At 41.5% G+C, this 133,217-nt stretch overlaps 3 protein-coding genes and 2 long non-coding RNA genes across 6 annotated transcripts; 3 read left to right on the forward strand and 2 right to left on the reverse strand.

Annotated features, from left to right (window-relative positions):
- Window positions 1–15,965: 15,965 nt before the first annotated feature.
- On the forward strand, window positions 15,966–26,203 carry rab4b (RAB4B, member RAS oncogene family). 2 transcript variants are annotated; one of them, XM_084950946.1, is made up of 8 exons: window positions 15,966–16,156; window positions 19,624–19,704; window positions 20,456–20,570; window positions 20,744–20,806; window positions 21,496–21,650; window positions 21,729–21,824; window positions 22,016–22,191; window positions 23,368–26,203. In XM_084950946.1, the coding sequence occupies exons 1-7, from the start codon at window positions 16,141–16,143 to the stop codon at window positions 22,129–22,131; spliced, it is 642 nt and encodes a 213-aa protein (XP_084807072.1). In that variant the 5' UTR covers window positions 15,966–16,140; the 3' UTR covers window positions 22,132–22,191; window positions 23,368–26,203. The 2 variants fall into 2 exon arrangements, with proteins under 2 accessions (XP_084807072.1, XP_084807073.1); XM_084950947.1 differs by having other exon boundaries at window positions 23,413–26,203.
- Window positions 24,504–34,437, reverse strand: ap2s1 (adaptor related protein complex 2 subunit sigma 1). Its single transcript, XM_084950948.1, has 5 exons — window positions 34,272–34,437; window positions 33,577–33,726; window positions 33,064–33,177; window positions 29,015–29,074; window positions 24,504–28,425 (listed from the first exon to the last, which is right to left on the reverse strand). The coding sequence occupies exons 1-5, from the start codon at window positions 34,272–34,274 to the stop codon at window positions 28,324–28,326; spliced, it is 429 nt and encodes a 142-aa protein (XP_084807074.1). The 5' UTR covers window positions 34,275–34,437; the 3' UTR covers window positions 24,504–28,323.
- Window positions 34,438–37,899: 3,462 nt separating this feature from the next.
- On the forward strand, window positions 37,900–102,085 carry arhgap35a (Rho GTPase activating protein 35a). The gene is made up of 7 exons (XM_084950944.1): window positions 37,900–39,278; window positions 76,844–80,678; window positions 86,427–86,559; window positions 91,324–91,401; window positions 93,809–93,940; window positions 95,489–95,594; window positions 98,016–102,085. The coding sequence occupies exons 2-7, from the start codon at window positions 76,959–76,961 to the stop codon at window positions 98,485–98,487; spliced, it is 4,641 nt and encodes a 1,546-aa protein (XP_084807070.1). The 5' UTR covers window positions 37,900–39,278; window positions 76,844–76,958; the 3' UTR covers window positions 98,488–102,085.
- Window positions 102,086–103,559: 1,474 nt separating this feature from the next.
- Window positions 103,560–112,014, forward strand: LOC146373753 (uncharacterized). Its single transcript, XR_014802312.1, has 4 exons — window positions 103,560–106,084; window positions 106,182–106,322; window positions 109,443–109,523; window positions 111,512–112,014. It is a non-coding gene; the product is annotated as an uncharacterized LOC146373753 (long non-coding RNA).
- Window positions 112,015–119,421: 7,407 nt separating this feature from the next.
- On the reverse strand, window positions 119,422–121,570 carry LOC146373754 (uncharacterized). Its single transcript, XR_014802307.1, has 2 exons — window positions 121,227–121,570; window positions 119,422–120,886 (listed from the first exon to the last, which is right to left on the reverse strand). It is a non-coding gene; the product is annotated as an uncharacterized LOC146373754 (long non-coding RNA).
- Between the last annotated feature and the right edge of the window lie 11,647 nt (window positions 121,571–133,217).

The raw sequence follows: 133,217 nt of genomic DNA on the forward strand, positions 1-133,217 counted from the left end.
TGGATCTTTACAGGCAAAAAATCTGAGCTTTTCAAACTACACAACTGCAGGGCTTTGAATGTCAACATCTAGATGTGCTTTTAACATATTGCACAGTCGCACTGCTGCACCGGTAATATCAGCACATGTTGTTGAACAGCTGAATATATTAACGACTTCACTGCAGTTTACACACATTTTAAAACCATCCAGTTGGCCAAACTGGACCTTTTGGCAGGAAGCTTATGGCCCCCAGACCAGATGTTTGACACCTCAGATCTTCAGAGATCTACCATAGTGATAAGATCATCACATGTTTAGAATGTAAATATCATCATTTGCAGAGTTACTGAAGCTAAACATTATGTAGCAGAGATAACCATATGAAATGCAATAGAAGTGTAAAACAGCAAAAGGGGATATGTACAAATGTCTCATATCTTAAATCATGTATTTTTCTTTTTTGTGGTTGTGAGGATGAAATTGTAGCTCTCCATTTTACTTTGTGTGGGGCAGAGAGTTTATTAAAGCAGTCACCAGGGGATAAAACATTTGTTCAGAGGGATTTAAAGACTTGGTATATTTGCATTGTGCCTGCTGTCTTTATAAAAGGAAATCTAAAACAACAGTGAAAATATTGCAGACACAATATCTCTGGTGTCAGACTGTTCACCAAAACCCTCTTTGTTTCTTCAAGAAATTCCACATTGCGCTGATTTCCGAAAAAAACATCCCCGCTGCTCTCTTTAATTCACTAAACCACGTACAAAAAAAGTTTTTTTGCACGTGAAGGCAAACGATATTATATATAGTCCTGCACATAAGCATCAGCATGTATACCTACAGTGTTTTTGTAGGTGATAATGAGCTGCTCATCCTCACACGACCTTTTCACATGTGATGAAAGAGCGGCTCATTTAAGATCCAATAATATAAAAGGATTGTTTTAGCTGAAGTTTGAAAAACACACAGGAAGTGTAAACACCGATACTCAGTTTAGAGTGCAACTGACCATAGTCTCAAAGATTTCCTCTTTTGCTTATCTTTGCATCAATTAATCAACGGCTCATGTCTTTTGCAGACATGCTCACACACACATACACACATTCCTGTGCTGATATGAATGGGATCCATTGATAAGTCTCCCTTTGAGGCCTGCTTCCAGCATCAGTGTTGTGCTGAGCAGGTAAGTGGTGGTGGGTAAACTGATCTACCCCCGGGCTCTGCTGCACCCCACCTCCTCATTCAACCGCACAGACACACACGTGCACGCTCAGACACACACACACCACTGCTATTGTTCCCCCCTCCATGTTTTCCCACATCTCCTTACTTCCTGGGCCCCAGTGCTACCTGCCGGCAAATTCCTCCCCGGGTCCTGTCAAACCCTTTTGTGTTCACTCTCTTTGTTCTTCTGCTTCCACTGTCACTCTTTCTTTATTACCTTATTTGCCTGTTTCCTCTCTTCGCCGGTGTTCCCTTTGTTTGTGTTATGTCTTACATGCCGCACTCCAACAAATAAAAATGAAGACCAGGACAAAAAACATCTTTAAAGACTATTAAATGAAAAAGCACATAATATTCAGTTTTTAAAAAGTGTTGAAGATATCTAATAAAAACACCAAACACAGCTTATACATTTTTCCTACAGCTGGAGCTAACTTGTGTCATGTGCATACATGTGACACCGAGTGACATATTCTTTTATTACTATAAACAATCATTGTAATTTATTTTTGACTCAGTCCCACATGCAACTGCTGCTGTGAAATCTCATTAAATTAAAAAAAATGTGTATTAATCTATATTTACACTTACAATAGTGCTCCCCAAAATCCACCTTGTCCTCATGCTTGAATAGCTCTTTGCTAAAAAGTACAGTGTTGAATTTTCAAGAAAATCACATTTGTAAGGCAAAGAGACAAAGGAAGAAATGTGAAGTTTCTTGCATGAAATATTTGCTGTCTTTCGTTCACTATATTTTAATTCTCAGATGCCAAGAAAATACCTCAGAGTGCATCAATAGCAAAACGTGAGGTTTTAAAGCCTGATGATGTGCTACCACACTCTTGGAGCTTTATTAATGCACTTCCCCATATAAGCAACGCCCTACGCTCATTATTTAGTAGGCGATAAAGAGAGATTTACAGCGCAGGCACAGAGTCAGTCTATCTTCACTTCATCGGTCATGCTCACTCCTACACTAACATTATCACTAAATCCTCTAGCAACAGTTGACTTCAATCAATGCGCCTTTTAATCTCTTGGATACAGAGTTGCAAAATCACACAAATCAAGACTCCGCCCTCAGGTGTGCTAAGAGAAATAAAAGCTTCAGAACAAGCTTTCTTCCCCCTCCACCCTGAATGTCACGACAGTGTTTAGTCCTTCTTTGTCTGTCCTCTAGTCATATAATGAAGCACTTAGTGACTGCAACACCCATTCACAAAGTTTATAGCCGCCGTCACCCCCTCCCCCTTTCACTGCCCCCCCATCCTCCGCTGGGTTCAAACTCCTCCACCACCAACTAATATGTCTCTCTGATCTTCTTCCCCTTTTCCTAACCTGCCATAATGCCGTCCCCTTAAGCCTTAGCCCCACACCCCTCAGCCATCCCATCCCCAGGAGGCCCCCGAAGAGTCTGACTGGGTGGTCCCCCACCCCAGTCCAATCCAACCCCCTCTCTTTAGGGTCAGAAGTCAGAGGTGAACCCCAACAGTGTGTGGGAAACGTGCTCTGCCATGTGCTCGCTGGGCCAGCCTAGAAAGAGAGGAAGGAGTTCAGGCTGCCTTATTTCCTCTCTGGGCCCTGCTAGAACTGCTTAATGGGGCTCTGGGGTCAGTGGGACAGAGAAACACAGGAGTTGTGTTGGTGTTGGTTACAGTTTTGATTTATTGGAACAATTTCTTCTCCAAACGTGAGCTTGTTTGGGTTGAAAGGGAGACAGAGGAGACAGGATGAGGGGATCAAGAGAGACGCCGTGGAGGATGATGGGGGAGATTGTGTGTGTACTTGTCTCTGTTCATGTGGTTAAGTGCAGAAATGTGTCTACTGTCTGTATATGTGTGTGGCAACCGAGATCCGTTGCTGAGTGTGTGTTAACTTGAAGCATTTATTAGAGACTGTCTAGCCAGTGCAGTGTCTAAGGAGCTTAAAGTGATTTATTTGTAAGGCTATAGAAGCTGGTTATTTTACTGGCAAATTGTTGTGTATTTTGGGAAATGATGGCCTTGATTCTGTCCAGCAAAGGATAACAAGCCCGACTGGCAGGCAATACCTGGCAGTGCTATAATTAAACTTCTGGAGGACATACTGCACAGTGTTTTATTGTGCTGTTTAAATATTGACAAAAGGTTCATTCTGTGGACGTTGACAGAAAGTTTTGGATTTAAAATCATGAAACACATTAAAGCAGCGGTCCCCAACCTTTTTTGCGCCACGGACCGATTTATGCCCAACAATATTTTCACGGACCGGCCTTTAAGGTGTCGCGGATAAATACAACAGGAAAACCGAGTTAACGATAAAAACGATAACAAAACAACGCCGAAAGCCGATAAAAACCCTGAAAACCATACATTTCACACCTGAGCCTCAACTCTCGCGGCCCGGTACCAAACGACTCACGGACCGGTACCAGTCCGAGGCCCGGGGGTTGGGGACCGCTGCATTAAAACATGTATAGATAAATACACCACCAGCAGAACAGCTTGCAGAATTTACCCTTGTTGGAATTGGAAAAAGACTCACGAACATGGAAATATTTACAATGTGACTTTCAAGTACTGAATGGTTTTGCAATCTAGCACTAGTCCAGAAAAGGCCTCCTATATGCACATATACTGTACATCAAGCACAGACAACAGGGACAATTTAATTCAAAGATTTAGTGTGGAAATGGTTTTCTATTTCATTTTAAATAAATTCTTAAATGAACTTTGATGCCAAAGAGCCATTTCAAAGAACTTGGATTAAGAGCATGTTTACAGGTTTCTGATATTACCTCTTATTTTAATGACACTCTACTATGCACTTAGTACACCTGTAATTCATCTTGCCCGTGTTCTGCCAGCTTTATTGGAGTTTATAAATGCTTCAGTTTAACATAGCATAGTGAAAGTAATCCAACCCCTATAAGGAGTCTTCATAAGAAACTCTAGTCAAAGGAAAATGGTGGGAAGATACAGACATTCTCCCAGATATTCCACTGTGTAGCAGAAGATAGTTGATGTCAGATCAAATTTCGCTATTAGAAATATTTGGTCTGGTTTTGGAGAAGGATGGCGCCAACTGTAGATGTACAGTGGCAGGATGTACAAAGGAAACTCTCTCGCTGTGAATTTACCAGAAGTTACCTGCCCTATTCGCACATGGGAGTAATTGGATGTTGGACACCGAGTTGTGCTGGTGGTGTGGCTGTTTAAAATCTGTTAAAAGTCCCCTAATGGCCAATTTGGACATTTATGTTCTCATTTTCAGCTCTGTTGATCTCCAGAAAAGTTCAGGTCTGCTCTGTATGTGTGGTTGTGTCACATGAGGTAGAGCAGGTCATCCGCTAATCTGAAGCGTGGCAGCTGGATCCCTGGCTGCTCCAGTCCTTATGCTAAAGCATCCTTGGGCAAGATGCTGAACCCTAAATTGCTCTCGATGCATTCATCCGACCGTCTATGTGTAATGAATGTCAGAAATAACTTAGACATAGAAAAAAGTGCTTGTGTTAATGGGAGAAAAAGAAATTTTGTATAAAGGATTTTGAAATGCTCAAAAAGAAAAGTGCCATATAAGATCCAGACCTTTTATTTAAGAAACATGGCTGTCATGGCTGCTCTTTTTTGTTTAGTTACAAATGAAGTGGTTTCTAAACTTTAAAAGGCTCTGCAGGCCTTCCACTGTCTCTTATTTCTTGTGGCGGATTGTCCTGTCGAGCTACATCACAATAAAACCCTGGAGAAGAATACAATGAGTGGAAGCTCAAAATAAACTTCCTGAGTTTCTCCTACTATGTTCTTTGTTTCTATTTAAGCATCCAACAATAGACATCTAAAAATAGAAAGACATGTGAGGTCCTCCTCCCTCGCACTGCTCTCTTCCCGCACATGTGGTGATGATGGTGTTGTCTTCTGTAGTTTGAATTTATGTATTTATGTGTATTTTAATTACCAGCTGGCTGTGATCTTTACCTTTAAAATGCTAGCTCTGATCTCAAAACCACGATCAATATCAGTAGACAAGAGGACAGTTTTATAGTTTTGTATGTATGAACTAGGTATTTGTGTGCATGTGTGGTGGGGGGTTTCTGAGAGGGGAAGTGACATCATGGAAAGTGACTGCTGTGCAAACAGAGGCTGCAGCCCCCAGGTGGGCTCTATGATTAAGAGATTAGTGAGGAAATGAAAGGGCTTCAATCACACACATATGCAGACTTACATACACATGCAATAACGAACCCAATCTTTAGTGTGGATGTATGTCTATAAATTAGCCGTGCGTGTGTGTGTGTGTGTGTGTGTGTGTGTGTGTGTGTGTGGTTGCCTGTCCTGGCTGGCAATCGCTTGCAGCTCTGATTCAAGAACAGAACAGAACATTCAGCATGGCTACAGGCAAACAAACTCCAAATAAGCCTCCTCCAACATCCACTCATCAGCACATCGTGAAACTTTCCTAATACTTTAATTTCATTCCTCATGCTTGACAGTTAAAATTCACCTGAGAACACCACCCACATCTGACATTTTCCACCTGAGCAACTTTTTTTTCCCCCCGTTGTTTGATGATTTATTGGCCCCATGTGCTGTGTACTCCTGTTGTTGGTTACATGTGTGGTGATCAAAGAGAAGATCTTACACACTTTCCACTGCAATCACAACATCAGAGCAGAATTTTGCTTGGCTTCTAATCAATGCCACATTTACATGAGAGAACAATTGTGCTTTTTATTGAAAACTTTTGCACAAGGGATGAAGAAGCAAGCATCTTGGGAGGTACAGGCCACATGTTGCCCATATGCTCTCGTATTGTTTACTGTAAGGTAAAGTCGCACCTTAAGCAGAAAAGCACCAAAAGGTTCTCATCCCTTCAGCTGCTGGACACGGGAAAGTGATCAGCAGCTCTGCACTGCTGAAGCTTCCTGCTGGGGAGATCCCACAAGAGGTTATTTGTTTCTGCCCCAAGGGGCATGAGTGTAGGTGCTCTGGGTGAGCGGAGGGGAGGGGCGGTGCCCTGTAAAGAAGCTCTCATAGCCTAAAGGATGTGCTTTTGAATTAGGAGATGAGAAGGTTAATCAGAAACTAACCATGTGAAACTAAGAAAAGTGTCTGAAAGTAGTTCAAAGTGGTAAAAATCATAGCAGGATTGAGTGGATTAAACCCTGATGCGTGTTTACACTTGTGTGTGTAAGAGGGACGTTGTTGTCATAGTGACTAAAGAAGGGATCGACTAAATTGCCACTTTCCCAGGTGAGCTCAAAAGAACTTCTGAGCCCCCTCAAAATGTGTCACATCTACAAAAGCTAATCCTTTTGCTCCATTGTGTCCTGTTCTGCCACCAGTCAGGGCCCTGGAGGCTTGCCACTCAGTGCAGTGTGGCCAGCTAATCTAATCTCAGCCTTCTAACAGCCTACTGTTGGAAAATGATTTAACTTTATTAATTGAGAGCCCTTTGAAGAATTTAAGTCACCCTTCAAGGAAATGAGCCTTTATGAATTCATCCTGCAAAATGGTGACAGAGAGGATAAAGGCAGAGGGAGGGGGCGGGGGGGTGGCCACGTTTGGCCACGTTTACTCTTTTAATTAAACCAAGGTGACAAGTCTGCGGCTAATGCTTGAAGTGGGCACACAAGACTGAGATTAGATGATGAAAAGTTAAAGCAAACACACGGAGAGCCACGCTTCTTCTGGAAATGAGAGTCAGTTTTGTTTGTGCATACCCTGTGATTTGAGGTAAGTAGCAATGACAAGTGAGAGGAAGTAAGGACAGAGCTGCAGCTGGACTCCTTCAAACTCAAAAGATAAACTTATCATCACCACCTCACCACAATAAGGTGTTTTGTTTTTGGTTTGGGGGATTTTTTTTATCCTTAGCTGACCTCGGAAAGATGGGCTGTGTTATTATGCTTTCGATTTTGTTTAGACTGTCCTGCACGTGAATCTCAGTCAAAGCAGTTGCAAAAACACACCAAAGAACAATCTAAATAAAATAAACAAAGGTCAAATATAGATATTGTATCCAAAGTTTTAGTATTTTGCAGTATTTACATTTCAGTTTAAAGTAAAAATTCATATTTAAATATTAACAGTCTGTTTTTTGGACCACTTGTGTGACGGTTGATTTTACTTGTTCATTGTGACTTTTTGCTCACTGGCTTGCTTTCTCTGCCACATTTTGTGTGCTGTTTTATTGCCCAGAGTTAACTGCTCTGATGACAGGGGCAGTTAGTGACTAGCCTGTAAACATAAAGAAGCATTTAGACACATAGGAGTGCTCTATAAATCTCCTCATTTCTGCAAAACCACAGTAATTGGATTTCAAAACGGTATGAATCATGAAATTCATTGTTTTGTTAAAATAATCCCAAATATGAATTTCTGTGTCTCAGCAAAGTTCTTAATCTTGTTAGGCTGCTTATTTGGAGTGAAGCATATGAATGCAAAATAATGTTATATGTGTGAAGAATTTAAAAAATCCACTTTTTATATAACTTTAACTTTCATAAGTAATTAAACATCATTCAGTCTTATACACGAGCTACACACTGACACATTAAAGATTCCTCTGCAAAAAAAAGGAAAGAGTGGAATAAAGAGAACGGCAACATGAGGAGGAGCAGAGGTTGTGTTTGGGGCTTTTTGAGAGGATGTGGGCTGAGAACACAATTAGAGGAGCTTAAAGGAGGACAGCAGGGGGGAAGCCGGCGAGGGAATAAGGGTGAAACACACACTCACCTGCACAGGCGTCCAAACCAAAGCACAGGTGTTGTACACCTGGCCTTTTGGGTTTCCCCACAAGCCATAGATTAACCCAACTAGTGAGGTCAATGACCCTCTCTCCTGTTACTAATGGGGGAAGATTTTGTGAGGTGGAATTAGGACATATTAGCAGGCTTATGTTGTGGAGTGTAGTCCAGTTCCTTTAATTTTATACATAATGTGTAGAGCAACTAATGATCAGTTTAAACAAAATAGTTTCTAATCATTCATTTATTATTTTTACTTGTTCATAATATTAAATATTCAGTAATACTCATATTTCATGCTGAAAGCAGCAAATTATCAGACTTATAAAAGACTGAGGTTTTCCATTTCATTCTGCACTAATTGCATAAGAAATGGATCAAACCTCACTTTGTTTTGTTAATTTCAGCCAATTTCAGCCAATTCAAACACTGTACGTCAGTGTTATCCATATTTTAATTAATTAATTAATTAAAAATAGCCAAACCTGAATATTTTTTGCAATGAGTCACTAGTGAAATTATTCTATCCTCTTGAGAAACAAAAAAGATGTGCACAGGCATATATCTGCTTTGTGGATATATGGGTGTTATGGTCAATGATGTCATCCATCATAGCCCCTTACATCATCCTTTTGGGGCGAGTGTTTCCTCTCACTGACACATTGCTACGGGACAGGCCAAGGGCGTGCACGAACTTGCAAGAACATACAAATGAACACCATGACTTGGACGGAGTGTCTTCTTCACATCCGCACTTTTAGATTTCATTACTCATTGACCTACATTGCACCTGTTCTCCTGGGATATTTTGGGGTGTGTGGGGTTTTTTTTTTTTTTAGATTTGTTTTAGCAACAGACTCTTGTCATAAATTAAAGAAAAACCTGAACCACTGACCCCTACAGTGAGCTGGCTCTGTTTAACTTGAGGGGGGAGGGGGGTGGGGGGTTCACTGTAAATCAGCAGAAAGTTGGTGATCCCTTTTGTCCTGCGATTTACTTTGATGGGAATTGTCTCTTGGGGGATGATAATCCATAGGAAACAGGTCTCAGTGAATGGTTTAATGCATATTTCTTTTACAGGCACCAGATCTCATCCCTGAATACCTGTGTGGAGATTTTGGACTCATCTGTTAGCCATCATCCTCAACCACTGTAATTAAACTGTGAATAAGGGATTGTCCTTTGAATGAATCAGTAACTTCGGCAGAATTACTGAAACTACTGTTGAGCCATCAGCTCAAGAGTAGTGATTTACTAAGACACTTTATGTCTGTCTTTCCTTTCATTTATACCTCATGTGTAGATGTCTAACAATTTAACAATTCACTACATAATTAACCTTCAAGGCAGGGATTTGTCTGACACATGTATTCATTTCAGGTAATACACAACCCTCGGCTAGAGCAGGAAACGCAAGTTTTCTTCACAGAACAAAGTGCCATAATCAAATAATTAAGGGATTATATCTGTGTGGAGGAGATAAATTCCCATGCTTTTTGACACATGTGAGAGGAAGGGGGTGGTGCAGAGAGCAGGCTGATGTGTGTGCGCCTGAGGCAGGGATATGAGACTGCTGGGCCTGCTGAGAACGTGAGAGATAACCCCTGAGATGGGTGAGCTAGTGGCAAAAAAGAGATTAGGTAATTAATTAGTATGTAACCTTATCGAAGTTGCTTTTGTTCTACGAAAATAATACATGTGCACTTTGGAGTGTCAGATTATAGATATCGAGGCTTTGTGTGTAGCGGGGATTTCCTCCTCTTTACAGACAGAGCTCTCCTATGTAGAGTCGTTCACTCTCAGCAAGCATCATTGTTCTGCGCACTTTCACCCCCTTTGCGCGTTTGCCTGGACGATCCGCTACATAACGTGCTAGTTCACTTTATCATAAACCGATCCCAAAAAGCAGTTTTCACTCATTCAGGTATCCCACGAACGCTTCACACTAATCCAGATCTCAATCTTGTGCACGTCCGCAGGCACTCGTGACCTTCTGTTGTTTGTTTGTTGGGGAGGGGTCATTAGCAAAGTGTGTAATAAAATTAGTTTGCAGCTATTGACGAACATAATCTACGCATCCATCCGATGTGTGCCTAAAAATGACGAATTATTAATGACGACTCTTTATTTAACACACTACAGTAGCAGCAAGGGTGACTTCATCTAGTGGGGGACTTGTGGGTGGGGGGGGGGGGGGGGGGGGGGGTGCAGGATATAGAGCGAAATTGAGCCCGCGTGCAGGCTACGTGCAGTCTGGCATGTTCACGGAACGTTTCGCAGTTTATGGACCTTTCAGTAACGATCACAGAACATTCCTATATGAAGAGATGTTGGTTCTTGTTGTCTGCAGTGCAGGATAGAAAGAAAGGAAACCACTGAGAGTCTCGTTCAGAGGTGAGCAGGCACGCCACCTCTAGCAACTCTTTTACCTTTTACCTGGAAGACTTGAAAGATAATCTTTACAGCAGATCAGTATGAATTCCACACATCATGAATGACATCATGCAAAGATTCCTCAACAAGTTTCATCCAGCAGGCACTCACGCTGTGACTGTGACTGCTTATTTTAATGAAGCCAAGAAGAAGACAAGGAACAAATCAGGGCATGTTGCTAATCAAAATATCATGTGTTAATGGGCTTTCCCCCCACCCCCACCCTCTTTTTGTGATTTCAGCAATGACTTTTGGCCAGTGGCTTATTTGTGCAACATGTGAAAAATAAGATGTTAATTTTAAACTCTGAGTAAACCTCCAAAAAAGAAAGCATGTTTTGAGCTACAGGAAACATGGTGAGGAAAACAGGGTCTTATTGTTGTCTTTCATGCTACATTCACTCACTATTCCTCTTTCCTCCCCAACAAAAAACATCTTATCACTCCAAGGAATACTGAGCACCTTCTTTTACTTTCAAATGTTATTTCTGCATTATGCAAGGAAAATCTGACCACTTTTAAATATTTTTTTTGATAAAGTATTTGAGAGCGGGAATTGTCTTTTTGTTGTTGTTGTTGTTGTGTGTGTGTGTGTGTGTTTACATTGCGTGTTTTACGCCTACAGCCAGATGGAGAAATATGAGCTGTTGTTAGCTTTGAATATCTTTCTTTAAATGAAAAAAATAATAATGTTGTGACTGAAATAGAAACAGCATGAATCTTTTTTGCTTTCCCAAAACACCTGACCACAAACAACCATTTGCTCCTCTCCTGTTCCTCCAGGTTGGGGTGTGACAGTGTGAAAAGTGGAAGGAGAGCAAAACGGGTGGTGTGGAGGTCAAGAGAGGTGAATTTCTGCACTGAGAGAAGAAGATTTATGCGAAAGCTGCTGCTGTTTGAGAGAGCCATAACATAGCAAATCCTGCCTGTGCTCTTAACCCTTGACAACATGACCTTAGGTTTTCCAACTGACAGCTCTTTAAAACAGATTTTATGTAAACTGAAATGAACCTCGTAACAGCAGATTGGTTTTAATTATCTACCCCTTAAACTGACAACAGGGTGTATTTCAGAAACACATTTATGTTTCTGACACTCAAAGAACTTTTAGTTTAGTCGTTGTGAACTCTTTAAAATCTTCTTCATGTTTTTATTTTCTGCATCATTCATTTACTCAGAATTAAAGGGATCGTAAATCCTCAGCATAGTCAGCCAACTCATGTGGAATGGATTTAGCGTACTATGCAAATACTGAATGTGTGCAGAGTTAATATTTGGCGTCTCGGCTCCAGACTCGTCATTTTCCCAGAAATACAAAAACAAGCTCATAAGAACAAATGATTAGAAATAGGTCCAAATCCAGAGACCGAGTCACAATAGTCATGCAAGTCCAAGTAACAAAATCTGGGCTTTTTGCAAGGATCAGTGATACTAACCTTTGGAAAGTAAGAGGAGAGTCACCTCCAACACAAGCTGCGAGCGGACAGAAAACGTCTGCTTTCGGTTACAAGTGGCAAACACCTTATATGAAGGGTACAAACAAGCTTATACCAAAAGCTGCCCTGAAGTAACATGATCAACTAGTTCACCGGTCACTGAAAGAATCCAGGCTTGTTGCTGTTTTGGGTTTGCTTGACCCTGAACTCCAAAGCATTCTTGGTTTCTTTTGACACTCATTCCTTACCTCAGTGCATGTAGATGGCCACCTGCAGAGTGAAATTAGACAGTCTAGTTTAAAAATAGTACAGACATACTTACATGTCCATTACATTAGCCACCAGCAGCTGTTGTCTACAATGAAGTCTATATAATGATCATACTGGGACTTTAGTATAGGTAACTGCAAAATTCTCAGTCCTTATTTCAAATAAAATGTATCTTTAACTTTATATTAAGCTAACAAGTACCACAAACTGTAAATCTTCAAAGGTCTTGGTTATTTTTGTCCAAACTTACAGTAGCCTATTAATGGAAAGAGCCTTACAACGGGTTTATTTCAAAAGGCCAATAAGCTGTAACGTCACTAACGATCGCAAAACAAAAAAGTCTGACTGTATTTCCATAAGTTTTGTTTGCATTAGCTTTTCCTAATGACCTCCTCCATGACCATGATAATAGATCAAAGTAATTGAGAAGCAGATTGACAGAAAGGTTCCAGTTTTTTATCTACCATAGAAAAGAAATTTTACAGGACAGTCTGGGCAATGAACTTTTTCTGCAATTTTCCACATTTATTTCATGAGCCCAAATAGTCTTTAATATGTAGAAAAAGAGACATGCTGTTAGAATTGCACTTCCTTTTCTCATATTAAAATATCTGAGGGATTAAATGACAAAAACGCCTTTACACCAACAGCAGGGGGAATTTGACTGGTATGGCCCACTTAAGATCAAAGTGGGCTTTATGGGCCCACAATGTAAGATGAATTGAACATTCCTACATTAAAAGATACAATTTATCATCTGTTACCAATCACCTGTTTAAGACCTGCTCCAACACAGTCTCCGTGTACTGCTAGTGCCGGCCCTAATCACAGAAAAATGGACGGGCATTCGGCAAAACAATCTGGGAAACTCAAATATGCAGATCCACCCAAAAATAACTTTTATTGAAATATCATTTGTAAGGTTTCTTTCCACAAACAATATCGATAGAAGGAATTCAGCAACACAAAATTGTTTTAGGTTTCTCTGTTCCTACTCAGCTGTCCACAGCCCCCTGTCTGCTGTGGCATCTAAGAAGGCTGATTCTAACTTATTATTAGGTACATTGTAGGCATGCATACCTTTTAAAAAACAGAAGCAAATTCAACTAGATTAAAGGTGCTTAGTAATCTCCAATGTATCCACACTTGTTTTTGTAACTGCACTGAGTCAGTCAGCATTATCGAGCCTTTTTAAATATCTTAGCAAAACCCAAATACAAAGGGTGCATGACAGAAGCTAGTCATTGTGGTTTTATTTTCATTTCCAAAATGCAGTGCTGTAGGCTGTTATGTATTTTTAGCTGAAGGGGACCCACAGCGTGACATCTCTTTTGATGATGGGAAGATGAAAGGAACATGAAGTATGACTAGCTAAAAGGAAGCTGATATTTATGATATGAGAGACTGCTCTCCTTTTTGTGTAGCCCTCAGTTTGACTTTAAAAGATGCTCTTCTTTTCTTCTCACTCGTTTCAAACACTGCAGCCCTCTTCTGTAAATGTGTCACTCCCGTTCCCTTTACTTACTGTGATTCAGATAGCCTGGGGCTTCTGCTCTCATCCTCTTGTGTGGATTTGCTGACTTAAACAGAGCGACGTGAAGTAGAAGCTGAAGTGAATGCCCTGGTGTGCAAACAAACAGTTGCACAAGGACTACTGTGCAGAGCAGGTATGCACATAAATACACCCCCTTAGTGGGAAGCAGAGCTGTACTAGTCATTCTCCAAACTAGCACACACGACAGTCTGCCTCTTATGTTTTTAACAGCTGGGTTTTAGATTTTTTCAGACTTCAAGTTCTGCATAGGTGAAGTATGTCATCACAAATGCTTGCATGTGTTTCACTCATTAATGCATTCACACCTTTCATCAATTTACAACACCTTGTGTTTTAATAGCCCTTACTTCATAAACTTAATGCCTTTGTTTTCTTTCTAAAACAGCAAGAATCCATCTGTTTTACTGTGTGGGCTATGACTCATGGTGTGACAGACACCTTTATATTTACAGTGATGCCAGCCAAATACAGAGCTCACCTGTCTCCAACTATGCCCTGGAACATGACTCATTGTTTGCTGTAAACATTGTAAATGTTGTATGGTTTATGTGGGGATTCCCTAATAAACGCATTTGTTTTGATCTGGGATTGAGACTCTCTGGATTGGGGCACGAAGAATTCTCATTTCTGCACCTTTTCCCTCCCTTTGTATTTCTGCATTCTTAACGGCATGTGAATCCAGCAGGCAACTTTTCTATTTGTCTGAACTGCGTCAGCACAGCCCAAGGTCAAAACTCCCAAACATCCCACACGCAGATATTGCAAACACCTTGTTTGTCCTGCAGCCCAGCAAATATCAACTCTAGTGATGATACTGCAGTGAACAAAAGGACAAGGAAAAGGACAAGAGAGACAAAGATACAATGAGCAATGTGACACCCATAAAGGAAAAGCGCCTAACGGAAGCACACCCACCTGCCCACCTCCCCCTTTTTCTTTCAGCCTGCTGCACACCTTTGAGGCCAGCCTTTCTTGTAGCCCACCTTAAGAAAACATCCGTGCCCCCACACGATGTTGAGCCTTGTGTTTCCTTCTGTCTTTAATCTTAGTGAAAAGAGCTTTTAACAAGGCCAGGGAGGATGAGTGGATCTGCCAAAGAAGAACAAAGGCAGGGAGGGACTTGGAGAGATAGTAGCAGAGTGGAAGGCTCTGTAATCTATCACCTGTTGCCCTTGGGCGGCCCTGTACTCCCTGGGCCCTGGGTTTGCTGTGAGTTCATGTGTGTATGTATATATATCCAGGTATGGTAAGGTGATGAATAAATAAGCAAAGAACAAGAACAAAACAGATATTCTGGATTCTTTCAAAACCTCAGATTGCTTCAAGTAATTTTCTTCACAAGGAAGGAGTTCTCTGCTTGCCAGCCACTCCACACTTATGCCAAACTCCCTTATCACAGACATATTTTGACATAGCGTATTTGTGTGCTGTTTCTTTTTTTATTGATTGGTTTGTTTGTTTGTTTTGGTCAAGATAATGGGATTAATGGAGCAATATATCAGTTTCCATAGTGCACATATGAAGAAAAAGTGCAAAATTAATTTATAGTAGCATTTAAATGAGAAAAAGTATGCAAAAGTAATTATAAAATACATCAAAATAGTCACATCACGTGAGGTTAAACTCAAACTAGTGTTGTTAGAGGGATCTATTTGGGTTTTGCTACATTCTGCTGCCTCTTAAAAACTCAGTTCTCAAGTTCCTCTATCTTTGTCTGCCATCTTGTGGCTTCATGTTGCTCTTACCGTAATATAGCCTATATCCTGTACAACATATGGCCAAAAAAGTATACGATGGCTTCCCTCTGCTCAGGAAGATTACATTAACTCTGTGAGAGGCAATGCACAAGCTCACTCTACTTCTTATTTCCACACTATACTGTACAATATTGTAGCAATATTTCGATGCCATGTCTTATTGCATTTATATTCAACTTTGCTCGTATTATTTATTTATTTAGTTTCATCTACCTCGTGTCTATTTTGTGGTGTGTTTGTAATCGATGACAATGTGTTGCTGGAACACTGCGATTCATAAATAAACTATCTGTAAAAACTATACAGGGAAAAATCTGGTCTTGATCTGTCTTAATACAACGCGCTTTGCTTTTTAGCTTAGTTAAAGTTGGCTAGACTTCACGCTTCTCTAACTGAGCATCATTTTCTGTACTAGTCGTTCGTTCATTAGTTTGAGCGTGCAAATCTAGTACAAGTCTATTCGTAAAATTCACTCAGTTTCTGTGCGATGCCAGTGTCCTTTCAGCGTGCTCGTCTCTTCTCTTAAAATTCCAACGTAGCCAATAACACATGAACGCAACACCACTAGATAACTAATGACGTAGCGCGTAGCTGTACTGGTTGTGGTCGGAGCAGAGGAAGCTGGGAAAGGATCAAGGAAACCTCTAGCATCGTAGATAAACACCGTAAAGAGGTGTGAAGCCAGCGGGCACACGGCTGTCACAGTACTAAAAGAACAGTAAAAGAGTCCGACTGAGTTCTCCATACAGCGAGGGTCAACATGTCTGAGACATACGGTATGTTTGTGTGGAGTAGGCGGTCATTTAATGCTTGCTAGCTGTTATGTATGACTGCTTCGTGGTCTAATGTGACAGACTGGCAGCGTTGCTATCAGCAAACTGTAAGATTAGCTTAGCTTAGCCATAGGCTAACTTGCCACCTCACCGTGTCTGTGGATTTTAACAGTAATAATTAACATTCACTGCTGACACGTAGGTCAGTTAAAGTGCCCTGGTTGGATTTCTTCGTGTGTATTAACTGACACCTCTGTCGTTTGATGGTAGCGTGTAGTGCTTCACGGGCAACAAGGAGAGCAGAAAGATGGTGAGACATCAACGGGTAAAAGTTGGCCAAACTTTAAACAAAAGCCATTAATAGCATGTGTAGAGACGTTGAGTTAACGTGAACTTGGGGAGATTCAGGCAAGTTCTGTGACCTTGCGACAGGAAAGGCTGCTGCGATTTGATGTATATTTTTACTTTTAACTGCTAGCCACAAGGCCTGTAAGAGGAAGTTTGATAGCGATGGTTGATCATGCATCGGTTACCTGCAGGGCAGACGCTGCTTGGTGTCTCACTGGTGTAATACATCTGCTTCCATGCTTATTTAAAGTAACTCCGCCCTTGCACTCGACACAGATACGTTATAAATGAATCCTGACAGAATGAATGCTGCCTGCACTTATCTATGATCATTCACATAATGAGCAGATACAGAGATGTATTCATGGTCTCATAAATTCATTAAACAGTACTCTGTCTGATAGTCAGTAAGCCTGACACTGCAGAGCCATTTGTTATGAAATGGCACACCATCATCCTCTCCTGTTGCACTCCCAGATACACTCTCTCCCTCTGTTTATACTTGTACCCTGTCTCTCTCTTTCCTCGTATGAAACTTTATCCAAGTGGGCAACATTTATGGGAGAGTGCCAGCACTAATGGGACCTGTAAAAGACTTTTATTGATTTTTTTTTTCCTTCTCTCTCTCTGTCTCCTCAACTGTCTCATCTGGACGATCAAAAGTCGACAAAAAGGCATTATGAATTCAGTAAGGGCCTGTTAAGTGTTTTAAAATGCATAGTTTTTCACTTATTAATTTCAGTAATGTCAATATCAACATGAGAATCATTCATGAGTTTATGTTGATGTTACAGAATTTGGCACATGTAGCGGGGGAGAAGGAAATATTGTAGTAGTACTCCTTTTATTGAACTTTTTGTTGCTGTTAGTTTTTATTCATCATTACTTTTTATATTGTCGGATCCCCCCCCCCCCCCCCCCCAAAAAAAAGGGAAAAAAAAGAAAAAAAAAAGAGGGAGATGGGAGGGCTCACCCATTGCAGGTAATTGTTGTTCTCCTCCCTGGTGGGGGAGTACTTAATATTGATGGGTGAGGAATAAAGATGAAACATTATTGATGGTTTGATTGTTGTGTCCAGATCTCACACAGGAGTATACGATGTCTGAGAAAATGCAGAAAGGCTTGGGCAAGCTGTTAAAACTGAGCGGTCTGTCTCTGATTTTTGTCAGCACTGTCACAGCCACTGAAGTGTGGTTGAGATGTTATGCTGACTGCTGTTACACCGAAAAATAAGTGGGTTTCGACGCCTTCGCTTTGTTGCAGTTACTCTATTACCGAGACTTTGACCTCTGGCTTGTGTTGCTTAAGAAAACACCCGCTTCAACAAAGGTGCACCATGAACTGAGCTGGCGGAGGTGTGTGTGTCAGCAAATGAAGGTGGCTCATGGAGCAATGACATAATTGGTTTAAATGTCACCCAGAAAGTAAAGATTAATCTCATACTTTGATTTACTGTTTCTGTTGACTTTGTGTGAAGCTGGTGATATCAACAGCAGCCAGTAATCACTTGCCAGGCTTTGTGCTTTCAGAACCTTTGTTTGAGCTCAAAGTGAAATTGAAAATTTACTTTAAATTCAACCTGAACAAGTTCTCAGTAGGGAAGCTGTAGTTTGCCATCATGCTTTCACATATTTAGGCGCACACTATCACTTCTGCATGTCTTGCATTTCATTTACTACCTCTCTAATTATTTATTATCTCTTACTTAACCAGAGCTAAGAGAGATTGAAAGTTGCAAGATAAAGCTTGTGAAGCCTTAGGAATTACCCGGATTACTGACTGATTGCTCATACAGGCTGGTCTTTATGTAAATCACAAGTATAGCCAGATGAGACTTGACTAATCTAACATACAAAGCCTATGATTCACTTAAGCACTAACCTTTCATGCCTTGTTTCCTCCCCCTGAAGAAGTGAACTTTTCTGTTAGCAGTTTGTCTCAGAGCGTGCCGTATCATGCCTTTAAAAATGATAGCATGGTAGAGGTAGCATCATGGTTTTGGGCTGTCCTTGGGATCTGGATGGCCTGTAGCCATTAACAGAACATTTCATTTAAAATTTCTATCAAAAAATGTTCTCAGTGTAAGAACAGAGGAGCAGTTCATGACCCGGAGCTTCAAGAAGTTGGGTAACGCAGCCAGACAGTGACTCAAAGCAAAAGTAAAACAACAGAGTGGTTCAATAAGAATAATTTTTGGGGAGTGATGGACAAACCGCAGTCCTGACCTAGTTGAAATTATGTAGCATGACCTAGAAAGGGAGCAAACAAATATATATGAACTGAAATGGCTCTCTTGGAAGGAATGATGCAGAATTCCTCCCAATTATTATTGTGTTGTGTTAGTCCCACAAGCTGTACGTGAAACACATGGTCAGGTCTTTACTGCTACTGCTTGGGTGGTTAAGAAATTCTGAAATCCTGGTAATTCCAAAGCCTTTTTTTTTTTTTTTTTTTTTCTTGCAACTTGGTTTTCATAACTGATCAGCGTAAATTCACACACATGCAGCCACTTTTCATACCTAACTCTCCTTATCAGATCTCCCAGTATACTGGTCAGAACTGCCGTTCAGCATACATCCAGTATGCAAATACCCCCTTGTGTTATCTTTGGCCACAGCACACAATGGCTGTCTGTACTCTAAATGGGTTTGCATGTCAAGGGATCAAGTCATTATGGATCATTTGTGTTGGCTGGATTGAGCCCTTCAAAGAAAAGACCCACTTTCCACAACATCTGTGCAAAAGCCTGCCTTTGGTTATTATTCAACCCGTGTGCAAGTCTGTTGCCCTAAGCTGTGGTTAATAATGCTAAAGCTCTAACCTTGCTCTAATTACATGTGTTATTAAGTGTTGGTGCTTTTCTAAGGCTTCAGACACACTCATTTTCAACCTCAGACAAACAAGTGTATTAAATTAGAATCGTAAGTGGCAAGTTAAACTGATTACATGCTAGGCGCTTTGTGATTAGTAGGCTAATTTGGGTTTGGCAGGATACTATGAAAGTAGTAGCTCAATGGGATTAAGAGGAAGGATTGTCCCTGAGGATGGAAGTGCAAAGAGCAGCAGGTTCTCCATTGATGTTGGCATTGCATTGATCTCTACCTCCTTTTTTGTTCTTGCAGACTTCCTGTTTAAGTTCCTGGTGATTGGCAGTGCTGGGACGGGGAAATCCTGTCTCCTCCACCAGTTCATTGAGAACAAGTGTAAGTTCTAAAACGCCTCATTTCTAAAGTTTAATACTGTGCAAACACATAAATGGACACGTTCACGAAATTATTGTAGTCAGTTTCACGAGTTGCATATTGACTAAACCGTTAGTCTGCGGATGATCTGGAGAAAATTCTTCATTGACTGGTATGAGTCAGAGTACAATGACAGGATGATGTGGGCATTTGTCGACCCAGAATAAAACCAATCACCACAGTTCTTTGCCTCACACTGTCCTTCAGAAAGAGAAAATTTTCTGTGTGGTTAAATGGGGGGGAAAATTATACTTCCTGTAGACTTTCTCTAGCTAACAATGGCCGAGTTTACACCGAGCTTGATGCTCTCATTATATTGTTAAAATTCTCCATATGAAACATTAATTCGTTTAAAATACAAATTGAAACGTCAATTCAGTTTCAAAGGGGTGGTTTAAAAAAAATAAACCATGTCAACACTCCTTCATGTACAGAGTCGTGCTCATGATTACATTTAATTTGATTAAGATATCTCAGGGGTCCCTGTGGATAGAGAAAGAGAGGCTGGGCAACTTGGCACTGTTAATCTAATTTGCAACTCCCTGTAGCTTATAATGTGGACATGAGGTATTTGAAAACAGCAGCAGAGGTCTTTTAAACAAGCCAAACACCAAATATTACACATGTAGTTTTTTCGTTTGTTTTCCTGCTCCTTTATGTGTATTTCACATTGTGCCTTTTTTACACTGTCTTCTGTTTGTTCCTACTGCAGTTAAACAGGACTCCAACCACACCATCGGTGTGGAGTTTGGGTCTAGAGTGGTCAACGTTGGAGGAAAGACAGTCAAACTGCAGATCTGGGATACTGCTGGCCAGGAGAGATTTCGGTATCTACCTTCAAAATTTACCTAAAGTCACAAGTACCAGCTCAACTGGGATAATGAAGTGTCTGACTGATGATAACTGTTAAAATGATTGGACAGTTTCTCCTGTCAAATCTCACCATCTGATCTTTTAAAGGAGCCTTTTTTCTTTTTTTTCCCCTCCATTTTCTCCGCAGATCTGTTACACGCAGCTACTACAGAGGAGCAGCTGGAGCACTTCTTGTCTACGATATTACCAGGTAAAACAACCACTGACCTCGTGCTCCCACTTCCTTTTCACAAGTTTCTCTAACAAAGTGAGCTGTTTGCCATGATAATGGGATGTAGATACTACAGTTGTACCTTAATTTTCCCAGAATAAAAACTACATGTTTACTAAGACTCCCAGAAGCAACAAAATGTAAGGTTGTATTTGGTGTGGGCATTGGCATCTGTGATTAATTGAAAATTTTAAATGTGGCTACAATTAAAATGAAATTTTACAGACTTAACTGGAAGCTTAGTTTATTTTTGAGTGTTCATACTGTTTCGAGTCCATATAGCAACTAACAATAGGAGTCACATTGTGCCTGTACAGCCTCCAGAAATCGTGCTGTTTAATGACAGACCACTCGCATTACTGTATTTCATAAACTCTGGGTCGTAAACTCAAGATGGATTGAATGCAGTAGTTTGCTTTTAACAAACTATGGGCTTTTGTTGAGGGGAGGTGGAGTGCGGACTGTCAAGAGCTGTAATATAGAGGCATCCTCTGTCAGGTAGCGTCTGTAGAGGAAAGCAGAAGTCCATCACAGATGGTGTCACCTGACACACTCTCGCACAGGGAAACAGACAAGTGTATACAATGAAACTAGAGCTACAGCCTCATGCTGAAAACAAACTGAAACAGAAAATTGGGTAAATAACATGAATAAAATATGTCTTACAGTCGAGAGACATACAATGCCCTGACTAACTGGCTGACAGATGCACGGACACTGGCGAGTCCCAACATTGTTATTATCCTATGTGGCAACAAGAAAGACTTGGATGCAGACAGAGAGGTGACCTTCCTTGAAGCTTCACGCTTCGCTCAGGAGAATGGTAACTTATCTGTACATTGATGCATTTCAAATGCTTTTTCCCCCACTCTTAGAAGTATTTTTGTTCTCCCACACACAGAGCTGATGTTTCTAGAGACTAGCGCGCTAACAGGTGAAAATGTCGAGGAGGGTTTCTTGAAGTGCGCTCGCACCATTCTCAACAAGATAGATTCAGGTACACATTGTTTTCTTTGTTATAGAAGTGTATCTGAGGTGGATGTTTTTTGTTAGAATTTAGTGACTTTTCCATGTTTTGTTTTGTTTTTAATGCTTTCAGAGCTTGAGTGCATGAAGTGATGTGGATCTGACATTTTTAGAGCATACATGTCTGTGTCACTGATGTTTCTCATTGTGCTTCTCTCAAAGGCGAGTTGGACCCAGAGAGGATGGGTTCAGGTATTCAGTATGGAGATGCTTCGTTGAGGCAGCTGCGACAGCCCAGAGGCACCACAACACAGAATAAGCAGCAGTGTAATTGCTAGGGGTCGGGACCCACCCTAACCCCAGCCCACAGGTCCACACAGACAGAACGCCCCCTACAGGTCAGTAACTTGTTAACTAGGGATGGGTATTGATAAGATTTTCACGATTCCGATTCCAGTTTCGATTCTGTTTAACGATTCGATTCTTTATCGATTCTCTTATCGAGTCTTTTTTTTTAAAAAAAGGAGAACACTAAGGTCGATTAGCTTAGAACTTTGTTTTATATCTTCTCTTTGAACAAGATAGAAATTTAGGAGTAACATGGCCTTACAAACCCAACAGTGAGATCTTAAGAGATCCAGCCTATGGCTCTTCAATGGGGTGTCACAGGGTCCCTGGGGAAAAAAATTGTAAATGTAAAATAATAAAATAAATATTCTTCTGTAGCAATAACAAAGTATAACATAAATTCTTCTGTATCAATTACACAAGAATTAAACAACAATTAAACACATTCACTTAGCGAAAATTTGAGGGCATCTGCTGTGGCAAATGGGTGCAAGCCTTTGACCACAAACTTAGTCACTGCTCGGTGACATTTGTCTATCCTGGCCTGAAAGGAGACGCTACCGGTAAACTGCAGCGAGAACTGCCAGCATCTGAGCCAGACTCTGTCTCTCTCATCATGGTCACCTAAATGCACAGTAATGGCAGGTTTTGTAATAAGGCAGATCGCGCTAACATAATATGCACTGTTAGTTGATTATTTACCTGCCGCATTAACGGGAGAGGACGTGCAAACGTTACCGCTGCTGCTGGGTTGAGATTCACGAGTCTGGAGCGGAATTAAAATCACGACATTCATTTCAGGTCATCGCGTGTTTTGTGAGCAAATGCTTTTGCATATTCGTAGTGTTTCCTCCCTTAAATGAAATATCTACTTTGCAAGTATTGCAAGTTGCCCTGTTGTCATCCGTTCTCGTAAAGTATAACCAAACTTTTGAGCGTTTGAGCCGCCATGTTTCCTGCCAGGTAAATGACGCTCCGCAACGTGGTGACGTCATTCGGGGCGACTGGAATCGATAAGGGAATCGTTTGCAAAAATGGCAAACAATTCCAAGGAATTGAAACAGTGGGAACCGGTTCTCAACAAGAACCGGTTTTCAATACCCATCGCTATTGTTAACTCATGTGACCAGTGGGACTTGTAAACTAACAGGTTTTATCTGTGTTAGCGTTGATGAGGGCGTGTCGGTGCTCATTTTGTTTCCTGTTCTTAAACATCTCGGCTCCAGGTTTTTTTTTTTTGGTGTGTGATCGTCCTTCCCCCTCTCCTTCAGTTCCACACACCATGGATCACCTTGGGTCGTGGAGATCACAGCAACCTATGACCCTTGACCTCTGGTAAGAGTCTCTGCGGCTTACCTGAGGGGGTCGGTTTTGCCCTTGCGTTTGGACAGCATAACCCCTCGGTGTGAGCAAAGTGGAAATGTAAAGAGACATCCTCCACCATGGTCTCTGTTACTTACCAGAGAAGGACAAAGTCAAGGGTTGTGTGTTTGGGCTGACCTACTGTTGTGTGTTATTCTTTTTTCTCTCTTGCTCTCTGCTTTTTCATTCTGGTTTTAGCAATCCCCAAAATACTTTGAGCATTTACATATCATTGCTTGTAAATTATTATTGTTAAACTCTTTTGTGCATTCAACCTGTCCTTGTATGGGTCATTAGGTTTTTTTTTTGTTTTTTTCTTCCTAGTTTTAGCATTCATAAAGACATCCCTTACTATTTTTTTTTTATTTTTTTTTTTAAATCATGCATTATTAACTATATTTCTCGTAAATGATGGAAAATAATATTTTCCATCATTTGTGAGAATTTTTTATTTTTTTTATGGAAAATAAATGATAAACATCACATATTTTTGGGTACGATTTACACCAGGTGTGATGCAAATCCTTTCTACTTTGTCCTGTCATTTTAATTTTTTCGTAGTAGACCAGATGGATTCATAGCATATAAATCCCAACACTGATATGTATAAACTCTCATGGGGGGATGATCCCATCACTCCATTCTACACCCAAACAGGCAAAGCTGTGGGTCAGGTTGAAAGCACAAAAAAGAGAACTTTTGCTCTTTATTTAAACCAAAAGTCCACAAGTCTGTAAATTGAGCTTTATCAGATTCACACCATGTTTAAATTCACATGTCCAGTTATAGTGATAAATTGGCATTATAATGTTTTTGACTCCTGCTGGGCTTTTCTCCATGACATCTCGTAGATTCATACATGCACATACTGTATAAGACGTCACAGGAAACCACAGTTGGCTTTTGTTTGGTTTTTTTGGGAAACTTTTGTGCCGCCCAACCAGCCCCGTCATTGAGGTTTGACTTTTGTTTTGTTTGTTTTTTTTAAAAAAAAAAAAAAAAAAATCATGCCAGGTTGTACGTTCAATTTGACAGGATTCTGTTTTTAAACTTACAAGTAATCACTTCTCTTTAAGCTCTAGATATCAGAGGGGGGGATAAAAGGCAACACAAAATTATTATTAGACCATGTACTCTCAAATCATCTTCATTGTTCATTGGCATTGATTGTACAAGTGGAGCTATACTGGAGGGATAAATATTTCCTCATTTGACATCTTAAAATGCTAATCAAAATCTTCCATATGTGCTCGTTTGAGCTGTAGTATATGATTTGTATTATTTTATTTTTTATAGTCGGAACAATAATCCCTCCTGCTCTATTGATAGGGCCATTCTCACCCTAGAAGACACCACCCCCATCAGATGAAGTTGTTTTTTTTTTTTTTTGTTTTTTTTTTTGTGACTATCGGTGACCCTGACCCTCTAAACGGAAAAGTAGAACCGATCCATGCCAGCAAAGTGGCCCTTTCAGTATAACTGAGACACCACATCTCCTCAGTGTATGGGTCAAATTCCAAGTTTTTCCCTTTAATATCTCCCTCTGCAGCTCTGCTGCAAAATGTCAGTTTTGTTGCACCACTGAACTGACCCAGATGTTTTCTCTTGAGAACAGACCTTGTATTACTCTATAGAGAAACAGGGGAATTTCCACAGAAACAGTTTCCTCTCTGCTTGTAACACTGACAACATGGTTTGTGGTGCTGCTGGAGGAAAATGAGGTTGCAAGTTAATGGCTTAGAAAATCCAAAGCCCCCGCTCTGCTGTTTAATCAAAGGCACCGCTTCTGTCTGAATCACTGTCTGAGAGCAGGTCATACAAACCAAGCCAAGAGGAGCTCAAAAACAAAGTGTGCGCAAACGTATTTCTCAAGCCTCTGTGTTGGCATACGTTCTCCCAGACAAACCATATGTGCTTAAGCTCAACTGAGCCAGCACACTGAAAGGGCAAACATGAGATCATATAGGACATCAAGAGACAGATGGTCAAAACACATTGCTTTCATAAAATATTTGCATAGCATGATAGTTTGTCTCCTTCTGCAAGTGCACTTTTACTTTTGAATCTGTGTTTGTTTTGTTTATATGCTGTAACTATAGAATTGTACATTTCATTTTACTTGAACTGTATAATGTAATAAATATATTAATTTTAGATGTTATCTTTTTACTAAATGACAACTGAGATTCTTCATATGGTTTCATTTTTTTCTGATGCTGTCAGGCAGCAACAAAAAATGGTGTAATAGTGTGATCTCATGCTGTGTGAGATTTGATTGGTTTATTGCTCCCTGCTGACGTGGAGGTAATGATGGAAGGGTGTTGACTTTGTGAGCTGTAGGTGGCCATCAGCAGCAATTCTGATCACTCGTTCACAGGCTGTCATCTATGCGCAGTTATTGAGTCAACTGTTGAATTGTTAGCCTGCATTCATCTGTATTCGCTGTACAGTTCATAAAGATAATCAGAGTAGCTATATGAACATTATTTTCTCATTTGTTCCAGTATAGACTCAATGTGATGAACGCAATCCAACTCAGTTGTTGCTTAGTAATGTTATATAATCTAACCTAAATACTACTGTACATCTCAAGTAACCTATCCTGTAAATAAGATTTGTCTATTGTCTATTAAGGGTGAGTGTTGCTCATTGATTGTAATGATTATGCAATTCCCAGTAAACTGCTTGTTTTTCATTTAACTCTTTTGACCGGTTTCCTGAATGTTAATGCTATCAGGGATTTTTTTATTTTTTCTTTGGCATTAAGCCACTGTATTCACTCGGTTATTGCTCAAGGGCGTTGAAGTGCATTGGATCCTGAATGTTGGTGACCCCCAGCCCTTGTGCACAGCAACGCAAGCAGCATTTACAAATCAGATTTATAGCCAGCTGACTTAACAGACCTTGAAATTTAACAATGGGTCCTACTAGGTACATGATTCATTTACCTCTGCCTGCCTTTCTTCTGTCAAGTCATTTCTCTCAAAGGCAGTCAGGCTGAGGTTAGGATATCAGAGGACTCATATGATGAAGAGTAAATGCCCTCTGTCACAATTGTCTGGATTTATGCTCTTGGGTCGATGGAGTAATGGCCAGAGCGGTTTAATGTAGCTCAAGTGGATATATTGAATGATTTATTGATTTTTAGACAGGCTATCAAGATGACTTCATAACCACATTGCAAATTCACCGAGGGAAAGGAGTGGTTTACCGCTAGATGGCGCTGACGCATTAGAGGTTTAAATCTGAATTTTAAAGACTTGTTTTTACATGTTTCGTCAGTAGCTTTGAGTGTTGTTTTATATTAAATCAGCCCAACAGTTTTAGCAGTGTAGCATGACTACATGTTTTAAGACATCAGAAAAAAGTCAAGATCTACACCTAATAAAACCCCCTCTTCCCAGAATATTAGGTCAGATACTGAAACCTTTGCATTACTTCATCTGTTTATTATTTACACAAAGAGGGAGATACTAGCATAAGTAAACAGGAGACAGTACTACACGCATCACTTTCATCAACAAACTCACAGGTGGACAAGAAGGGAAGCAGTACATATTTCACTAATTTAAAAAAAATAGATATGGTTAAAATTAGAGTATGACCATGTCAAAGATTTAGGCTGAGCAAAAGGATGTGAGTAAAAGCTTTTTTTTCTCTAAGAGGAATTTAAAATTCAACTCATTTTATGCAATGCCAAAGGAATGTATGGAAATTGTGAGCAGGAACTATTCGTGTTCACAATATTCAACACAGGCTATACTGTATGTACACACCATACAAAGCAATTTTCACATTACTGATTTATGTAAAATATACCTTCTGTATCTAGGGATAGTTTTAAGTGTTCTTAAGAGTAACCAACCAGCACCATTTGATGTAACGAGCTGCATTAAATGACAAAGATAATTTCATAAGCTACAGAAATCATCACAACATACCACTGTGCAACCATTGGATGTAACATGACCTATACTATTGACCACCATCAACCATGAGGATGTCTGGACAGCACAGGTTGCCATAACAAACTGTCAGAACGACACTCGTTCTAAGCACACTCCATTCAATTGAACTAGCTGTGCTGGGTCAACTGGTCTGAAGAGGTTTCTGTAGTTTGCCTATACTCCAATCCAGATAAACTGCGCAGCAGCCATGATGAATATCCTAAAACTTCCAAGAACCTGCTTAACATTACTTATAGAAAAGGCTGCGAGGCTATTATAACTTCTCAATGCACAGGGGTCATTATAGGCAGTCTCTATGGTGCTTGTTAGTCACAGTAGTGCCATTAAATACATGTTTAGGTTAATGAGAGGTGGACATAAGGAGGGCAGAAGAGAGCAGTGTGACACTTGTTTCCACACTGCACAGAGATAGATGCGATTACTTTGTGGTTACTACAGGAATAATTCATTTCTGTGGCCACTGGCTTGTGGAAGAAGAAAAACAGAATGCAGCTGAGTGTAACGAAGGCAGTATATGTAATTTTAACATGTTGAAATGTGCTATATAGCCTTCAAAACATCCTCACCAGTAAGACGGGTGCAGAATATTGCAACATATAGACTTGTGACAAAAGATTAATTGGACTCATATCCATATGTAAACAATATTAATCTTCTTTACTAAACACCCCCCCCCCCCCCCCCCCTTTCCCTTGAAGTCCCGGTAAATGTTAGCTCTGCAGAGACAGGAACATGACAAATGTCCATTTCAGACTGATACAAAAAAAAAATGAGCAAGATGTTTTGGGTGCCAGGGCAGCAGATTAGTATCCAGGTAAGATAGATGGTAATCGACTTTTTTCTTCTTCTTTTTTACTCGAGTGATTGGAGCATGAGGAGCTGCTTGAGGACCTTTGTCTGACTGGTCTCCCTGATCTCCCCCGCCAGGAACATCTCATCCACCACCGTGTACACCTTAAAACACAATTCAGAGGACAGAGCCCAACACTGTGATGAAACTGAGGATATTAAGATGATTCAAAACAGAGTACAAATATCACAAAGTAGTCATCCAGCCTGCTATTTGTCATCATCGTGTAAAAATAACCAGAGTGACAAAGAAATTAACCTGACAAGATGAGTCAGTCTTCTTTCCATCACCTGCTTTTCTCAGGTGTGTTGTAGTTTGTGAAAGAGGTTGTAGTTGTCAACAGCTGATTTACCTTATTTGTTGGTTTCTGGCCATGTCATACATGAGCGGTGTTAGAGTAAAGCATGTGGGCGGATGTTCACATGCTTTAGGTAATTAGCAATTAACACTAGCGGCAAGTGGGGGAAGGAAGTTTAAGCATTTATGAAAAGAAAAAAAATCCACCCCCACTAAAGTAATTAAGATCAAAAAGAAAAAAACCCTAGCTGTGATTATTATATCAGTTACCATGGCACTATACTAAAAAAAGCACTTTCAGAGCTCTCTTTTGTCCTCCTCTGTTCAAGGTCTTTTTAATTGGATATCAAGACTCTTAAAAACAAAAGGGAAGAATTCACTTCTCAATATGCTTACCTTGTAGAAGTTGAACACAAGGTCCAGCTCACACACATTGTGGAAATACTCATTCAGCACCTTCCAAGAAGCAAAGGAGCAATTGAAAATACAGACTTTCAATTCAATCAGATAAGAATCCAAACAGACTACTTTAGTAAGACACACACATATACATATATATCTTAATGTGATGCACTAGTGCAGAAATTATGTGATGCTGTAGCAGCAGCAGAATCCACTTGAAAACCATGTAATACACTTATATCTACTACATCTAAAATGTGGCCATTTAAAATTAATGTGAGTCTGGCCTCATCTCGTTTCCACAGGAGATCATTTCGAGCAGTGATACGGTTTCATTTACAAAGCCAGAATTACTGACCCCTTGTTAAGTATTTGCTACAATGAATGTTAAAACCAGCCTGTGAGCAAATCCTGCTGTGAGCTAATGGAAAGTGTGGCATGGCATCTTTTATGAGAATATTTTCACTGACTAAAATAATAATAATTTAAAAAAAAAAAAACCTTCATTGGTGTTTAGATGGGGCTTTATGTAATAACAAGCTTGCCAGCTAGAAAGTAAGGCAGCTCATTTTGAAAATACCGTAATGTGCATTCCTTCAGTCAAACATTACATCAAATGACCTTCACTCCCGGGTGCTCTGGACAAAAAAATGGTCTACTGTTTGTCTTAGCTAGTGGCAAACACTAGATTGTACTTTAAGCTCACAATTTCAATTGCTACCACATAATTTAAAGACTAAATGATTAGAAAAATAAAGAGATGTTAAACTAAGCTTTAGAAGAAAGCACACTCAAGCTGACTGATGTGTCCAGACAATCACCGTGATCTACCTATGCTCTCTAAATCACTGATTAAACTAAATGCTTGATAACAAAGAGTTCAACCATTTTAAAAATAACTATCCCATATCAACTGTTGATTAAAGTCCATGAAGGCAGCATAACTTGTCTCGAACCTGATGCACCACTGAAGACTAGATGGGTAAAGTTAGTTCTGTATTTGTTTAGGTGTTTTAGGTTCAGAGTTGCTATAAATTAAACCAGTGACATTGAATTTTGGAGGGAATTCTGACAGCAGTTTGAGGGCATTCATTAGTTATGGCTAGTGGTGCAACGGATCACTACTGATCCATAATCCGAACCGATCCCCACTCTACGGTTCGGCACGCACATGATCCGAAGATTCGAAAAAGAAGAAAAAAAAGTATGTGTATGGTGTGCGTGGTCAGTCTGTCAAGCCATAGTTATGGCCAGCGCTAGCGGTCCAGGTGGAGGAGCAGAGGAGTTTGCGGCGTTTAAGCAGTCATTTGCTGCTCAATCCGTCCGGGCTAAAGCTATTACAAAAGCTATTGGGGTGTTTAGCTGCAGATGTGAGGCCGTATTCCGTTGTGCAAAACAAGGGGTTTAAACTATGATGAACGTGCTTGAGCCACGCTATGATATCCAGTTGCGTGTCCGCTTCAGTGACAAGATCGTTCCAAGCATTTATGAGCAGGAAAAGTCTAAAGTTATGCCTGATCTGTCCCAGGCATCTTCTGTTGCCCTAACCACAAATGGGTGGACCTCCAATGCAACGGAAAGCTTCGTGACCGTGACCGCTCATTATATCACAGCGGAGTGGTAGATACAAAGCCTTGTACTGCCCTACATTGCACGTTAATTTGTTTTTATATAATTGTGTGGAATGAGTATTGAGTTGAATGTTTTTTAATAGGCAAAAAAATACTTAAATAAGTAAACGGCGAGTTAAATGTTTGTCTTTTTTTTGCTGATCCGAAAATTGATCCGATCCGTGACTTAAAACCGTGATCCGATCCGAACCGTGAGATTTTGGATCCGTTGCACCACTAGTTATGGCCTTGTGTTTATAGCAGGTAGGTCTTTTCTTGAGATGGCATGTGGTATTTAGTTATGTCTTTGTGTGAACATGCCTTTTTTTAACCTAACGATAAGGTGAATGTTTTGTGCTGTGACCTTTAGTGTTTTCGAGAAGTTGGTCAGTTTCATTTGGATCACTTGCAATTGTTGCTGGCCAGGTAATAATGGTAACTGTGGTGTTAAGCCACAATTGTTGCTGTGATCAACGTGGGGAGTGATACTGAATTTTGTGGCTATAGTAACCTTCTGTGGTATAGAACCACTTGGTATGTGACTATTTATGTTGTGGGGACAACAGATCACTTCTGGTTGAGATTATTGGTTACTACTATTGGTTTCAGTTGCAAACATTTGTGAGTAATCATTTTGGTTTGCGGGTGTTATACTCCAATTTGGGTTGATCGCATGTTACTATCGTGTATGCAGTGTAGCAATTTGTGTGATCTTCATAATGATTAAATCCATTTAAATTATTTTAAAAGGACTAAGTTTTTCTGTGTAGTGGTCAGACAGTAGTTTTCTTTAAATGGGAGTGGCTGCAGCTCAGGAGGTAGAGCCAGTCATCTACTGATCAGAAGGTTGGTGACTGGTTCGATCCCTGGCCCCTCCAGTATGCATGCCAAATCCACCCCAAGTTGCTCTCCCATGCAGCTAACCTGAGTGTAAATGTGTGCAATTGGTAGATAGAAAGCACTTACGCACAGAAGAAAGTGCTTGTGTGAATGAGGCATCTATACAGCGCTTTGAGTGTTCTGGGAGATTTTTGCTGGCTTAATCTTCTTTCCAGGGTTGATTTAGCTTGATTGGAATAAATATACCACCATTGCAAGGCACACGTGTTGTCCTGCTTTCCCTATTTGTATTTCAGATCTAGGATATCAAGAACCAGAAGACTCCAGAGGGGTCTTTTCTTTATTTGGGGATCTTGGAGGAACCTTTTTGAGTAGGGGAGGTCATACACCCATCTGCAACCTCTACTTGTCTTGCAGTGACAGTGGCCAATTGTCTACACCTGACGAGATTGGATAAAGCCATGCCTGAGGTTGGCTTAGGAGGATAGCACTTCTTGTGTTTATGCTCTCTGGCCTTTCATTTTTTGCTGAAATTTTAAGTACTTTAAAATAAAATCAGTGTTTTTAGAAACTCTGGGATCAGTCTTCATGCTGTGACTTTTGAGCCAGGTCATAAAATAGTGCAATGCTGCCTTTTGGCACTGCAGTGTATCTATGTGGCAAGGCGTTATCAAATCTATCAATATTTTAACGATAACATTTTTTCCAGCATGGCATAACACTAACACTAGTCAAAAATGATACACCCAAGACTGTAAAATTAATGTGACGTAAACATAGCTTTAATAGGTTCTGGAATTTGTACTGAAATACAGCGTCGTGCTAAAAGATTAAACTATAGATACAAACTGTGATATGAGCTTCGGCTAAGTCAGATTTATAGAAAACAATCTGACTTCACTAAAAACTATGAATAGGTTAGACTTTTAAAAATGCAGAAATTCAGGTAGCACTTTATTCTGAATTTAAAGCATCCTTTATACCTGAGTTATTTGAAATCCAGAATGGCTTTCACAATTGGGAAACAATATTATAATAATGTAAAAACTAAATGATGTGCTCTTCAGAAGCAACAGATAAAAAAGAAAACATATCATCTTTTAAAATTGGACTTATGTATGCCATGGAAGAAAAGGTTTATATCTGTATAACTACATTTGATATTTAAGTTTGAATTTCACAGGTTGAATTATTTTATAGATACTTGCCTACCGGGAATATGCTTCAAAAATAGGGCATTCTATAGTATAATGTTGTAGTTCTATAGTCTTATGCAGATTTTATCAGCAGGAAGTCAGATCACAGCATAGTGGATCTCTGCTACCAATTCAGTTTTTACAATTGTCCTTTTTATTTTTTTTACTTTTTCACCTCCACTGTATATACTTCAACTTTAAGTACTAAAGACTTTTACTACATATAATTTTACTGCAATCCTTACAACCCAGAGAAGTTCTAAAGAAGCTCCAAGCCAGTGAAGGATGATAGCCTCTGAACAAAATCATTGAGAGACATTCTTGAAAACCATCAGACCATGACAACTAAATTATCATAGCTCACTTACTAGGTCTATATATTGTGTGTTTCATTTACCTCTACAAAGTTGTGGATTCCCTCGAGGTACGCCAAGTTATTATCAGTCACGTCCACACAAATACAGAAGTACAGACCAGCATAACGTCTGTAAATGATCTTGAAGTTCCTGAACTGTGAGAACAACAGAAAAATCCTCTTAAGAGCTTAATCTTGCATATTATGACAACAGCAGCAGATTTACCAGGGCTGAAGCTCCCACGGTAAGGTAAAACACACCCAGTATGCATACATTCATACTGATTTTTTTTAACAGCATTAAAAACCTGATCCACTAAAGGGGTTCTCTTTTCTTTTGATGTTGTATTCCACTAGAATTTCATTCAGTTATCATATAACATAGAAAAAAAACATGCTAAGAGATAATGCCTGCAATATCTATATAGTGAAGGAGCTGGGCCAGCTGTGTCATTATACAGGATTAGAGAAAAGAGGTTGTTGCTGTTCTAGCACGTCAAAGAATCGTTTTAAAAAAGAAAATGTGGGTACATGCGGCACTGCCTAATCCCATACCTCCACAAAGTTGGTGTGCTTGGCATCTCTGACAGTAACGACAGCATGCACTTCTTCAATCAACTTCTGTTTCTCATCATCATCAAACTGCATGTACCATTTGGCCAGTCGTGTCTTTCCCGCTCGGTTCTGGATGAGGATAAAGCGGATCTGTAAGAAACAAGACAAAAAAAATAAATAAATGAGGCATTCTTTACTTGTCCTTAACATCCAATATTAAGCAGTTTGATACTGACAGAATTATAAAACTCCCAGAAATGACTCATTAGCAACACACAATATAATCTTACTTTGCCTGTTAGTAGCTGTCGTACATAATATAACTTTGGAGATACTTACCATTTAGGCATCCAACTATTTTAATATGTAAGAGAAATTACAAGTAACTGTAGCTACCCTTAGCTTATCTACAGCTTATCGACAGTTAAACACAGTGTTAGCTAAACCACACCCATTCATTTTGACAGCATCATTTGCGGAGAACTCGGCAAAGTAAAATCGATCTATTTCAGTAAACTGATAGTTGTTTGGTAAAACATCTTGATTTAAAATTGTTGGCGTCCCAGTTAGCTTATCGTTTTCTACTCACTGAATGGAATAGCCGATCTGGCGAACTCTCAGATGCTAGCAACCAAACGACAAATGCTACTGACATGAGAAGAAAATACAACATAGTTCGTTTGAGACATATTTACCATTTTCGCCTCCCAAATATGGACCTTAGAGACTCCAAAGCAGCAGGTTCCCAAGCAAGCGTGCAATAATTTTCACATTAATACATCGATATTTTATGACCGCTCGTCCGCTATCTTCTCCAAGCTAATAGGAAGTGGCAAAACTATGGCTGCGTCACGTTGCATGATGGGATTGTAGTTTTTGCTGTCACATTTAGAAGCAATGGATTTTAATATAGAACTACAACAACCAACATCACTGTGTGGCGTCTCGTATTGAGTCGTGCAGTGGATCACATGAGAAGCAAAGAGCCCATCTCTCTAAATATTTTTGTAGTTTTTCGTGTTTGTTTCAGGTTTTATTATTTTCTGAAAGAACTACCGGAAGCACTTCCTGTGGAATAATTTCATAAGTATTGCATTTCGCTTGTTATCTATTTTTTATAGTATCCTAATACTATAAAATTGATTTTTAAAAATATGTCACTGTTCTCTTGGGCAATTTCCTGACAGTTCTTAGACTGGTTAACACTTCTTCTTTTGGCTGCTCCCTTTAAGGGTCGCCATAGTGAATTGTTTACCTTCATCTCCTATCTCCCCTTGCCTAGCATACTCCTCTGTCACACCAGTCCTCTGTATGTCCTCCATCACTACATCCATTAACCTTCTCGAAGATCTTCCTGTTGTCTGCCTACCTGGCAGCTTCATATTTAATATCCTTTCTCGAATATATCACCTATCCCTCCGCCTCACATGTCCAAAACATCACACCCTTGGCTCTCTAACTTTATTTCAAAAGCACTTCACCCGAGCTGTCCCTCTGATATACTGATTTCCTATCCTATCCCTCCTGGTCCCACTCCCAATGAAAATCTGAGGATGTTCAACTATGACTCCTGTCTTTTTGTAAGGGCCACCATCTCTAAACCATACATCTATATCTTCCCTTTCACTCTTGCCGCTATCCATCTGTGACAAATCACCCCTGACACTCGTCTTCACGCACTCTCTTCTTCTTCTCTATTGTGCACTGTCTGTCACCTTCACTGTTAAATCGGTCTCCGTCTCATTCACACATGTCTATTCTGTCTGGCTTCTATTGACTTTCATTCCTCTTCTCTACAGAGGATACCTCCACTTCTCCAGGCTCTCTTCCACGTGCTGCCTGATCTCACTACAGATCACATCATCATAGCCCAAAGAGACTTTTGTCTGCTCTATTTGTTTATACACATGGTGAAAATTGCTCACATACAGACTTACTAAATGTAAAAAAGTCCCCAAACGTGATAGTGTATTTGTCACGTACACAGTTAATCAAACTGTTTTATTTATATCCACTTAATTATATTAGATTATTGCGTATAATTAGCATAAAGACATATGAACAAAAAGGAAGATTTGTAGAATACAAAAGATTTATACCCAAACTCATTACAGGCTGAAAAGTAGTAATAGCCTATATAACTTATTTGCACCCTCTTGAGGTTACATTATTTTTGGAGGTTGTTTTCTGCAGAGTCAGAGTTTGTTTACTGGTCTGCCTGGGCAGCCAATTCACTGCAGAACATTGCCCAGACAGCTTGGACAGCTTGCCTCTGTTCTGGGTGTTTAGGGAGTCAGAGGTGGGGGGGATGGGGGACTGTGATTGTCAGGGATTGCACAACTGTGAGTGGAGGAATGCGCTGCCCTTGGGACTGAGACATATTTTAGCTGCAGATACAACGAGGACTGAAAGTGGGATGGAAAAAATAATAATAAAATGAAAGAGGAAACCAACCAGTGATTAAACAAAAAGTGCAGTGTTTTTCTTCTGTATAATGCTTGCAGCTGTGTTTTGATACTGTCGCGTATTTTAGAGTAAAATAAAAATAAAATTTGCCATGGTGGTTATATAAGAATTATACGCATAAGCAGCAATGTTTTGTGATAGTCGCAAGACCTTGGCCTGTTTTAAAAACAAGTGGAGGTAGGCGAGAGGGATGTAAAACAGAGGCACATTAATCAACACACACTTTGACCCCAGCTAATCTTGGTCCGTATGATTGGGGTCATGCAAATATTGCTGAGAACCTAGTGAGTAATGCAATTGGACAGAAGCGTGTGGACTTACTCAAACACAGGACAGTGCACCTTGAACCCTGTTTGACTGTGTATTTAATGATGGGTCACAATTCAAGCTTGTCAGGACACACATAGTGCACATTATGTACTTCAATTTAATAACTTATGTAAGAACAACATAATTTCTTTCCTATTTTTTTATTACAAATGATTTTCTGCTATGTTTTGATTCTGCTATCCAACACTCCAGGAGGTTGAATACAGTAATAACCTTTAAACACGATGCCTCTATTGTTTACAATGGTTTAGTCTTAAATATCCCCTAAAGTGCCAAATTCCAGTTCAAAACAATAAATTGAGTTCTACGGCCACACAAACTATTTGTTTTCATATCACACAGAGTTTAGATTACCAGATCGGAATTGCATGTTCTTGAGAGTTCAAGGAAGGACTAACAGGGAGAGAGAGGAAGCGAGTGAATGAGAGAGAGAGACAGAGAAAGAATTTCAAGAGAGGGTCTCACTGCTAGACACTAAACATCTGTTTGAGCTCTTAGTACAGGCTGTTGTCTTGTACAACACTGCAGATATTTCTCCAATGTATCTCAACTCTCTGCCTTAATTTTTAAAATGGCTTTAATCAAAGTAGAAAACACTTCGCAATAACTCTTGACAAGCACATAACTCAGCGAACAACACTTATAATTAGGACTAACCTTTAAGATGATTATTTTTTCTCAGGAAAGGCATTAAACATTTCCTCTCTCCACTGTTCAATAACAGTTTAGGTGGGAGTCCTTGGGTGAATGCACAACAAATCTTTCACAAATGATTCAGCCATTAACTATTTAAATCTATTAAGCAACAGTTCTGTGCAAAAGTCCTCAACCAATGATCAATGCTAAGTGAACCACCTAGTATTGACCTATGAATCATTCAACCATAAAAAAGGAACCTAACTCAAAAGATGAACCACACCTGGTTTTCTACACATAACAGATATCAGAAAAATTAGAGACTAATTAAATTTGTTTCTTTAGACACTTTTGTTACTAGCAGTCTGTCACAATCAAATCATTTTGTAATTAGTTCCTCTCTTCTTAAGGTGGCTGTCAAGAAGCCATTCCTAAGGAAAGGGAACAAGAAGAAAAGATCAGTGGCAACAGGAGTGACGAATCCACATTTGAAGTTTTTCTTAGTTGAAATCATCATCAGTGTGTGTAGAGGAGATCAGGGTAGGGGTAAAACAGGGAGTGTCTAGAGTATCAGCAAAACATGGTAGAGTGTTTGTCATGGTTTGGGTCTGCAGTTCAGCGGCAGTGGTGTGAGGGATCTGATGGGAACTGATGAAATCCTGAATACAGAAATATAGAGTCAAACCTCAAACACACTTCCAGCGCAGTCAAAGGATACCTAAATTAAAAAAACACATATGGGAACTCTACTGACGTCACTCATTAGAATAGTACAAACTTTGTTTTTGCCTTATATACTGTACTTATATATACTTATATACTGTATTTCCACATATCCTTACAGATGTTTCAATAAATCGCTGAACCTATTTCCATTTTCCTGGCAAAATATAAAGAAACGAATGGGTTATTCAAGACCTTTGCACAGTGTTGTATAACTAATGCTTGAATCTGTCCAGGGAAATGGTGGTCAGTTTTGCAAGGAAGTGGTATGGGAGCTGTGGGGCCATGAACGCAGATGGGCCAAAATAAAATAAATTAATCACAGTCATGATAACATAAACACATTTCCTTTTTATGCGTAGAAATAATAAATAACAGTTTCATGTTTAACAGTAACCCAAAATGAGACATTAAAGACATTAACCCCACTTTGATACAACTCACAAATAAGTCCATGTTGGACAACGGAGCTAGTTTGCTGTTCTTCAATTTAAAATAAAAGAAAGGGCTATAAAGAAATGAAACTAGAAAGTAACAGAAATAGTTAAAGTAACTAGAAGTAGCTGGTTGCTAGCTAAAGCATACTCACCCTTCGTGTGCGTGTTTTTTGTTGTTTCGAATATTTTCGAATATCTCTTTAATGTATTCAGCATGTTATACGTCAACTATTTTTTTAGTTTAAATATACACACGTATGGAAGAGTATTATGATGGTTCATTTCAAATAAATTCACTGTTAGTCTCGGCTTACTAGTCACCATTAGCTACGCCTTAATAGTGTGGCGGTGAGCAGCGTATCATAAACAGTCTGCGTTTGTTGTAATTGTGTATATTTACCGCTGGGCGAGAGTGTCTCTCTGTGAAGAGCATGCCGCCATTACTGGGAAGCTGGGAAAAAAATAGAGTTAAACACAACGTCACACATTTATCCTGCAAGGGGCTTAACATCAGAAAGGGAAAAAAACACACACACACACACAAGGCTTTCGTACGAACTGTTGTACTCTTCCAACAGCGGCGCTTTTTCTGTAAATGAAGGCTGATCCTTGCGGTCGCGTTTCCTGTGGACTCTTTTTTTTTGTAAATTTTTGACACAACAAAGGAAATAATAATTGGTCAAAACAACGTGGTGGTGAACCAAGAAGGGAAAACACACCGAAACAGCGCTTTCCAACGCCGGCCCCCCTTTTCTCCTCGCAAGACGTTTCCAGCCGTGGTGAAAAAAACTGAAGTTGAGCAGGATTTTTTTCCTGCCCTTTTCCTTACTAGAATTTACTTGTATTTTTTTTTTTTCCAGACTGGGAGAAAAGACAAACCATCTATGTATCTCGTGTCTGAAAACTTCAGACTGATGTAAGCGAACACCCTATGTGGGAAGCAATGGACAGACAGCCTGTTTACTGAAAAGGCGGAAAATAATCGATGTGAGAGCTTGTAGGGAGTGTTTTTGTCTGGTTTTTAAAGTATTTCCCCGGCTGCGGGTCGCAGAGGAGCACGGAGAGGAAGAAAGGAGCGGACAAGAGCAGGACAGAAACGGGAATGATATGGTAGGTAGACTGTAGCTTTTCGGCCACGATTGTGTGTGTGAGTCAGTGTGAATAAGCAGTTTTTAGACCTAACTAGTATTGGCAAAAGGCATTTTAAGGCGTTCACCTGATTTTACTTCTCCTAACATTGCAGCTTGGGTTGCAGTGAAGTGCTGCGAGTAACAAGAAACTGGGAGTTAACCCCAGTCCCCCTCCCCTCCACGGGGGCTGGCTTGATTTGAAGCCCGTTAATAGTAATCATAATGACTGCGTGATGATACGAGTGTGTATTAAACTAAAAGGCGTTCTTATGCAGGTTAGGGGTTAACGTGTGCTTGTTTAAATGGGACGTTTATATAGGAGAAAGGGACTGAGGGGGGTGGGGGTCTTAAAAATGGATCCTGTCCAAACCTTACAATTGTTTGGACAACAACACCTGGAATGCATTGGTCTGTCAGACCTGGAGAAACTCCAGGCTATGTCTGAACGTAAGGGGCAAACAGGACTTGAAATCGGGTTAGAGCAGATAGGATGTTTGGGAGAGGCTGAAGATTGTTGTGTCACAGCATGTTTGCATGTTCAGTTTATTTCTTACTATGCTCTGCTTTAAAAAATAGACTTTTAATGTTTTAAAAAGCTTTGTTTATTGTAATTTCGTACATTTAAGTCGTGTTTAAGGTCTTAATATACTACGTTTTCTTCATGAAAATATATTTTAACCTTTATTGAATGTATCATTAACTTTGTAAATGCCAAAGCTGCACAGGGCTGGCTATTTGATATAGTTGGCTAATGCCTGAGGGTACCTGTACTAACTTCCTCATTTCCTTTACCCAACCTGTAACACAAAAGGCTGTGTTCTTCCCAGAAAATATTTAAAACCTTTCAAGTTATTTCTCACCAATCTCAGGTGAGGATATTTATGTTGGCTCACTGAATGTGGAATGTCCACTCCTTTGTCCTTTTAGTTCTGGGCTGGTTAGGGTGACCTAATGGAGACAATTAACACTATTAATCTATTTTTATGCCAGGACTAGTCACCAGTGTGTCACAGCCTAATCCTGCAGCAAAGTGGTCATTGCCCTGGAAGCCACCCCCTTTTCTTTCTTTCTTTCTTTCTTTCTTTCTTTCTTTCTGTTTTTTTTTTTTTTTTTTTTTTTTTTTTTTTGGGGGGGGGGGGGGGGTTGTGAGTCCTTCCACTGGACTTTAGTGCTTTTAATTCAAAGAGTGATCCTTCTACATTAAAGACTGACAATGGCTGATTTTAAAGCATGAGATCTCTGTGTAGCTTTATGACGTTGCCTTAAAACAGAGTATCCATTGGTTTGGTCTGTGCTGCTGTGTCATTGCCAGTTAAAGGAGACATTTTAAAACAGGAACCTTGATAATGGGTATGTGCCTTTGGTATCGTGCATCCTTTTCAAGCAAGTAGGTTGAAGCACACATTCACTGGCTGTGCTTGAATATGTGCTTTTTGATGAGTTTTCCTCCCTTTGATCTTAATCAGCCTTGTCAGGAAGACCATACTAAGGAGGAAACGCACACAGACTCGTATGCAAAGTTTTCTTGGTAAGACGGTCTCTTTGCGCTCAGGTAAATGCATTAGCAGCTGTCAGCACTTCTGTTCTGTGCTTGATTGGGCCCTTTGCAGTGCAGTCACACCTCTCCAGGAAGCATCTTCTTCCCCTAATAGCCGTGCCATTTGCCCAGGCAGCAGGCTAGCTACCAGCATACCCACTCACCCCTGTCAGTCTGTCTCTGGGATCATGTTGTGAGTCCTGGGCTTGAACATGTTCCCGAGATTAGAGGAGAACAGGCTTTGTTTGTCAGCATGTAGGCCAGAGATGAGAATGCATCCTTTGATGAGGACACTGTTCTGTCCCATATTATGTGAACAGATAAATCCAGGGTTTTTCATGCTTTGTAATAGAAGCAGCATAGGAACACTTACTCCTTACAGCAAATCTAAGATGTCAGCTCACTTGTTTTCTCAACAGTGGACCGGGGGGGGGGAAACGAGGAAAGGTAATTAGAAATTACCTGAGCCCTGTAGTGTGAAACATTACTTAATTCACTAAGCTAAGTAGTGATTAGTTTATTTCAATAGGGCAAAAGTGTCTCGGGCTTGTAGCACAGCACGGGCCGCTTTGCAGTGTCGACCCAGACTCTTAGATTTCTACTGTGCTGGCTGAATTAAATGGTGGACTTGCACCTGCTCCAGTTTTACTGCTTGCATACCTGTCAGAGTGAAGTTACTCCACCTGCCAAGCATAGAAATTTTTTTCCTACTCATCAGAAAACGCGTCATTCGCTAAATCTCTTTCCTCTTGTATTACAAGAGAGGGTTGCTTGCGAGTCACTGTAAGTCTGTGTTTGATGGAGAAAGGAGCTAATTATAGCGGGCAGCTTTGGAGTTTGGTAGACCAGATTACAGTCACTCTCCTCTCAATGACTGCCTTGTTCTAGTGGCTGATTATTAGGCAGAGAGAAGTGCATTCTGGGATGATTGTATCTGAATTTCCATTAGAAAGTGTGCCTGCCTCAGTTGAACTGAGGTTCTCTTCTCTCCCCTCTGTTTCGGCTCTCTTGCTCATTACAGATTTGCAGATGGGCACAGGCTGATATAAAGGCCTCTGTACTGTGGCCCTGTTCTGTTCCAGAGCCAGTTTAGCTCTGTACCCTGATTGACCAATTTATGTACGAGGGAACAAAAAGATTAGAAAGTATTACTAATATTTCTATTCACTGGCCCTTTTCAACAAATTAGTGATCTGAGAATTTTAAGTTCAACACAAATGGAATAGAATAATCCTTTAATTGTCCCACAAGGGGAAATTTGGTTGTAACAGCAGCCAGAAAGACACATATACAAACAAACAGTATACAGGACACAGAACAGAAACATACACAATTTTTCTTACATATTTACATTAAGGACAACGGTTACTATAAACAGAGTACTGTACAGTTATTAAATTAAATAAAAATAACTACAGATAAGAGGCAAACCAGGTTGTAGTGCAAATCGGTTGATTAACTTATTGCAGTTACAGCGCAGATGTAAACATCTATGTTTGTTGGCAGCAGTTCTGATTGTACAGTCTGACAGCTGCAGGGAGGGTTAGGGTTAAATCCATCATTGTTGGACATTTCTAGATAAAAATAAGGGCTATGGTTATGAACAGTGGTTTGAATGGTGGCTGTACGGTTCTATTGAGGTACTTTAATATTTAAAAAATATTAATACAGTGCTGACAATGTTTGAAATTACTGAGACCGTCAAGGACCACAGAGGAATGGTGACCTCTGGACACGAACGGCCGTGTTTTCTCTTTTGCAAATGCGATTAAACAACAGAAGGACAAGAGCTGTGGAGCCTGAACATGAAGGGAGATCTTTAGGAACGAGGAAAAGTGAGAGTGTGATGCCACAAAGTGGGTTTTCAGTTTTTTGTTGGGGGGCCGCTACAAGGATGTTTGAGTAAAGTAAAGTGTGAACAAACTGCTGCCAGTTTCTGCTTCAGGCTGTGTTCCTGGTATGTGCCCTTTCAGCTTTGTGCTCAGGGATCAACCAATCAATGGCAGCCATAAGTAACCCTGCTGCTTGGCTGTTGGACACAGCTGAATTCCATGACTCAGCATGGCCGTAGATAAGATGTTATGATTGAGGCTCTGCCAATAAAACGAGGCCACTGCCCGGAGTTCAATAGGTTGGACTTCTGCTTCTATGATTGCACGCACAAAGTTTGCACCACCTACACACACTGCCAACATGGTTCTTATCCTTAAAGTTCTCTGAGGTTTGTGGACTGTGCAGGGCACTAGCTTAAAATGAGAGATTTGTCATGCATAAATACACGCTCCATTGGATTATCATGTTAAGGGTATAATGGCCTCTGATGGTTTTTGGATGAGTCAGTGTTTATACGGTCTGTTGAAAGCCTGTAGACATTTGAAACCTCTCTCACTCAAAAAAAAAAAGCAACAAAAAGACTGCTCTGAAATCCACCTACATAAGTATTAAAGGATAACTCTGAGCATGTTTGCAATCTGTGGATGCATACACGCTCACACGCTCACACTCATTTCCCACACTAAAGCAACACTCGGTTTTCATTTTTGTCTTAACCTGTCGTGCTGACCTAGCCCTCATCTCATTCGCAAGTCCTAATGCGTTATAGCCAAAATTGGGCTGGAGTGAGCAGGAGAAGTCTGTGTTTGTCATTGTTTGACTTTTTTTTTTCTGGAGCTTCTCCCCCCGGTGGTGGTCCTGAATTTCCTGAAGGAAGTCCACTCACGATGCCTGGTCATGTGTTTATGCAAGGGGGATGGGGATGGAAGGCCAAAAGGAGTGGATAGGGTGGAGAAGAGGAGAGCTGAGGGTCAAAGGTGAGGGTAGGAGTTAGAAAGTGGCAACAATGGAGCCAGTTTCGTTCTTCTTTTAAGGAAGAATGGTGGCAAAATGGGAAGAAAGATTGGCTGTTTGTTAGAAAAAATCCAGTATGGTAGTAGAAAAAAAGATCAAATCCTGACCAATCAGCTGTCATGACTGTTCTGGAGAAATGTAGACAAGTCTTAACACAGACCCTCCTTTTGAACTAGTACTACCGAAAAGCCAAATTAGAATTGAGCCTCGATCAGTAGTAGTTAAAACGTCAGTGCTCCAAGCACAAAGACAGTAGCATGTGTACATGTATTATAAAAAAAAAATCTACCAACTTAAATATTTAATCCATATATTCAGTATAAAATAGTTTTAGTGAAAGATTGTCTGTCTTTTTTAAGTTAAACAAAGTCATTTTGATTAACTGGAGCTGTTTTGCAGACTTGGCTCACTCCAGTTGTTCTTATTGTTTCAATGTGAGTCTGACGTCATCATGTTAGTGGTCGTGTTAAAGCAGGCTGGACGAGAGCAACTGCAGATTGTACCAAATATGATCATGAAAAGCGACGACCAGCCAGCACCTGCTTGTCAGGTTTAGTCTACACTGGACAGTCCCAAGAGGGAGTGTCTGAAACGTATATGAGAAGTAAATTAGTTAAACTTTTTTTTTTAGGTTGTGGTAACCTCATTTGATGAAAGAGATAAATGAAAAATCTGTATAAGTGGGTGTATAGTGCGGTGGTTAACACATTCTCCTAACATGTGAAAGGTCCCCGGTTCAGTGCTAGGAGGAGACACAAATCCCTGGGAGGGATGCTTCAGGAAGGGCATCCAGCCAAAGAAAACATGTCAATCCATCCGCTGTGATGACTCCTCGCAAATAAAGGAGCAGCTAAAGGAAGCTACTTAAACTATAATCACAAGATCTAAACTGTACTTTCACTATTAAGTATATCATCAAGAGGCGTTATCTTTTTTTTTTTCTTTCTAGTTGTTAGAGTTTTAAAACTTTCTGCTTGTACTTGCTGTCCTAAGTCGTGGCATGTGCTGTGGGTGTTATATGTGTTTTTAAGTGAAGCAATAGTTTTGTGTATTCTGATACAATTTGTTGTATGTCCATCTTTTGTGAAAGTAGAGAGCGTTAGAGGGCTGGATTTTTCGAACATTTCATTTTAACAGCATGTTTCTCGCTGCAGTCTTATTGTTTAGCGGTGGAGCCCTCGGAGCATCACCAGTTGGATTAAATTCACTGGGAAAGGAGGGGGAAAAAGAGGTTTGTGTAACAGCAACTTGTGTATTTCAAAGAAACTTTGAGGTTGGGCTGTTATCTGTGAAGACTGGCTGGAAGCTCTTTCTGTCAGCCATAATATTGCAACTCAAAACACAAAGCAATAACTAGAATCCACACCTCAGGTGTTTGCTTTTCATTTAATTTTAACTCATTATTAGCAATAATTAGATTGGGTGGTTAGTTGAATGTGGTGCAGAAATTATTTTAGTGTTTGGCAGTGTACAAACAGGAGACTGTGTGCAGAGGTAGGAAATGAGATGGTGAAGCTGTAATTGGGTTTAGATTTGTGCGTGGTCAAAACCCTTTGTTAGTTCTCTTAGACAATGATGTTTAGTTTGCATTATCCCGACTTGATGTCTGTTTATTGTGACGTCTCTTACAAGCTGCTTCTGCCTGGAGGTCTGACAACTTTATTGGAGGTGTCGGCATACACCTGCGATGCTCAGACAGAGGAGAGGTGGAGAGCGGGAGGCTGAGAAGTGTTCTGTTTCGGAAATATTCTAATTAAGGTTGGCAGCTTTAATCACAGACTGATAAGCATTGGAGAAAAAGGAGAGGGACAGGAGTTGAGAGGAGAGCGAGGGGGGGGAAAGGGCTTGCAGACCCAGACAACCAGAGGCCTCAAAAAGAGGTCCACTGGAAGTTTTTCATTTATGAGTTGTGTAGATTGCTTACGCTGCTCCTTTGCTTCCTCTTTTCTCTCCTGTATTTATATATTTATTTATTTTTTAGTTTTCACAAAATGTTTTTGTTTATTTCTGTCCCCATGGCGCCCTCCATCACTGGATTTTCTTGCCCTTGGAGAGCAGCGCAGTGGTCGTCTGAGCCGCGGTTAAGGACACAGGAAGGGCACCACCTTGTCACAAGACATTTGCTTCAGATACCACTTCGGGGGGATCTGGCCAGCACTGTGGCGGCCTTTGGCATCTCCACCGTGAATACGTGCTGACGCTGTCTCTCTCCTGCATATACATGGCTGCACAAAAAAACCTTGTATCTGGAGAGGGGACATGTTTTACAATGTTGTGATTAGGTATTCTGAAGTTGTATCTTGCCAAAGGCATTTTAACATGTGCAAATCATTACCTGGCTGTTAGTGGTTATGTGGTACTGTTCGTGTTTGATCTAGCTCGACTCAAAATGTTTCAGAATTGGTTGTTTTGAGTAATAAGGGCAATGAAACATATACACTACTTTATGTACACGCAATGAGAGCAACAGCAGCTGACCTTTCCTCACGCTCATAACATAACTGTCAGCATGGTTCTGGCCATTCGGCAGCTATGTGACAACGGACATCATATCCTCTTTAAGGTGAGAAGATAAGGTGGCTTTTCATAGCCATTTGTTATCACAGGCAGTAGGCCCCTGACACCTCCACATCCCTTATCTGGCTTTGTCCCAGTTTTTGGCCCAAGCCTGGGCTCATGCGTGCCCAAGGCTGATGAGTAAGCACCGCTCAGCCCGCGGATGGCTGTGCCTGCCGTTATCGATCGCAGCGGCACCGCCTGTCATCCAGCCACCACTTATCTAATGATGCCCATGCTATTGTCTCACGCTTTGGAAAACTGCCATTAAACAGAAAGTGACGGCTGATGGCGGCGTCAGTGAATATTTATTTTAATAATAGAGGAGACACACCTAAAGTGGGATCCACTGTAGCGTGCTTGTGTCCGTCTGTTCAGGTATTTGACTTCACAGAGTGGAAGGATTTGGGGATTTCAGCCTACACTGATGTCCGTGTGCACAGGCCGCCAATAAAACTAAGAGCGCGTAGTCCGATGTGGATGATACAGTGCGTAGGTCACATGAGATTGTTTGTTTGAAAAGTGAGTTTAAGCAGGAAAGAAGGGAACTGCGAAGGGGAGAAGTTAGAAATGATACCAAAGATCAAAAAAAGCAACAAGAGAAGCACAGACAGTGGCTCCGGTGGAGAGTTTTGTTCCCACAGCTACAGCATATAGACAAAGCTGTGAATAGGCTCTCTCTAGGTTCAACCCACAGCCATACCACTTTTTTTAAAAGGAACCTAGGCTGGCCGACACTCTGTTATGCTGTCCTCATCACAGGCTGTGCTTTCTTTCTGCCCACTCCCTTTCTTTCTGTTGTTGGCTGTCTTTGTTGTGACGCTGGTTGGTTGGTCTGCATTAAAGACAGATCATGATTTCCACCAGTCTGCAACACTTTGTGCTGACCTGGTTGTGACTGTCCTACTCTGATTGTTACTGTTGTTAGGCAAACACACATACGCGTGTGCTTAATAAAAACCCCTGTGATGAATCACGTGAAATTCTTTAATCTAGAGGATTTCCGGAAGGGCTACCCTGACGCGCAGTACTCTTTAAAACTTCTAGACATTTTAGATGCATCCGTCAGGCAGTCCCAGCAAAGGAAGTTGATTTATCTGTGCCAAATTGAATCAGAAGGGTGAAACAGTAATCCCAACCATACAGAATTACAGATTTTCAGTATTGACACTTATGTTGGAGGCCTCACAGTATCTGGAGCTCAACACCATGGAGTTACTTTAGGATTACAAGATGAGGCTAAAGCTACTGAGACAGGATTAACCACAGAAGAACTTGACGTTTCCCAAGATACTTGGAAAAATTGACCCGGCAACCTTTAAACGCTACATACATGTATACCAAGGAGAAACGGCGCTGTTTAAAAGTAAAGAGTAGTCAAACTCAATACTGATTTGGTGGTGTTTATTTTTGTGTTTACTCCTCTTTGTGCTTCTGAAAGCACCCTCACTTAACAGTCATTAATATAGCTACTGTGCCATTTTAGAGGATTGCACATGGATTTTTCTGAGTTGGGGTTTCCTGGTGGTGACATGGGTCATTTCTCGTCTCAGTGCCATAATTTCCCAGGATGCAGTCGAGGCCCCAAGGTCCATAGCTCTTATGTCAGAGTTCATTTCCTGTTGGAGTGCTCCAGCAGCTCCTGATCCACCATTTTCTAACATTCCTGACAAGAACTGGAGTAATCCGTGTCACTTCCCCATCAGTTATTTGAAATTGTGGGTTGTTTTTTTTTTTTTTTTTTTTTTAGAATCAGCTGAGGGAGTTGTGGGGAATTTCCCACAAATTACCCAAAAATTTCAAACCATGTTGAAGTCAGTTTACAGTGAATAAACGAAGTGTAGTTGAAGTGAAACTATGCTTGAAACAGCAGTGTGAAATCATGCATCTAGTTTAAGATTAACCTGCTGACGTTAACTTTATGAATCATAGAAGCGCGGGAGTGCAGTGGTTTTAAAAGGAAAACGTCTCCTTTCACTTTTGTGAATCATTGCAAACCGAAAACTTAACTCGTGCATCTTCTTTGTTGCTTTACTGACTTGCATGGCTGTTGTGATGATAAAGGTAAAGAAAACATGGGTGCAGAATGTAAACATTTTGTTTATTCGAAGTTGCTGTTTTTGGTTCGAAGGTTATTCGGAGAGAAATATTGCCTCACCAACGCGCAGCTTACATCCACCAAGGAGAAGACACTGCAGACCTTTGTGGGAAAATGTTGCTGTGAATTGTTGATGGGTTGGTTTCCTGTAGCTTAAATCCATGTAATTTCCCCCCCAAAAAACCCAAAACATATTTTTGGTGGAAAAGATGAATATAAGACATTGGAATTTGAGTGGGAAAAGGAGAGAATAATGCATGTGTACTGAAAAGAAGCGATGCAGCATTTAGATTGGGCTGAATATCTTAATTGTCATCATTTGCACAGGTGTATGTGACCTTTCAAATCAAATGCAATTGAAATTCGGCATTTACAAACGATTGCATCCATTAAAGAAAAACACCAGGTATTTAGCTTCTATTTCAAGGGTTTCAGATTCCTAAGATCTTGTGCAACAGTGAAACTGGCTTTTGCATTTGTAGTTTAGTCGGTGTGGATCCTGCATTTCAAGTGTTCAAGCCTAACTGAGTCATTTTCCCTGAATTGGCTAAGCCTTGCCAGAGCCACACACAACTGTTTTTCCATGCACTGTGTAGACCGCAACTAGTAAAAGGACATTTACATGTGCCCTTAGCAATGAATTAAAGATTAACACTTACTAAATGTTTAAAAAGGCGTTTTAAGAACACTGTTTGTGTGAATGTGTAATTGAATTGAGGTTTCCAAAGTAGTGCAGAAATGAAGGATCATATCATAGCATATTAATATCGTATTTCAGTATTTGTGAATTTTCTGTGGCTTATAACTCAATTTTACGACGATCCCAACAAAGAGTGAAGTTGCTTCTCAAGCTTATGTGTAGCTACCGTTACTCCAGCACAAAAAACCCAAAACAGTTTATTCATGTTTATTCATGCAGGCTCTTATGCTTTAAGTCCTGCAGCCACACCACGAGCAGTTAATCACTAACGACTCTGAATGACTAATGGCGTGCTCATCCGCCAGCAATTGTGGATTCAGTTCTGTTTCCTCCATAAAACACACCTGTGACACTTTAAGCATTACAAACGCTGATGGGCACTTTTACAGTTACAATTTTCAGCTCACAAATGCTCTATCTATGCAAGTACTTTGTGGGCATGCCAACAGGCTTTAGGTTAACCAGAAGGTAACATTAGTGTTATGTTCATGTTGAGACTTTAAGACTACAACAGAATAGAAACAGCATCTGTTACATTACGCAATAGTGTTTTACACCATGTGCTACAGTTTTGTGCACATACCACATGACTCTAAGTAAGACTTTTTCTTTAAAGCAGAATATTTTAATGTTTATTTTTTAAATTATTATTATTTCACCCGCCATTACGGTCCAGCTCTAACTGCGTAGTTTCAGCATGACTTGAGCTTATATTTCCTTGAATCCACATTCACTGAAGTCACGCCTCATTCCTCATTTGGGTTACAACACTTTTTGTCACAGAAAGAAAGAGCAGTGTAATCCTGATTTACTCAAAGGTGCAGTGTAACAGTTAATAATTTTAAACAGAGCCAGAAAGGTTTCGGGTCATGTTGAGAAGAAGTTTTGTCACCACAAAAAACAGTAAAAAATTATTCAAAAAAGTTCCTCGAGCAGCTCTATCACCTGCTCTTTGTGTGTGTGTGAAAATATGCATGTGCTTTAGAGAGATCTAGAGTCACAAAGAAGTGATTTGGAACCTGAAATAACAAGAGAATGATTGTACAAGGAGAAGATCCAAAGTGTATTATATCCATTAGCTTAGGAGTTGACGTAACGTGTCAGATTCTTTCATTCTTTCATGTTTTGATTGCAGTTCTTGTTTAGGAGCTCTTGATGGATCAAACCAGTGCCCAAGACTAGTTTAACCTGCCCTTAAACAATGATTCGAGGTGTTCCACATGAGCAAGTGTTAGACCTTAAGCAATCCTATTTCAGTAAGAGTCCCATCCACAACTTTTCAGTTTTCGCTTCACAACTCTGTAAATACACCTTCTTTCAGTCTGAGGTCTCCCGGTGTTTGAACATCGTGATTTAGGCTGTAGAAAATTTTGCCACTCTGACTGTTCACATGCAGCTTTTAGACTGCAAAGCTGAGCTTCCATTTAAGGCCTTGCCTTTTCCTCTCTTCCTTTCAGTCGTGCCTTCAGAGGTTATAGTTGACAGGAGACATGGGTGGGTGATGTCAGCCCTTTCCTCAGGGAATTCAGGGGTCTTTAGGGGTCCTGTGAGGTTGGGCAGCAGCTCCAGACGGGAAACGGTGATGGTAGAGAGGGGAAGGAACAGCTCCCTTTTGTTTTGTTTTGATCACGTCAGTGCTAAAGAGGGAGACACAGGATGTCTATTGCCAAGAGGAGCATTTGTGCATAGACGTATGTTGGAGCTGTTGGAAATACTTGGCACACCACCAGTTTTCCAGATTTAAGTTTAAATCGCAGTTTTGCTGCCTTTTGCATTCATTTTTTTCAGAATTTCTTTGTTTTTTGCTACAAGGGTGTAAAAGAAGTTTGCATGAAAAGCTGGGAAAACTCCAGCTGCAAGAAACACAGAGTTTGCATTCGTTAATGCTGGGTCACTGACTTGTTCAGTAGGTGTATAATATTTAACATCATGTGCTAAACACTTGAGCGGTGGTTGTGAGAGCTCTGCTAGCGTGTGGGGCTCCTGGGTCTCACTGATGATGTACCATTGTAAACAGTTCCCACTGCTTGCACAGCTGGGGCACACTTGACAACCTCTGCAGTGCATGTGAAGTGGGATGGGGAGGAGGCAGTCGGAGAGCGCTAGGTTAGCGCTGGACGGCGAGTGACTGGACTGATACAGCAGCGGAATGCTTCGAGGGCCTTTGGGGCATGATACGAACTGCAAAAAAGGAAAAGTGAGTTCAGGGGAAACAAGAGCATAAAACTTATTATAAATGACAAATCCCCAGCTCTTGCAACCAAACAGTGTTACCTGCTGTATCCCGAGGATGGTAAAATGCAATCACAACAGCTCTGAGCCCAATTCAATCTCCTGTATGTATTCTGCGTGCATGTGTTGTGAGTACCATTGTGTTTGTGGCCTCCCCGATTTCAACAGTGACAGGAAATTTTGCCCCTCCTCTTCACTGTCCTCCCTTCATCCTCTACCCTCTGCTCGCTGCCTAGCGCTGATTGGCTGGAGGGAAAGCGAGGGATGAGGTTTTGTCGTCTAATCTGCCAGCAGATCGCCACTGATGGGTCTCTGTAGAATGGCTTTAGTAAATTACTGTTCCAGGGAAGGGCAAATCCCTTCTATCAGATAGCAGCTCTCTCTTCATCTCTCCCTCTATTCCAAGTCCCACACTCTTTCTCTTCAGTACGTCAGTCAGGCTCTGACTTTATCTTTTTATCACCATCTAACTCTCCTGTTCCCTTCACAGTTGTCCACTACTTTGTGTTTTTTCTTCTCTTCTCTTCCCTTCTCCTCTTTTCTTTTCCCTCTCACTTTTCCAAACTTGAACACCTCACGATGCACACCTGTTTGTGCGTCTGCACATTACGCCTGATTTTCTGTGCCGATGGGCCTCACACCTGGAGTGAATTAGATGAGCTGGTGTCAGAAAGAGACGCGCTGTGAGTTTTGCTCCGAGGCTACTCATTGACATCGGCACATTACAGTCCCTGTGAACAGTTTCCCCTATTCCCTGGTGTGTTCATGCGTGTTAACAAGATGGACCAGTTTTGAGAGCAGCCATCTTGCCTCTCAGTGTGTGTGAAATTGCACAAGATAATACAGTACATCCTGAAGAAGGGTGTTTGTGGATTAGAGGGGAACTGTTTTATGCATATGGATTTAGGTTTGCATACCTGTGCCACAAAAGATATCACAGGAATAAAGAAGATTAGGGAGGGAGAAGGATATTGAAAAAAAACAAGGGAGTGTTTTTGTCTACCTGTAGCCTGCTGTGTGGGTGCACTCTTGCCTGAGGTGGGGAATGTTGCTTGGCATGAAAAGCTGAGCGAAGCCAAACTCCAAGTGACCTCCTGTGTTTTGTTACAGCTCAGTCTAACTCCTCCTCAGTTGTGTGAAACTGCCAGCATTCTTCTGCTCTGTAGTGACATATGGTAGCCAGGCATGTCTGATGTCACAAAGTACCATAGTTTCTGTGATGATTCTCTGTCTTGACAATTTGCAGGTGGGGTATGGTGAAAGGTGGAGACGCCACACGCGAGCACATTTCAATTTAAAAGGGAGATTTGTAGAAAATGCTGCCGTGGGAGAGATCACTGTTGTTTCTGTTGAATATCTCTGAGCTTTATACATGCATTATTTGTGTTTTAATACTCACTCAGAGAGTCCTTAAATCACTGTCAAAGACACTGAGAGACACTGTCATAGCATAGAAATGATCCAGAATGCACTGCAGGATAAGCTACATGATCTCAGCTTGCTTTGGGGACCAGGCCTCAGTGTCTCTTAATGCCGGTGGCTGCGACGTCATAAGCGAGGAAGCATAAGTGCAGCTAGAAAGAATAATGGTCTGTGCTGTGGCTAAAAACAAATGGCCATCCTGCTTTCTAATTGTCGCTTGCCAAGAGCTTCTGCCATTGTTTTGTTTACTGTTTATACTTCTTTTTTTCCTCTTATGTCAGACGGAAGGGAAACTGTGCTGCAGTGACTCATACATCTTGGTACAAAGTACTACCTAACCAGCTAGTGCTGGTTTTTAGCCTTACATAATACAATGTTTTGCCATTAGTAGAAATACATTACAAATATTTCATGAACAGAATACCATACCTGTACGTTTTAATTTTGGAATGTTTAAAACTCTTTTATGATGAGATTTTTTTTTGGCTATACTGTTAGCATGACGTGTTTCACTAAACATGATTCACAATAACCCAACCCACTGTTTTGTAACTGTTTTATGAGTGTTTGCGGTTAAAGTAGAAGTTTTGAATCATACACTGGCTTTGATCATTTGCAAGATAAGCGCTTTACAAGGAACGCCAAAACTCTAATCATCTGAAGGAATTTGTCTTTGGTGCCTTTGTGTTGGGGGTAAACACGCATTTCTTGACGTGTGGACATTGCTGTTGCACAAACAATTGTACTCGGTCCCCAGTTGAGTCCAAGATAAGGGCAAGAGCACAGTGCAGATGCATTATGGCTGCAATAAATAATTCTTATCATTTACTCAATTTTCTCCTGGAACTTCTCCTGACTTGGCCAAAGTTTACATAAATTTGGTGGCAATGATCAAGAGGAAGGCTGCTAAATTCCTAAGTGGAAAAACGCAAGACACTAAGTGTTGTTACAGTATTCCGAAGCTGTCTACAGATTTAACTGATGCATTCAAGTCAATATTACTCTGACTGGAAGGATATAAGAAACAGTAACGATAAAAGTATATGTACAGTACTGGGCAAACGTGTTGAGTTGTTATCCAGGTGTTCAAGATGGAAAACAGGTGCAGAATTATTGAAATAACACACAAATTCAGAATATAAGGCAAAAAGATTTTTCACAGTTCAAGGGAGTGTGTAAGTCGATATTTAGTATGATCACATTTATTCTTCAACACAGCCTGAACTTTCTTAGGCAGCTGTCTTGTGATTTCTTTAAGTAGTCTTCAGGAGTATTTCTTCTGTTACATTTTCTTCTGTCCAGGTATGCTTTTACTGCATTGCCAGTGTGTTTGGGAAAATTTCTATGAATCTGGCAAATTAATCTGTTGCCAATCTGATGCTTTCTAGATGGTATTGCATGGTGGATCAAAATCAGAAGTCCAACCTCAAATGATGACAGACCCTCTGCTGTGTTTTACAGACTAGCTGTTGTAACTCTTTCCTGAACTTCTCCCTACTTATTGACAATGATCTGAGCCAAAAAATTCCAATTTATATTCATTACTCTATAAAACCTGTTGGGACTCATTTTCCTTCCAGTTTTTGTGTAATCTGGCATACTTTAGACTTTTCACCCTGTTTTCTTTTCTGAAGAATGGCTTTTTTGACATCCACACTTCCACTGAAACAATTTCTGATAAGGCTTTGGCAAAACATTCCTCCATTTGGTGAAACAGTTCTCTGAAAATGGTAAGGTACAAAGACTGGACTGAAAATAAGTGAAAAAGACTTTCCAAAAGACCAAAGAACTGTTGTTCAAGGCCATTTTTAAAAATTGCAAGAAGGTCTGATTCCTTGGAAGCAAAATATAAAATAAAATGAGAGGTGGCAGAAGACCTTTGCAGAGCATTGTGTATATTAATGTTAAGCTACACCTGGATTGTTTATGCCCATAGCTTCTAGTCGGTATTGCTGCTTGTGAAAATGGATAACGGTAACGTTAATTCTTTGACCTTAACACAGAATGTTTGATCCTTCAGTCCAGATTAATTTTGCAAAGTATTTTGAAAGACTCGAAGGGCTCGTCCCGAGGAGATGCAAAGACAGGCTCAGGAAGAAAAAGCTATAGCTAATGAGAGGAGAAGAGCAGTACACCAGGCAATATGCCGCTGCTAGGGAGCAACCAGATTAGATTAACTCCATATTATAAATATGTATGCCCATCTAAATGTTATATTTTCAAATTAGTTAGTTTACAAGGGTGTTGATAAAATGTGTATCATATACATTTTTATGCTTTATGCTTTGACTTTTTTTTGTTAATTTAAACTTTTATGCCAGTCAAGAAGCCAGAGTTGAACTACCCACCCTACAGCTCACAGCTGCTACCACAAATAGAATATTATTTTATACAAGGCTGTTGCAGCCAACATATCTATGCTCTCAAAGCAAAAGATAAGTAATAAGTGTGCATTTTGTAGGCAATGTTGCTCTTTATGCCTTACTGCAGTAAGGCAACAAGTCACCTGTAATATTAGGGTGTCGCCTGGACTACACTTGCAGGGTAATAGTTATGTCTTATTACACCTAATAGTGTGCAGACTGGCTTAATTCTTACTGGAGTACTAACGCAGATTAGAATGACAGGACTCAGGATGACTCCTGTTCGCTGAACCCCACCCTTTTTATCGACTGTCTCTCCCCACAGTCTGAAAGGAAGCATCTGCCTGCCCCTCTGTCTCCCCGCTCCTCACCACACAAGCTCTCTCCCTGTTTCCACAGCCCACACTGCTATCACTGCAGCTGTTAGCTATCCAGCTCACACCGATGTTGGAGCCTCTAATCTCTCTAGCATAAAGGCCATGCAAAGAGAATTTATGTTAGCCTGCCACGGGAATGAAAGGAGAAGCGGAGAATCGTTTGAGCAGGTTGACAGATAAGGCTCTTGTGCTTTCTGTGTGGTGCTTTTTAAGCCATGTTAAGCTGCTTAATTAGACATAATCTACAGACCCCAGACTGAGGCGGAACTAATGAAGTTAAAAGACTCAAATCCCATCCTGCCATCACACTCTCCACTGCTCCACACCATCACCCGTGCTTCTCCGTCTCATCGCTGCGCCGTCCTATCTGCTGCCTACCATCGTCCTTCCTCCTCCTCCTCGCAGCACACTCTGCTCTCTCTTCCTCCCTACCATCCCACTGTTTCCTTTTAACACTTCAATCCCACCCAAACATTCTGCCTACGGGACAACCTTAAACCTTGAACACAAATAACTTGCCCATCATCAGCATAGTTTCTTTGGAGCACCGAATTGTTCCCATCTAGCATCAGCAGGATATCCTCAGAAGAAATAAAAAGGTCACACGGTGAACCTCAGAAAGAAATATTATAAATGGATATTAACCCCCCATAAATTCATTTATATACTTATATTTCAATATCGCAAACCATCCATTGGAGTTGTTTGAGCGGATACTTTTTCTATACATCCAATTGGCAAATCTCATGTACGGCACACTGTTTAAGCTGCTTTAGCCGCTTTAGCAGCTTTACCCTGTCATATGTGTTTTCACTGATGCCTGCTCTTTTTTTGAGCTCGGTCTTGTGGCTCTTCTTTCCATCTACACCTAGACTACTGTTAGGATAGATAATCACAAAAATTTCCAACTAATTTGTTGACTCCAGCTGTGACTTCCTGTTCCTGGCACTTTAAAAAGCCTATACACCAAAGCATTGTTTTTTCTTTTTAAGGCCGCCATCCTGCATTTTTACAAGATGCTAAAACATCAGAAGTGTGACGAAGCACTGAGTGTCTTTTCCGTGGTGAGCAATGCATGTCTTTCCTATCCAAATGGATGGCAGAACATTTACAGGTCAACACCTCCACGGGGCTAAAAGAAAGTTAAACTCTGGGTAGAACGCACAACTTGTTACAATCACTTTTTACCTGGCCTCACAGTACAGGAGGGGTGGGACAAAGTGTACACAACCAACTATTAGGCCCTACTTCTAAGCACTTAACAGCATTCGAGGAGAAGTTACTGCTGCTGGTCTGTCTGTACCAAATGACATCCCCAAACTGCCGCAATTGTGTTATGAAAAATAATGCTTGGAGGAACACGTTGTTCATTTTGTTCCGTTGGTCTAACAGTTAAGCAGCATTCAGGTAGAAACGGGTACTTGCAACATATTTCTTCTTTAGACATTTTTGTATCGTAGCAATTAAGGCATCACAGCTTCCAGAGTGCTCTCAAACGCTCCCAGCAGGGTGTTTTCAGAAGAGTGTCAGGCGTTTTCATCTGGCTTATTTGTGGTTTATCAAGCTTGTGCTTGTCCTGTCTACATCTTGGAAGGGAAGTTTTGCAAATGCATACATGTGTTTTTTGACATGTGCTACATACTCTGCATATTTGCTGATTTCTCTCCATGTAGCAGCTATCAGCTGTGTAGTAGCCTTTGGGTGTACTTTTGGAGGATAGGTTTCCTAGTAGCAGTAAGTCAAGATGAGAGAGGGATAATGTGACAGTTTACAGCAGCTACAAGGCTGGTGAGATTCTACTGTGAATGGTAATAAAACACAAATGGTGAATATAGTATCCTCTGCTTTGGGAAATACTGAATATTAAAGACAGTTCAGGGCCTAAGAACTCTATATTCCTATCCATGCAAACCAGCTTCTTATCTAAATTGACAGATGTGTGATAAAGTTCATAAAGGACAAGGTGCATAAACCAGAAAATGTAATGAGGCAGTAATTGTTGCTTTGTCTAAAAATAGAAAAGTGAGCGAGCTTGGCAGGTGTGGCTTCTTTTAATTTTCGACCCGTGCAGCACTTTCAAACAGCCTGCCCTTGTTTTTCTGTCCCCCTCCAGTAAAAAGAGGATGTTTTCATGTTAATGACAACACTTCTCTTCCGTAATCCCACCATGGCAAGAGAGTCTGCTCTTCATTAAATGTGAACATTTATCTGTAGCTATGTGAGTGATCCCTCATCCACATAGCTTTAAATAGGCTTCGTTAATACATCAGCTTTTGATGCAGCCTCTAGTCGCTGCTTTGGCAAGTTTACATATTTCTCCTATCTTCATATCTTGCAATACCAGCTTCTTTATTTTTACTGAAGCTGAACAGCAGTTGTTCCCTCCACCACCACACACCCTCCCACAGAGGAGTGGCTGCCGTGCTAGCTTGTAAACGCTCATCCTCTGTCCAGGAGGAGATTGCAGCTGACCATTGTTGGGTTTCATCATCGTCATGAATGCTCTGCTTCACTGTCGATGACCTGTCAGAGAATTTTCTTCACCCCATTATCTTTCTGCCTCTCCTCCATATCCTCCTTTAGCCCTCCTTCCCACCTCATCTTACCTCATCTTAACCTATAATGCTCATGGTCATTTGCACTGTCAAACTCATTCTCTTCACTCTCTCTTACGGGTGCTGGAGTATATTTGCATTCATTTAGATGAAGCAAAGGCAAACACTGCCAAATCCTCTAGGATGGAAATTACTTTCAGCTCTTATAAGCTATAAAAATGTTACATTTTTATAAATGTACATATAAAAATGTAACAGACGACATTAACGTTATTGTCCCTGTGCATCCTCCTTCATCATCTCCTGATGAGGTAAACTTGATGAGGATGAGGAAATCTTCTACCTCCCCCTGAATTGGTCTCTTTGCCGGCCAGTATCATGGTACTGTTGAGTGGATCTCAGGGCTGCTGCATTCTGTTTTGCTTGATTAGCCTGTGTGTGAGGCTGTAGGCAGCTTTGTTTTGTTGCTGAATGGACTGTTCCACTGAGAGCGCAGCAGACGACAAGGAGCAGAGGAAGGAGGGGATGGAGAGGAGAAGGGTGGAGTGGAAAAGGAAAAGCAGGAAAATGCTGAAAAAAGATAAAGGCTATGAGGGAAGGATGTAAAAAGAGAGGTGGGGAGTAGATAAATGAGTCAGGAGAGAAGGCTGGAGCAAAGGGGAAAAGCAGAAATGAGGAAAGGAGTGTGATGCAGAGGAGAAAAGAATAAAGAAATGACCACTTCTCCTGTGAGAGGGAAGATAACTGAGTGTTTAGAAATGCTGAGGTGGACAGAAGCCATATCTTCCACCAACACAGCACCTGCTAGTCTGCCTGCCTCCTCCCATTCACTGACCGACTTTCTATTGTGGGTACTTGTGCGCTTATGAGTGTCTTTCTGCCCGTGGAAGTGTGTGTATCTTTGAATACACGTTATTATTCATACAGTTGCCGTGCCATTTTTGTTTCCACCCATAAGCAGACTGAGATTTTGTGCTCAAATATGGCAAATCCCCAAATCCCTGCACTGCACCACTTTAATACATGCGTCCCTTTAATAGCTTTTCATGTAAAATATGGAAAGGGGTCTCTTTCCATAGGTTTCACCTTTAATGACTGCACAAATTCAGAATCTGTACGAACCCGTGGGACCTGCAGCTGTGCATCCTTTATAAGGTGGGGTTGAACGCTCTGATCGTTGCACTCGTCAGTATTATTATAGGCGTGGTCTGTGAAATGGCACCACAACAGAGGCGCGACCAGGCTGTATCAGCTGAATGATTTAAATAATTTAAAAAAATGAAAAATATAAGATCCAGATTCCCCGGCGAATAATGTGGTTGCAGTACTTGTACAAAATAGCGCTTCTGCAGCGTGCTTCCCGTGATAAACTTTAGAAAGAGAGATCTATTTGAAAGTTTAACAAAGACATTCTGTTTGGCAGCCGGCTATAATTTGCCCAGAAATGTAATAAATTGTATGAAATGACTTCCTATTGCAGGTGAATTTTTATCATTAAGTAGTACCTACAATTGCCAATAGTTGTTTTTGTAACCGCTTGAATGAATAGTTGGGGGCGGGGTTAAACGCTTAATTATCCAAGGTTCACAATTTTAGCCCCACCATATTTTCCTTAGTGATCCTTGCTCATTCCTACCAGCTATTTTACGGATACAAATACACCTGTGAATATGAAGGTGGAGCAGCTTCAGCAGTGCTTTCAAATCCACACCTGTTCCCTTACTGCACCTCATCCCACTTTTCCACCTGCCGCCCGTTTGACGACAACACTGTGTTCATCCTGGTGCAGACAGATGGTGGATGATAAGAGAGCCCAGAAATTTTGGGTTATTTTTTCATTTCAGTATGAAAAAGGATGATTTTTTTTGCTTTCATGTCTTTCTTCCTGTTTTTGTTTTTTGTATGGGTATAATTCATTGTGCCTGTGCCAGCATGCATGTTTGGTTTTGTGGAAGCTGACTGCGCTGTAGATGAAATAAAGCTCACTGTGAGTGCCGACAGGATTGGCTTGTTAGCGCTGATGGGGTGGATGAATGCTTAGTAGCGTAGGCTAGGATAGGATGGCAAAATATACTGTGTTTTCTTCGGCTGTACTTGACTGATTCCTGCAAATCTCTGCAAAAATTCAAGGATGTATACGATAAAATGAAAATACGACAACGATAAGCCCCCTTGAGCTCCCTCTTTGCCATCTCCAAGTCTCGCTTTCTCTTTCATTTCCTTCCTGTTCCTATATTCTCTTATTCCTCTGTCTATTAAGTGATTTTTCTATTATTGCCTCATCTTGTTGTTCCTTGTCCCAGAACCCATTTTGCTCCCCTTTCTTGTTATCTCTATATGTTTCCACTTCTCCCTTTTGTAAATGGTCTGTTTAATAGACAATTGGAAGAACATGCATGCTTGCATGCATTCACACACAGGCGAAAGGCTGAAATAAAGAAGCCCCTTATCTTTGCTAGCAGAGACACTTTCATGTGCTCGCATGCAGATGAATAATATATGTGGATACACACACACACACACACACACACACACACACACACACACACACACACACACACACACACACACACACACACACACGTAACCCTATTCGATTGGGTGTGATGCTGACATGGGCCGTTGTACGCTGTGCCTGTGTGTGTACTTGGATGACTGCTGGCACTGTGAAGGGATGTGGAGTCTCTAGGGGCCTGGTGATGAATGGGAGTGTTGTCACTAGTCAGGTCCAGCTGCCTTTGTGCTGTCTTTATGCTGCGTGTTCTCCTATTATACCGCAAGCGCTGCATGTTTGGTGCACAGAGAGACAGTGTGGGCGAGCGTTGTTGTTGTTAATGTGGATTGAATGAAACAATCCGAGACGGGCGTTAAGATGTTTACGTGCTGTACGTGTGAGAATATGCGTTAACACTTTCGATTAATGTCTTAAAGCTGTGCGTAGAACATCTAGACATTCACCCATGTGTACATCTGACTACACACACACACCAGAAAAAACGGCTTCTCTCTCTTCATTTGCCTGGATAATTACGTGAGCGTTTGTGTAGTTGGTTTGGAATCAGTATGAAAGGGTGTCTCCTCTGCCGGCATGTAGATTTCCTTTTTTTGTCCTCAGTGTGTGAGAAGTGAGCTCTGCGAAAATGCTGTCAAAGCAGAAGCTGGATAATTTGCCTACAGACACATTCATGATACAGTGACGTGTGTGTCCATAAATTTGCCTTCCAGAAGACTAGCTGTATGGTTCACATGGTTTGTGTGTATAAAGACAACTCATATCTCAGTGCAGTGGTCAGAGTATGATCATTGTGCACACTTACGTGGAGGGTTATAGATAATAAACCCCAGCTTCTCTGCTGCGTATAGATGAATCAAGTTGTGGTTTGTGTTCAGTGGGTGGCACACAGGTTGTTGTGGGATGCAAAAAAAGTTTACATGCTTTATGATAAGGCAGTCAGAGCTGTTATACTGATAAACCTCACCAATAATTTCCATGGATGCTGATTCATGTGCAGACAGTCAATGTAGGAACCTGTGCTCCGGTTGTGTGGTCTGATTTCTGGGTGAGTCAACGAATCTAGCATGACTGTGCATAAATTGCTGCGTTCCCCATCTGGCAGGCATCGCTCTGGGTGCAGTGGTGGTATGTTGTTTCACTGTAGACTGGCTGTTCATGAGGTTCAACAAGATTACTTATCACTGGAGATTCATGCCCTTTCAAGGTTGGCTTACAGCATTTTCCAGTTATTATTTGTTCTGCTTTCCATCCTGCTGTGATGGAAATGTTACTAGTGTAATCTTGGAAAGTGAGGATGTTTGCAAATGAGGACGCAGAGCTTCTGAGCTCTGATAAAGAGTCACACCTTCCTCCTTGTGATGCAGATCTTTCTGCTTAGGTAAAATCACATTTAATATTTTTGCGGGCCTAAAACTAGCTTTGATACATGTGTAGTAGGATAATCTGACACCTATATGTATGCGCCAGCCCTACTATATTAGAGTACAGGATACTTGTCATATTATTCCATTAAACAGCTACTGTTTTTATCATCCAGACAATTTTGTTCATTATATTTCAAGTGATAATACTCTAACAAAACAGGCGTCAGGCTAAACTAACTCACCTTGCTGTTTATTATGAAAAGCATTTAGTGGTACAGGTGATAATAACAAAATTACAACAAGCCTCTCTGTTATTGTTAGATGCGCGCACACACACACACTCTCTCTCACCTCCCTGTGCTTCTTCGGGGATCTAAATGGGAATCTGACTGGAGGTAAACATGTCATTGTGTAAAGCAGCCAGCAAACAGACAGACAGACCAGTTAATGGGGAGATGAAGGGATAGGGTTTAATAAGCAGTGTAGTGGATTTATTTAAACGGGGCAATATTTACCAGTCTGGACAATGTCTGATTGACTTTAAATTGACCTCGCGGTATCTCACCACATCGCTTGTGTTTAAATTCTACTTATTTAGTTCTTTTCATTCATTATCATTTTCCCCTGATTGTGTCAAGCCCTTGATTTAGCTCCCATCGTAGGTTGTTTCTACTGAAGGAAGAGCCACACTTGGAAAAACTAAACATCGAAGTGGACTGTGGGACTGGGGCCAGGAGCAGTTTGTTGCCATTGGTGTGCGACAAGGATTTTAAAGATTATTGTACAATAGGAGCTTATAATAGTAATTTAGTCTATAAATTGAAGGAGGAAGATTCTGGCTGTAAAACGCTTCAGGTTGTGGCTCAGCTCTTCATTTTTGCATTCTTTCACTTTCACTGACTTGCTTATGCCTAAATTGTGCTTCAGCGGGAAATCTACGTCATAACTTAACCGGAAACTCCCCGTAACCCTGCGCTGCAACCTGACGTCAGGTCAACAAAACCCACAACAACTGAACGGCAGGGAAGGTTACAACGTAGGGGTAAGCGTGGTTTCTAGTTACGGTGTAAATTTCCCATAGAAGTCTAAATCGGGCTTTCTCTCCCTTTGTACCTTTTCTTCTACCATGGCAGCAACTCTCTAGAGTGCAATAGAAACAAGTCTTTAGCGGGCTTAATTCGTTTATTCCTTTCTTTCCGGCCTTTTTTCACCCTCCTTCACACTAGATTTTATCACTATTAGATGTTTAGCCATACCCCACTGCTATTGTAGCTTGACTTTATGAATGAGCTCACTGAAGGTCATTTGATCACTTTGCGTGACGAAGCTCTGCACACGCAGCTCACACATATTTCTCTTATCTCTTGGTATGAAGAGGGGGGAAGAAAAAGTTTTTGAGTGGCTCACGCCTTCTCACCTACTTCCTCCCTCCCCTCCCCGGCTCTCTTTGTGCAAATCCCCATGGAGACAAAAAGGGAAGGAATAAAGAAAGTACGCTGGAGAGATTGCTAGAGAAACAGAGAGATAAAGAGGAAGAAAAAAGAGAACTTTAAGTCCCCTGATGTGTGTTGAGTGGCCGGTGGCAAAATAATCCCTCCTTACCTTCACACAACAGTCACACTAATGACCTTGCCTGCGCTCATCAGTAGACAGACCAGCATCTTCAGGGAGAGACAGATGGAGTGTGTGAGACGGTGAGTGTGTGTAAGTGGCCCCCTTCTTTGTTTGAGAGGGGGGGGGGGGGGAGTACTCACACATCAAGGATTAGAAAGGCTTAAAGATGTTACGCCTTGGCGGATGTGCGCATTTGTGCATCTTTTGTGAGGTGAGCGTTATCTCAAATGACGTCAGCACTAATAGAGAGTGGTGTTGCATTTGAAACACAGTCAGGTACAGAGGCTGCAGGAATACTGGCCCGCTGCTGTTATGAATGGGCAGTTTAAGAGACGGGAGCATGTTCCTTTGGTTCATTTCTGTGTGTCATAATGGTCTTGTGTCGGGCCAGTGTGACCTTCTGTAAACAATAGCAACTCATTACGATAACAATCTTAAAGTTCTCTGCATTTCTTCCGGGCTGTCTGGAACCTCTTGTGGCTTTCGTCGGTGTATGGAGTATGCTCATTTTTACATGTAACCAATGTGATCTATACAATCTGTTTGTATAGTTGTTCTTGTAATCCTAAAAAAAACATACGAAGATTTATCGTCTGTGGTTCTTTTGACTTTGACTGCCAACTGGACAAAACTAAACATCTGGTGACATCATTCCATGCTTTAAGAACATTGTTAAAAGATATTTTTTTATCGCTATTTCCGGACATAAGTTCCCTCATAGCAAGCAATTCAATTCAGACAATAATAATTTTCAGGTGATCCCTTCTCATAACTTCTACTGCATCATAGCTTGCTGTGGTGAGTCATAAACCATATGAGTTTTTCTTTTTTTTTGTAATTATTTTGTTAAAGTGTTACCAGAATGTTCAAGTTTAACCTGTATGTTTTTAATAAGAGAAGTGATGTGAAGAAAACACAGCTTGAAGAACTGCATTTTTTCTTTCTTTCTTTCTTTTTTTTTTTTTTTTTTTTTAACCCTATGGCAGGAATCCAGAGAGAATTTGGACCCTTATCAGCCACTGTGATTGGCCAGTGGGTTCATATGAGAACCCTGGGACATGAGGTAGTGTGAAGCAACAGTGCCAATCAGAGGGAAGAGATGGAATGGGTGGAGAGAGGAGGGGAAAAGTGAAAAGGGAGTCTTGGCATCATTGCTTAGAACGGGAATTTAATGGTGTGTGTGTGCCTGTGTGTAGGTGTGTGTTAGTTTTCATAAGAATGGAAGAGATGGGAGGGGTGAACACTTGGATTGGGTCCAGGAGAACTGTTGTAAAATCCAACCTGGTTCTTTTCCTGTTTCGCCAGAGAGGATGGTCTAATTCTCACCGCTGCCTTTTCCTGACTTTTTCTTCCTCCAGGCCTGGAGAGAGAACAGCAGACAATGCACAGAAACTAGTTTGAAGAAGATTGAATTCTGAAGTAGAAGTGTAACTTCGACAAATGAAGAGGAGGATGAGGTCAACAGGGGTCACGATTGATTATTTCTGGCTGCAGCCATGTTTACGGACTGCCATTGTGTTTGGCGAGCTTTAACAATTGTGCAGCATCGCAGAGTTAAACTTCACCCTTTACTCCTGGTCTCACAGCCTTGAGGCCTCCAAGGTTGTTTTAAAAGATCCAGACTTTGACCTCTAGGTTTGCTGTAAACACGGGGAAGTAAATCTAGAACCAATCAGATCATCTCTTGCCAAGGAAGTAACAAATATTGACTTAGCTGACTACAAAATATGCTCATGTGACTTTTAGCTATTTTTATCTTGGTCCTATAAAACTGTGTATGGTGCAGTTTTACTGTTTAAAATCAATCTGTCTATAGTATATGTGATTTTTGCACCCCACTAACCACTTAACAAATCCTGTGCATAGGTGAGACTTGCTGGAGTGCTACACTAGTTTGTCTTATGCATTGTTCTCATTCAAAACTGATATTATTATTATTAAGTTTAACAAAAAAAGGAACAAGCTAACATGTAGGCGAAGTAGATGCGCAGTGAAAGGAAATATTAATTGTGTGCTCAAGGACATTCCCTATTACAGCATCACCACCTATTGCATACATCCATTGGCAGTGTGATTACTGTTGCTTTTGATTTTATACTCACACTGTTCCACTTTCAATAGAATTGCCATAGACCTATTGAGAATATTAGAAAGGAAGGCAGTGAATTAATCACAATTTTCTTTTTGTGGTTGTATGTGTAAAATACTAAATGATCCTACTCCTACAAAAATGTTAAACTGTAATTTTAAAACGTTGACTCTTAGCCTGAAAAACTGCATCCATTTGACTGTAATGTAGACACGACCAATTAGGTAGTGGAGGCTTCTTAGCGAGCCTCGTCAGGCAAAGCTTGGCCTTGGGCCTTAATACTGCTGCAGCTGCAGACAGCTCAGTGCAGAGTAGCAAAGTCTTGAGCTGTAATGGCGCACCAGTGTCTGTCTGTAGACTGCTTTAAAATGGATGACCAAGCACAACCCCCGTAACCTCTGGACTTGCTGCCCCAGAGCCTGCCAGCTTCCTCCATTCAGACTAGGGAAGGAACTCAGGGGTGGTACTCCCACATATGGGCACATAAGCACAGCTAGAAGAGTTCCAAAAGGTGATAGATTAACATATTCATGTGCTGCTAGAGCTTACAGGCTACATATGGCTAAACACTGTGTTCTATATATTGTAGTTTGTTGTATTCACTGCTTTTATATTAAACTCAACAACTTCTAGTTCTTGCCATAAAGGAGAAAAAGCACAGATAAAGTTTAATTTGACAGAATTACCAGTGAACTAGTGTTATCAGGTGATATTGGTCTATTGGTGCGATATGCACTGAACACATTCCAAAACCGAGTGCAGAAGGAGGGTAGGGTGTTTTCGATATTGGTGTGCTCACCTAGTTTGTCCATTATAGCAGCTCAAGGTCACTTTTATGTACAGCGTTGCCTGAAGTTTGTGTAACAGTCAAGCTGTTTGTGAGATGCACTGTTGCAAAGTTAATAAACAAGAACCATGACATTTTCCTTTTTTGATATAACATGTTATATATACTGTGTATATAATATCAAACCTGCATTAGTGTCAACCCCCAAAATCAGTATGAGCCGGGCTCCGATCTCTTTGGCTTTCTATTATCCGTGCATGATTTGCACTTTGGTGAGCCAGGCAGGAGGGCAGAAAAAGAGAGTGAATCTGGTGGAAAAAATGAAAGTGATAAAGACAGAGAGGGAGTGAAAGAACACTGAAAAGAGGGGAAAAAAACCTCTGTAACCATCTGCCTTTGTGCCAACAGTTGGTTACTGTAGCAACCAGTAAAAAGTCATTATCTTTAATTGACATGGAGGCAGGTTCAGGTATTTTCAATTGTATCTTTTTTTTTCTTTCTGCAGTGACCCCACCTATCCCCTAGTTTTTCTGTGTGTGTGTGTGCGTTTTATAGAGAGACCATCAAGCCGTTTTCTTCTGTTCCTCAGGCTTGATGCTTCTGGGTGTTTAGGTGGTTTAAAGCTGCATACACACTGGAAGCGATTCACTCATCGCACATCGCTTTGAAGCTGAACAACATTCCAGGCTCTGGTTGCCTAGGTGACCCACTAATGTATATATTACTAGCTCATATGCCAATCATCGGTATTCTTCCCTCTCATTGGTCATTGCTTCAGTTGCTTGCCTGGAAATTTAGAAAAGTTTATCTTTTGCCTACTTCCTGTCACCAGCAGTTATTTCTCCTGTAGTTGCTTGAAGTCGTGGAAAGTCTCTGAGTTGATGATTGAGCAGATGTCAAAAGTGACCGGAGAGCAATTTAAAGATAAAAAATGTCATGAAGATTAAAAGTGAATGGCAGTAGAGACAGGAGACTGTGGTTGGTAAGGCTGAGGACACAAGAGCATTGAAGGTGGTTGTCTGTGATTTTTATGTTGAGGCTTGTTAGGGCAGCGGTAAGAGGTACAGATGAGCAATGAAGTCGTCCTGTCTGTAGACCATTAGCCAACCGCAAGTTCTAAGCACTTACCAGAAGCTCCTTGTGTTAACTCCCTGCCGCAGCACAAAGTCCCTCTTTCTCTTCTGTTTGTTTAGTTGGAAACTCTTCTTGTTCCTCCCTAATATTTCTTAATACTTCATTTGTGATTTTGCGCACACCTACGCCTCACAATACATTCACTTCAAAAAAACTTTGATTCTTTTCTTTGGCTCATTTCTTTTTCTTTTATAATGTGGTTCACCCAAGTTCTTGGAAGGTTGTATTTACCAATGGAAAATAATTTATCTTTTTCTTTGAAACACTCGAAATGAAAAACACAATTTAACTCTGGCGTCAATATAAGCTTTCACAAACCATTTGTACTTTTCAAATCAATTTTTCCATTTTGTACAATGAGCCGTTTCTCACCATCCCTAGCTTAGCCGATCAGTACAAGAGTACAAAAAAAAAAAAGCATCCAATTCAACAAAAAAATAATTACACAAACAAAGCCTGCGTTGGGGTGTTCTGTCTCCAACTATTGTTTGAATCTGGGTTGTGCCTTTAATTCTAGGGAGCCTGTCAAAAGCAGTTGGCGGTGCTTTGTCCAGGCGTACCTTTTTATTACTACTGTCTGCTTTATTAGCCTTCCACAGAGCAGGAGAGGACAGAAAGAATTGACTGGAGATGCGAATGAAGGTGGCAACTATTGACTAGTTTGTCTTCTCTTGCTTCTGGCAGGGTGCAATGATGCTACAAGGATGCCGCTGTCCAGGCTAGCCCATTAGCACCTAGACTCCACACATGACAACATGACAAGAACAGACCACCACGTGCAATGTGGCATTCGCAGGCTTGCTGCGCCGCTTTCACAGCCACCACTTTGCTTCAGCAGCCTTCTGTAGAAATAGCTTTAAATCATCTTCCACTTCCCCCTCAGTCCCCCTTTTTTTCGTTTCTCTCATTTTCCTTTTTTTAATTGGTCTCAAGATTCAGCAGTGCATGAACATTTCTGTGGCAAAGAGGAGTGTGGGGGGGAAAAAGATTATTTAAACGTTCAGTGTGTAAGCAGAGTGTTGTGAGCATGTGAGTTAGAGGGCTTGTGTATATTGTTAGATGTGAACGTGCCGTATCTATGTTGGAGCATATGTTGTAGGTGTAAGTGGCTTTTTTTGTGTGCGTGAAGACCATCTGTCACCTAGTAACGGTTTGGGTGATCTCTGGCTGATGTAAGAGCTCCCTGTAGGGATCATAGAGCATAATTATATACAAAGCCTGCAGGTCACAAGTGCAGATGGAAAGAGTTTAGCAGCATTGCACTTATACTCTCTGTGATTTGAAGAGAAATTATTGTATTTCTTTAATGTCAAAGTGAAAAATGATCACATGTAAAATCCTTGGCAGCTGCAATTTTCTGAATGGCGTGTCTTTAATGTATCAGCAGGTTATTAACGTCTCTCTCTTTGATGATATCCTGCATAGAGGCTAACTGTAAAATGTATATATTGTTTTCTTTTCAGGGTTGTGTTTAGAAAGTCAATTAAAGAACCTTTCAAGCTCCTATCACATCTCAAGGAAATCTAAATGAAAGATAGATATACTTTGTATAATTTGGCTTTAGGTTTCTGACGTCAAATCAGCCACCAGACTTGTTTGGTCTCCTCTCGCTTTCCTTTAACAGTCCAAAGCAGGAAGCAGGGAATGCAGAGGATGCACACATGTGCACTGCTTATATGCTGCACAATTGAAACTTTCCTTCGTATTAGGACAAAACAATGGAAGCTGTACCAGTAACGCCAAAAAAACAAAAAAATGTTGCAATCAAGCCTTTGCCCCTGAGTTTATTCTGGCTGTCAAAATCTTCGCAGCGGCTGATAAAGTAATAAAAATTAAGCTCTGGTGGCAGCGGCATCGCTCCGTGAGTGCACACAGCTTTCCTGTCTTGTGCACCATCTGGAAAACACACCCAGCACATCTATTAAGCACTTACTCCAGCTAAGGACGAGCGCTCCGCTGAAAATGGGTTAATAATGACAATTAAATTGAAGGTAATGTCAGCAGTTGATCTGCCACTCACAAATCATATTATTTTATGTGAATAGTTTTCTGTGCCTAGGAGTGGAATTGCAGTTTTGAATAAGTGTGAATCACTGAGCCGAGCTATTGAAAATCTACAAAATTGCATTATTTTGTTTTATCAAGACATTCTCTTACTACATGAAGACTTTCCACCCAGAGGCCAGAGCGCAGAGTCGGCTATGTTCTAATATTTAGGATGTAAAGGATAGAAAGTTCTGCTTGGCTCTGCCGTTCTTTCAGACGCATCAGATGCATATGACTTCTTTACTAGTTTATGCACTTTTTTTTTTTTTTTAAATTGAGGAACTCTATTTGGTGTGGTGTTATTTTATTACATTCATAGTTTATCATAATGCAGTGGCACATGGACGTGTTTATTAGCAAAGACAAATGCAGGCACATGATATCCACCTGTCAGTGCTGAGAGATGGAGGTCATCCCTAGTGCTAAAATGAGGCGTACACACACACACCATCAAACCAATTACACTAGTAATTAGAACTGGAAGCTCATTCAGGTGGAAGATTGCCAGCTGAGTTTAAAAACCCACCTGCTAACCGCTCTCTGCAAAATGCTGTCAGATTTAGGCATAAAACCGCCACGTACGTCCATGTTTTTGTTTACTTTCTGAAAGCCTGCCCCCGTGTCTGCGTTTAATGCTCTCCGTCCTGCCTTGTGCATTGGATATATTTGCGTATGTTCTATATTCGTGTTTGTCGGTTTTTGTTTGTGCTGTTGCATCACGTTTGGCTAGGAGGACAGGCTGTATTGGATGTCTGAATGTGTGTATACAGTTGTGCTGATGCTGACAAGCCTTCTAGCAGGGGAGCAGGGATCAGATGTATGCTAATATCACCAGCAGACAGTCTGCTAGTCTGACAGAGGCCCGGCTGCAAGGTTAGGCACTGCTGCAGGAGAAAGAAAACTGAGAGACAGAGAGGGAGACATGATAAGAAATGAAGAGAGGGGGATAGAAAGAAAAGGACGAAGGTAAAATTACATAAGGGTCAAGGGCATTAAAAGAAATAAGTACGCCAGTTCATGTCAGGCTGAGGGAATTAAGAAGCAGGGAGAGCGAAGGTCCACAGATAAACTTTTGTGCCAAAGGAAAACACAGGCCATCTGTCCTTCTGACCTTGTATGCAAAGCACCAGTTGTTGCTGTTGTTGTTTTTGTTGTTGTTGTTGTACAGCCTGTTGAACAGGGAATTTCTCGGACAAATGTAAAAGAGTGTGTCTTAAAAAGGCAGTGCTTTCAGTTGGCGCCATCACACATCTGGACTGAAGCCAATTGATCATTTTAATTTCATATTTTCATTTATCCTGTAGATTAATCTGTTAATCAGGCAAATAGTCTCGCTGTTAACCCTGAAGTGAGCGTTACTTTTTTTCTGCTTCAATAACAGTCCGATACACAAAGATATTTTAAATGCAATGATTTGTCCATAAACTCTTCCTTTTGTCATGCCACTTGAACCTTGCTCTTTCCTGGTTTTTTAGCTCCTCCAAATCTTTAGTCATAGTCTTGAAATTCAGATTGGACTGTGAATGCAGTCTTCTTTGCTCTGGCTATTTTATTCTCAGTAGTTTTTGTTTATTGCCTCCTCCTGTTTGTCCAGGAGCATTGTCTCCTCGGGGGTCCATCAGAGGGAATAGCTGCATTGGAGTGACTTACTAATAATGCTCTTCTGAAAATATAGCTGCACTTAATGTTAAGGTGTATTGTAATTAAAATGATGGTGTTTTACAATGTATGGAGGTATTAATCATTTTTAAAGGTATTATATTCCCATTAGTGTTTCAGTGCACATGTTGTGGAATGCAAATATGTACTGAGGCAGAGAGGCTGTGGGGGGTATGATATTTGCCTTTTTTTTTTGTTGTTTTTTGTTTATGCGGTTATATCACTGTTCCATCAGATCATGCTAATGCACAAAGTGTACCACATGTGATCCTGCAAATGGAAAGATGTGACTAGCTGAAGCTATTCCACAGAGTGACCGTAATCCAAGTCGGCGCTAACCAGCGCTTCTGAATCGGGACCTGGCTATGTGATGGTTTGGTTGCTGCGTTAATATTTCTGTTTGTCATATCAAAATATGTTTTTAATGAGTTTATAGGAATTACTTTTTTTAACTTACTATGAAATATGAGAGCTATAGGTCGATTGATTCAGCCTGTGCAAAAGTATTTTTGTAGGAATCATTTATTGCAGTTGGGTGTGCTTGTGCGGTTTGTTTGCCTGGCCACATGTGAAATATGTTAGCAGTGGTATGATTGCAGTGTTTGTCTTCTGTTGATGCATGCACACAATGGATGGAAAGAGTGAGGGTATTTGTATTTCCTGTTTGGTGTGTGATTGATGGATATGCTGCATATGTGGAAAAGGCAAATGCCTTCTGTTTAAGTGGTTACGCTGAATGCACTGCGCCACAGAGCACTTCGTGTAAAGGGCAGTGAATGTGAAGTGCGGAGGCATTTACATATAGATGCATATACATTATATATTTGAGTCACTGTAAGACCCACGTCTGTGCGCATCGCTGGTTAAGTGATGTTTAAAATTAGTTGTTTCTAACTCAGCATTCATATCAATTAATTCCTTTCCACTGCGAGCCGACCCACCCTGAACAGGAAGCAGCATCAGTGGAAGGACTGTCGACACCCACACACAGCCCCAATGCGTTGGCCACAACCCTAGTATCTTACTAATGGACAGCAAGTCTCCAGAGGAGGGGCAAAATGGGAGCGGGCGATGGAGAAGGGATTCTTGACAGATGGGAATCGGAAATCTATATGATGATGGTAATGTTCTGGGTGAGACTAGAGAAGTACAACTAGCTGCAGACCTAATTCATCCAAGTGGGGGTAACGGGGGGCATGCTGTGGAGGAAGACAAAGGAAGGGTCATTCACTCTTGAGTCCTCGAGAATACAGGAGAGAGATTTTTTTTCCCTGCTGCCTCTCTGTCGTCATCATAATCCTCATCACCACACTGCACACTTCATGACTATTTCATGACCTTTGTTTCTGTCAACTCCCAGCCTTTCCTGAGCGTGTATTACTCTACAACCAGAAGGTTTTCTGGGAAACTCGGCTTCCTAGTTTGTCCTTGCTTAGCACTGTTCACACTGTACTGTGTGAGATTGTCTGAGGCATATCTGATGCTTTTGGCAGCAACTTAAGAAAAGTGATAAAGTACTCCTTCTTTTATCAGAAATATTATTTCTACTATCTTTTCTTTCACTCTATAATCTATAAAATACTTGACCTTTACTAACAGTGTTGCACTTCAACTGAACATTTATTTCCATCACAACTATTTTTCTGACTCTGACTTTAAAATTCTTTCTCCGTAGATATAGCTTTCAGTCATGGTCATCCCATTCAATCCATATGGACTCTCTCTTGTCCAACATTTCCAGTCTGTAAGGATTTCTGTGTGTATCAAAACAGCCCTGGCTGTCATCCTCCCTTGCTAACTGTTGTAACTCTGTAATGAAAGGAATGCAGCCAACTCTTGAAAGCTGCATGGCCTCACGTGCCATGCAGCTACAAAGGGACTCTCCCTTGCTGCCCTTTGTAGCACGTGTTATTCTGAACTTCATGCCCTGACGCCCCAGCATTACCTTAAGGCTGAACTCCAGTACCTTACAGACACATCATATCTGCCTCTACTTTGTCCTTGAGGGAGAGCGGGTGTCCTAAAAAGGGCTGGTTCAGTCAAGGCAAGATTGCTGTATCTTTCCTGCTTTTAAACAGTTTAAAAGGAGGGAATGAAATAATCAGGCAAATGGAGATGTGGTATTTGGGTAGACCATGCTTATAATGCTATTTGCGATTACACAGAGGGGTGAGTGATGGGATGGGTCAGACTTTGACCCTTGTATCCTCTGCGCCTCACCACGCCCTCCCTCAGGGAATTCCAATCTGCAACTCACATGACCCAGGTTGCTGACCTCTCTCCCCTTCCTCTTGTACCCATTCTCGTTAGTGCACATGGAGAGGATGGGGGTACAAACTTCACACCCTCCTTTGCCTCCCTACAGTGCCTTGCCCTCCTTTCCATCTCCTGTCATTCTGCCTACTGTCACGTTTCAGGGTCCAAGGCAGATACAACGCAGGCCTTAAACCAGCCCAGGGCCTCGAGATGGTGGTATGCGGCTGGACATGCGCAGCAGACACCAGGCCTCGGGGTGAACTAGGAAACTGTATGCCTGACTATTCTGCACCTGGACTGCTGCACTGAGACTAGCTAAGCACAAGCAGTGGTGTCTTTATGGGAAAGAGGAAATGTATTCCCCTAATGACTAGATCTATTGTGTGAAATGCTGCACTTAGGCTGCCAGCAGACGTGCTGTAGAAACAAGCTGAATTGTGCAGTTGCAGTTTAATATAAATTCTGTTTCTGTCAGTGACTTTGGTGCAGCCGTCACTCAGCGAGACATTTCATTTTTCTCTATTATTCGCTGTGTTGGAAACTATTGCATCCTCACAACAGACCAGCAAAAATAACATCAACACTTTTTTTGTTGCTACTTTTTTCTTTTTAAGCCTATCTCCTTGTCATACACGCACACACGCGCGCATGCACACACATTAACTTGCACTCTGCTCTAGTGAATATGTGGGCTGACTGTCACAAAATCTATATGAACTTGGAGGTCCATGTACACCTTGCACACACGGGAACATAATTAGAAAAAGATAGGTAGGGTCAGCAGAGCAGATGCTAGCAGGGCATCTGTAAGAGTGCTGAGCCTGGCCAGCCGCCAAGTCCATATAGAATTTCGGAGTGCTTGACTGCACTTAATCCAGACCCTCACTGCTGGTCGCAAACATGACCTATTTCACACATGAAGTGATCATCACCAGGATCTTGATTACATAGAATACATTCTGGGTCATCTTTATGTGCACGCATGTGCAAGCTCAGATGAAACATTCATGCTAATGTGGTTCTGCACTAGGGTTTCCTTACTTATCTGTAAAGGTAATACCCCCTCTCAGCTCATGCAGTAGACAGCTACTTCAAGCATGTCACAACAGTTTATGCTACAGAGATAAGTTTTACAAGCTAGCAATGCAAAACTAGAGCCCGCAGACCTACCAGAAATCCCTTTTGGTTTACTCTGGGGGAATAAAAAGAAATGCAGTATATGCAATTTATAATAAGTGACATTGCTGTACAGACTAGCAGTAGCTGTAAAATTAAAGGTTACCACGTATGAGGGATCCACTAATAATATGGCAGCTACAAATATGTATTGTAGTATGTATTGTATTTATTGATGGTCTTGAGTACCATGCAGCTTTTTAATTTCATGTCTGTGAAGGATGTCTGTATACAGCACAGCAAAGGATCATGTAGACACTGTATGTTAAGAAATTATTATTATTATTATGCTGAATAGATGTTCAATTAAGTCAGTGGACCATGTCCAGGGGCAGCAGGTCTCTTTTCTTTCTGGTGAATGCAGTTGAAGGATCTGCTGAGGTCATCTGTGTAATGCGAACATAATTAGGTCAGTGAACAGGTTTGTTATTAACCCAGAGATACCTCGATAAATACCACAGTGCAGTCCTTCCCATCCAGTTAAAGTGGTGTGTGTACATTCATATACTATCAAGCAAGTAGACACACACATGCCCAGCGAGAGAAGGAGATGAATTAATCACAATTCCTAGGTCATATTCGTATTTGATCCTATCGACCATCAAGTCAGGCTCTACACAGTGTACAATGCATGTTGTTATTATAGGGATTTGGTCCACCTCTGTGAGCTTTGATGCATTTTTCATGCATGTTTCCTCTATAAATATCAAAACACGAGGTATTCTATTTGATATGGATTCCTTTTCCTGCTGGTGCTGGGTTATACACCTGGTTAAGCACTCTTGTCTCTGTAATTTTAATCCACAGCCTGAGTGGAATTTACTTTTAGCAAAACACTAGGCTTCAGCTGGGAACTTTGATTAGTGGCACTCCCTTTCAAATGAAACTCAGAAATGCAGTATATAAAAGATGTAGTAGTCATTACATAGCAGGTTGGGTGTAGCTTTTTTTTTTTTAAAGTCTACACTATTTTCTAACACACACAAGTTTCTTACCATTTTTCTTATCATTGTTCGTATCTCTGGTGAATCAGAGTTGGACAGTGAGGTTCATTTTTAGGAATCCGCAGATCTGTGTTGCCTGACAAACTCGATTCAAAAATGATGAAGGCTTTGGCTGCTTTTGTGTTCTCTGTCAAAAGAGCTGTTCGTGATTAATAGTGGTTTTAATGTCTGTTTTTACTACATAAATGACTCAGTTATGACATGGAGGGGGTGGTCTCCATCATTTTGAAATGCAGTGCATGCTATCTGTCTGAGAGCTTAACAAGATTTTCGTTCCATACAAATTGTGTTGTAACACCCTTTCATGCCTCATCCTTTCCCTTTTCTTAACTTATTTTTAGACCTAATCTACCAGTCGAATAAATAATACTGAGATGAGCAACTAAGCATCTCTATATGGTCTTATGTGTTTTTGCCTTTTTCTTACTTGCAATGCAGCCATTTCTTGCTTCTGATTTAGGTAAATATGCATGACATTAATGATGGTACAGGAGCCAACTCTTATCTGTTTGGTTATAAACATAGGAAAACATGTTTTTGATGGAAACAAGTCAGCCAACAGGCAATGCAGCCTTTTAAAATGCAGATGGCTTTCCCTAGTTGGCCAATTAGTAACTTTAGCTCTGGAACACTTATCTTCTTTCATCTTCCTGTGTGTGTCTTTCATTTAGGGTGCCGAGAGCTTGGTGTGCCTTTTTCTACAAGAGTGTCGTGCTACTTGTGTGCATATGTTTGCGTGCACAGTCGTTTGTCTGTTTGCTGCAGTAGTGAAAGAGCTACATTACTTTCCTCCAATGTTGCTGCGAGTGAGGCAAACCAACCAGACTGTTAGAAGCCAGATAATAAGCCAAAACACACATTGCGTTGCAATGAACATGAGAATGAAATGTGGAAGGCACCACTGTTAGCACTGCAGTCCTGGCAGCATTAAAATTAAATGAGTTAAACTGGGAAAAAATTGCCTTTAACTGAGTTACAGCTGGGTTAAGTAATGTGCAGCATTCCAACAGCTTTACCACTGACCTCAATCTTTTCAGGAAATATTCAGTGGAGAAATAGGATCAGAGATTAACAATTGTTAACAGAACACAGGCACATAGTAGGAATTTAGATGCGAGGCACAGTAGCTAAAGGTTGTCATTAGAATAGTGGAATTTTTTTTTGTATATCTCTAGATTAAATCTCACTTTTGTCTCTCTCTTTCTATCATGCAGGACCAAGCCTCAGACCAGTGAGCTTCTCTTGCATGGAAACCCTGCTTCCTTGGCAGCCTGCTCCTCTCTCTAGAGCTCACGGCCAGCATGGCAGGATGAGCCTCTGCCAGCAACGATGATGGCCAAAAAGCAAGATCCGCGGCCACCCACCTACAACCTGGTTGTGCTTGGGCTGTCCGGCACAGAGAAGGAGAAAGGGCAATGCGGTGTGGGCAAGTCCTGCCTGTGTAACCGCTTTGTCCGGCCAAGTGCAGATGACTTCTACCTAGATCACACCTCTGTTCTTAGTACCAGTGACTTTGGAGGGCGTGTAGTGAACAATGACCACTTCCTATACTGGGGAGAGGCTGTAAGGACAATGGAGGAGGGGTCAGAATGCCGTATAAATGTGGTGGAGCAGACTGAGTTCATTGATGATCAGACGTTTCAGCCACACCGAAGCACGGCACTGCAGCCTTACATCAAGAGGGCAGCTTCCACCAAGCTGGCTTCAGCTGAAAAGCTGATGTACTTTTGCACAGATCAGCTGGGGCTGGAGCAAGACTTTGAGCAGAAACAGATGCCGGAAGGCAAGCTTATGGTGGATGGCTTCTTACTCTCTGTAGATGTTAGCAGGGGTATGAACCGTAGCTTTGAGGATCAGATGAAGTTTGTTACCAACCTATATAACCAGCTAGCAAAAACAAAAAAGCCTGTGGTTCTGGTCCTTACCAAATGTGATGAAGGTGTTGAGCGGTATATTAAAGACTCACACACTTTTGCCCTAACTAAGAAGAATCTACAGGTGGTAGAAACCTCAGCACGTTCCAATGTCAATGTTGACCTAGCCTTTTTTACACTGATTCAATTAATAGACAAGAGTAGGGGAAAGCCCAAGATTATCCCCTACTTTGAGGCACTGAAACAGCAGAGTCAACAGATTGCCTCAGCCAAAGACCGCTATGAGTGGCTGGTCAACCGAATTGTAAAGAACTACAATGAGACATGGCCTGTTGTCAGTCGGCGCATGCAGACTGCCCCCGAGTACAAGGACTATGTTTTTCTTGAGGGCACTGCTAAAGCTAAGAAGCTCTTCCAGCAGCATGTGCATAGACTTAAACAAGAACACATAGAGAAACTTAGGAAGCTCTATCTAAGTACTCTGCCACAGGCATTGTCTACACTCTTACCACAGTTGGATGAGATAGACCACTTGAGCTGGTCTGGAGTTCAGAAAGTCCTGGAGACTAAAAGAGATTTCTGTCAGTGGTTTGTTGTGCTAGATGATACACCTTGGGAGACCACAACACACATTGATAACATGGAAGATGATCGCATCCCACAAGACCTACTGGAGACACCAGCAGCGGAAGCCATTTATGAGTTCCATCTGGAGCAGCTAAGGAATGAGCGGAAACGGGCTGAAATGAGATGGGAGTTCAAGGAGAAGTTAAGTGTCTCTCCTTTTATCACACCAGGGAAGCCATGGGAGGAGGCCAGAAGCTTCATCATGAATGAAGAGTTCTACCAGTGGCTGGATGAAGCTGAATATCTGGATATCTACAATAAACACCAGAAAGAAATCATCGACCGGGCCAAAGAAGACTTTCAAGAATTGCTCCTTGAATATTCTGAGCTCTTTTATGAGTTGGAGTTGGATGCAAAACCGAGTACAGAGAAAATGGGAGCCATTCGAGAAGTGCTGGGGGAGGAGCAAAGATTTAAGGCCCTTCAGAAGCTGCAGGCAGAAAGGGATGCTCTTGTACTGAAACATATCCACTTTATCTATCACCCCACAAAGGAATCCTGTCCCAACAATCCGCACTGTGTGGATACTAAGATAGAGCAGATACTGGCCTCCAGATTCCCAACTCGGTACCCTTCATCAGACTGTGCGAGACTGGAAGGGGGGAGAGCTGAACGGATAAATCTTGTCATTCTAGGAAAAGATGGCCTAGCCAGAGAGATGGCCAATGAGATAAGAGCCTTGTGCACCAGTGACGACCGGTACGTGCTAGATGGAAAACTGTATGAGCTGACTCTCCGTCCCATAGAGGGCAATGTACGTCTCCCAGTTAATTCCTTCTACACACCAACCTTTACACCGCATGGTTGCCTATGTTTGTACAATTCAAAGGAATCTCTCTCCTATGTTGTTGAGAGTATAGAGAAGCTTAGAGAGTCGACTATTAGCAGAAGGGAAAGGGAAAACAGCTTATCTCAACTGCCACTGTCCCTCCTTCTGGTCACCAAGAGGGGGGTGGGGTCTATAGGGGATATTGGAGGGGAGACAGCTCAAACTCTCATACAACAAGGGCAGCAGGTAGCTGCAAAGCTACAGAGTGCTTACCTAGACCCTGCCTCTCCAGGCATGGGTTATGGCCGCAATGTCAGCGAGAAGCAGATCACTCAGATGTTGAAAGGACTCTTAGAAATACGTAGAAACATAGGGAGCAGCTCCCCTCCACTACCTCCTCCATCCTCCAGAGACTCTCAGTCCCAGTCAATGCTCGAGGCAGACCTGAGGATAGTCATGTGCCTGATGTGCGGAGACACCTACGACCTAGACCAACTCCTTGCTCCCTTCCTTTTGCCCCAGCATTGTCGTCCTTCCTCGAGCCTCGGTGGTGGCACCTCTGTTCTGCTGGATCTTAGTATAGGAGGTCAGAAGCAGAATATCGAGCTGTCATTGCTCTCCTTCCATTCCTCATTAGCCCTTCGCAAGGCTGGGCTCGTCCATGGCTACATTGCTGTTTACTCTACTCGCCGCAAGGCCTCTTTGGAGACATTATGTGCTTTTCTGTGTGAGGTACAAGACATCATCCCAATCCAGTTATTAGCAGTAGGGGAGAGCCAGATGGAGCTGTCAGATTCAGACTCTGCTAAGGAACAAGTTATTCAGGGGGAAGAATTGGCTCATGAAATAGAGGCAAGATTTAACACGGTAATATGTGGACATGGTGGCGTAGTAGGTGGTCTTCATAAGATAGATCTCTTCCAGCCTTTCTTAAAAGAGGCGATGGAGAAGCGCACCATTGTTGAGGCCACACACATGTATGACAATGTAGCAGAGGCATGCACCAATGAGAGCGTCAGCCCTCGTGGTGGCTCTCCCAGCCCGGTTACACTTTTGGACTCAGAAGATGATATTGATCCATCACCTCCTTACCCTACCCTGAGGGAGGATACTCTCAGCTCCCAACTGGGAAGCTTCAAGCTGTCAGAAATGGATTCAGATGATCCCTTCTCTTTCATTTCCGAGCTTAGCACTTTTGAGAGCAAGGTGAACAACAAAGTTCCTCCACAAGTGAAGCCCAAGCCAGTCCTTAAGGTTAATCTTGGCCCTTACATGGACCAACAGGGAGGCACCAACCGCCGCTCTTTGCCCCAAGCTGTCACCTGGGCCCGAGGTAGTGATGGTGGCTATGACCCCTCAGACTATGCTGAGCCAATGGATGCTGTGAGCAAACCTAGACACACAGAAGAGGAAAATATTTACTCTGTCCCACATGACAGCACACAGGGCAAGATTATCACCATCCGCAATGCCAACAAGGGTCATTCAAATGGGAGTGCTGGGGGGAATGGGTCAGACAGTGAAGCTGATAGCAGTTCACTGGAGCGCAGAAGAAAATTGTCTGCGATTGGCATAAAGCCTAAGCTTTACAGAGAGAGATCCAAACGGCTTGGGAAGTTCAGCAATTTTAGGACGAGCTTTTCTATCGGCAGTGATGATGAGATGGGGAGTTCATTCAAGGCAAGCCAGGATGACGAAGGACTTAAGAAAGACAACTCCACTGAGGATAGTGAGGATCCTAAAAAAAGAAATATTCTCAAAAGCCTGCGCAGAACTAAGGTTAGTGTTCATGCAACTATCTGCTTAAGTTTAATATGAGTGCCATTTTGGTTTAAAAAATTCTATAAATTAACTCATAAATTCAGAGCACTTTCTTTTTCTTAGTTTAGCAGTTTCCAACACAACAGTTACCAAGCTTTATTGCCAAATGTTCAGTATTTATTATTGAACCAATCGCCTACTCAAGTGCATTTTAAACTGTAAAATTTTCTTAATAACCTCCTCGCGTCCTTTAATTGTTTTGGCAGATTAAAGTGTCTAATGCTAAAGTAAGGTAAAATTATTTTTTAAGCAAAAGAAGAAAACATTTGTAATGGTTATTTTTAAATATTCAAAACATGCCAGGTTTACTTTTTAATATATTTGCCTCACATATAATTATAATGTATAGACAATCTGTATGAAAAATACCTCAAAGGGACAAGTGTGTTTATATATAGTTTATATAAATTCATCTGTATACATATAGAAAACAGACACATAAAATGTCCATAATCTCCAATATGATTAGTTCTTGTTTGAGATTGAACAGCTGTTTGCTTTTGGGATTAAATGTGTTTCTAACTAAACTCAAGGAATTTCTAATGAGTTGAGAAAGATCTGTCTTCTCTGAAGCTTAGCCCACTGATAACATGACATATACTGTAGGGGGTTTGTATAAAAGGATGTCTGCAATATTTTTTCACTGACCGCTCTGTGGGATCCCTCTAAACTAGCCAGATCATCAGAGATAATGGAGGCAAACTCTGGTCAGTAAACCTCTATACCAGAAAGCAGAAACTCTTAATGAATAGGGACAGAGCCGTGGTATAGACTGTGCTATTTCATCTGTCTGTGTCCATCTCTATCTGGTATCTTCAGGTTTCCCTAGAGGAATAATGTTAGACATTGATCTTTTGCAAGGTTCTTAAACGTCTTTCTATACTGGCACTTAAAGCAGATTAAAACAGATACTAAATCACTGCAGACTTTCAGAAAACTAGGTGCGAACATCCCTGCTAATAGCACTAACAAGCAAAAAAACAGAATAAGAATATAAGGAAAGTAATCTTTGTTTCAAATTAAAACCTTCCTTTTTAGATTTATCTACGGTATGTGAAGTCTGTATGTAACAGCAGAGTCACTATATGTAGTGTAATGTGTAACTTAGGGCCGTGTTTTTGTTGCTTTTACTGTCGTACTGCAGTGAAGTTTTGACTAAGACTGGACTGATTATCTTTATTTGCTTCCTTCCTTTTCTCATATTCTCAGTTTGGTCTCCAGTTCTTGCTGATTCATGCAGCTTCTCACATTCCTGTCACTTTTTTTCTCTCCCCCCATTATATTCTTGTCTTTTGGACACACGTATCTCCTACTTTACTTGATTTCTGTCTCCCCATTTCTTTTCCTTCCTGTGCTTGTCTCTCACCCACATGCAGTGACCTTACAGTGTTCGGCTTATCAGCCTGGTATGCTGTTCATTCACACACATGGTGCGGTATAGAAGTGCCAACTGAACAGCAGTTACATCTGTGTATGTTGTGCTTCTGTGTCTGTGATAATTACCATGGCTGTCAGCAGAGAGGAACAGGAGGGGGATGATTAATGTTTTCACACACTCAGATGTGATGTCCAAGTACCTGAATAGAAGCTGTCCTCCCGGATAATTCAACTGCTAAGATCGCATTCTGTAGCACTTGTTGCTATTTATCCCACTGGGGGTAAAAAAAAGTGAGAACTTTTAAAACACAAGGTAGCAGGATTTGTGAGCAGACTAGTTCAAGAAGTACACTCAGTGGCCACTTTATTATGTACTTGCTAGTATTGAGTTAGATCCTTTTGCCTTCAGAACGGTCTTAATTCTTTGTGGCATGGATTCAACAGGGTGCTGCAAATGTTCCTCAGAGCTTTGGGGCTATATTAACATGACAGCATCACACAGTCGCTGCACAGTTGTCACCTGCACATCAATAATGTGAATCTCCTGTTCCACCAAATCCCAAAAGTGCTTTATTGGATCAAGATCAGGTGACTGTGGAGGCTGTTTGAGTACAGCGAGCTCACTCTTATGTTCAAGAAGTCAGTTTGAGATGCCGTGAGCTTTGTGGCATGCTGTTATTCTGCTGGAAGCAGCCATCAGAAGATGGGTACGCTGTGGTCGCATGGTCAGCAACAGTATTCAGGCAAACTGTGGCCTTTACACAATGCCTTTAAAGAGCCCCAAAGTGTGCCAAGAAAATGTCCTCCACAATGTTATTCCATCACCAGAAACCTGAACCGATATACAAGGCAGGATGGATGCATGCTTTCATGTTCATCCCAAATTCTAAACGTTGATGCTGCCAGCAGCCATGCCACATTCAGAGTCACTTAAATTTTCACTTAAAACTTCTGCAGATCATATTAACGATGTATACATGCCTAAATGCATTAAATTCCCACGTGATTGGCTTGCATTAAAAAGCAGTTGAGCATGTACCCAACAAGGTGGCTGGTGACTGTATGTTAGCAAGTACACAAGATGTAATAGCTGTGATTTTTACACGACCATACACTTTGACCCTCTCTATGCAAAGGGGCAGAGCAAAAGTGGATCCATAAAGTGAATGATATGAACTTTGAATGCCACTATATTGGTGAACGGACAAAACTTCCACTCTCATCTTTTAAAGGGTTTAAAGGTAGTTTATGATTGATTGCACAGGGGCCTGTAATGACTGCACACCCTTCATTCTTATCATTCTAATTATGTGGCATAAAAAATAATAAAATACAGATATTGACATTACACAAGTAATTCAATAATAACAATAAGTGGGGCACATGGTAATTTGTGAACTACATACAGTTTGTTGCACCAGTAATTTTACATTTGAAATACATCTTGGGTAATGCGCAGATATATACCTTTTATGAAGGGTCATTTGTTTAGAAATTGCACTAATGATTATACTGTGAAACCAGGCAAAAGCTTTAAATAAATATATAAAAACACCGTGATTTAAATTTCCAGTCATACCGCCCAGTACTACATGACACATTTTAAAACCACACATTTCCAAAGAAAAAAAAAAGCCAACAGGAGGTAGGCCAGTGTCAGCATCATTAGTTATATCAGTGCCCATGATTTGTGCCCTACGGCATGTCTTGGGATCTGGATATCCACATTACAAGCCATTATGGCTTAATTGTGGTTGTAACAAAGTGATCAAGTTCCATCACCTATTTTCTAAGCAGCTGTCTGAAAGATAAGTGTCCATTTTCAGTCTGCTGCAGCCTGAAATCCCTTCAGGAAGACATTTTATTGAGTTATTTGGTCATTTCAGGGAGATGTATTGTGGCAGTGCCTCTCCATTGGCAAACAACCAGCCATTCCTGTTGTTGGCTGGTCAGGGTTAACTCAGCCTGTTTTTCAGTTGTCTTTTACGTGACCGATTGGCGTTATGCAGTGTAAACATTTTCTTGGAGAGAGCCTCAGGGCGCTGTCTACCAATCTGAATCATGACGTCTAGGAACAAATGATGGAAGCTACACTCTTAGCCCATTTTAAAGCCCTCTTTACCTCAGGCGCTGACCAACTGTGTCTATCCTGATCACCCTCCCTCAGCGAGAGGCCGGAAACGTTTCCTCTCTCTTTCGTCTGCACCTTTTTTTTCCCCCTAACTTACTCAGCCAGAAAGAAAAGTGTTTGAAATTCCTCAGTCACCCAGTTTGTCTACTGACTTCATGCAGGAAATAAAAGGCAGGGAGACAGTCAAACAAAAGGCTCAGAAACAGTCATGGAAAGAAAATGGAGATGAGAGGAATAAGAGTTATGATAAAACTTTTGAGTGGCTTTGTGTTTCAGTGTCCTACAGTGTGTGTAAATGCTCACTGTGGTGTCTGCGTGTTATTGTTGAGGATCTGTTGTGTTTTGATTTTGTGGTAGAGGTCTGTTTTGTCTCCTCAGCGCTGGCAGCATATCCTGTCTCAGTCAGCAACTGAAAGGAGTGGCCAGAAGGCAAAACTGCAGGGAGAGAAGACAGTAAGAGAGGAGAGTGGATGCAGGAGGAGGGGGTGGGCGTATAGAGACAGTCTGCTAAACTGAGATAGGGCACAGATATACAACACGCTCAGTGTGACAGGACACAAATAAGTTATGAGCTGCAACATGGAGCTCGAAACCAAACTGGCAGCGAGTTATAACAACAATAGTTCTCTGCTGTTCCTAAAATTCAGTTGAAGCTTTACGTTAGTGTTTTGTGAACGCATGAATACAGGGTTCAAATCTACCCCTGGTCCCATGGACATCCGAGGGAGTGTCAGAGAGGCAGTGGAGGAGGTAGCTGGGGAGTGATAAGTGAAGGAATTCGACTTAGGAATCTGCTCATGTGGGGTTATGATGGAACGATAACTGGGAAGCTGTAACTGACTGGCTGAGAATCTGCAGGTATTTAACATGTATCACTTAGTGCAAGTCCAGACCTTAACGGGATTCTTGAAGGAGGTGCAGACTCTTCTTGGAATACATTGTTATACTCTTATCTTTTGACATTTAGGGATTTTTTTCACTTGAACTTTTTTTGTCAACCAAAGCGCTGACAATGTTCTTTTTTGTAAAGGCTGACATAGAGGAGCGTCTTGAGGCCAATGCAAATACTTGGATGCAAAATGTATTCTTATGTATTTGTTTGCTAACTAAGAATCGCCTAATATTTTAGCAGTTAATAAGATTTAAGAAGGAAAAATCACAGTGAGTGCGCTAATGACTTTTGAAGAGTGAAACTCATTGGCCTATGTAAAATTGAAGCTCTTGAAAGAATGTGATAAAATGAAACTACAGTTAAAGGTAAGACACATACAGACATAACTCTAGCCTACAGTTATGTGCTAATAATGGCCTTATTCATAGAAGGCTAATGAAAAATATCTTGCCATGGCGATGGCAAAAAACTCCAGGTGAGCCTTTGTTAATCTGCCCGGTCTTAATGAATCTATCACCACTTGTTCCCTCGAGTACCACTGAGAGTGAGTGTGAATATATGTGCAATCGAAAATGTTTGGCAGAGTGCAGCGAGGCCAGTATCTGGAGGGCACGCCGTGCTTCTTCCCTCTAATGAGCACTCCTCTGCTCCTTTTCTTGTGTCTGTCAGGCCTGCACTGCACCAGCAGTCTGTGTGTCCAGCCAACCATGCATCTCTGGCTCGACACCCAGCCTGCCAGGCCAGAGCCTCAGGGGGCTGACAGACATACTAGAGATCCAGGGCTCAGAGGCCTTCAAATATCCCTGCTGAACACCATTAAGGCACAGCACAATTACTGCTGATGCCTCAGCCATACGGAGTAGCAGGCAAAAATGTTGCAAGAGTGTATCACAACTCCCATAACAGTAGTAAGAAAGTATTTAAACAATGAATAGGGGAGTTTGATTATCTGTTAACAGCAGTGCACGTGCGGTAGCAGAGAGAGAAACAGAAACAGAATGCCATACAAAAGAAGGAAGAGATAAAGTGATGAAATAAGTGATGCATATCTCTCAGGTAGATGCACAGATCAGGGCTTAAGGCAGCCATATATGAGTGCTTGTAAGTTTAACCTTTTAAGGAATGTGCGGGATAGGTGCATACACGTCTCGTCTCTCACAGTTGCTAACATAACAACACAGTCACATTTAAATAAGGTCATGGCCATTTCAAGACCAGTGCCACCAGGAAATGTTGATGTTCTTCCTTTGTTTGCTACCAACATTCTGATTTATCTTTTCTTTTTTTTTCCTTTTATTTTTCCTAGAAACCACGTTCCAAACCCAGGCATTCCATCTCAAAACCTGGCTACTTTGGCATGCCACTATCCACTGTGGTCACTCCTGAGAGACCAATCCCAGTCTTCATCGAGAAGTGCATCCATTTCATTGAAACAACGGGTAAGGATCTGTACGGACGCTTAATGGCATCCAGTGCAATGCATCGCAGGATCTTGTGTTTCAGTCGTTTAGCTAATAACTCTTATAAAATGACTTTGTGTGAGCTGTTGTGGACCGCATGTACTATAGCTGCTTCCATTAGTGTGAATCGTTTCTTTTCTGGTGGATATTTCCTTATCCGTCCTCTCTTCTTGGTCGGTTTACATTTACATTCACGCATTTTCTTTGTCTCTGTTGTTCTTTGCTCAGGTTTATTTGATAAGCCTATAGGTGGGCTATACAGGAGAACATCTACAACCCAATTTTTAATAAGGAAAAGAAAATGAATTGAATTTGAAATCATTCACATAAATATTAAAGGGTTCATGTGGCATGTTGCAAGTGGTTCATGTAAAAGCATCAAAGAAAACATGGCCGTGGTTGTAGTGACAGTATTTTGTGTTGCCTTAGAGACAGAATCATTGATTTTAAGCAGCATAATTTTTTTAATATGGAGTATGTTAGATTATTAGTATGAAATATTCTCATCTGCTCTGTGTTATGTGAATTTTGCAGCTGTGTTTCGCTGACAGGTCTTTAGTCTGTTGCCTGGCCTCTTGTCTCCTCTCTGCAAGCGCAGACACACGCGCTCCGATAGCTTCCTCTAACCTTGCTACCCTGTTGCCATGCTCCTCAGCTGCCCCACTGCCCTAGGATTGCCAGCTTGCTTCTCACTCTGTTACCAGCTGTTACATTATACCAGAAGCAAAGTCTTGCGGGGTCAGTGCGCGTGTGAAGACATCGCACGCCTCTCCCTCTTCTCAGCTGGATCCATAAAAAGGATTTTAGCTACTCAAGGCGTCAGTTAATAAAAAAATGTGCACACATTAACTTCATAATGGGAGTTGCATTTGGCCAAGCTTACTGACATGCCAGTGCATTCCACTGTAATCTCTGTCCTGATTAAAGACTCAGTATTTGTGGATTACTGCGGCCTTACAAAACATCCGCCTTCCTCTGTGCAGGAGCGTAGGGGCAAAGCTCTCGATAACAAAGCGTCATGATAGGTTTCACCTCGCCCTGTTCAGATGTTCACTGGAAGTGGCTACAGCAGTTGCACCTGGTTAAAGTAGAAAAACTGGTTGTATATGCATTCAAGTACGCACAAGAGTGAATTCCAAGCTCCTCAGGAGGTATTTTCCACCTATTATCCTCACTCGCTGCCTTGTAGTATTTCTCTAGTATGTGTCCTTGTTTCTCAACTTCTTTCTCCTGATCCGCTCCTCCTCCTCCCTCCATCTCTCCGAATACCTACACTTGTCACATTTGATTTCCTTCATCTTCTTCCTAGCACACATTTCTGTTTCTTTCCCTGTCCTGTTGTCACCCTTGTCTAGTCATCATATTTTTTCCCTACTGTTCTCAAATCCTGTGTTTCCTCTTTCAGTGCTTTCGGTCCTTCCCCCACACCTTTTGTTTGCATGCGGTATGGTGTGTTTTAGTCACACCATTTAAAAGAAGTAGCTCCTCCTGTCAGAACAACATCACAGTTTCTTTTGTGTGTTTGGCTTGTTCGGGTTTTACCTATGAGTATAGGCATGTGTAAGCAGTATAACTTCACACATCTTATTAACCAACAGCGTGTGTGTGTGTATGTATATATATATATGGGGCACAATTCTGGGACTGGAAGGGGAAATGAGCTACAATGTGCTATTTAGTTTTGGTTGCAACTGCTGTAAAGTCAGACTTTACTTATCCTCCTATCTGCGTCCGTAATCTCTGGGTATAATCACACTCTCAGGAAATTACTTTACAGCGCTGACACTATGTTTGTCACTACAGTGCGAGCTGGTAATGAGTGACGTTGTCAAGCTGACCTTGGATCTGCTGCTTTAACCTACATCCTTCCCTTTTCCTTTTACCTCGAACAAAAACACTTAGCGCTAACTTGAAGGAAGAGTTCAGCCCGAAATCAAATAAACATGTTTTTCCACCAATTTGTCCATCAAATTCGATTTGGTGTGAGTTACCCAGGTTTGGAGATACTGGATGCAGAGATGTATGCCTTCTCTTGAATATGACAGAAATTGCCTTAGCTCATCTTGCACTGCTTAAAAAGAAAAATACATCTGAGAAACTCTGTGACAGTGTCTCTTTCCTGACGTCATGACCCAGTTACTTAAACTACTTTATACCAAACTATATCCACCAGCCAAATTACGCTTGCAGTTAGCTTTCAGCTCAGGTAGAGGGATGGTTGGATGGCTTATTTCACCCTTCTCGTGCCATTATATTCCAACATAAGCCAAATATCTCTACAGTCAATATCTCAAAAACTAGAACTTCAGTGAAAGAGATGATCAATATTTTGTTTTATAGTCTCGCTTCAAACCCTGTCCCTGCTTATATGCAGCTGTGTAAATATGAAAGGTAATCCTCCAGTCCTTAATATATACATAAAAAGCCCCACAAATGTTCATAATCATATTTTTTTCTGGTTGTGAATAAAACACTTTTTTTGTCTCTTCTTGTAGTTTCAATCCTAAAGTCTTCTGTTGCTTCTTTTATTCGTGCTTCATTGCTCACTCTCTTTGTCCTTGAGAATAATAGGAGTGGATGTGTGTATTTTGTGTTATTTTCATGCATTCTGAGCTTGTAGAAAAGCAGCTATATAAAATCAATCCACAGCGACTGCTGTTATCTCTTCTCAGCTCCGGCTTTCTCAGCGTGGTAGTCGCAGTGTGCTCTGCTCATGGGTACTGAGGTGATGAATGTGTCTTAGCGTGTGCAGGCATATCTGCCGGCCGTACAAGCCTCCATAGCGACGAAAAGGGCAGCACCCAGCGACCGCTCGTCTCCATGGTGAACTATGAAATCAGCCTCTGGGCTGCTGAACCCTGAGAGAGACTGGGATCTGGGCTGATGTGGGATCAGCTGGAGTGGTGTCAGATAGTAACACTCTGCAGAATCGCAGCCTCTAACGCGGCGGGAACATTTATCGCACTCTTGGTTTGTGTGATTGCAGGCCCACAGGCATTTTTGACCATTTGATTGCTCCTGGAAGCTAACAAGTCACCACAGATTAGTGTAGTTTAGGTTTTTATTCTGGTTTAAAATGTGTGTGCAGTGCTTAAAGGTATATGCACCAAAGCTGACAATAATTCATTTGTTGAATATACACTGTTTTATAAATTGGAAAAGCCTTAAAAAGGTTATTACTATATAAGAAAATGTCTGAGGGGGCAGAAAAAAACTTGTTTGTCATAGGGAAATTTTTATTTTTGCCGCCCCCCAGAAGTGATTTTATCAGGAGGACAAGGAATTTTTTCCCCCCCTTCTATAGCCACTAGCTTCTTCTCATTGTCCCCTAACCTCCCTCAGTAGTGTGTTTTGGAGTTTTCCATCCCTCTGGTTAGCCCTCCTTATCTTAATCCCTTTATTTTTTCTCATTCTCTCTTTCATCAGTCTTGACTATGCATCCTCACACTCCCCCAGTGGCCATCCCATCCTCAGGTGCTTTTTCTATTTTGCACCTATCTCTCCCTCACCACACCACTACTACACTGCTCCCTCTCCGTATCTGTCCTCCCATCCCTGTTTTCCTAGTGTCTGGCTCGAAAAGCTTTTGTGGGTAATTGATTGGTAGGAGGGGAGGAGATCAATGTTGTATGTCTTGACTGAGAGCTCTCTCATTTCCTCCCTGCCTGTTCCTTTCAGGCCCCATTTTTTTTCTGCCACTCCCCATCTCCTTTACTCCCTCTGGATTGCTCTTTGTCTTCTTAGATTGCCACCAATGTGTCAGCGAATAGAGGATTTTAAGGATGTAGATTTGGGGGGGAAAAATATATTAATTAACCAAAATGAAGTGCACTTTCATTTATGCTGGCACTCCATGTGGCTTTCTGTCCCACTTTGGCTTGTTTGCAGTTTTTCTAATTTGTTCATTAGGTGTGTGTGTTCTGGACTACTAGCAAACTTTCTAATATGTAAAGAAAGTGTTTGCCGTAGTTGGTATGAAAAATCAGTGCATTTGTCAAAAATTATAGTAGGTTATATTAGAATAGATTATTGCAGTAAACAGATTATAAAATCCAACAGCCTGACATAATAAGCATTTAATTGGCTACCTCAATCATGTTGCATTAGTGCGCACCTGCTGTGAGCCATTAAAAGTCTGGAAAAACACAAATTTAAACAGTAAGCAATAGGAGCAGTAAGGCTTGTAGGAAAAGTAGCACTCATTGCTACTCTTTTGTCTTGTGTTCGTGGTTTGAGATCTCATGTTTGAGGGATTCATATTTGCTACAATTCTTTATCGGTCTGTTCAGAATGTCAAATCATAACTTGGAATTTTAGCTGGATTTCATTGCTTTTCTTATAAAGTACGTATTATTGTGGTTGAGTTTAGGCTGCAAATTGACTTTAAGTTGGAGAGAAAAAGCTTGTGAAAAACAAATTACACTTTCTCATGTCATTTTATAGTATTGTGGCACTAAGATGGCCTGAATTTCTCACAATGGACCAATGGGCTATTAGCAGACCTGCAGGAGTGCTTTATGGGGTTAATAAATTGTGCTAATAGTGTGTTTAGATTGAAGGGGACATAGGCAATAAGCACAGCCTTCAGTAGCTGTACTTTTTCTCACTTCTGAGTGCATTTATGCTCTCCACAATTCTGTTATTTCAGCAGCTCCCACGTATAGTTGACACTTGTTGCAAATTAAACATATGAAAATAACTGTGAGCTAATACCATTTCTCTCTTTCTTTCTCTTTCCACCAGGCCTGAACACAGAGGGCATCTACAGGGTCTGTGGGAACAAGGCAGATATGGAGAGCATGCAGCGGCAATTTGAGCAAGGTGTGTTACTTTGTGCCTACTGTACTCACACGTACATGTGCACATATGCCTCAGATGCACACCTACAGGTGTGTGTATGTCTGCTTCTATCTGTTACAATCTTGTATCACCTTAATTAACCTTGGAGCATTAATTCTTCTGAGGGAATTGGCCTTCACTTCCTCTGAGATTACTGCCTCCTCCATCGTCTACCTGCTTGCAGCTTCACTTGGTACAAGAGCCCTCGATGTGTGTCTCCATGCGTGTGGCTGTCTGGTGTGGGCAGTTAATTGCCTGCAGATTGGTTTGGTTAATGAAGCTTGCAGCTGCCGAGATAGATGGCGCAGAAAGATGGCTCGTGTGTGTGTGTATTCATGCATCCACGGCTGGTTGAGGTTAAATCCTACTCTGGTAATCAGAGTTGAAACCCAGTGTTGAATCATTCTGAGCCTCAGGCTGATGGGACAAGACAATTACAGGTGAAGCTACAGCGCAGGTGTCTCACAGCAGTGCTGAAGATGGCACTTCGTCACTTCCACGAAGATTCAGATAACTCCTCACAGGTGAAGCAGCATCAGAAGCTCTATGCTTGGAAACTCTAAAAGTGGGAGCTCAAATCAGACTTTCAAGAACTTGTTAAACTGAAGCTGTGAGACTTGTCTGTTTTGCCTCTTTTTCTGCACATACTAACTTTGTAAAGTAACAAGTTATCAGAAAATGGCTTTTTTAATTAAGTCTCCCACACACACACTCTCTGGGAGAGTGGTGCTCTATTGGTTTTGCTCTCTGGGCTTTTTCTTAGCTCAAATTAACTTTACAATTATCTGTCGTTGATTGTTCTATTTAACTACGTTTATTAACTAAAATGATTTGTGGTACATCAACAGAGATGCTATTTGATATAGTTTACTTTGATATTTATATCAAGTAAACTATGAAGTGAGAAGTCTGTTTGGCCAGCCTTGTCTCTAAGATGTGTGCACACTGGAAGCATCTAGGAAAATTGGCATTATGAAGACCTAGCAAATTGAAGTGCATCATCATATTAAACAAAAATTATTTATATCATCTCCCATTATTTCTACAAGGCACTGCTGTTAATGGGAATAGATCTCGGCAAGTTTGAAATAATGGGTAAGGTTTACAAGATGATACTGAAACCTGCTATGATCTATGGTTTGGACAGGAGGTGGGACTGCAGGTGGCTGGGTTAAACAGGCTAAGATTTTCACTGGGAGTGACGAGGAAGGACAAGATTAGTAATGAGTACATCAGAGAATCATCTCAGCAAGAATGACCTGGTTTAGACAAGTGCAGAGGAGGGATGGTGAATATATTGGACAAAGGATGTTAAAGATGGAGCTGCCAGGCAGGAAGAAAATAGAAATACCACAGAGAAGGTTTATGAATGTAGTGATATCGTGATATGAAGAGGATTGGTGTGACAGAAGGGGATGCTAGCGATTGGGTGAGACGAAGATGGACCCCTAAAAGGAGCAGCCAAAAAAAAAAGAATAAGCTGCCATTCAAGATTGCATTATGTCATATGTTGCTGTATTGAATTTGTGTAGTTTTATATTCAAAGGTGAGTACAATGAGCAAAGAAAAAAAATAGTAGCACAGAATGAAAAGTTAATCGGTTCCATGGATGCAAAGAAGTATTGATCAAACGTATTGAGTGATTGGCCAAACTGATAATCACACAACAGTGGCATCAGTTTGGTGAATGAATTTTGCACTGGCTAGGCTATATCTTCAAAGACGGCACAAAGAGCCGAAAGACAGTTCAGCTATTTTTCATAATAGAGATTAAATGGTAAATGGCCTGCATTTGTATAGCGCTTTTCTCAGTCTCTAAGGACCCCAAAGCGCTTTACACTACATTCAGTCATTCACCCATTCACACACACATTCACACACTGGCAATGGCAAGCTACATTGTAGCCACAGCTGCCCTGGGGCGCACTGACAGAGGCGAGGCTGCCGGACACTGGCGCCACCGGGCCCTCTGACCACCACCAGTAGGCAAACATGGGGTTAGTATCTTGCCCAAGGATATTTGGCATGCAGCCAGGAGACAGCCTGGGATCGAACCACCTGCTCTGCCACCTGAGCTACAGCCACCCATATTACTCTTTCCCTGCAGCAGAGGGGGACTAAATAATGAGGAAAACGATAAATATTTATGCATCCCTACGTGGTACCTTTTTGTTCACTGTCCTCAAATGTATTAAATTGCCTTCTTTTACTTGTGTGGTCCAGGGATAAAGCATTGATCTCATGATACCGGCGTGATGACTAGATGAAATTAGAAGAGTTATTTTTTTCTTATACATTCTATGCATGCACAGTTGTGATGTATATATTTGGCATACATCTGTCTTGCATTTAAAATGTCGAATTTCCCTTTCATTTTTTTCCCCCTCAGACCACAGCCTCGATCTGGTGGAGAAAGACTTCACCATCAACACAGTGGCAGGTGCCATGAAGGCCTTCTTCTCTGAGCTACCTGACCCTCTGGTGCCCTACAGCATGCAGACAGAGCTGGTGGAGGCCTTCAGTAAGTCCTGGGGCTGTGGGGACGGTGAGGTTGAGGCATGTGTGGGGAATTCTGCACTAAAACCCGAGGATGGATTGGATTTTGCCTGAAATCCTTTCCCCTTCATTGTAACTTTTCTTTAACCTAACAAGCAATACTCCTGCAATCCAAATCCACCCATGGGGAGAATTGGATTTGTCACTTGGTAAAGGGTTGGAAACGGGAGGAGGAGAAATGGATGGAGGGGAGAAATGGATGGAGGGGAGAATATTTAAGGCTTTGAGAAGGAGGATGCGGGGCTGATTGCGCAGCGTGATGAGGGATGCAGGAGCACTAGGGTCTGGATGAAGTCATGAGAAAATATGTTAGATAAACGAGAGTGCCCCTGCCCTCTCCACAGCCTCGCTTTTTCTCTTTGTGTCCTGTAATCTGTCAGAATGGAGATTTAAAGCATAGCTTAGTCTTGCATCACGCCAGAGAGATTTAACCCTGGGCCGTGAGGCTGCTGTCACTCACCGAGCTCTGCATCCCATGTCTTTGAGTGTGCGTGTGTTTGTTTTCTAACGCCCCCAGCATGACCTTTCAGTCGTGACAGAGACCTGATAAAGCTCCTGCAGTCTGTACCACAATAGAGGAAAAGAAGTGAGGGTGAAAGAAGAAGAAAAATTATGGTAGAGTTGGAGATGAGAAAGGCGTCATTTGTGGAAAATAGCAAATTGGGGTTAGCAGAGAGGTGGAGAAAAAGGCGACGGAGAGAAAAGCTGGTGGGTGGATTTTTGGTGGATATTGTCATGGTGACATTACTTTAAATAAGCTGTAAGAAACTTGAGTTAAGTTTTGATCGCTCGTGATGGATGTAGAGCGGGAGGAAACTGTGACTGTGTAAAGTCGTTCGGTCCCAGATCTGTTTTTGATCCGCACTGACCTCATTGTGGGAATACAAACTCAGATTGTGCGATTGTAAATCATGTTTGTGATGTGCAGGAGAACATCTGCTGTTTCTCGCTGCTGCTCTCTGCCTCACTCTCACACACACACACACACACACACACACACACACACACACACAAACTCCCGCACTCTCAATGGACTGTGTTAGCCGGTGACGTCAGTTTGTCTGACTCACTCCTCACTGCCATCAGGCTTAACACACCCTGAGTGTGTGTGTGTGTTGCTGTAAGCTGCAGGACACTGTAATGGGTGTATGCATGGTGTATTTCTGCTGCAGTGTGTGCGGTCCTTGTCCAATGTTTTTTTTTTTTTAAATATTATTTTTATGAATCTAGTCTGGAGTCCGTTCAAATATTTTTGTTTTTGTCAAGGAGAAAATTTTATATTAGGATTAAATCAATGTGTCCTGCACAGACCTCTGCTTTTAGAGCTGAAATTGCCTCCCCTATGCTCTTCAAGCTCTCTGCTATTCAGTTGTGCTCTCCCCATCCCTTCCTAATCTTTCTTTACTCTCCACTCGCTCTCCCCTGACATCTTCTCCTCAGATTCCTCTAATCTTGTCTTTCAGCCACTTTTCTCCCTCCTGCTAACCTCCCGTCTCTCTTTGCCACCATTCAGAGATCAACGACAGGGAGCAGCGCTTCCAGACGATGAAGGATGTTCTGCGCCGCTTCCCTAAGGAGAATTATGAGGTCTTCAAATATGTCATCAGCCACTTGAACAAGTGAGTGAACGGTGGGGGTCAGAGATGGCTTCTGGCGACTGTGCTGACTACACCACTGGTCAGACAGTCAAGTGACCCAAGGGTGATATCAGTGTGATGAGCTTACTGATGAACAGAGGTTTTACTCAGTCTGAGAAATGATCGTCATTAATGCCGTGGTCACGTTATCTCTATTTTGAAATGGATGGTAGTGGATGTTACATTTTAATTTATGTAATAAATGAATAATTCTGTTATCAGCATGTGTCAGGAAAACTGAAACCTGAATTCAAAAGTGTATATAAAATAGTGGCCATCGACCTGAGGGCCTAACCCCCTCTAAAGGTGACAGGATGATTAAATAAAAAAGAAGGGGCATATCAGTTATTAAAAAAATAAGGTTATTTTACAGTTTGGGCTTTCTTTATCTTATCAAGAGACAGTTTCACCTCTACATGGTTGTAAATTGAGAGACTCTTGAACTTCACATCATAAGAAAAAAAACGTAATTATATTCTGTGAGATTCTAAACTCAAAATTTGTGAAACACGCTCATGCTCTGAAGGACCTTATCAGATCCTGGGCCAATTCAAGATTTAAGACATAAAATAAAACACCAGGGCTCTAGAGTGCGACCAATTTGGTCGCAAATGCGACCAAATTTTTCAGTGGTGCGACTAAAAAAAATATTTGGTTGCACCTGTGCGACCAACTGTTCGGGTAACAAAAAAAAAAAAAAAAAAAAAAAAAATCTGCAACCTTCCCTGTGGTCAACAACAGACACATTTTGCCCCTATCGTGGACTAAACCAATCAGAGATAGTAAGGGGCGGGACCTCTCTGATTGGCCGTGGTCCAGTTGAAAGTGCAGGTGGAAGTGGGAGGTGAGTAGCTTGAATAAAGCGATATCAATTCATTAAATCCTGAATCGACTTTTAAATATAACTGTGTTTTTCCAGAAACGCCAGATTCTCAGATTAAAGCTCACAAAACCATTTCAACAACAACCAAACAGCAAATGAGAGCAGGTACACGGATTCCACACAAAGACGTAAACACAGAGCAGAACCGATGCATCAGAATCAACTTTGTCTTTCTCGGCTTTCTCACCCGACGGCCCGTAGACGGACACGCTGTCGGAGCTTAGCGATTCTGATGCGTCCGGTCCGCGCTGTGATTACGTCTTTTTGCGCTGATTCTGAGCTGCAGGTTTTGTTTCTCTCCAACCAAAATTCACCGAGCCAGCAGCAAAAGAAGCAGCAAACTGCGCTTCACATATAATCAATGTCGTCATGAATTTTGCTGTTTTGCTTCCACGACTATTAAAATCACACTCCATGCACAGCTAGCTCTCTCTCTATCTCTCTCTGTACTTCAAGAACAGTTTCCCGTCTCCAATCTCTGTTTTCTGTATTATTCATTCGCTTATTACCCACCAGTCTACCGTTGTTTACAGCGCTGTCGGCTGCTGTCTTTTTCCTTTTCTTTTTCTTTTTTCCACTTAAATGACCTCGGACAAGAAAGCCTATTTTTTCTGTTGTTCAATACTGAAGAAATTTAAACTTTATATGCAGAACATTGTAGAATATTTTTAAGGTTATCTGCTATAAAAAGCCAGACCAGGAAAATCTCCTTCATGTTTTTCTGTGTTTTATTCTCAGTTACTTTCACACAAAGGCATCTGCTGTGATGTTCACAATTCTGATGAAGTCAGTACTGATAAATGATCAGAATTATAATATTTCTGACTGTCTGAGGCTAAGTTGAATCGAATCGGGACTTTGAAAACCGGAATTGAATGGATTATAGAAATCAGTGATGATACCCAGCCCTAGTGAGCAGCCTGGGCACGACAGAAGTGGATGTAGCTGTAATAGGAAAAGAACTATTGCTAACTTTTCTGTTAAGTTAAGGCCTGATCCTTCTGAAATTCATAGCCAGTGCTCTGACACGGTGTCATCAATCTTTGAATGCTGAAAAAGCACAGTGTATCCAGAAAAACACATTATATTATATAAATTATTATAAAATTTGTGTGCGCCTAACTTTTGTGCCGGTACGCCTAACTTCTTAAAGTTAGGCGTACCGGTACGCCCATGGCAAAAAGTTAGTCTAGAGCCCTGAACACTGATTTTGATTAGGTACATGTGCATAACCAATGTCACCATGTTCCTGTTGACAGTGGTGTGATGTTGTCGATGCAACCTAGCGAAGTGAAGCAATGTCATTCCTTTACATAAACAAATAATAATGTGTGCAATCTGTTCACTGGAACTGTGTTGGTTTGTTTTTATGTATGATTTATGTTTGTTTTCAAAATAATGAGAGTTTTTTTCTAGAAACTTTGAGTTTTATCAAAAATGTTTCCTACAGATATTTTGGGGGGGGGAATAGCCTGCCGACAATGATCATATAATTTCACTTCTTTCTTTCTGTTTTCCAGGGTGAGCCAGAACAACAAGATGAACTTGATGACCAGTGAGAACTTGTCCATCTGTTTCTGGCCCACGCTCATGAGACCAGACTTCACCACCATGGATGCTCTGACTGCTACCCGCACCTACCAGACAATCATCGAGAGCTTCATCCAACAGTGTGCATACTTCTTCTACAATCAGCCACTGGCTGACGGCCTCCCTGGCTCCCCCACAGCTACGCTCTCCGGAGGAGGAACCTCTGCCTACTCCTGCATGGCTGGAGGCTACTCATCCTCACCAGCTCCGTCCCCAACTCCCTACGTCCTCCCTGCCACTCCACCTGTTATTCCTCACTATGGGCCTCCTATCCACCATCATTCCCATCAGCATCAGTCCCCATCCCATTCCCCGCCTCCTACTCCCCAGTCGCCGCTCCCGGCCCTGCTGCCGCCCTCCTTGCACCCGCATCACCCCCCGACAGAGCAACACACACTGTGAATCAGGGATCAAGGGAAAGCGGAGGGGGAAAAAAGCAGAAGGATAACAAGATTCAGTTTAAAGGTTTCAGAATGAGAGATTTTGAAGTTTTGGGAACGATGTGAAGGAGATGAATTGAAGTAGGAAGTTGGGAGAGAGCGAGTGAGATGCAGTATGTACAGGGAGAAGAAGGGGGGCATTTATTTCAGCCTTCAGTGCTTTCAGAAAAACGGACACACAGAAGCCAGGAAGGAGAAACACTGAGGCGCCTTTGAACTGACAGTATGATCTTTCTCCCTCCCTGCCACTTTATCCCTTTCTGTCTCTCAATCTCACTTCATCTAGATCTGCCCTCCTTGCCTTATAGCAAATCTACAGACAAACAGGCGAATGAAGAGTCAGATGTATCAGTAATTGTTAAAGGGACTCAGGGAGGGACTAAGAAGTAAATTACAAGGGTGAATGTGTAGTCCTTTATGTTGGGATAGCGTACACACAACCATGCACTTAATGCAAACACCCAGTGGCCAGTGTGCCTCCAACAGCCATTCTCCTCAGTCCCTTAGCTTCTGATTGTGCTGGGAAATTTGGTGGCCTGCACACGTTTGGTTTTTCATTTTTTTTGTTTTTTCTGCAAATCAATCCACCTGCTGTATGTAATTGGAGGCTGCATCTGAGACAAAGTGGATCAGAGAGCCTGAACACACACATTTGTTTCTTTCACCACTGTACAGAGGACTTGAGCAAGAGACACGAGTTGCTGCTCACCCAACAGGATGTTCTCCTCGATCACAAATTCCTATCTGTCAACCCTTTACTCAGCCACACACACACACACACACACACACACACACACACACAGACTAAATCAGTTTTAGTTGAGGCAGTACACCAAGCACATTAAAAAAAAAAAAAAAAAAAAAAAATCTCACCCGACTGGATCTACTGGGCAGCAACTTAGAGCAAAGGATTGTGGGCACTGTGCTGTCTATGCATTTTTGGGAAGGCTCCTCCCACTCTCTGTCACTTTGAACTTCATCCTCATGCTCTGTTCTTGTAAACACATAAGCAAACAGCTTAAAATGTGATTATTTTATTTTATTTGGTGAAAGCCTTCAGTCAACGTTCCCATTACCACTGTCCCCATTTGTTTTTATTATGTTGTTCATTTATGAAAAATCCCAGCCGAACTGGCAACTAGTGTAATGTGTGGCTGGCTGGCTGGCTGCTTCCCTGAGCACACCTGTATCCCTGACGTTTTGTTGAAATTCCCTGCATTAGACAGAGAGTGGAAATAATTCCAGGTTTGGATCCCCGCCTGTCATGTTTCTTCTTTCACGCTGTGGTGGATTCACGAGTGAGCTGGTGCTGCAGTTTTCATACCAAGGACCTTGTTCATAAAGCACTTTTCTGAGCACTTTTAAGGCACATTTTAAATTGGAGCTGCCATGACATGACAGCCACTGTTCACTTTATTGTCAGTCCACCCTACTGTCTCTTTCTGAGAGCACACCACTGACATCTAGAGGAAGAAATGGGTATTGCAGTTGCTTCCACTGCTGCATGGGCGTAGCATCCTTCTCCTACTGTGGTTTGTGTTGCTTCAGATTCTCTCTTAGGTGCAATTGTCAAGTAGGTTAAACTTAAGTGTAAAATTATAAATTAAGCAACTGTGGCAGTTTTAAATCTGGTAAAAATCAGTTGAGATTACATAGATCCTGACAGTGGAACCGCAAAGCATGTGGCCACATTGCAGTTGGTTAAGCATGCAGTGAATGAAATTGCCTTTGTGTCTTTAGTTGTTAGTCCCCTGTGGGCACCGACTCAACATTCAGCCCTTTGTAAAGGAGTTCATTCCACTACCCAGAAGTTATTTCAGAGAAAGAATATGAAGCCTTAGAGACTGAGGCACAATGTAGCATTACAGGCAAGAAATAAGAGCTGGAAGTAAGGCTCAAGCCTTGAGAGGTGGGAGGCTTTTTATCCTTGGAAATTATTGGTAACCGCTGCTCTAGGCCCCAGCGTGTTGTCCTCTCATGAGACAGTGTTTAGAGACATGTCTCTAAAACAAAGATTAAAACCTGCTCTTGGTGGACGCAAAATGTAATTTGCAAGAGTGCAACCACTACGCCAAACTCCCTCCATCGTGACTGTTACGCCGCCGCTTCCCCTCGTCATTTGCTGTCCAAGAGAGACAGTTGGGTCCGGGAGAGACAGCAGACAGAACAGACAGTCCATTCATCCGTCTGCATGACTCGAATGAATTCCTCTGCTCACAGCCTGCTGTTACCGTAGAAACCAGCAAGATGGGGCTCGAGGAGAATTGCTGAGCTCCGATCGAAGCAGGTTTTGCAGTGTGTGTGCATTCATGCACGTGCTTTGAGTTTGAGTAAGAATGTGAAGTTATGCGTGTTAATGTTAAGCAGATGCTCACTAAGGTCACCTGCTCTGTTTGACACTAAATTGCATCTTTGTGCATCTCTCTCTCTCTCTGCCCAAAGATATAAGAAAAAAACATTCAGCCAGTCACTGAACTCTTAAAGGAGCTTTTATCAGTCCACACTACCTATTTACTGCGTGTGTGTGAGTGTATGTACAGTTTGTGTGTAAGAGTGTGTGTTTGAGCAGGTCGGAGCTAACATGCTAGCAAGCGTTGCTTGGCAAATGGCCAGACACCAGTGTGATCCCACCAAACGTGAAGGAGAGGAATGCAGCTCCTCGCGCGGTCATTACCCCACTGTGTAACCCTGTTAGCTCGTCCAGATTACACACACTGATCCTCAGTGAAAGTGTGAGAGAGAATGGGGAGGGGGGAGCGAGAGGGAGGGAAGACAGACAGCAAACTGGTGAATGGGATCTTTATTTGGGAGACGGAGGGAAGGAGGAGGGGTGACCACTGGTACTTGTGTGTGAACGCCGGCCAGTGGCGTTCCCTGTGTATATCAATGTGTTAATACTGAACTGACTGTGAGGCAGCCAAAGACTGGAGGGGGAAAAAAAGGGTTGAGTGAGAGATGGGAAGCAAAAGTGACAGTTTAGGAGAACATTGGATAATTAAAAAAATTGAAAATGTGACTTTGGTTGAGCGATAATTTGTGGCTGCATTGCTTTCCTTTTTCTTAGTTTTTTTTTCTTTTTTGCAACAATGGTGACAGATGTCTGTTAAGTTAAATTCAGAAACAAGCAAAGCTATATTCAAATGGTTGTTTATTGGTATGTTAGGGGGTCTAACACTTTTCCCTTTAGTCAGTGGTGATAGAGAAAGTTTCTTTTTATGGTTTATTTTATTAATTAAAAAAAAGAAGCATTTTTAACAATTTCTTGATGAACGATTGAGAGACCAGCCCAGTATAGTGCATGATTTCTTCCGGACCAAGGAAGTGGGCTCCACCACTCTCACTATTTAAGAGATAATAAAAAAAAATATTAAGAAATGATGGGGGGTGGGGTGGAAATGATACAAAAATAAATAAATGAAGTACTGTAAACTGAAATGATAACATCAAACAAAAAAAAACTCATTATTTACTGAGTATGGTAATTTGTCTCAATGGGAATGGTGTATACAGCAAGGCCTTATGTGATCTGTATCATAGTTAATAAATCAAATCTTGTAAAACTCTCGTCTCCTGTGTCTCTTTATCGGTTTAGTTACATCATGTGTTAGGAAACCCCAAGCTACCATAACAGCCCAGATATTTCAACTGGTGAATCCTCTCTTAATAAAGCTTTGTCGTAAGAAATGAAAAAAATAAAAACGGTGTCATAGAAATTAATTCTATTAACTACAGACTGTGGTAAATATTTACAATCATTAATAGCTCTCAGTGACCAAGAAGGTGTGTGATTGGTCAAATGCAGTTATGGGTGTACTTGTGTCCAGATGGTGTTTGGGTTATTTCTGTCAACATTTTAAAGCCTTAAAGTGGTAAAACTGACTATTAGTTTATTCACATAACACCATAGGGATAAATCATAAGAAGAAATTCCAATCTAAAAATAATGTCATTCAGTTTGAAACAGAGGTAATGCTCACGTTTCATCTATTTTTGTAGGCTGTTGGATAATTATGGTGGGGCTCAACAAAAATGCTGCTTTATTTAAATGGGGTATTTGAACAAAGCTGTAGTTAAAGGAGGAAGGAAGGAAGCTGACGACTAAACCAGTGGATATTAAGTGAGCTGGTAGTTTACCTGTCTATGTCTGCAAGTGTTGTGATTTGATTCCAAAGAGAGCTATGATCACCACAGAAAAGTGGTCTCGTGAACTGAAGCTAAATATGAATCTAGTGCACCTTTATAAAGACAGACAGTGCTGTTATAAACATAAAAACACCAGCAAATGTTTATACAAGAAATGTCAGGATGGAGAAAAGATGGAGTCTTTTATAGGAGACAGCTTTTTGGTATATTATAATGCAGTTTAGCAGAAGTATACTTATACCATGGGCTAAAAAAAAAAAGTTTAGTTTCACACAAATCTTTGTACCACAGTTTGATGCTCTGCTCTTTCTGCACACTGCTGAGGGACACTTAAGTCACAGGGGGACGGGGACAAGGTCACAGCAGCCCACAGGACCTTCCTGGATCCTGTGAGAGCGGCCCAAGAGAGGCTCGGTCTGTGCCATTTCAGGGTGATGTAAGAACTCTGGTCCCTGTGTGGCCGATGTGAAGGCCTCACTGCCATTTCATGGTGCCCTCATCTGACCTTTTCATTGAGTCAAACCAAAGGAAATCCATGTCCATGACCTTTGTGGTGCATCGCTCCATTCTGGCACAGTAAGAAAAAAAAAGAGCAGCTGATTAGGAATGAAAAGGGCAGGCCTGTGTGCACACAGGACACACGACCCATGAACTCTAACCTTTAAGAAGCACCATGAGGGAGAGAGTGCTCTGGGATGTGATTGGAAGTCAAATATGGGGACTGTCAACATTGCTTGACAAGCCAATGTTGCGTTCACGGAGATTTGCACGGTTTCGAACCCAACCTTTGCCTTTTCTTTACTCGGCTGCACTGATCTAATGTTCCACTTTGTTTTAGTAAAGCGATCCTCCTCCTCTTCCTTACGCATACGCAAGCGCACCACTAGGAGGCTGACTTGTCTCACGCTACCAACCATCCACCTCTCTGCTTACTGTATCTGGGTAAACGAAGCAAAAGCAGTGAGCGCGGATCTAATTGATTGTGTCAAGATTTGGATGTCAGCGGTGAGAAGGCACTTTAATCCCGCGCTCGCAGCGAGATGGATGCGAGAAACGAGCATCTGAAGACTTTTCTCACTGACTTCCTCTCTCACAGTCTGAAGTTGGGGGAGGAAACAGGTTTGACTAAACTCCAGAGATTGTGAGAGGAGAGGGAGGCGGTGGCGGGAGAGGGGTGCTCAGCAAAGTAAGCCTCGGAATAAAGACAAAAGAACTTAATTTAAAGTCATTGTTAGTCTGCGTTAGAGACGTGATGCTTTTTCCGCGCGGCGCATTGGCCTAAAAGTTCTGAGGCAGAAGGAAAAGATTGTGGATGGGGATGAGGAGGAGGAGGAAGGCGACATATATGGAGAAAAGAGACTGGTCTTATGATAAGTCGAGGCACGTATCTCCGCTCAACCGTGTCTTTCTGGGCTCGGAGCGCGCAGCTGCGGCGGCGGGTATTGAATTCAGATGCGACCTGTCTCTCCGCTCGGGCCGCTACAGGTGGAAATGCTCTTATCAATACAGACTGTCCGAGCCTGACTGCGGCCCGATCCGTCTCATTGATGATTTTAGGTGCCCCTGCCCTGCCTCTCCTCCCCGAGGAGCCCAATTGATTAATGTCTGGGTCACAGTGGTATTTCCATATTGATACCTCGATTGATGATGGCGCTTCAGGAACAAGCCATATTGACCAGCTGAAGAGTGATACGTTTCAAACTGTTTGGCGGACGTATTTATGTGTAATGGGTATAACGTGGGTGGAAGCGGAGGATATCCATGATGTGCAAATGTGTATATATGACCCATTCATGCTGATTATCCTGTGTGTATGTGTGGCGCATGGAGGGGGGAAATCAATATTCCCACAATAAAAAACAGCCTGTTATAGCTACTCTTACTGCCAGTACTTATAAAGGATTGATAAGTGAGTAAAATGTAGTGTGTATGAGATGAGCTAAGAGATCAGATCCTATAAATATCTATTACATTTTCACTGATCATAGAACAATGAGGAAAACATATTAGGATACATGGGATATGTTGATTAAAAAACATTCAAATGTCTGAAAGTAAGTCAAAGTTCTGTGTGCATGCTAGCATACATTTAATTAGCTTTTTATGAAATGAGGATCTACTTAATGTAAATGTCTGCTAAGACAACTCTGGGCTTCCTGAGAGGGATTTAATATGCATTCATGCACTTAACAACTTTTTGCATATCATATCACAGTCAAAGTGACCACAGGCCAGGGAGGCCAGGGTCACACAAAGGGGCCCTTCAAAAAAAAACGGCTTATAAGGGGTGACATTAAATTTTTATAACTCCAAATGTTGCCTCAAGTTAGGTTTAACTCCAATCAGCAGCATTTGTCTGCTACAAAAGAAGAAGGCGGTGAAAAAAACACGTGCCAATCAGTAATTTGATAAATGGCTTATTACAGCTAGATGAGACAGCTAACCAAGCTTCAAATAAGCTAAATCATCTGTGCCCAATTTGTAAGTGCATCTTTAAGAGAGGCAGGGATCACTTAGAGGGAAACCAGGGAACACTGAAAGAAGAAGCAACAGCTGTCACGCGGTTACAGTGCTACAAAATGTCATGAAGCCCGGTACAAGTTTTGTTGCCACATTTTGCCTTTCTGAATTTCCTTCGCCCCATGTTTACACGGCTTTGCCCTTGCAGCTGTGTGATCATATTCCTGCGATTCCACCATGTTTTTCCAAAAGTGGCTATTTTTTTTGTTTTTTTTCTTCATCGTGCCAAGAGCACGCACCTCATAATACAGAACAACTCCGCCGAGGGCCCGGAGTTGTGAACCCAATTTTGCAGACGCCCTAATTTAAAACATAGGGAGACAACAACGTGATTCTGTGAGGCTTGTTCTGCTTGTTGTAGAGATTACTTTGGAGGCAGAGGGCATTGTGTGAAGATGATAGTCAGTGAGGAATTTAAAAAAAAGCATTGGGCAGAACTGATCCTACTTTATACTTTAAGGGTCAGTGGTCGAAACAGGCGCTCAGCCTTCAGGTCCTTGTGACAAGGATCAGGGGCCCCAATGTATATCTGCTGATTACATCTCCTGAAGTGGAAAAAATGCAAATAATAAATGTATGAGCAACGTGCTTGTTTTTTTACTTGATTAATTATGCCGTTTAATTCCAGATCCACCACGCTGCTCCACCGTATAATTTCCCAGTGGTCTTGGCTGTTTCTTCTCTCACATGCGCTCTCTCCTTTTTTCTTCATTGCAAAATGAATCATGGATCCAACCGTCTGTACCCGGGGGAGAGCGGCGAGCTGGCGAACGGGCTGACCAATCATGAGCATCAGAGGCAGACACACAGACGCACGGAGCCTTTTGTTGTGCGCCACGCTCATTGAGTTAGAAGACAACTACGGATTTGGCCGGAAGAAAATTAAAAGATGGAGTGTAAGGAGACCAAATAGCCGACTTCATCCAAGTTCGTCGATCTGTTTTCTCTATTTTGTTACATTAACTCTCCTCCTCCTTCCTCTGTACTTTCCAGCTTATCCAATCAGGCTGACCAGTATGTGTTTATTAGAGTGGGTGGTGGGGTTTCAGTGCCATTCATAATGTCACCTGGTGAGCCGAATGCTCTTCTATTCCCAGCCTGGCCAACCTTCTTTCAGCCTCTTGACAGTTCCAGGTTAGCCCTTTTTCCTCTCTTCCTTGCCCCTCCTCTTCTCTTCCCTCCAGCTTTCCTCTCCAGCTCTCCCAGGGGCCCCACTGAGAATACTGCTCAGATCCAGGCCTCTGAGCCCCAAAGCCGGTCCTAATCCTCTGCATCGATCGTCCTGAGAATTTCCTCCCCAGCACAGCAGGGCCCGCTCACCGGCACTCACACTCCTCGACCCTGAACAGGCAGCACTTTATGGGTAGACACATGGAAAAGGCGCACTGCCTTTGTCTTCTCAGCAGATGGGTCTTGTTGATGCTATGTGTGTTATTAGGCGGTTATGGCAGGCTGTGCTTTGCTCCTGGGAGAACTGATGCTGCTGCCTCTCCAAATTCAGTTAGACTTGTCTGTGACTGGCTTGATGAACTCTCTGTATCTCAAACTGAAACATCTATACTGTTTTCTGACTGCAAGTTGTGTTCCAGTCAGAAATGATTCAAAAGTGAGTCAGAAGGGATTTCCAACTACAAATACACCCGGAGGAAGTATAGCATGAAAGTAAAAGACATCCAATTTCATTTGTTTGGACAAACACATATCATGCTTCCTTATTCACAAAGGGTTGCCAACACAGGTAGCTCTGCATATTAATTTGACAGATTTTTATGCTGGATGCACTTCCTGAGGCAACTCTAAAGAAATTTGTGTCTCCTCCCAGCCACGAACCGAGGCTCTTTCATTGGTTAGGCAAATGTGTAAACCACTACACTGTGGAGCCACATCCTCATAGATCCACTGTGGAGCCACATCCTCATAGATCCACTGTGGAGCCACATCCTCATAGATCCACTGTCTACTGATAAATGTAGTAAACACAAATGAGGCATAACTTTTTTTGTTGTGCAGTATTTTCATAATTTCAGCAAATGATAAAGATAAATAATAATAGACAAATAATAAGGATCAGTCACAATGAGAGATAAAGTATACCTCAACATTTAGATGACAAAGATTTGAAACTCAGAGAGTTTCAGGGGCCCTCCTTAAAACTGAGGTCTCTGTGCTGTTCTTTTTGATACTGGGGTTTGTGGTATCATCACATTAACAACTAAACAGACCTTTAAGATCTTTAGATAAAAAAAAAAAAGATTATAAGTTCAATGTTGGAAATCTACATGTATTATCTATCTCTAAGTGGCCTGGCTAATTTATTGAAATTTGCTTTCTCCAAAGAAATTCATTCCAAGAACAGGCTTCTTAACACAAAAAGAACCCCTAAATTTCATCTCAGGATCAGCATGTAGCTACATGAACGAGATTATGCACAATTCAACTGGAAAGGGTGCGTACCAAGAAAAGAATTCTTTGTTCAAGTAGGAGCATTGCACCTGTTTGTCCGTTGACCATGTAGGCAAACCAGAATACTTGGAGGAATGCGTGCTAGAGAGATGAATCAAAGATAGAGTTGTTCAGTCATAGTAGCAGTAGACATGTTTGGTACAGATCAAAGAACAGCATTTCAGGAGAAGAACCCAATAACAGCTATGAATCATGGTAGTGGAAATGCTGTGCTTTAGGGTTGCTTCACTGCCTCAGGGACTGGTAAAAAGGAAGTATAGGCAAGAAACCCTTTAGATATCTCGCAACTAAAGGGATTTGTATTAAGGAGTGGTTAAAAAAAATTCAGTGCCAGAGACTGGTGGGAAAAATACCTTCAAAAAGTGACTTCTGACCACTAGTGTACTTGCATGTCATTTTTAGGCGTGGGTCAAATCTGTCCAAATATGTTCAAGACTCCCACTATTTGCAAATGAAACTGCATTTTAATGGAGGCAGTTGGAAAGACTATAAATTAGCTTGCCTAATGATGTGTACAGGTTTGACAGACCACTGAACAAAAACACTGTAGACTATACGAGTAGAAAACGTATACATAATCAACTGTGGTGTCACTGCTGTCATCTGTAAGGGCAGTGGGGTTAGATCTGACTTGAATGTTGGGAAACACTGTGTTAGCAACACCAGATAAGTTTGAACGGTGCAGTTCATTGCTGGAAACAGCTACACTTTGAGGAATTTAAAACATAGATCTCCTGGCATAGGGATAGACCGTATTTTCATGCGCAAAGATGGAGTAATGGAAGGTGGTGCATGCTATACAACTCTGCTGGAAGATGAGAAAGTATCATTGCTAGAGGCCTCCTGGGAAAGCTCCCAACCAACAGTCTATCCTGCGTAACATACTTGTTCATAATTTATTTACGCGGAAAGCTTCCCCTGGACTCTGCTGTGTGTCTTTTTACTGCAAGTGTCGAGGTTTTCGAGAGGTATTTTCCTGTATTTCTGTGCTCTCGTGAACAAGACCAGCAAGGCTATGTATCCAGTGAAATAGTAGATGATTAGACCTCATGCTTTATTAACACATTTGCTGTGTGGCTGGCATGCTAACTTCATCCCAATCATGAATGAGAGAGGGAAAATCTGGAACATTTGGCCCTCGTCAAAATTTGACTCCCTGGGCCAGTTAGAGAATCACTTTCTATACTGGCATTTAACACCAAGTACAGATGGTAATGTATCAATACTCTTTTTAACGGGGCTCAGAGCCACATTGGTGAATCAGCCCGAGGAATATATCTGGCAATATCAGTTTGCAGCCCTTCTTGGGTAAATAATTTCTGTTCAATTGGGGTTTGGTACATTCTCACAATATACTGCAGAGTCATCTTTAATCTGCATTTGGATTTTATTGATAGGGTTATAAAGTATTTAACAGTTACCTTTACCCTCTCTGCCCATTGTCTTCTCCTGCTTTTTTTTCTTATTCACTAGCCTGTTTTTCTGCCTGAACTGACCGAAGACCCTTAGCCTTCACACTCATGGTCACACACCCTATTTTGCTAGTATTTCCCTCTATCTCTTTACACCCGTCTATACTTTAGCGCTCCGCTCTTTCCTCTCATATGGTTCCTTTCCTGCCCTTTCCTGGCATCTGCTTCCTTCCCTCCTGTACTCTCTTCCCATTTTACCCTTGCTCTTCTTGCTCTCCTCTTGTCCGCTCCCTCCCACCCTGCCTTCTCTCCACTCTCCCTCTTTCTCTTTATTAATTTATTGGGTTGTTATTCTCCTTGCCTGGCTCTGCTAATGAAGGCAGGATGCAGATGAGGGCGAAGGTCATCTCCGCAGCGATCGACCCCACCGCCCTGCAGCATGGCACTCTGACTGGCACAGGTCAGTGGCAGCTGTCAATCAAAATGCACGCATGCGTGCACCCATTCACGTGCACACAAGCACTCACACACACTACCACTAAAATAAATTCACACATAAAGATAACAGCTATGTTGTATGACAGTTAACAATTTATAATTACCCCTCCAAAATCAGATACCATTAGAAGGTAATTTTACAGCAGTGGTCTTTGACACATTCTTATGAAACAGTATCTTTATTTTAGGTGATTTGTTTGTGGTCTCAGACTTAAATTTTAATACGTTTCAGGCCTTTAAAACATAGAATATCACTCGGAAAACTTATTAGTGAAAAGTGGGATGTACTCAAACCACTCCACAAACTAACCAAACCTTTGGACTCAAAAAGATCAGAAGTGTAAATGAGCATCTCTAAACATCATCACAACCTTAATAAAGGTAGGATTTATTTAACTAATATATTTCTCACTGAAATTCTCACTATTCTGACTTCAAACTTTTATCTATGTTTGCTGAAATGAAACACCAGCTACATGTCAGCTGTTTCTGCACAGAAGGAAAAATAATGCACGATCTGGTCTGTTGTCTCAGATATTCATGTTTCTCGGAGAATAAAATGTATCCACTTTTTTAATTTTCCGAATTTCACTGGTTCAGTATTTCACTTTTGTCTTAGGTGTACCTTGTGCTTGATGCTAGCAACTGAATGTTAGCCTGCTAACATGCTAATGTAGCGCAAAAATGCTGAACCTAGCCACTCAGGCCTACACACTGACAACACATCTGGGAACCACCGCTCACTAGAGTGAAATGTGTATTTCCTTGCTGATTGTGAGGGGTTGCTGGAGACTGCTGGCAGTTACTATGAAATGACTTGCTTCAGCCTCAGTCATGCAGGCTTAGAAACTGGTCAGCAACCTCATGGTAACCACTGTTTGCTAGCCGGTTTGGTGGTTGTGGGATGTTGTTTGGGTGCCCTGGTGTGAAGCTGATTGCAAAGATGTAAACAGTACTACACGGAAAACCTCATTGCGATTGCTTTAGTTGCTAATTGGTCACTTCAAATGCCTGTGGTTTATATGGAAGAAGTCTGCAAACTGCTCTTTTAGCTGTATTCAAATTTTAAAAATTGCAACCCAAACCAGAAACAGAGTCCAATTATTCACTCGCATGTTGTGACTTTTGAAATTTATCAGTTGGAGCAGCAAGGCACAACTTTTGCTTTCAATGCAAATTTGTTCTTCCAATTCTAATTTTTTTTTAATCTTAATTTAAAATTTCACTATAGCTTAGAGAGTAAATGAATGTTTACAGACAAGTTGGCATCTTCCATGCACGTACAGGTGACCACTGCAATCTGCTAGCAACGAACCCAATTTCAAGGAGGTTTTTGGTAAAACGTCTTTATTCCAATCAAATTCATTGAATGACATTCAAATATATCTTAAAGATATACATTTAAATATAAATATGTATAGATGCAGATATAAATGTAAATATAAAGTTCTTTATGTGGCAGAAAAATAGGTGTGGCTGTTAGGTAATGAACAAGGAATCTCTTGGGGTGTGTTGTAGTGTCTGGCACTGGGATTCTGTGGGCTTTTTAGGCGGGGCATTCATGGAATGGGGCTGCTCTGGCTCTAGAGAATTTATGGGCTGGATCACTACCTTTAGGTCTTTGCCAAGGCGCTGACCCAATGCCATGACAAAAACCATGCATCACTGCGAAAACCTGGGCAGTCATGCAGGTTGTGTTGTCCTGCAATGGGATGCTATTTTGTGGCGGTGGTGTTGCTATTGGGGATTTACATGTGGTGTGCATCTGTGTTTAAGTGTTTAGTTCATGTCAAAGTAACATTCATGAATGCCATGAATACCCAAGTCATCCCAGGAGAATATTGTGTTATATTAAGATTATTAATTTTATTCACTTTGTGGTTTTTGATCATGCAAAGATACTCACATGATCTTTCACTTAACACAGCTCATACATCTTTGCCTCCACAGGTTGACGTGTTACACCCCTGTTAAAGTGCCTAATCCTCGCCCTGCTGTTCATTGGCCTTGACATTGTGAAGACCTTTGGACTGCTGCTCCACGAAATTCTATATCTGAGCACTCCGAAGCATTTACAACCCCTGCTCTTCATCACACCATGTCAGGAGGCTGTGCGTATGTGTGTTTGTAGATGCACTCTGTGTTCAGACATCTTGTATGCATGTCAGTGTTGTTCATTGTTATTGTTGTGGGTTTATTTGTGTGCTCAGCCATGTTCTTGACTGTGTTCACCTGCATCTGGGCTCCTGTGAATGTGCATGAGTGTACAGCTATCACAAACACACGCACACACCCAAAACACGGACACACACACACACATATCTCTATTAGCAGTATAGTAGTGTTAACAGTGTTCTGCCATGCGTGAACCTCCCCACCTTTCCCTCATATCTATGCAAAGCTGGGGTCCTGTCAATCAGTCACCTTGGTGACATAGAGCCCCACCTCCCCAATTAGAGCTGACAGGGCAGGATTAGGAGGGGGGCGGGCCCCCACCGACCTGCCTACGTGTCAATCACGCGCCGGGCATCCACACGCCTGTTTACTGTCAGATCCCATCTCCGTCTGTCAGACTGCATGGCAACCGTCGCCCAGGGAGGAGAGGAGGAGGGTTGTGGGAGAAGGAGAGGGGGGGAGGAGGAGATCTGATCGGAATTAACTATGCTTCTCCCCACAGACCGGCCGTGCTTTTAATTCATGAAAGGGATGAGAGGAAAGTGGGAAGAGAGAGGGAGTGACGGAAGGAGGAGAGCATTTAAAACCCAGAGCAGGGCCTTCTTTAGAAGTTTTCAGAGTGATGTTTCTTCTCTCCCTGACAATCACTTTTCTCACCCCAACTCTTCCACTCGTCTTTCTCCCAGACTTCTTCACTCAGCGATACCTTAGTGGCGATATTGTTGTAAAAGTGTTGTTTTTTTTACCCCGGCTGTTTGTAATTCACCCAAATGGGTGTTCGTATTTTTCGACTCAGAGAGTTAAGGTCAATTTTATTTAGTTCTGTACATGCTGATGCAAATTTGTGTCTCTGTTTCAGTACATGTCTTGGGGTTAGGGTCCTGCCTACACACCTACAGTAAGTGAATACATAATGCAATTCTGCTCCTCAGATTGTGTGCTCTAAAGCAGCGTCACGCATTTAGAGTTGACACAATGCTAATGAGTGTGTGTTTGTGTGGCTCTCTGTTCACTTGGCTGTGTATATTTCTTCTTTTTTGGGTCTCTGGTGGTGACCTACCTTTGACCTTGTTGCCCTTACTCTAATCCTTTAGCAAATGAGGACTGTTTAGGGCTAAAGAGGGGGTTTGAGGGTCTGCATCAAGACACTGTTTTAGGATTAGAGGAGCAGAGTGAAGGTCTTGGGGGTTATTAGGATAGAAGTAGAGGGAAACAATAGATTGTATTGGAGGAGGAGGAAGGATATTATCAGCACTGTGCCCGTCACTAACGTTTTTATATCTCACACAACAAAGCTGTGTTTCTGACTCCCTCATTTTTGTTTATGTGTCAGTTAGCAGAATCAAAATGTGCTTAATTCCTTTCAGTCAAATTTTTAAAAAGTTACAGCATCATTCAGAATACTCTTTTTCTGGTATAGAGAGCTCCAATATGGGCCCACTTTTCAACAACTTTCACCTATTCACTTATAGTCAACATTCCTAACACGATTCATATATTTCCATATGAGCTTAACCTATTTTTGCTTGACTAGAACATTTTGTACACTAAAAAAAGCATTATTCCTTATTATTACAGTATTATTACATTATTTCATGTCATTGACTGCCATATTGTTCTTGTAATCATGCTTGTGTGAACTGCTGCTAGTATGCATCATGAAAATGTGATCATATTTAGGCCAAAATTAATTTAAAAAATTAACTCTTCACCGTACTGCAAACACATCTCTGGCATATCTCAGCTAACTTCCCATAACTCATAGACCATAAGTTTGGCATCAGTTTTTTTTTAATTATATTCAGTGGAGATTGGATCTGTTAAAAACAACTTCACATTTTTCATCTTGACATCGCCTGTCACCTGTTGGTTTGTGGGTGCACGTTGCAGCCTCAACTTTAATTCACTAGCACTGTCACAGTTTGCACAGCAAAATGCTTTTTGCAAACTATATGTGGCCACTGCACACACTCACACACGAGTGGCACAGAAAGCCATATTATTTATCGAGGTAATTCCATTTAAAATAATTCACAAGACATATAAGCTCTAAACTTGATCCACTTTTAAGTTCAGTGAAAAAAGATTTTGGCATCCACCTGCCACTTAAAGGGGCAAATAATTATTTGTCAAATTTAAAACATTTATAAAATAAATTACCCTCCTTTATAAGTGTTATGAATGGAAAAAAAATAGCCATGGGAATGAAAACATGGTTTTTGTAATTTGCTTTTAACCTGCTTATTTCTGCTCAGAGGTATTTGAACATTTGTGGTAATAGTCTGTGTGAGCATTTGGGGATCTGCAGTTTGTGGCTCCTCTGCATTGACCCAAGAAGGTTGCTGCTTGGTTTCTGCACTCTCTTTCACTCTGCAAAAAAATAAATAAATAAATAAATATATGTATACATATATCTCAGATATATTCAGGGTGAATTAACAAATGCTTATTTTGAAGAAACTGTTTGTCAGCTATCATGCCATGTGCTGCTGACAGGCATAGATGCATCCTGTCATTTGCGCCGATAACCGTATGCTCTCGGTGTTTGTTGGTAGCAGGCGTATATGGGTTAAACATGTTTGTGTGTGTCTGTGTGCGTGTGTGTGTTTGCATTTGAGATGCGTTGCAGGGTTGTGTCTGAGATGCAGCTCAGGTGTCTGTTGGTGTCTGTTGAACGACCTCGCTGCAGGGAACAGGCTATCAGGCTGAGATGGAGGCTATCATGTTAATTACTTTACACACACCCTGCCAGCCAAGCGTGCAACACAAGTGCTGAGCTCACACACACACGGACACGTACACACAAACGCACTGGCACACGCACCTGAGTACATACACAATTAAGCGCGCACACCGATACGCACAAAATCATCCGTCTTTTCCTTTCATTTTGTCGTTTCTCTGTCTTCCTCCCTTTCGCTGTTTGAAGGCCTTGGACATCAATTCCCTTTTGCTTTCAAGAAAGATTGTTTTATATTCTAATCAATTCAACTCTGTCCTGTGAAATTAATTGACATTCATTCAATGATTTGAAATTCCTCCGAGGCTGTTCTTTTGTTTCAGCCTGTCAGTGAGCTGCAAGTGAGATCGGGCTAAATGTTTTGTCATCTCACACTCCAGGGTAAGCTGCTCCAAAGCATGAGCCCGAGGTCAGTTTAACCTCCTCACAGTCCCATCTCCCGCTGCCTTTACAGTTTGCGAAGGGGATAGGGGAGGGGGATTCGGGATCAGAAACTTGGGTGAAGCCCATTCTTCAGTGGCAGCCTTCATATGTCTGCTCAGGACTATATTTTTTCAGAATCATGTCAGTGGTTTGAAAGGAGGTGTCCGGAGCGCCCGGGCCGAGGAAACAGAGGAGCTGGGGCAGGTTGATGCCTTTAGTTAAATGATGGTGGCACGCAGAGGGATTGCTTTGGGAAGTTGTCATCCATCATGATTTTAGAATGACTCAAAGCTGCACTCGGCTTTTTGGGGTTATGGTCTGGGATCTGTGATTGATGTGAAATGTGTGTGTTTGTTGTGTGTTGGAGAGAGGAGTGAAAAGGAGACTGTGTGTATTTATTTGCTGAAATAAGTTAAGATTGCTCTGTAGTTAAAGACTTCTTCTGGAGAAGTTTAATTTCTTCTCTTTTTGTTTGTTTTATTTTGTTAAAGAAGCTGATGGATTAAAGTCACTCAAAATCAAATGATAACGACTCCCACAATGTGGCAAATTGTCTATACCTACTCATTGTTAAACGCAGTTCATCGCGTGCCTTTTCCTGTGCATGCGTCTGTCCGCTGTTGTATTTCTTTTCTTTTTTTTTTATGCCTGTCCCGTTTGGATCTTTAGCCATCAGAATTGTTGTCTGAGGCCAACAAAGATGTCTGGCAGATTTACTTTACCAAGTGGATCATCATGGCCTTGCCATATTGGTCCATTGGATTGACATTTATTTTAATTATGTATTTATTTTAATTTGATTTTCGGTTGTTACAGACGGGACAGACATGACTGGGGGATAGGACAGGGAGAAAGAAAGAATGAAAGAAAGAGAGGGAGAGAAAGAAAAATAGAGCGGAGAAGAGATGGTGAGAAAGGGGGGAAGAAAAAAAAGAACAACAAACAAACAAAAAAAGATGTTTTTTTTTCTTTAAGCTGAAACATCTTGTCTGTCTTTTCCTTTCTCCTGCTTCTTTTTCCAGGTCCAAGTCTCACCCAAGTTAATTCTTCAATTAGTGCGATCCCAATATTCTGGAGAGATCATGGAGAGGGGCTCTTCCAATCAATGTCCAATTAGCCAGGCTCTCAGAGAAGACGGGGGATGACCGCTCAAGCAGTTTTAGAAAAGACAGGGTTAGGGTGAAGGCAGAGGTTCAGAGGAGAAGGTGGAAAAAGGAGGGAATGGGGGCAGCATGAAAGAGCCCTTAAAAGATGGTGAGAAGAAAGGATTCAACGTCTGTAAGTGGGTGGGGGTGAGAAGGGAGCATTGGGGTCTGAGAGGGTGGGTGTAGATGTTAGATGCTCAATCAAGTTGTGTGAGGACAGTGTAATTAATCCATTGAAGATGTCTGATTGCAGATGACTTTGGGAATACCAGAGTGGTGGCTGGGCCTGAGGGAAGGGGGAGGGCCGGAACAAGATGGATGCGGGGATGCAGGGAGAGGAAAAGCGGAAGGGCAAACAGAGAGAGAGAGTGAGATTAATCGAGACACGGGAGATACAGTACCTTTTAAATGAGAAGGATGAGTTTCAGTGACAATGTAAAAAAAAATAAAAGTAAAGAAAAAAAAGGGGGGGAGGATTGATCATGTGCGGGCTAGGTCGACCATCACTCACAGCACCGTGGGGGATAAAGACCTCCACCACCAGAAGTCACATGTATGTAAAGGAAGAAGCACGAGGCTTCATGCTCAAACTCCGACTTTCTCGCTGCTGAAACACTTTCCTATGAGATAAATGGGTGTCTATCCTGTTCTAATGCTAATATGCTTTTAAGGTACTATTAGCTGGCAGAGGTTTGCTTTTATTTAATGGACTATTAATTTGTTTGAATGCATTTTGTCTCTGTGGCTACAGTACAGAGTTGTCTTGGCTTAAGCTCAGCTCTTGAGCGGCACGTGATTTACTTACCCAGAGCTATTTGGAGGCTAAGCCTTTATAATCTAATTAAATTTGATAAAGCTGAGCAATCATTAGAATATTATGGTGAGTACTCATCATACTGATAAGGTGATTTAGTTCTATTGTTATTAAATATATTTATTAAGGGTTTTTTTTTTTGCATTGCTGTTGGAATATGTTTCAGACTGCATACACTTTGTTGCAGAAGCCCGTGTGGGTTATAGAAAAGCAAATGTTTGTTGTTTTCACAAAGACCGTGATGGTAAACTGTGATGGATTTTCACAAGGCGTCAGTTCATGCGCAGGCTGGTAGAAATTGCTGACAAAAGTTGGATCCTCAAAATGTTTGACTTCTTTCATGACAGAGAAGATGGGCTGAGTCAAAGGCCCCTTTTCCCCTCTTGACAGCTCACTTCAAATGTGTGTACATGTGGAAAACGGAACGGTCTGTAGTTAGGAAGATAGTGATTTACGTCTACTACTTTTGTTTGAAATTGTGTTTTTTATGTTAAATATGGGGGTTTGTTTCCCCCCCATATTTTTATAAAAGGTATGCTGTGATGGCTGGACTAGAAAAGTCTTGTATTAAACTTGCTTAATATAACAAATTGAATTTAAATGAAACAACTGCTCTGATTCTCCCTACTTTCAGCTTTGACTTAATTGCTATGTTTATAATTAATGAAAAATGTAACAATTGCATAATTTGGGGACTTTTGGGGAAGTGCAAAATAGCAAGTTAAATACCCATTTAAGACTCATTTTTCAACAACATTTGAATGAACTGGAATTACTTGTCACTCACTAAAACATTCAGAACTTGTAGTAATGCGTCTCTGCACTTGTGCACTGAAGGTTTTGTGTTTGGGACCAAAACTGACTTCTCAACATGTCTCAAAATGATGTTCTATGTGTGACGTGTGCACAGTGAAGATCTCTGCAGAACCATGTAATCGATGTAGAAGTCAGAATGCTTCCATTTAATAGTAATTAATAATTTAATAGTATTTTTTGTTCATCAGTTAAAATCAGATATAGATACACTCGCTGAATTCAGAATTATTTTAATTAAAATTACCAGGTCCTGGTTTCCATGTTTATCTGATAGCATCAGACAAGTTGCTGCAGATTTGTCAGCTAAACCACTTTGAGATTATTTAAGCTTTGTGACACGGCACATTATCTTTGTGTGAAGCAGCCATCATAAGATGGGTAGACTGTGGTCATAAAGAGATGGACACAGTCAGCAAAAATGCTCAGGTAGGCTGTGGCATTTAAACAATGCTGAGTCAGAACTAAGGGACCCACAGCCAAGAAAATATCCCTCATACCATCCAAATGGCACAACAGAAATCAAAGCTCATTAGACCAGGCAATTTTTATCCAATCATCAGTTGCCCAGTTATGGTAACCCTGTGCAAATCATAGCCTCAGTTTCCTGTTCTTGCCTGACAGGAGTGTTACGGGGTGGGCTCCTCTTCTTCCAGGTTTGACATGCTGTGCATTCAGAGATGCTCTTCTGTATCCCTTGATTTTAACGAGTGGTTATTTGAGTTATTCTTTCCAATAAAAGTCCTTTTTGCAAGTAAGATTGCAAACACAAAAACGTATAAAGTGTTATGTTTGCAAATTCACAGCTTTTGTTTGCTGTTGAGCAGAATCTTTTAGGCTGGCAGAAGTAAGATGGGCCTCTGTTGGCCAGTGACAACTTGGCAAGGGCTCGAGAGATAAAAAAGAAATATGTCTTTCCCGGTCTTTACACCTTCACAGATAACTGTACAAAATCAATCCAGGTATACATCAGTTTAAAGCTTTAGATAAACATTTGATTCCATTTATTTTACTTGCAATAAAACATTTTACAGTAGAGCGACTACAGCTTTGATCTCAAATCTTGATTTTACTGCAAAACCATTCTGTTTGGTTACATACTAAAGACATAAAATAATGCCACAATAGCTGAAGGCCAGAACTCGGATCGCATTAAAATTCTAATTTTAACTACAGAACTTAAACAATGTGATCGTTGCAGACTTACAGACTGCACAGTACATTTGTCCAATTGCTGCCACCATCCAGTAAAGATAAGGTAATAAATGAACACTTTTTCCCTCCAGAGCACTGCACAATATAAAATAAGATTAAATAGGATGTTTTGATTGGGCTGTGCTCTTCATTTTCTGTCCTGTATTCATTTACAGGACGAATGACATTTAATAATTAATGCAAAATTCTGGCTTTAATACATTCAATGAATTATTGAAAATGAATATGATACTATTTAGTGGATTGCTTTTTATTTATCTGCATGCTTGGAGTGGCCAAGAATTATTACAATCACCATGGCAGCAAAAAGGGACTCAGCTTAGCTTTGCACTTGACTGCGACACTGACTTGTATGACAAAGTTTACACATTCGTGACTCAGTGTTGTAGAAAGCTTTTATTAACCCTCACGATAGTTCTATAAATAAATTACCATTTTAATGCAATAATCTAATGATTATTGGAATGAATGTGCACGATGTGTACGCGCAGACATGTTTCAGACGTTGATAACAGCAAAGAGACTGAAACTCGTGTGTGAATATAAATCCATTTATTTGCTGTGTTTTATACATTTTCTATTTTACTGGTAGATAAAACTAACTGTCATTTCAGAAAGTCTAACAAGTAATTTCACACATAGAGTTATGGTAAAAAGAAAGTTCACTCTGTCAGTGCTAAAGTTTTACATATCAGGGTGTAATAGAAAGTCATCCAGTGCTTTTAAGGGCTTTTAAAAAAAAAAAAAAAAAACTCACACGGACAACAACACATGCCATGTTACATCATTATTTATTTAACAAAAACTAAACCAAAATGCAGAAGCTGTGTTAAACATTAGCTTCACCCTATGATCCAGTAGCTTGCTGAACCACCTTTAGCAGTACTAGCTTGCAGTAATTGATCTGTGTGACTTTGTGAAGTCATTTTGGACCACTCTTCTTGAGGTTTGCAGGTTTACACACAACTTTTTTATTAGATAACACGGCGACAGGACTGGAAAGTGAGGAGAGGACGAGCAGCAAAAGGGCCTGAGGTCAGAATTGAACCAGTCTGTTTCATTTAGCCTTGCAGCAAATAGTTGCCTGCTCAGCCTGTGTGCTAAACCAGCACCCATGCACGGCTCTCTTAAGGTTTCTACTCAGCATTTCAGTAAGGTTGAGGTCTGGACTTTGACTAGGCCAATGCAACACCTCGATTCTTTTCTTTTTCAGCCTTTCTACTGTGAATTTGCTGCTGTGCTTGCGATCACTGTCCTGTTGCATGACATCATTTTGGGCCAAGCTTTAGCTGTCACACAGATGGCCTCATATACTCTGGTATACAGAGGAGTTCATGGTTGACTCAATGACTGCAAGGGACCCAGGTGATCTGGCTGCAAAACAACCCTGCTACTTTACAGTCTTACTTCAGAAGAGGAGATACAGAAGAGTATGCTACATTTAAACACTGCTTCTGGCTTGAGTTTTTGGGCAGATAAATAATAACTCAGAGTAATGTGTTATGTGTTATTGATAAGATCTGCTAAAGACCAGATGATTTAAAAAAAAAAAAGTCCTGAAATGTAAAAACTTCGAAATAAGAGGTTCTTTTGGCCATCACTGTAAGTAAATTCAAGTCCACATGCATCATCATATGGTACAATTTTTACATTAGTGCCATTAAAAAGAAACCTGTTAAAGCATTTCCTAATCTCTATGACATACAAAAAAATTACATCCCCTTGAGTTTAGTTTGGGTGGAACAATGGTGAGGTGGTCTGAATCTGGGCAGCATCCTTTCTGTGCGGAGTGCATGCTCTCAATGGGTGCTCCGGCTTTCCTCCACAGTCCAAAGACTTGCGTGTTAGACTGATTGTCAGTCTGGCTGTAGGTATGAATGTGAGCATGAATGGATGTCTGTCTCCCCACGTTAGCCCTGTGACAGATTGGCAGTCTATCCAGGGTGTTCCCCGCCTCTCGCCCTATGACAACTGGGAGTGGCTTCAGCCCTGTCGTAACCCTGAATTGGATAAGTGGAAGAAAATGGATGAATGTTGGGTATACATCCAGAGGATTTGTAGTCCATTTATTTTGTGAGTGTTTTGCTTTTGCCTCATTGCATAGCAAGTTGATATTTCTGCCACTGCTTAAAAAGCAACAAGCCTGTGAATTCTCTGCAGTCTTGCTCCTAAGCTGTGACTCCTCTCCTCTTCAACAGGCGTGTTTTGATTACTTGAGTAGCAAAATGAACACGTCACCTTAGTCGTTACAACAAAAACACGATCTGAGTACTTTAACTCGTTATAGGAACTTGTTGAACCCACCCAGATCGCGATACAGCACGTCGTTTCAATACTCACTATCGTCCCTCGTGGCTTGATCTGTAGGGCTCTCTAGTTTGTGAACAGCATCATTTCTGTGCGAGATCGGGGCCACGAGGTCCTGAGAAAAGCTAAAGAGAAAAGATGACAAAACAGAAATTAGTAGAGAGAAAGATAAACAGTAAGATGACAGTTTGAGATAGAGTGATAGGAATATACAAGAAGACTGCAGAGAAAATCATCCAGAGTGGAGAAAAACAGTGACAGGCAGTGGCAGAGTGGTGGGAGAAATGTAACAGACAGACTCAGGGTGAGCGAGGGAGAGGGAGACAGGCAGAGACAGACAGAGGGAGAGATAGACGAGCTGCGTGAGGATGCAGAGAGTGTCCCCCTCTCTCGGCTGCTGCCAGAGGCAAACAGACAGCCTCTCTGCTGGTGGAATGCTAATGCAACAAGCTGCTGCTCTCTTGTCTTCCCGCCCTTCTTTACCTTTCTTCTTCTTTAACTCTCCTCTGTGCAGAAAGTTTAGAGCCTATAAGACAAAAGCATAGACTTTGATAATGGAGACCCTGACCGTTTCATATTATTTGCACTTTATGTCGCGCCTGATTTGAACAACCACACCGATTCCTATTCTCTCTTGAAAGATTAATTTTTGGGGGCTAGTTAGTCGTACGTGGACGTGAGTGTGTTGAGGAGAATCTTAGATGAGTTGTTTTTTTCATCTCTCGTCGTCTTCTCGCCACCCCTGTGTCATACACTGACATCATGTTTGTCTGCAGCTCAGTAACTATGGCTACTGTGGTGTCACTTTTGTGTGTGTGTGTGGGGGTAGGTGGGTGGGAGGTCAGCATATCAGTGGGGCAGTCGCAGGTCAGTCTGTCAACCTCTCTCTGTCTGTGTCACTGCTAGCTGACCTTTGACCCCCAGCTCTAAGACTCGGTCCAGCCGGAGAGACACAAAGCAGTTTTTTTTTCTCGCGACGATAAATGTCTCCTGGCATTATCTTCCAGCCACTTTGTTCTTCCATCATTTAAGACGTTCACATTACACAGAGAAATGGCCGCAAGTAAAAGACAGCGGCTATTTGTCCTCCGGAACTCCAGCGCATTTCCCTGCTGCGGCGACGGTCATCAGTTCTCAACTTTCAGGCAGGACATAACCTTGAGTGGAGCAAGTGGGTTGAGCATGCACCCCACCCCCCACTCCTTACTCTACGCCCCGACACGAAAAACCACACTCGCGGTCTGTCCGCCGGTGTGTTTGTCTGTCTGCGTGGAGATGGCAGGTTCTGAGAAATGGTGGCACGCTCTGAAGTGCGATCCATTTAGATAGCAGCGAGGTTCTCTCCCTGTGCACATGCACACACTTAGCTAAACACACGCGAGACACCCAGACACAGACGAGAGCATGCGTGCGCTTCCAAACACACAAAACGACGTGCACATGGGCACAAAGAAACAGAAACAGATCTCCCTGCTCCATATACCCACACACACTCACACACACACACACACACACACACACACACACACACACACACACACACACACACACACACACACACACTATATGCAGCAGTCTCTTGACATGCACTTGCTTGGTTGACAAGTCATCTCAGATAAGCTTGAGTGGCAGGTAGGGAGTGTTGACTACCAGTGTGTGTAGAACACTCTGCTCGATATCACAACCTTATGATTATTGTGTAGTATTTATTTCATCAGATTTATATTATTTACTTCTAAAATAACAGGAACTCATTTCTTAACAGATATGGAGGATAGTATTTTTTTTTCCTCATCTCGCGCTTACTGTTCAGTTCATGTGGTATTGGGTTTATTTATTTTTTTTCCCTCTGTTTCATTTTGGTTGTTAATTTCCCTGCCACCTTTTTCTATCTCAGTTCAAACATATTGCACTGCCTCCGTCATCTAGAGAGAATCTTGTCAGTTTTTTGGCAGCAGATGTATGTTCAAGCTATATTTTGAGGATTCAGGCCTTGTATACCCTCCTGCATTCACTCCTCCTCTCTGCGCTCCTCTCTATCCCCAGGCCTCCCCGTGCTCCATTCCTCTATTTTCTTATCTACTTTCTTCTCCTACTTGCTCCTCTATGTCATTGCCAAATCTCTCCTGTCTGCTCTTCTCTGTCTTCTCCTCTCCCTCTCTCCTAACTCTGTCCATTTCTTTTACGCAGCCTCTTCTCTCTCTATCAGTCTCTCTATTCTGTGACTGCTCTTGCTGGTCCCCCTGTGGCACACCGTGTCGTGTCCCTAATTTATTTATAATTAGTGCTCTTTGTCGGGATGCGCCGGGAATGTTAAAGTACACGCCACCTCGCTCTGGATACAAATGGGCTGATGTTCCTCCATCCTTTCTGCCCGCCCCAGCTGCCCCACCGACACGGCCACTGGGATGGACAGATCTTACATCTCAAAGCCAAACACAGGTTCTTAAAATTATAACGACTCCACAGAGGAGGAAGCTGTGCGCTGCAGGAAAAAAAAGGGGCTATTTTAAAATTGGGCTTTAAAAATGTGTTAGAACATGTCAGTGAAATTCAGTTTGCACTAAATTTTTGTACTCACTTTTAAGAAGTGAGTGCACGTTTCTTAAAATCAACAAAGGAGAAGGGCTGGCTGCTGCACCGCAATCAAGAAAAATATGACTTGATTGTGCAACATATTTGAAATTCTTATCTGCGCAGATCTTTTTTCAATTGTTCTGAGATAAAAATGACTTAATAGGAGGGAGAGTTTGCAGGCTGACTGACACCTGCTGAGATACAGATACACATTGTCAGTGCACTCACCTGTGCCGCACCTGAATGCAAAACAGAATAACAAGATTGGACAACATGTAATCTGAAAGTGTAATTTATTAAACATCCTGTTGAATTTTAATGGCCATCACTTGTAAAGTTGACTTGTTTTGGGGATTCGAACTGCAAAAAAAAAAAAGAAGAAAAAACACACAAAAATGGCCCACAAAAAAAACACAGTATTTTTTTATCACACCACATTAATGTCAATGCCATCGTCAGACATAACGTACACGACCAGATGTGACGGCGCTGACAGGCTTGCTGTGTGAGTGTGTGTGTGTGTGTGTGCGCGTGTGTGTGTGATCAGCCAGGAAGAGCTTTTGTCCTTGGGCTGAGAGGGCACCTGGCTCCTCTTCCTGTCCTTGTGATCTCTCTGTTCCTTCTCTCTCGTGCCGCTCTATCCTTTCTCTATCTGTCTCTTTCTCTCTTCCCCCAGCTCGGATCCCTTCATCCCCCCATCTCGCTCACTCCCTCTCCTCTGCCCAAGGCGATGCCGTCCTGCAGGCTTTGATCAGGGGGCCAGGGAGGAGAGAGGAAGTGGGTCAGAAAGTTGTGCTGGAGACTGCAGGAGAACAAGGCTGGAATATCGAGTAGGTGAGGCTGGGAGTGGGAGAGAGGGAGAGATGGGGTAATCTAGTGAGAAAGTGATAGAGCGTGAGAGGGTGAGATAGTTGGGGGGGGGGGGGATAGAGGGAGGGTGCTGGTAAAGAGGAAGGGAGGAGGGGTGAAATGGGGCAACTGTGAGAGGTAGAGGGAGGAGTGGGGGCTGCCTGAACTAAACGAGTAGAAGCAGATAAAAAGAAAATGAAGAAAGCAACAGGAGGAGATAGAGGAGAAGGACGTGGGAAAGAAGAGGTGTCTTCATTTACTGAGAGGAGAAAAAAAAGACAACACATTTGTCTTGAACGTGATGCTCAGCATTTAAACAGCAGGTTGGAGGATAAGGCCCTGTTTTAACTAATCTACACAGTGCAGGACAGATAGTTCAGCCCAGTGTGTCTGCATGTATGCGCAAGCCTATGAATGTGTGTGTGTGTGTGTGTGTGTGTGTGTGTGTGCGCGCGCGCGCGTGCGTGAATACAGGCAGTATAGCCCTGACTGTGGCTCTTTGTTTTTTTTTTTTCTATAGATCATTAAGATGCAAGCTTTATTAATATTCAGATCAAACCATTAATATTCGCAGAGTGTTTCTGCTCTCCTTGTGTCGTCAGCTCACCTGGGACTGGGGAGGGCAGAGGAGGAAGAATGGAGGCGTGAGGAAGGGGCAGATGGGAAGAGGGGGCAAAAAGAGGAGTTTACAGGGTAAATCAAGGAGGAGAAATACAAGATGATTGTCGAAGAGGAGAAAGGTGAAGCAGCGGTGGTGACTGCATGTGACTTAGGAGGGAAGGGAAGCAGAAAGTACAGTGGAGGTGGTGGAGGTCCTGCAAAGGGTTGGGTGTATTGTGATGGACAATCTGGCCGTGCGGGGCTGTGGGGCGGGGTTGGAAGGTTGGGGTGTTTGGAGGCTCTACCACTGGGACCGTGAGGTGAGAGGGGTGAGGGATTTTAGAGGAGAGATTGGAAGCTTTGGGGTTTTGCTTGTGGAGTAATTGGGCCAATGGGAGGCTAACCATAAACACGCACACACACCAGCACTCATATATTTAAAAAAACACACACACACACGCGTCAATAGCACTTTGTTACATTTCTATATTTAAGAAAATCACAGCTATTCACAGTCATGCATGTGAATACATATTTTGATTTTATCAAGGCAAATAATAGCTGCAGAGGTACTCGCCAATCACGGATCTGTGCAAACCACTTATACACGTATGCATGCAAAACATTAATGTTACTCAGAAAACATAAAGATGTGCACACCTTTTGGGGGATTCATTTAATTGTTTGAATCAGTCGCAATGTCTTACGCTTGTTTGTGAAATAGCAGCAAATCATCACAATTAAGATGCAAAAATGGAAGACAGTGGCTTTATTTATGGTTGAGAAACAAACAATTAATTATCGAGTGTTGTCAGTTTGTTTAATCAATTATTGACTAATTCTTTCACCTCTACTCACATTTATGTGAATACGCGCCCTTTATTAACTCTTGTATGCATACATGTACCCCCCTCACGCGCACATTAATACACACAGCAGGCACTCCAGTCAGTTACAGATACACTCAGGCATGCACAAAAGCGGACAGCAAATTAAAGTGGTAATTACTTTTAAGCCCAGAAAGGTGAAGGATTGTATGGCAGGGAGCAATGGGTCACTGTTGAATAGAGAATAGCGATGCAGGCAGACAGTGTGAGAGGCAGATATGCATCTCAATGAAATATGGAGGAGCATATTCAACAAAAAGGAGAAATGGCTCCTTAATGGCCACATGCCCTCAAAGAATTATTGTCTGATAGATTTGGAATATTATCTACTCTGTGGCAGTTATCTTCAAACACCCTTTTATGCCTTTTATGCGCTGCTGTATAGGGAAGGGGAAAAATGCAACCTAATGGTGTCATTTTGGTCTAATAAACACCAGTAAACTGTTGTTTATGTGCTCAATTGTAGGACTTCCACTTTAACAGTTGCTACTTGAATGTCATAAAGAAACTACCTCTTAATTACTTAGAACAAGACTTGGAATGTTATAATTTCGCTTTAACAGTTATGATCAGTAGCAGAAGGTGACTATTATCCAAAAAATCAAAGATTATTTATTTGGTGCATTTTGTTGATTAATCATTAAAGATCACACAATTAGTCATTGTCTGCACATTTAGATACTGTATGTTAAAATTCATTGTTTATATGCTTGGTTTATTTTTGGAAGTTTTCAGCAGAACAGCTTCATTTTCATTCAGCGCACAGACGCAGTGTGTTTTTGCTGCCAGTTTCGCTGTGTTTACTTTCTACGGAAACAGAAAGTAGGGTGTGTTAGGTCAGGGGACACGTTATAAATCTCATCTGTCTTTAACATAAAACCGCCACAGGTTTTCTTCCCATTGTTTGTGACCTAAGCTTAAATAGCAGCCATAAGTTCTCTTTTTGTAAAGTAAAGTAAATAGTCGTCACCTATGATCCCCGAACAGAAGATGTTTTTTTATTTCCCAATAAATTTCAGCTGCATCTCATGTCAGAGTTTTTACGCCAAGTCAGATTTTGGGTTAAGAACGAGCGTTTATGCTTTTAGTCTTTTCTGTAGCCTCACTTTCCTTCCTTTCCTGCTTCAAATAAGGAATAAGCAATAAGTAAATGTGAATATAGTGTACTTAATTATAAGTTTACTCCTCCCCCTAGTTAAAATAAACAAACTTATTTAGTAGTTAGAGTTACCTTTACAGGGAAAAATGTGGCAACAGGAAATATACTCACCAGTCACTTCATTAGGTACACTTGTTCAACTGTTTGTTAACTCAAATGCCTAATCAGCCAATCACATGGCAGGAGCTCAATACTAGGGATGGGTATTGATAAGATTTTCACGATTCCGATTCCAGTTTCGATTCTGTTTAACGATTCGATTCTTTATCGATTCTCTTATCGAGTCTTTTTTTTTAAAAAAAGGAGAACACTAAGGTCGATTAGCTTAGAATTTTGTTTTATATCTTCTCTTTGAACAAGATAGAAATTTTGGAGTAACATGGCCTTACAAACCCAACAGTGAGATCTTAAGAGATCCAGCCTATGGCTCTTCCATGGGGTGTCACAGGGTCCCCAGGAAAAAAAAAAATAGTAAATGTAAAATAATAAAATAAATATTCTTCTGTAGCAATAACAAAGTATAACATAAATTATTCTGTAGCAATTACACAAGAATATCCAGTAATGTCCCTGCCTACAATTAAACACATCCACTTACCGAAAATCGGGGCATCTGCTGTGGCAAATGGGTGCAAGCCTTTGACCACAAACTTAGTCACTGCTCGGTGACATTCGTCTAGCCTAGCCTGAAAGGAGACGCTACCGGTAAACTGCAGCGAGAACTGCCAGCATCTGAGCCAGACTCTGTCTCTCTCATCATGGTCACCTAATTGCACAGTAATGGCAGGTTTTGTAATAAGGCAGATCGCGCTAACATAATATGCACTGTTAGTTGATTATTTACCTGCCGCATTAACGGGAGAGGACGTGCAAACGTTACCGCTGCTGATGCGTTGAGATTCATGAGTCCGGAGCGGAATTAAAATTACGACATTCATTTCAGGTCATCGCGTGTTTTGTGAGCAAATGCTTTTGCATATTCGTAGTGTTTCCTCCCTTAAATGAAATATCTACTTTGCAACTATTGCAAGTTGCCCTGTTGTCATCCGTTCTCGTAAAGTGTAACCAAACTTTTGAGCGTTTGAGCCGCCATGTTTCCTGCCAGGTAAATGACGCTCCGCAATGTGGTGACGTCATTCGGGGCGACTGGAATCGATAAGGGAATCGTTTGCAAAAATGGCAAACAATTCCAAGGAATTGAAACAGTGGGAACCGGTTCTCAACAAGAACCGGTTTTCGATACCCATCCCTACTCAATACAGTCACTGAGTATCAGAATAGGGAAGAATAGTGGCTTTATGTGACACTTCAGAGCAAAGCGTGTAATAGACACGCCAGTCCGTTGTGTCTATTTCACGCTTTGTCTCTCCAAAACGTGAAATGGACATGCATGCAGAAGTTACAGCAGGAGGAGAGAATATATTTAAAGGGAAGAAGTCTCTAGTGAGCAAGGAAGGTAAGAAGTACATTCCAGAAATGATAAAGCTAGGCAGCTAATATGGATTTACATGTAAATGTGTCAGTAATGTCCGTTTAAGCGCTTTCCCGTGATTATTTTCATATTGGCCTGAAATAAAATATCTCAGCAGCTTACTGCTACGTACTGAAACTGGTAAAGTGTCAAATGGACACAGTGGACCAGCATGCCTATTACACACTGTGTCATGATGCTATGGTTGTTGGGGTCAGATGGGCAGGTCTGAGTATTTCAGAAACTGGGACTTTTCCTGCACAACAGTCTCTAAGGTTGATAGGGAACGGTCTGAAAAAGAGAAAATATCCAATGCGCAGCAGTTCTCCAGCTGAAAGTGCCTCATTGATGTCCAAGATCACAGGACAAAGACCTCTGACATCAATGTGAAGCCAGAATGTTTCAAGCTGAAGGGAAGGCAACAGTAACTTAGATTGCCACTTGTTAAACCGAGCAGGCCTTTGGCATTACATGTTTACAGTCCCGATCAAAAGTTTAAGACCACTTGAAAAATCATATTTTGCATGACTGGATCTTAACAAGATTCCAAGTAGAACTTCAACGTGCAGCAAGAAGAAATGAGAGTGACACAAAACATTTTTTTGAGCATCCAATTTATTGCAGTTATTTTTCAAATGGTCTAAAACTTTTGATCAGGACATTTTGAAAGAGAGAGATATTGACATTTTGCTTGGTTGGTGCTGCTGTTGTTAGGTTAGTTCTTAGCTGGACTGCAGCATGTGACAGTTAAAAGCTGCACTTTATCTGTTAGCAGTGGCTCATAGTGAAAGCACCCATGCATTTTACTCCTTGTTTATATCCCTCCATCTATTTTCTTAACACATTAATTTCACCTTCCTCTCTCTCTCTTCCTCACTCTGTTGTTGGGACTGCTGTCCCTCCTTCTGGACTTCTCCATAGTGGGTGCTAGCAGCAGCAACCGCCTGTAAATGTGAGGCCTGGTTACTGGTTGGTGCTGGTACTACTACAGCTAACACGCCGGTTAATTTGACATGTTTTGCTCTATCTAGTTTTTAGTTTTTGTTTTTTAGCTCCATTTTTTCACCACTTCTTCCACATTAAACTTCCACAAGTTGCATCTGTGCACACCTAAGGTATAGGATGTAATGAAAATGAAAGAATGGGCTGCTGTCAGTGTTTGTACGGCCAGTGTGAACTTTGTTATAATAATGGGGGATAGTTTCTTGCTACACTTAGGATCTTTTAGTAGCAAAAGTGTTTCATGCAAGTTCCACAACCTTCCTGGTGCTTTATTGCTTACAGCAAAAATAACAGTTTTTTGTGATTTTTAAAAAAGCTTGATCTTTTAATGCATGTGGTATATTTTTAGCCCTCCTCACAAGATATTTCTTTTATCACTAACCTGTCTGCACTGCTTTCCTGAAAGGGCAGTTTACTGTCACTACATCGAACTTACCACAGCCGATAGCATGTGTAGACAGGCGGAGAAACAAGGTCAGACATGGGTGTGACTGTCTCGTTGACTGCTACAGTCATTACACGCTATACCACTTGCATGTGAAGGCCCACACTTACAGAAACACACTGAGTAAGGATTTTTTCCCCCATTTTTAGTCATATTTTTTCACCTGATTTAATTACATTTCTCATTCAGCAGGCCGTGTTAATTCTCCAGCTGCAGGTTGTGGTTTCTCTTATTTCCAGGAGCACCCTGATTTGTGCAGGGAACACCTGTAATGCTGCTCTGCGAGGCAAGCCTCTGGTGCTAAACTCAGCCTGTGAGGGCTCACTGTCACAAACACAGACACACACACACACACACAGTCAGATATTCCCCTCAAGTCTCCTTCAAGGACGCCTGGGGAAGACTTGGAGGACAAAATCACACACTCCCTCTACCAGCATCTCAGACGCGCCACACTTCTAATGCAGACAGAAAACCTCCTCCAAAGAGACTAGGCACACACAGCTCTCTCCCGCGCAGACACACACTTAATCTTACACACACTCAGAGTTGTAGATACACTAATAGTCTGAAAGGCCTTGCCACCTTTCCATCCATAGGAAAAGCAGGACAGTTTAGTATGTGCCATTTTTCTTTCTTTTACTAATTCTTGCGCTTTCTTGCTCTCAGCTGTTTCAAGATGTTGTGTGTGAGTGTGTGTCTGTGTTTGCATGTGTGTGTGAGGTAGAGGGGGCTCTCTGGGACTCTTTGACGACCTCATTCACTCCCTTCTTTCCCCCACCCTGTCCGCGCCACAGTCGACATGCCCAACAATGAGGTTGGGGCGGTGGGGGGAGTCAGACAAAAACCACTGAATGCGTCTTCATTTGCCTGAACTTTTCACACGTCTTTTCCCTTTTGTTGCCGGCCGCCAGTTCACTACTGTGCTGCGAGCCACTCGGCCAGTTTCCGCTGGCGAGACAGCCAACCAAAGCAGCACTTTTCCTCCTCCCTCCTCTCTCTCTGTCAACCCCCCCTCCTTTCCACAATGTTAAGCCCATTTTTAGCTTGACATAATCTGAAATGGTACTTAACTGAATTTATGTCTACCTCAGTGCATTAACTTCTGCTATTTCCTCTTTTATGTTGCTGTTTTTTGCAGCGGGTGCAGCGACAGAGGGAGCGGGAGGGAGGGAGAGATTTGAAACTCAGACCACGGAGTAGACAGCCTATCAGTATTCAGTAGAGAAAGTGAGTGATGGAGGGAGAGAGACGGAGGGAGAGGGAGAGGGAGAGAGAGAGAAAAAAAAGAAGGAGGAGGGGGTGATGTATCAATATTCTGAGTAGTGTTTGAGGGCAAGGGGAACGAATAGAGGAGAGGGGACGGGGGAGGAGGGAGGGAGGGAGATTGGTGGGAGAGAGAGTGCTTGAGTGAGTCTCTGAGTGTGATTATTTGTTCAGGTATGTGTTTGCATCTTTGATTAAATGTGTTTTTGTCTCTCTGTGTGTGTAGATTTGTTAGTCTTAGCATGCATGGACTATGGACAGTAGCTGTATGTAACTAAATGCCCTCAATTGCAATTTTTGGACGTTGTACTTTTTACAAAAAGTATTTCTATTCTACGTGTCATCAAAGGTGTTATTTAATTCAGAGTAGAAGGCAGCAGACTTTTGCTGACTGGCTAAATATTTCAAATCTTTGTGAACAGAATCTGTTCAAATCAGTTATATGTCTATGGCAGCTGTGATTGGTCAACTCTGGAGAATAGACGAGGACTATACTCATGACAGCCCAGTCCATTAAAAGTGGGGGCTGTAATGCTCAACTTGACCTCTCTATATCCTTGTTTGTTATGTTTGCGTCTTTAAATAATAATGTAAAACCATATTTTAAACAAACTTGTTTAGCTCCGAGCTCTTCATCTGAGTGTCAGGCTTTGCAGAAACCAGTGCTTTTGAACATCATTTCCCTCTTTTGTCTGTGTTGAATTACCAAATTCAAACTCTAAAGATAGTAACACTGCGTCTTGAGCTATACATTTATGTTGAGCCAAAGCCTGATTTGCTACAGTCAGATAACAGCAGGATGTTTCTGTTTGGTAAATAGTACATCCCTGAGAACGGGAGTTAAAAGGGAGTTTTTCCTTCCCAGTGTCGCCAAGTGCTTGCTCAAAAGGAGTTGTTTGATTGTTGGTGTTTTCTATGGATGATTGCAGGGAAGAGATCAAAAATTATAGCAGACATAATTACACATTATTCTTGTCTGCACCTGTCTCTGTCCACAACCGAGCAAAAGACAAGAAAAGAAGAGGTCTGTGATGTGCTTATGTCTCCTCAGCACGAAAGTAGAAAAAATAGCACTGAAAACCTTTCAGAGAAGTTGAAAGCCCGGGGATTAGATACACTCACCTCTTTATTTGAAATTTTGTCTGTCTTTAGTTTGGAAATCCAACCTTACATCATTATATATATAACAGAAAGTAAGGTTTTAGAGGTATTAGGGTAGAGTATGACTGATACCCTTTTAAAATAGGCCTACTTCCTTCTTCATTTGCCTTTGCACAATGTCTGTAATGATCATGTTTACCTCAAAATTTGACCAAAGTTTTTGCATGACTGGCAACCCGTCAAGATGGTTCAATTAGTCCGGCTTTTTTATTTATTTATTTTTTTTTATTTAATCATTCATTTTGCAGACAGGTGATGATTTTGTTATTAAATGGGATATGCCAAAAACAAGCAGTGGATGGTCTTGTAGTGAAGTAATATTGGGATATCACCCCAACCGGTCGCAGCAGATGGCCGCCCCTCCCTGAGCCTGGTTCTGCTAGAGGTTTCTTCCTGTTAAAAGGGAGTTTTTCCTTCCCACTGTCGCCAAAGTGCTTGCTCATAGGGGGTCATATGATTGTTGGGTTTTTCTCTGTATCTATGAAGCGCCTTTAGGCGACTTTTGTTGTGATTTGGCGCTATATAAATAAAATTGAATTGAATTGAATTGAATAAGCTTCCTAATATAATTCTAATTCAAATCTTGCTTTTTTAAACTTTTTTTTAC

Source organism: Perissodus microlepis, chromosome 14 (assembly GCF_051167445.1).
Source record: "Perissodus microlepis isolate ML-2025 ecotype Zambia chromosome 14, ASM5116744v1, whole genome shotgun sequence".
Lineage (NCBI taxonomy): Eukaryota > Metazoa > Chordata > Actinopteri > Cichliformes > Cichlidae > Perissodus > Perissodus microlepis.

Excerpts from the sequence above, each read along its gene's own strand:
- rab4b (XM_084950946.1), top strand. Across the intron at positions 20,571-20,743 it reads GCTGGCCAGGAGAGATTTCG|ATCTGTTACACGCAGCTACT; the intron begins GTATCTACCTTC and ends TTTTCTCCGCAG. Across the intron at positions 21,651-21,728 it reads ACGCTTCGCTCAGGAGAATG|AGCTGATGTTTCTAGAGACT; the intron begins GTAACTTATCTG and ends TCCCACACACAG.
- ap2s1 (XM_084950948.1), bottom strand. Across the intron at positions 29,075-33,063 it reads GAATCCACAACTTTGTAGAG|GTGCTGAATGAGTATTTCCA; the intron begins GTAAATGAAACA and ends GCTTCTTGGAAG. Across the intron at positions 28,426-29,014 it reads TTGTGTTCAACTTCTACAAG|GTGTACACGGTGGTGGATGA; the intron begins GTAAGCATATTG and ends TTGTGTTTTAAG.
- arhgap35a (XM_084950944.1), top strand. The coding sequence starts at position 76,959 with ATGATGGCCAAAAAGCAAGATCCGCGGCCACCCACCTACAACCTGGTT. Across the intron at positions 86,560-91,323 it reads CCATTTCATTGAAACAACGG|GCCTGAACACAGAGGGCATC; the intron begins GTAAGGATCTGT and ends TCTTTCCACCAG. Across the intron at positions 91,402-93,808 it reads GCAGCGGCAATTTGAGCAAG|ACCACAGCCTCGATCTGGTG; the intron begins GTGTGTTACTTT and ends TTTCCCCCTCAG.